Genomic DNA, 144,179 nt, shown 5'->3' on the forward strand with positions numbered 1-144,179 from the left:
CCAGAATTCCACCCAGGATATCACATTTAATTTAGTAGTCATGTCTCCTTAGGCTCCTCTAGGCAAAGACAGTTTCTCAGACTTCTCTTCTTCTCGATGACCTAGACAGTTTTGGGGAGTATTAGTCAGGTGTCTTACTGGATGCACCTCTATTAGAATTTGTCTTATGTTTTTCTCTGATTAAAGTGGACTTATGGGCTTAGAGAAGTAGACCACAGGGGTAGAGTGCCATTTTCATGATATCAAATCAAGGGTACTTACTATCAACTTGCTTTAATATTGTTGATATTGACCTTGATCACCTGGCTGAGATAGTGTTTGTCAGGTTTCTCCATTAAAAACAAAACAAAACTTGTTTCTCCCAATTTTCATTCTGTACTCTTTGGAAGGAAGTTACTGTGTGCATCCCACATTTATGAAGTGGGCATTTCGGCCTTCCTCCTTAAGGGCAGAGTTTCTATACAAATTATTTGAAATTCATCCTTAAGGAAGATTTGTCTCTTCTTCTCCATTCATGTATTGATTGAATTATTTATTTATAACAGTATGAACTTATGGATATTTACTTTACCCATTCACTTATTGTACAATACTTCTTTATTTAATTTCTTGCTCAAATTGCTCCAATTTTGGCCATTAAGAACTTTTTCATCATGTGTCTCTTTGATGTAGCCCCATCAGTGTAGTGTTTATGGTGTGTGTGTGTGTGTGTGTGTGTGTGTGTGTGTGTGTGTTAAGTACTGCTTTACTTTCTTGCACTACAAGATGCTCCTGGCTCATCTTTTTGTAATTTTGCATTTTACATTTGCATCTATGATCCAAATTGAGTTAATTTATACAAAAGGTGTAAAGTTTGTATCTAGATTCATTTAAAAATAATTTTGTGGGGCTTACCCAGTGGTGCACTGGTTAAGTTTGTGCGCTCCGCTTTGGTGGCCTGGGGTTTGCCGGTTTGGATCCCAGGCAAGGACCTACGCACTGCTTGGCAAGCCATGCTGTGGCAGGCATCCCACATATAAAGCAGGGGAAGATGAGCAAAGATGTTAGCTCAGGGCCAATCTTCTTCAGCAAAAAAAGGAGGATTGAAAGCAGATGTTAGCTCAGGGCTAATCTTCCTCAAAAAAAATTTTTCTTTTGCATGTGGATGTCCAGCTGTTCCACCACAGTTTGTTGAGAAATGTATCCCTTCCACATTCAATTGTTTTTGCCCTTTTACCAATATCGGTTGACTATATTGAATGGATCTAAGTCTGTAGTTTTTATTCTGTTCAATCAATTTATGTTTTGCCAAAACCATTTTGTCTTGATTACTGTAAATTTATAGCAAATTTTGCAATTATCTTGCTTTATTTTTATTTATAACAGCACCATCTGCTACTTATTTTATTTATTGGTTGTTTTTTCATTTATTTGTCCTCTGCTACCATGTCAACAGGATAAGGTACTTTGTTTACTTCATTGCTGTATCACCAGTATCTGAACAGCCTTTGCATTTGGCATGGTTTTTATCACTTCTGTTTAGACAATGAATGCATACATGTCTATCATTCATTTTACTTCTTTTTACTTACATATAACTCTATTTTGTTACTAGTTTTTAAGAATATTCTTTATATATTAATGATATTGATTTATTCTCCATGAAATTTGTTGTTGTCTTTCTTTTCCTTTGCTCATGTATCTAAGGGGAAGTCCATCCAGACTGTGAGAGTGTTAAGACTGGACACTTCTCTCTTCTACACTAGCTTAATTACTCTTCCCACTTAAAGCCGTCTCTTCATCTTATTTCCTACATTCTGATAGACCCTCTGTTGTGCTTTAGTTTTTGTTTTTTCCCTCAGATGAAAGTGTCATTGCATGTGCTTATGCTGATTGAATGGTGTGCATGCCCATTAGCTTTATTGTAGCCCAATTTCATGCTGCGTATTATGTAATTTTGCCACAACACCTTGTAAATCTTTCTGTCTAGTTTCCAGTGTTTCAGAATACATGGACTAAAAAGTTCACCTATTGTTTGTGATAATATCAAATTCTACTTCTACTTGTCTCTTACACCAATAACACCTTGTTAGTCAACATTCTTAAACAAGTTGTGAATGTAAACAGCTCTCTCCTAATAGTTTTTTCATCTTTGACAGACTAAAATGAACTACTTATAAGGCCTATCTCCAAATTAAAACATGTCCAAAATAGGGGCCCGGCCTGTGGCCAAGTGGTTGAAGTTCCACATGCTCCACTTCGGTGGCCTGGGTCTGCGGGTTCAGATCCCGGGTGTGGACCTACTCCACTCATCAGCCATGTTGTAGAGGTGTCCCACATCCCAGAAAAATAGAGGAAGATTGGCACAAATGTTAGCTCAGGGCAAATCTGTCTCACCAAAAAAAACCCAAATTTTTCAAAATAATATCCCCTAAATTGTCTCATTTTTTCCCCTTGTCCTCTTCTATTACAGGGATTGCATTAATTGAATAGATGTAATAGAATTTTGGCCAAATTCAAACCTCCTTGTAGTAGAGCATCATATATAAGTTTTAATACCCCATATCCTCATTCAGGGGACCAATATTGGGAAACAACTTTCTTGCCTATCTCCTTTTTATTGAAAGTCGATCTGTTTTTCATATACTGTAGAGAGTCATCAATCATTATTTATTTGCTTAATCTAGCCCCACTGTCCTTATAGACATGGTTATTTTTCTCAGATTCTGGCAATAGGTAGTTACATGCCTTTACATTCTATAATTCTATATATTCTATTTTATATAAAGTTATTATTATTATTTTGATAATATTGGCAAAATCTGAATCAACAGCTTCTCTTCTGTTATCAGTTTATACTGTCAGTTTTCTAGGGAAGACCTAAAGATAAATTTTTAAACCTTGGAGTTTAGTAGTGTTAACTATTAAGGATTGCTTTTCCAAGGCTGGCAGCTCATATTTCTTCCATAAATTTCTGTTTTTTTTTGAAATCATTTTATAACATTTATTTAAATAAGGATAGAATCCCAAATTACCATATGACAATAATTAGGCATGGAATTCTTGAAAAAAAATCAGCAAATGATTTCAGAGACCTTAAATATATATATTAAACAATAAATAAATATAAAAAACTAGTGATCAATTATATATATTTATATATACATACACATATTTATAAAATAAATGTAAGAATTATCAATTATTATGAAAAATAGATTTGTTAAAACATATATCCCAAAATAGTTCTTTGACTATGAAAGACTCATAATTTTGGTATCTGTTTATATTCTTAGAATTTGTTCTTTATATATGCATCATTTCCCTAACTGAGCTGTCAGAATTGTCTCTCCAATGGATATAAGAAAACACAATAGTATGTTGGAAAGATGACTGGCCAAGGGCTACATAAGACTTTTGTCAAAACCACAAAATAACTAGGTTTTCTTCATCTCTCTAAACCTCATATATTTCATCTGGAAAAGGATGTAAATTATATGACCATATCACACAATTGTGGTTTTTTTGAAGATAAATAGGTTAATGTATGTGGAAGCACGTTGTTAATTACAAATCGTATAATAAGACACTAAAATTAATCACATACACTTGTGTTATATGTACATTTCATCTGTGAAACTTTGCCTAAAAAACAAGATTGGAATTATTAAAATACTTTTTATGAGTTTAAACTATATGGATACAAATACTAATATAATTTAATTTTGGATGTGGATTTTATATGCCGAACATCCTACTTAATTACAATAATGCACATTTTTTTGACTCACAAATAGCCAACAGCCATTTTTCTCAAATGCAATAGAAATATAATTAAGGGAATAATAATAAAACAATTTTCAATTTTTAAAGTTAACAAGATTCAAGTGAATTCCCTGATTACAAAATCAAAGTTAAACCAAATTTAAAATATTGTACTTTATAATGCATCTGATGGTATTTATTTATCAACAAAAATGGTGATTAAAATGCAGAGCATTTAAGGCTGATAGAGATAATTAAGCATAGAAAATTTAGTAATCAGCTTGTTGCTATTAAATGAATAAAGGATATGAAGAATTTTTAATAAACCCCATGGGATAAGAGCTTGCTAACTTTAAAACCAATCTCAACAAAAATCTTTTGGAATCTGCACTTTTGTCTAAGAGCAGAGGAATGTACAGGTGTTAAACTGGCCACAGGAGCAGTGCACTAATATTTCCTAAATGTGAAAGAATTATGCCAAGGATTATGAGGAAAATAAAGAAGATATGTAATAAAAGGACTTCAAAGTTCAAACATTTTATAGTTTATACCAATCATGTCGTGAAGTTCATATTTAATTGTTATGCAGATTTTTATGAATATTACTCTTACTTCACTGCAGATCGTAATCTATTTGCTAGAAAAACACCCACCAGAATTCTTTCAAAAGGGACATTTCCTCCCAGTTCATCTCTTTCCATATCTTTTTTTTTTTCTTTGAGGAAGATTAGCCCTGAGCCAACTGCTGCCACTCCTCCTCTTTTTGCTGAGGAAGACTGCCCCTGAGCTAACATCCGTGCCCGTCTTCCTCTACTTTATATGTGGGATGCCTGCCACAGCATGGTGTGCCAAGCACTGCCATATCCACACCCGGGATCCAAACCAGCAAACCCTGGGCTGCCGAAGCGGAACGTGTGCACTTAACCGCTGCACCACCGGGCCAGCCCCCTCCATATCTTTATTATCTTGTTTATGCAATGGAATATTAAGTGCATCTCACGTGTGACCACAGAATCAAATTGGGAATTATCCATTTTAGGCATGACTCAATTAACCAATTAATTTTATAAATACATATTAAGTACCTATTGTCAATAACTGCTTTTTGCAGAATATATTGCTTTACAATATATCTTACCACAGTACAAGTTACATTATAACTAAAGAAAATAGTCAGTAAATGTATAATCCACTAAATGAAAGGGATAATTAAAGACATGGTAAATAATATGAAGGAAATAAATGTATGATATGAAAGAAATCAATAGAGACTGGAGTGGAGTAAGATATTTTTGAAAAAGCTGCTATAAAAGACTTCTGAGGAAAGCAGAATATGATATAGAGACTTAAAATAATGAGAAGGAGATGGCTATGGATGAGCCAGCTAAGATTGTTTCAGGTCAGACTATGACTGAAGACACAGACCCTGAGCTGGGCAGGCTCTTAAAGCATGTGAAATAAGGCTCCAGGTGGATGCGTATGGAGCTAGATTACTTAACAGCAGCACAATTAATATCCAGGAGCATTGACATCACAACTGACATCAGTCCAACAGAAGTCAAATCCTGGATGACTTCCACTTTTCCCACAGGTGACTACTACCCTGTGATGTTAGCAAGTTACTTCAACAAGCAAGCCTCAGTTTACATATTCATCTAATGTGGTCATACCTTCCTCGTAACATTGCTGTGAGGAGAGTTAAAGAAACAATGCTTGAAAAAGACTGAGCAGAGTGCCTACAACACAGAAAGCAAGTTAGAATAACGCTGCCTGCCAGCATCGCTGATGTCAGTGGGCTACTTCTGGAGTAGCAGACCCCAAGTGCAAGGCAATGTCTGGATTTAATTCTCGGTTCTTCTGTCTCTATGTATATAAATTTGGGCAATCGTTTATCCTCTCTGTGCCTCAGTTCCCTCATAATAATATGAGGGATTATGGAAGAATCTACTTTAAAGAGTTGTCATAAATAAATAATTAAATTATATAAAATCAGGAGGACAATGAATCACTTTGCTGCTTATTATTAATTATGCTGAAAAGTTGCTGGTAGCAGTCTAAAAATAAGTTCTTTACTTTGACCAGAATAAGAAAAAATTGATTCTTTATTTTTCCAATAGGTCATCTTTTCCCCTGATGTAAATGGCACTCAATAAATGGCTCGCTCATCCAAGCAGTTCACAAAATCATAATCTAGGAATTTTATTTCTCCTCTTTTTTCATCCTCCGTAAACTATATGTGGGAAAGCAGTATTTATTCTTCTGAATATGTGAATATGTGGATTGCATCCATGTCTTAGGTCTGGTTCCCCAGAAGCAGACCCTGAGGCAAGGATCTGTGTGCCAGTGATTGGTTAACCAGTTGCTTTCAGGTCAGGAGGTGAGGGAGAGGGTGGGAAAGCAGGACAGGAAGAAGAATCCAAACAAGGGTGTGATTTCCTTCCGAGTTCCAGCCTCAGCATGATGCTGGAGCGGAGCTCTGGGATGTAAATAACGGGTGGCTTTTTATACTTCTGCACCTGTTAGATGATGGCTCGGGGACTTTGTGGGAGATGATTGTAAACTTGCAGGCAGTTTAGGCTCCCTGTGCATGTGTGCAAAGTGGCTTCAGTAGGCAAGGGAAGTCCTCCAAAGAGAGTTGCAGGTGCATACCATTAGAAGCAAAAGCATGCATATACTGTCGTGTATATAGTGTGTGTGTGTCTGTCCGTGTAGCCTATTGTGGTAGGTAATCACTCATAATATAGGTACATCAAACCATCATGCTGTATGCAGTGACGTATGTCAATTATTTCTCAACAAAACTGGAAAAGCAAATAAACAAAAGAATCAAAGGGAACCTGAGCAGAATCAGTGTCCACTTCAAACCTCCTCTCTAGATGCCATCTACATCTCTTTCTGGACTAGAGTGATAGGCCCTGTCCAGTCTCCCCCTTAACCAAATCCCTTTCCTTCCCTCTAAGCTGTTTTCTACTGTGCAGCCAGATTGATCTTTCCTAGACATGTCATGTTAAACTCTTCAAGTACTTTGCACTGAAAATGAATGCAAATTTCTTACTCTAGCTTATAAAGGCCCATGGCATCCTGGCCTCTGCCAGAGTCTCTGGCTTCATCTAATACAACTGGACTTTTCTCCTGAAAGGCTTACCTTCCACCCAGCAAGATGGGTGGAATAGGTGATCGGCAAGAACAATGGCCAAAAGAGGTCTCTCAGCGGGAAAATCAGGGTACCCAGTGTGGTCGACTAAGGAATTTGTTGTATTTTATCAAAGTGAGGCGTCAGGTGTCCTTGAGATTCTGTGGCTGCGCATTTTCCACTATGCCATCACTGAGCAACAAAATTAGGGCGTGTTCTGAGCTACTGGCCACTAGATGGTACTTTTCCATTACGCTTTTTCCAAGCACTATCTGGCATTGTAGTTTTCTAATATTTCTCTCAGAGTTTTTACATTGCTTGTGGTTACATTTACCAATTTCTTGTGGTTTACAATATGATGAATAGCCATAAAAGTCCTTATAAATAATTACCATCACCTGAGAGTCAACATGTGGTATGACTTTGATTTCTCTCATTCTGGAGTATGTGTGGCCATATGTGTATATTTTGTTAAGCAGGAGCATTTTTAAAATAATAGGTATGGGGACCTGGCCTGGTGGCACAGTGGTTATGTTCATGCACTCCGCTTAGGCAGCCTGGGGTTCACTGGTTCGGATCTCAGGCATGGACGTACGAATTGCTTATCAAACCATGCTGTGGCAGGTGTCCCACATATAAAATAGAGGAAGATGGGCACAGATGTTAGCTTAGGGCTAATCTTCCTCAAAAAATAAATACTAATGATAGGTATGGAAATTAGGGTACATATGCGCTAGACAGAGCCAATAGTTCTGACCAGAGTAAGCATCTATACTATTATCTGCCAATCACCATTCTCTACCCTGCTATATTGGAAACCTATCTATCTATCTATCTATCTATCTATCTATCCATGGCTATACTGGGAGCAACCAGGGTTGATGATGATGATGATGATGTTCATGATGAAAACAATAAGATGTTGACAATTTGTATGTTACCACTATGCTAACTTCTTTCTGTGTATTATATTACATAAAATACTATGTAAGACTGTGGGTCTAAAAACCAGTTACAACACTTCCTACCTCTGTGATCTTTGTCAAGTCACTTAAATTCTTCGTGCCTCAGTTGTCTCATAGGTATATGCTGTTGTAAAAATAAAATAAGTCCTTGTAATACAAATAACTATTACTTTGTATTCATAAAGTTCAAAATAAATTAACAACAATACCTTATGAGTCAGGCACTAATTATTCTCCTTTGATAGAACGAGTGGTTGAGACCTAGTGAGGTGGGTAAATGTGCCCAGATTTCACAGATAATAAGGGATAAAGCCAACGTAGAGGCTTATATTTGACCTTTCTGCCTTGATAACTGCAATTGAATCCACAGATGTATGATCCAGGAGTGGGCGTCTGCCCTAAGCCAGGGAAATCAGAGTCCATTTCCAGGATCTTTTTGGGTTTTTTTTTTTTGAGGAAGATTAGCACTGAGCTAACATCTGTTGCCAATCTTCCTCTTTTTTATCTGAGGAAGCCTGGCCCTGAGCTAACATCCGTGCCCATCTTCCTCTACTTTATATGTGGCACGCCTGCCACAGCATGGCTTGACAAAGTGGTGTGTAGGTCTACACCCGCGATCTGAACCAGTGAACCCTGGGCTGCCAAAGTGGAACGTGTGATCTTAACCACTGTGCCACTGGGCCAGCTCCCATTTCCAGGATTTTTTAAACTCAAATTAGAAAAGACTACCAGTTGCTTTCTGGACTGAAAGATGTTAAATCTGAATTCCATGTATTTCTATATTCCATCAGGTTTAGGTGGCTTAGTTCAAAGCAAGAGAGAAGAGGGAGAGAGAGAGAGAAGGAGGGAGAGAAAGAGAATAGTACTCAAGTACCCAAGCCACAAATTCTAGTTTTTATGAGCAGAAAAGGCCCAGTTGCTTAGTTGCTCCTTTCATTCTTTCCTTTCCACACTTAATTTGATTTTATAATCCAATGAATTTTTTTTTTGCCAACGCTAGAAGAAGCTGTTGCTGCTTCATTATCATCAGCAGCAGTCTCATTATTATCATCTTGCATCTTCTAAATTAAGTGCTTTACAAATTAAACCAATTTGCTAATAAATAAAATTAATTCATAAATACCAAATGAACTATTGTTTTTACTTCCAGAAGAATCAACTTACTCTCTCCATAGAGAGACATTGTTTCAAAATCCTGGATCAAATTATCCCATAGGTGAAACTCTATACCTAATATCTAACTGTACAGTACCAATTTTATGTGCTCCTTTTTTTTTAATTTTTAAAATTTTTTTTCTTTTTCTCCCCCAATCCCCCCAGTACATAGTTGTATATTCTTTGTTGTGGATCCTTCTAGTTGTGGCATGTGGGAGGCTGCCTCAGCGTGGTTTGATGAGCAATGCCATGTCCACGCCCAGGATTCGAACCAACGAAACACTGGGCCGCCTGCAGCCCAGTGAACTTAACCACTCCGCCATGGGTCAGCCCCAATGTGCTCCTTTTTTTCATTATTTTAGGAAATAAATATGTGTTGTAGTTTTAAATTATCAGGTGAAATGTTTCCATTTAAAGCATCTTCTTCTCAATCTGAAACAGATTTGAGTGACTTAACTGAGTTTTGGAAAAAAAAAAAGTTATTAATTGTAAAGGATCAATATGGTACAGTGCTAGGTATTGCAAGACACAATCCAAAGTACATTTGGTGTCATTTAATTTGCCTTGAGGCAACCTCTCAACATATCATATCATGGAAGAACAAGGAGGAGGAGGAGAAGGAAGAGAAGGGGGAGAAACAGCTGGTAAAAGTTGGTAGATGGTAGAAAGAAAACAGTGTTTCATTAAAATTATATAGGTTCATAAATATATGTATATGTTAATAAATATTCTACTTTTATTAATCTTAATGACTTTAGGAACACTCAATATGATCTTTGGTATATTGTAGGCTTATTTTTTTTCAAAATACTTAGTATTTTAAATTAAAAATATATTCACATTTATATACTACGATATAGTGATATTAGAGTCAGGTATTAAATGCCTGTTTAGTCTATTTGCACTATATATGTCTCCCTACTTGTCTACATGATATATTTTTTTAACGATAGTTCACTGAGGTAACATGGAAAAATAATGTATTTATATTATTTATAAAGTTTAAATAACATTTAGAAAAGTTTTATGGTTGACAGGTTATGTGAAAGTGAAACACAATCTAATAAACCATTTTTCTCTCCCTACTCCTCAGGGGAAACAGATAGCACGTTGAATCTGACATCCTGCTGAAGCTGCAGATAATGGGGGCTTACCACTGCCTACCACTATTCATCTGGACCTGCGTGTTTCACACGGTTGATTCCATCCCATTACAAGAAAAAGTTAGTGGTGATTTTCCAAACAAAAGGATAGTGGGTCTGACAAAAGACGATGGTAAAATGCTGCATCGTACCAAGCGTGGCTGGATGTGGAACCAGTTCTTCTTGTTGGAGGAGTACACAGGTACAGACACACAATATGTAGGCAAGGTAAGGATTTTTATATGATAAATGTAGAAGCTGAAAGTGATAGCAATTTACCTATTTTTTACAACAACTTTCCACGTCATTAATGATCATTCAGAAATGTTTGACTAATCACAAGGTGCAGAAGGCATAATGTCGCAGATTCTTTCAGTGGGGAAGGACAGGAAATGTGATTTATTCAGAGAGCTGAATGTAAGTCAGTATCTACAGTGAGCCTCAAAATACAGTCAGTCATCTGTGGACTTGATTCATTATTAATCAGCTAGATATGATTTAATTTTGTGTGTATGTATATAAAGATTAAAAATTTAAAGTCATGGGTAAATAATAACTTGGTGTGTTATATGAGGCAAAATAAAATGCAATTGTGATATACCAAAAATTACTAAATATATTGGTTGCTCCTGATGAGTAATTTATCATAATTAAGAATAGTATGTTGTGTATGAGAAATAAATGAACACAAATACTTCTAGATGCTTCTGTTTCTTAATATCAAACTGAACTACTTCGTGCCTGTAATCCAGAAGTTCAAGGCAGAAGGAGGGAAAAAGAAAAAAGATGTAGCGAGAAGATACTACCTTTAGGAATATTTAATACCATCCCAGTAGCAGCAACATCGATGGTTGCTCATTGGCAGTCAGAAGGAAATGGCAATAGAGAATACGTAACTCCCTTCTTGGGAGTATTCAATTTTGAGGAAGTAGATTCATTACCTCTCTTTTTCTCTTTCCTGTGTCTCAAAATAGGTGACAGGATCTTTCCAATGTCCAGATTTTCTATTTCTTTATCTTCCCTTTACCAATCTCATTTATTCTATTTTATACGCAAGACAATTCCTTTGCTCACTGTGCATTATCCCCAATTTATGCCCAGTGCTGAGGTACTTTCAGATTTTGACAATAAAACAAAATAAACAATTATGAATACTAACATCTCCTGTAGATCATATATTTATTTTTCTTGATTCTTGGCACATGATGCTAGAAGTGACTGTAGTGGTATAAGTCTTATTTGACTCACGGGCAGCAGAAGGCAAATGAGATATAATCGGCCAAAAACGAAAACATAAAAAGTATCTGATATCACAAAAGTCATGCTTATTGTTTGTAAACCAGAAATACATTTATCTGTGAAATTGCCAAAATCTTGATCTAATTCTTCATTTCCTATGTGGGACGGTATATTTGTTCAAATGCAGCTTTCTTTATCAGAAGCCTATTATTCCCTCTCTTTTGATATCTCGCTCCTCTGGTTCCATAGGTCATACTCATTTTGCCACATACAGTTCACTTGCTGATTCTTTTTTCTCTCTTATTTCTCCTCAGGTGAGTCATATGGCATCCTCCAGCATCCATCATTTAACATCACTTTTCACACTATAGTTAATAACTAACACCAGGATATTTCAGGTTCAACTGACAAATGTTTGTGTCTAAAGACTTGAAATTGCCTTATGATTCTTTTCCTAAGGCAATGTATAAAGGACACATTCAGTTCATGGGGTCTTACATAAAGGGTTTCATCCTTGGGGATTCAGAGATACAGACGAATAGCCGCAGATAAAAAGAGATCCTTGTAATCATAAGGCAATCAAAGCTCCACTAGAAGCATTTATTTTTAGCTGTAAACAAAAATACTTCCTTCTAAAAACAGTGTGAATGGATTAATTGACCATGATTATTGTACTAACAATTTACAATACACATTATACTTTAGATGTTTTTGTACTATCTTGCTTATTTTTAGTTAGTTCTGTAATCTGTCAAAAATAGTTGCTAAAAGTGTATGCATAGTTTTATTTAATTACTTTTCACAAAATATTTTATCACTTGTCTTGGGAAAATAACCTCTTTTTTCACCCATCGACAAGCTAAGACATTCAATTTTTTGGACCTGTTTATCCTTGACAATCAGATCATGAGCCGCCAAAAATGGAAAACCCATTAAAATAATCAGAATTTTCGTCAAGTGAGCATAATCAAACCAAAACTATGTGTCAACTATTTTTATATCATCCAAGGAAAATAATATGCATATGAAAGAGAAACTTCAACAAAATAAAACACCTGTATTACTTCTTGAAAAATAAATAAATTACTTTTTCTATTTTGCAATAAGGCCTTGTCTTAGATATGCACCACATATCTAGTTTACTATAAAAATGGACTTCCAACTACTTAGCATTTATTAATTTCTTAAGGGTCTAGAAACTCTCCTGCTCTCTTGGGTTTTGACATCGTTATTCAGTTGTATATACAGAGACTGGCTAGGCCTTTACCCCTGAACTTGGCAAAACGTATGAGTTCTGAAGAGGATTTAACTTCTTGAACACCACGCAGATTGTCTTTTTGATCACATTACTCTGGTTGCCCTGGGTAAACTCAAACCTAGTCTTCCAGGGTCCATCGCATTGGCAATACCCCATGTGAAATAAAGGCCTACCATATTTACCATGCGCCATGATTGGGAAAGAATAGGTAATTTCAAATGGGAGTGATTTTCATAGATTTTTCTTTGTTTTATAGAAGCTGGGTATCGCAGAAAATAAGACTAGTATTAATTTATAGGTGATATAAAATTACATAATGTTGGACGGATATATAATCCTTAGATGTAAAATCTAGGATTTGATCTTGAATTTAGAGGAAGATGTTTTCAAACAAGAAAAGTAGTATCAGCAAAATTTGATAAAATAAACACTTGCACACAAATGTGCAACTCACAAGGTACAGTCCTGGTTGGGCCATTCAATAATTGTGCAAAATTTAGAAGTCAATTAATCTTTCCAGCCTCAGATTCTTGCTGGCTTAGATTAAGTTGTCATTAAGCTTTCTTTAACTCTAAATTTCTGATATTTTCTAGAATTGTGGAGGGGCCTGTATCTGTGGGCAGGAAATGTTGGTAAAAATTTAATAAAAATTTGCATGTCGATAAATCTAAGGAGGTGGGGTTGCAAATGGCACGATAAAAGAAACACACACACACGCATACACACAAGAACTAGTCTAATGAGATGAGTTAGACCACTACTGTCAAGGCCCAGAATTCCATGCTAAGTTGTTTTTACATACAGTGTGGCATGTAAGTCCCTGTTGAAAACTCTTGTACAAATTCTTTATGAGTGGAGCACAAGTCTGGGATGATCAGTTTGCTTTCATTGTCAGGATGGACTGGAGGAGCAAAAAAGCGAATTATGGGGGCCGGCCTGGTGGTGTAGTGGTTAAGTTCACATGCTCTGCTTTGGCACCAGGGTTTGCAGGTTCGGATCCCAGGCATGGACCTACACACTACCTGTCAAGCTATGCTGTGGCGGTGATGTACATACAAAGTAGAGGAAGATTATCACAGATGTTAACTCAGGGACACTCTTCCTCATAAAAAAAAAAGGAATTATAGTGATATTTTTATAATAAAATAGTGTAGAATATTTCCTTATGTCATTTCAGACATTTGCAATACAGGAGAGAAAAGTCAAAAATGTTGAAACCAAGAGCAAGTTTTTGCTTTCACAATAATGCAATCTGAAGCTTGGTTTCTTACTTTTGACTGAAACTATCAGATTCGCTAATTTTGTTTTCTGTAATAAAGGAAATCTTTGGTTCTTACTGAAGAGGATTACAAAGTCTTAACAATTGCCCTATAGCTTCCTGTAATTTGAAGACACTTGTGACTGAATTACTTAGGTAGAATAGTAATATTGCTTAAGAGAAGAATTAAAATAATTTTAACAAGAAGCATAGCAAAGGCTCCTATTATTCTGTTAGAGAATCTTCACATGCACTTAACTTTTTATACATTAGATCTAGATGCTGAGGAAGCCCTAGTTATCATGAATTGGTAATTAATTGATTATTTGCCTATTATTGTGGAGAATTGAGCAGAATTTAAGTATTTGATTTTAATATCTGGTTGTTAAAGCACATATATTGCATGAAGAAAAACCAAACTTACTGGCATAGTGTGTATTCTTTTTGAAAGAAAACATTAGCATTCATAAAATAATTTTTGAAATATCAAGTTGGTTGACCACTATGTTTTAATTCAAAGATATATATTTAGCATATTCTTTGCTCAGGACAATCGACATAGTGCCAGGGAACCACCTATCTGTCATCACCATCTAAATACAGTAAGATATCTGTTTTACAGTTAGCTCTCAATTTTTCATAGTTTTAATTCAAAAACATTTTTCTATTCCATAGCTGAAATCATTGTGAGCGTAATCATGGAATCCTATAATGGAAGGGGGTTTTAACAGTTATCAAGCTGTCAGTTACAACTGGATACAATTGGTTTAGGTGTTACTTAAAGCAATGGAAAACACAGGGACCAACTGCAAAATAGATAGGAGTCTGGTTTATATCAGATTGAGTAATCAAACTGGGATGACTCTCTTTTGCATGTATATATCTTGATATATGCACTGAATATTGATATTTCCCCAAAGCATATATAAAATAATGTACTTAAGGCAATTTTCTCCTAGCTTTTTAGGGTATGGCAGTTTGATGAGTAAAGAGACAGAAATAAAGTCTCACATTTCTTGCAGGATATTTGATAAATTTTTATAGTACTTTACTGTGCTTTTCAGAATCTAAATAAATTATCTTTATCAAGGATTTAGAATGTCATTACTTATGGTGTGGTATATGTAGCAGCCACTTCTGATTTATGGGCACATTGTATCCAAAATTCTCTTTATAGGCTGGTTGTTTAAAACTAAGAAGTAAGAACGTATGAGAAAAATATTAAGCATTAAGGCTAGGTTCTCAGAACAGTCTACAAAGGCTTATTTCACAGTGCATTCTAGAAAAGTCTGCTTTTGTAATACAGCAATATTACTTAATTCTTACTGCCGATCCCCTCACTGCCAGGATGTATTACCACTTTACGGCACCACTGCAGTAGCACGCTAAATAGCCTTTATACTTTGCTTTACTTTTTTTTAATTCTCTATTTCCTGAATAATACCAATCTCTCACACAAAATTCCTGTAGAAAAATAACTCAAATTCACTCAAGTAGAATGGAAAGTGTTCAATAGTATTGCATATTTCCAGCCTATGTTCTATGTCCCCATAACTGCATAGCCTTAGCTCAATGCAGAGTGAAATCTTTCCTCTTGCATACACTTGACCTCTATTTCATCATGTTCACAGGCCCTTTTATGGGGGGTATCTAACCGCCCTCTCCCTAATCTCATCCGTTCTCTTTGCTTTAAGTCCTGTCTCAAATGCATCCTCTTATGTAAAGCCCATCTTCATTCTCCCCAGCTAGGATTTCCCATCAAAATTCTACCATTTAGGGACTGGCCTGGTGGTGTAGTGGTTGAGGTCCAGTGCTCTGCTTCGGCAGCCCGGGGTTCATGGGTTTGGATCCCAGGAGCAAACCTACACACTGCTCATCAAATCATGCTGTGACAGTGTCCCACATATAAAATAGAGGGAGATTAGCACAGATGTTAGCTCGGGAACAATCTTCCTCAAGCAAAAAGAGGACATTTGGCAACAGATGTTAGGTCAGGGCCAATCTTCCTCACCAAAAAATAAAATACATATGTATATATACATTATTTATCAAAATCTTATTCATGGCACAATTTCAAGTATTCTGGTCTACTATTTTACCACCTAGAATCTGCAAACTTTTGGCTTTGAATCTGTGTTGGATTTAAGTCGTTTTCTTCCCCAAAATGTTAGACATCATATATTGACTCAGAATTAATATTCAGTTGCTAACTCAGATCTTTATTGAGCCTTTATTAATCTGGGTCTTGAGATATTAACACTATGAAACATAGACAGAGCAGAGAAAACTTAAAATATATTGCCTTTTTCTGACACATGCTACAGTAAAGTCAATTCCTTTCCTCTACTTCCATCACACTTGAAGGCCTTAACTGCAACCAAGCCATCCCATTTTGTGCTACACACTCAAACAGCACATACTTTAGATTCCCTTTCACTCCAAAATAATTTCTATGTCCTTAATACAGATAATTTCAGAGATATTAAGAATTAAATATAAAATTAAACAAATTCTGACTAAATAAGGAACTGTAACTACTCCTAGAAAAATTTGCATTTAAAATTTAAGTGACTTCTTTGTTTTTTCTGCAATATAAGTAACTGTTAAACCATTCAAAAAATATGGAAGTGTGGTAGAATATATTTATTAGTATAATCATTAAATTATATGTGTGATTTTTCCTGACACCTTCAACCAGTGTTTGGACTATTTGTAATATTCCAGCATTGTCTTCCTCTAAGCCAAACTGGAGGAGATCAAATCCACCCTTCCATACTTATCAGTGTCAGAAAAAAGGGAAAGAAATTTAATAGAAGTAGTAGAATCTCCAGGAGGGTGCAGAGAGAGGATGGGAAAAATATTTAAGCACAAGCACCATCAATTATTACTATTCTTATTGCCACTCCTATTATTACAAAAGTAATTTGTGCTCCTCCCCAAAAAAACAAGTTTTGAAAATTAAAAATTAATGAAGAAAACATCAAAGATAACTATCATCATTTGTTATTAGTGCCATCCAGTGGATTCCGACTCCTAGAAACCTGTGTCCAGCAGAGCGGAACTCTGCCGGGTCTTTTTGTACCATCCTCTCACCTTCCGGCGCTCTATCAGACAATGCTCACCTGCTGTTTATAGGTTTCCCACGGTCAAGTTTTTTGGAAGTGGGTAGCCAGGTCCTTCTTCCTCAACTATAATCACAACCTCCAGGAAACTGTTAAAATATGTACATATTTCTACTTATTTACGGGTTATATTTTTAACACTCAATTTTCTATTGTTTATACATTTTTTTTGCCTTTCTCAGTTAATACTGTGCTTTTGCATATTGTTAAAATGTCAGTATTAGCCATATCATATTATATTATATATATAACCACAAAAATTTACATCTTTTCCAAATGTTCTGTCTAGACTCTGTCTGGTTTTATACATGTGTGCACGCACACATCCCTCTGTGATGAAAATTTTGTACCTGATAACTTTTAGTGTATTTTAAATTAGCGTTATTTAGACTATATTACTAGAAGTGCAATTCTCAGAGTCAAATATATGAAATATTTTAGAGCTCTGTGTACATATCAGTCAATTACATTTCAGAAAATTTATACTGCTTCTCTTCCAACAATATACCAATGTAGGATATTAGTATGTTGGACATTTATTTGTAATATTATGACTGTATTTTAATGTGGAGTTTAACCCTGTGTATTATTATTCGTTTAGTATGAAAAACTGAACACTTATAATGTGGAACACTAGGCTGAGTCCTAAAAATAGGAGCAAATAAGATGAATTGGTTCCTACCTTAGAAATATAGAAAAAGCTTATTGTAAACAGAACATTCTCTATCTACAATAAGCAAAGTGCTATTATCGCTGGGCTGCTAGAAGAAAGACCTGATAGAAGTCTCAATTTAGAAGAAAGATGACATATTTTTTTTATTCAATAGACTGAAATGATAATACCTAAACTTTATTTAGTGTAATTTGGCACTAGAATCATTCTCCCAGTTAATAATACATGCATGTGTGTTTGATTATTTGTTAATTTAGGAACTGCCAATTTCCCTATTCCAATAAGCACATCTTTCTCAGATATTCATAAAATATTCAAACTCCGCTTGTGAAAACCTTTTGTAATTTGTCCATAGTATATGCTAATAACTCATATTAAAGGTCCTAGAGCTATGAGGGAGTTGTTCATGGCAAAGGTGTTAGGAAGATATTCTAAAAAATGTCCAGCCTCTGTACACTGATTTCCAAAGACAATTAAGGTCACTCTAGATATGCCATTGAGTGTATACTCAGTGAGATTCCCTCAGTAAATATTTTATTTCACAGCCAGAATTTCCTAGGGACGATGATTACAATAAATCATCATACTCAGAACTATACATTTAAAAAGAGAGGCACAAAAATGAGTTCAAGATTAATGAAAAAATGACTTGGCAAATCTCAGGGGAATGAGGGCTTTTTTCCTCCAATGGGAAGGGATATATTTGTACATGGCTATTTTGTGAAAGTTTCAACTCCTTCAGTACTTTCTAACAAAAAAAGTTTTTCTTGAAAAATAAAAATCGTACTCTCCCACAGTTTATATTCTATTGATCTTATTCTATAAATACATTCAAGTCCATTGCCATCATATGTTAACGGTTTTAGAAAGAACTGTAATTTTACAAACTTTTGGTAAATGTGTCTTGTATGCTTGAACAGAATGTGTATTGCTTACTTACTAGGTGTAGTATTTTGCAATCTTAGATAAAGTTGATGATGGTTTGATTCTCTTTCATTGTAATTTTTGTGTCTCCTTATCCCAGTTCTTAATAGGAGAGTAATAAAATGTTCCATTTTGTAAATTTCTCTCTTTATCTCTGTCAATTTTCCTTCATATATTTTTCTGCAATTATCACGTGCATGGCCAATTGTATTTTGTGTTTCTGATTAATTGATGTTTTATTGTTAGGAAATATCACCCTTTATCTTTGTTAATACTTCTTGCTTGAAGTTACCTTTGCCTGATAGAAATTTACCCATGCTAATTCATTGGTGGTTGTGTTTTTTGTGGTTTATCTTTTCCTATCCTTTTGCTTTTAGCTTTTCTGTGTAATACTATTTAAAATACAGCTCTTGTAAACAGCAGAGTTGGTTTATGCTATTTTATCCACTCTCACAATCTTTAACATTTCATTGGAGTGTTAAGTCCATTTATATATAATGAAATTATTGATATACTTGGATTTTAGTCCACCGTTTTCTTGACTTCATTTGTCCCATTTTTTCTTTATACCTTTGTTCCTGCTTTCCTACCACCTTTTGGGTCAATTGAGTATTTCTTTTAATATCTGAATTTATATTCTTTATAATTGATCCTTAACCTATTGTAATATAAACTGAATTAATGTTATATATTTTAGCATATAATGTAATAATCTTATAACAGTATAATTTTATTTCCTCTGTAGGACTTTAATCTATTTTTGTCATATATTTTCTTTCTGTATATATTATAAACTGCACCATATATTACTAATATTTATTATTTAGGCATTTTTATTTAAAAATTTAAAAAATAATCTTATATTTTATACTATATTATATTATAAAGTAATGTAATTAGCATTTCCAATTAGTGCTTTTTATTCTTTTTTGTAGATCTGAATTTCTGTCTACTATCATTTCCTTTCAACCTGAAGACTTCCTTTAGCATTACTTGTAGTGTGGGTGTGCTGGAAACAAATTTTCTTAACCGTTTTAATCTGAAAATATCATTATTTCACTTTTATTTTTGAAAAATATTTTAATTGGATATAGAAATATAGATTGAACTAAGGTTTTTTTTTTCCTTTAAACACTTTAGATTTTTGCTACATTGCTTTGTAGTCTATTACTTTTAACAAGAAGTCACTCTTTATTCTTATCATTGTTGCCCGATATGTAATGCATATTTGCCTCTGGTTGCTTTTAAAGTTTGTCTGTATCCTTGGTTCTCAACAGTCCATCTCAACAGGTATCAAACATTGATACCTAGATGTGTTTTATTTATCCTGCTTGGGATTCACTGGCCTTAATGGGCCAATGGGCTCTTTTACACCAAATTTTAAAATTGTATGGTCATTTTATTTTGTGGCTTCTTCTCTCTTTTTTCTTTTTGAGAACTCCAAATACAAGTATTTTAGGGCACTCCATATTGCCCCATAGATCTGTGCTGTGTACTTTTTCAATACATTTTTGTCTCTGTGCTTCAATTTAAATAATTTGTTTTTATTGTCTTCAGATTTATTGTTTCTATGTTTCTATGTCCAATATGCTGTTACACATTTTTGTTATAGGTGCTATCATTTCCAGGTCTAGGTTTCTTTTTTGTCTGTTTTATTTTTCATATATTTTATGAAATTTCTTATGTACTTACCCATTTTTTGCATGCCCTACAAATTCTTTAATATATTTATATATATTTAGGACAGTTATTTTTAAAGTTTTTCCTCTTAAATCCAACATCTGAGTCTTATTTGTGTCTATTTCTGTTGATGGTTTATTCTCTCATTTTGTTATAATTTTTGTTTTTTTAATCTCTAGAAAGCTTAGATTTCGTACTGGCCATTATGAGTGATACATTGTGGACCTTCTGGATTTTGTTTTCTGCCTCTGGAGAGTGTTGAGCTTTGCCCCAGTGAGCAGTAGAATTACAGGACGCTACTTTGATTCTGTGTGGGCTTGTGGAATTTTCAAGGCCAACTATTTTGTTTATTTCCTTAGTCTCATGGTGTAATTCTAATTCCTAGTACACCTTCCTTACTCCTAAGTTATCACCTTTCTGGTATTTCACTGGAGATTTCAAAATGTTTACCAAACACATCTACCTACAAGGAGCTTGAATTTTAAACTCTTCATTCCTAGTATCTGGAATGGCTAAAATCTCTGCTCAGTTTTTAACTATTAGGCTGCTCAGTAGATTTTTTTTTTCTTTATGTGAGGAAGATTGTCACTGAGCTAATATCTGTGCCAGCCTTCCTCCACTTTATGTGGGACACCACCACACCACAGCTGGACAAGGGGTGCTAGGTCTGCACCGTGATCCCAACCTGTGAACCCCAGGCCACCAAGGCGGAGCGTGCTAACTTAACCGCTATGCCACCAGGCCAGCCTCTAGGCTGCTCAGTTTTTAATTTTCCTTTTCTCTGGATTCCTTGGAGTCTCGCTCTATACATGGTCAGTTTAGAAGTCAGACACATGTTACTTGTAATGCGTATTCACGTTTTAGACGTCTCTCCTCTGTGGCTTCCTCTGTTCCTAAATCTTTTCGTCTCGGTTTTTAGCTATTATAGAGGCCCTGAATCCTGACCGCTGATTCTTCAGTTCATAAAAACTGCTCATTTCTAATTGAACTCTGTCTTCTGCTTGACACATAAAATGTGGTATGCTTGCAAGGAAAAGGACGTTAACGTAGAAATTACTTTATCCCCTATTTGATAGTAATCCTCTCAGTTTTTGTCTCCTCCTGGTTATTATCTACTGCCTTTATAAAGTGTTCTGTTGTTGTCAGTTTTTACTGATTTGTAAAGGGTTAATTATTTGTATCAATGACAAGAGTGTCGGTCCCACACAAGCTATGCTCCATGATTGGAACCAGAACTCATATGTGTTTGTTCTGTATTAACACTTATGTTTTCTGTAAATACATGTCTGATGATTGAATGCATGCATGAAAACGAAGCTCCACAAGATAAAGTCAGCAATACAAATATGGTTCACACCATATAGGTTAAAAATTAGTCTATTCCATTTTTTCTGGAATAATTTTTATTTCCCATTGCATAGGAGGAACTGAGGGAGGAGCTGAATGTGAGTATAAACAGTATGCCATACAGATAAAAACTTTTATTAAGGAGATTCTTTAAAATTGTCTCAGACTTAAGAAAAACAGATTTCATATGCTGAATATTTTTTCTCTTTCTTTCTGCAGATCTTTGATAAGGGGCCCTAAGAATTCCACATAATAAGTTTTAAGTCCCTGCTTTAAATGATTATTTTCAGAATTTTAATTGAAATAGCATTTTCAGTATGTTAGGAAAGATGTTGAAGGAAGCACACTGCTGGAAGAGAATATTACGTCTTTAGCGTGTAGTATTCCTAGCACGCTGTGGAAGTCACGACAGTGACTAAGCAGAAGTACCTGTTTGGATTTAGTTGTCCTGTATATCCACCAGTCTTCTTGAGACTGTTGTTTCTTCCTCTGTCAATCACCGGTGAACTTCAGCCAGTGTCTTTACTGAGCTAAAGGATAATTACATTTTATGGAGGAAAAGAAATCTCACCTGCAACTCTATTTCAATTAATAACTGACATTTTCCAGTAATTTTGTGGACATAGGTTTTGAAAACACACATTTTTTAAGTTTCTGCTTGCTTAGAAAATCACTCTTTTAGTTCCTATAGTATATTTCATATTAATATCAATAAGAAATGCAATATTAAATATCTTTAAAGCAGTAAAATATTAGATTACTTATTGACAAACTTTTTAATTGACGAGTCTCTAAGAAAAGCTTTATTGACTTTTCTGTACTTACCCCAATAAAGCATGTCCCAAACTGTCTTAAAAACATCTTTATTTCGAAGTAAGTAAAGTCATTTGTGTGGGTGTACATGAAAAAGTAATCAAAAGTGGCTTAGCCAAATAACAGACTAAAAATGTCTTTGTTTACATACATTATGAAGTAATTTTCCTAATATATAACAAAATCAAGATAAACTCTATTCCACTTATTAAATATTTTGATTTTGACAGAATGAATCTAAAAATCAAATTTACAATGAGCCAAATTTAGCAGATGTATATTTCACGCAAATGAATATACCCGTTTCACTTCAAAATTAATGTAGAGAAAAGACGTTGAAATGATGATGAAATTTTATGGTAAAATAGATATTAGGTAAATAGTTAAAAAGAATAAAATGAAAGATCACAAATACAAGGGAATGTTGTTAATATTTCCCAAAAATCCATGACAATGGCAGCTCTGAAGTAAGTCAGGAGTTTTCCATATCTGTCCCCAAATTACATTGACCAGGGGTACTGGGAAATTTACATTTTTCTTCTTCCTAGTTCTATTAGCAAAAACCAGCTTGTTTTGCTGGTGATAAATTGGAAGATCAAGTTGAAAGTTAAAAACTTTGATGATCCCAATCTCCAGCCAAGAGAAGAAAGAGAGGATGAGAAGTGAGAAGGACGGACACACCGCTTAGAGAATGCCCAGCCCTTATCTCCACAAAGTCCCTTTCTGGCCAGTGTTTATGGGAAGAAGTCATGGAAAATTTTCTAGTAAAAAAAAGTACTGAAAGTGTGTGACATTAAGAGTGCCATTAAGTTCAAGACAACAGTGCTAGCGTGATTGTCTGATTATGAGAATGGATAACATTTTAGAATTAATTTTATAGAGGTTATTTTTTGACTATTTATTAAGAACTTTAAGAAGATTGAAAGAAATTCAGGTAGGGCAACAACACAAATTTGAGGGGCTTACCTCATGGTGCAGTGGTTAAGTTCACACGTTATGCTTTGGTGGCTGAGGGTTCGCCAGTTTGGATCCCTGGTGCAGACCTGTGCACTGCTCATCAAGCCATGCTGTGGCGGGTGTCCCACGTATAAAATAGAGGAAGATGGGCACAGATTTTGGATCAGGGCCCATCTTCCTCACCGAAAGCGGAGGATTGGCGGTGGATGTTAGCTCAAGGCTAATCTTCTCCTTCAAAAAAAAAATTGAAAATAAATCTTACAGATGCCAGGAAATTGGTGTTGCAGTCTTTCCCCAACTTTTTCTTGCTAATTTTACTTTTAGCCTTGCATCAATCAGCCATTATCACTATGTCCTTTGCTATTCTCTTAAAATTTTAAATCAAAAGGAAGTAATATAAAATGTGAAGATTTGGGATGAGAGTATAAAAAATAGAATTAGAAGAGTTTGAATAATTTTAAAATTAGAGGTGACCAATAACAAAATAATCTCCTTCCTAAAGTAAGAACCACTCATTCTTTCAAAATACCCAAGGAGAGGTTAAACGTCCACTGATGGTGGAGAATTTCAGAAGTGAAGAATAATATATAGAGGAAAATATAAGATAATCCTACAGCTCACGGATTAGTACGGTGATGATGAAAAAATTTCCCTGGTATTCTTTTCTACTTTTATTTATCTATTTATTTTTGGTGAGGAATATTTGCTCTGAACTAACATCTGTTGGTAATCTTCCTCTCTTTTTGTCTTGAGTAAGATTAGCCCTGAGCTATCTGTGCCAGTCATCCTCTATTTTGTGTGTGGGATGCATCCACAGCATTGCTGATGAGTGGAGTAGGTCCACGCCTGGGATCCACACCTGCAAACCCAGGCTGGGGAAGCACAGAACTTTAACCATTCAGCCATGGGGCCGGCCCCTGGTATTCCTTTTTATCATAAAATTTGTACGTAGTATACATCTGCAAAATACATATTGTGTTCTTCTTTGCGTACCTAAAATTAAAGTGAGCATATTTTGATGTCCAAAAATGATTTTCCGGAAAATAGTTGCTAATTTCTGGGTAATATTGTGTCACATATAAAATAACGTTATAAAGAACTCCGTTACAAATAACATAATAAGGGCTGTGAACATAAATAGCTTTAGATCAACAGATAAGGATTTTAATGAATATGTGTGTGTTTGTATGTATACGTTGCCAACTTCGTATGCACAACTTAATTGTACAGATCAATGAAATTTTATATTTGTATCTACCTATGTTAATATGACTAAGATAACAATACAGAAAATTTCTGGCATCAAAAACTCCATCACTATTGATAAGTTTGCCAGTACTTGAATTTCATATGCATGAAGTTAAACAGTATGTCTGGCTTCTATTTTTCAACTTTGAAGGACAAATTCATCCATGACCTTGTGTGTAGGATTAACTTTCTTAATGACTGTGCAGTATTGCGTTGTATAAATACACCGTAATTAATCTATTCTGCTATTGACAGATGATTGATGTGCTTCTAACTGGAGGCTACTATAAACAAAACTGCTATGAACATTCTTACACATTTTTGTTGTCACATGAGGATTCATTTCCTTTGAGTATATTTCAAGAATGGGATTGTTGAATCATAGAGTGGGCATAGATTTATGTTCAGTAGATAACAGCAAAAGGTTTTCAAAGAGATTGTACCAATTTACACTCCCACGAGGAGTTTGTGAGAGCTCCAATTACTCCATATACTTACTAATGCTTTATATTTCTAGTCTTATGTATTTTCAAGATTTTAACCATTTTGATGATATGTAGTACTATCTTGCAGTTTTAATTTGAATGACCATGACAATTTAAAAGTTAAGCCTATTTTCATTGTGTATTGGATGTTTGGATGTCTTACTTTTGAGTTGACTATGTAGGCTTTTGTTCATTTTTTTCTTATGTAACTTTGTCTTGTCACTTTATATATACTGGATACAAGTCATATATAAGATAGAGATAGTGAAATTATTTTCTCCCAATTTCGGCTTACTTTTTCATTACCGTTACAGTGTCTTTTAATGAAGAAATTTCTTCATTCTTTTAATTTGGTTCAATTTACCAATGTCTTATTTCAAAGTTATTAATGTTTCTGTCCTTTTTAAGAAACATTTGCCTATCATCAAGGTAATATATTTTGTTTTCTTCTAGCAACTTCATCATTTTATCTATTAAATTCACATCTATAAGCCAATTTGAATTTATTTATGGACTAGATGTAAGGTAGAGATCAAAGGCCTAGAGATCAAATAGATCTAGAATTGCTCCAGCATTATTTTTTTTAAGATCATTTGGGTATCTAATTCCAATGGCCTTTTTTTTTCTTTTTTGAATTTATGTGTCTATGTGTGCATGCGTTTTTAGTCATTTCATTGACCTTTTTGTTTATCCATGTGTTAATACCAAACTCCCTTAATTATTGAAGCATTCTTTTTTAATCTAGTTGTTTAAGTCCCCCAGCCGTGTTCCTCTTCTTCAAGATCACTGTGGCTTTCTAGGTCTTCTGCATTTTCATAAAACTTTTAAAATTAGCTTTTCAATTTCCACTAGACTCAGGAACTATTTCAGATTAAAGAGACCAAAATGACATGCCTCTTTAAAGAAATGTGTGATCCTGGATTGAATCCTGTATTTTGGGTGGAAAATTAACATAAATACATTAATAGATTAATTTACCTATTTGATGACACAATTAGAAGGACCCACAACTAAAATATACAACTATGTACTGGGGGGATTTGGGAAGAAAAAGCAGGGAAAAAAAATTTACCTATTTGAAGATGGAGTGTTTACTTTAATGATAATTATATTGTTAAATTTCTTTAATTTTATAATTGAACTATGATTACATTAGACAATTTCCTTGTTCTTAGATTATAGATGCTGAAATATTTATTTAGAGGTATAAATAGGCAAGACATCTGCACATGGGAGAAGATAACTTTAGTAAATATACAAGCAATAATAGATATGACAGATATTCACTTGCCTACAGAAGTCTATAAATCACTAAGAAAATGATGAACAGGAAAATATAAAAATGAGCAAAAAAACTGAATAGTTATTTCACAGAAGATGATATCCAAGTGGTCAATAAGCATATATATGATAAAGTGCTCAACTCATCAGGAAATATAGATTTAAATCTCTCAAACACTGGAATTACTAAGAGTGAAAAGACATAAAATCCTGAGGGAAGGTGATGATATGAACAAACCCGAACTCTCATAGATTCAGGTTGACAAACGCTAGAAACATTAAAGGAGACTCAAATGGAAAAATACAATGTGCTTAGCGATTAGAAGACTAAAAAATAAGCTAACAATTAAATGCCACCCAATATATATCCCTGTGTATTTCTTTTAACTTTGTTACGAAATAATTTCAGACTTTTGGATAATCACTCAAATTGTGCAAAGAACTTGTGTACACCATTCAGTAAGATTTATCAATTATCAATGTTTCACCCAGTTTGATTTATCCCTCTTTCTGTTTATACAGATTTTATATTATGGCAGAACTACTTCAATTTTGTCGTTATTTCTAGGACTTGTCCCTTCTTGAGCACTGCAGAAGATGTGAAGTACTTGCAAATTCACATTGATTTGGCAAGGATTCAACTCTAACTTCTGCTTGTTGTTGATGAAATCTCGGTTCAGTTCCTTACCTCTTCCTGACTTTATCTCTCTTGCTTGGAGTTGTATTTTGTGCACGTGAAGTTCAGACATCAACTAAGATGTTAACAGAGACATGGGGAATCCACTTGTAGTGACTCTCTCCTCCTTAAGATTGTGCTCTCCAATTTCTAGTCACTGTGGCAGACCCAAATTCTGGCCACTATCTCCTCAGCCCAATAATACTGCTTCTCTCTGCTTGGGTTCTAATTATATTGTTCCTAACCTTATAACTAGAAAGTGCTAGACAGTACCCTCCATAGGGGGAATGGGGAGTGAGTGTTCAATGGGTATGGAGTTTCAGTTTGGGATGGTGGAAAAGTTCTGGAGCTGGATGGTGGCGATGGTTGCATCGTGATGGTGGCAATGTGAATGTACGTAATGCTACCAAACAAAATACTTAGAAAATAGTTAAAATGGTAAACTGTTCGTTATGTATATTTTACCACGATAAAAAACCCAAAGTCTGTTCATCATTAGATTGTAGGAAACTTCAGAATTTTATTATTATAAATTTTGATCTCTAGTAATGCCTTGTATATAACAGAGTTCAGCATATTTTTCTGTAAAATAAAGGGTTCAATTTTCATATAAAAAATGAAGTACTTATTTAAAGCAATTCAGTCAGTGCAAGTATAAAATGAATGAAAGCCCTCTCTGTGCTTCCATGGACGCTACAAAAAAAAGGAAAAAAAAAATACACTCAGAAGAAAAGCTGGTAATGGTATAGGCCACAACAAGCTTAACTCAAGGTCGTAGGCTTGGCAGTTCCTCCTCTGTTGGTTGGTGTCCAGTGTCATCAGACAGTTTTGTCTGCCTGCCTGTGTGTCGGTCTGATTTGGTCATGTTTTCATAATTATTCTCAGTGGGGAAATTTTTCCCAATGCAGCTATTTTGTGAGGACAAAAACCTGAAGACCAACATTGCTTTTGAGAAACACATCATGATGTAAATATGCATGTTTCATGCACCACTGAGGACTGTAATATTGTAAGATTTCAAAATTTTTCTAAAATGCTAAGTCAGAATAAGCTCTTTTTTCCCCCAAAGCTACACGTAGTATTTCTGTTTCATGTTTTATTACGTCACGTTGAACTTGTAAGTGCTTTATTTCATACATGATAGAATGCATCAGCTCCTCACACTAAGTCATTCTTAAGGATAAAATTGTTGGTATTTTGAGGTCCTATCACCTATTAAGAAACTCAGTGGCTCACTATTTCCTTCCTGGCAGAGAACTCAGACCTTCGAGGGGAAATCTGCAGTGGCTGTTTGTGAACGTTTTCTCTCCTCTTCTTGACTGGACCAACAAGTCTATGTTAGGTGCGCTTCTGCTCTTCCAGTCTCAACATTTCCAGCACCCTGTGAAATCGAAGATTACGGTCCCTTCTTTCCAAGGCAATTTTGAACACCTCCACTTATTCCATCAGCACATTAATGAGAGTGTGAGGGCAGAAGTCAAGTGTCATTAGTTAGCCACTATCTTTTGAACTATCTACCCTTTCATTCAACTGTATATAGAGCAGAGATATGTAAAATAAACATCCCCATCACCATTTTGTTTTTACTGCATTTTATAAAAATATCTCCATCATATCTATTCAGACTGGTTTATTCTTTGAAGAATAAATATTTTCCCCCTAGTTCAGTGCCTGGCACATATTAGCACATATTAGCATTCAATTCAATGTTGATTTTAATCTAGGTTTTTGAGCACAAGACTGTGATGTTATCATCAGTATTGTAATTACTGCACTGATTAAGCACAAGATACAGCTGAAAGTGAACAGGCAGACGTTTTCCAAATTCATTGACCTGCTTCAGTGGAGTTTTGCCAAGGCAAAAAAATCACGTATCCTGCCTAGTTATTTATTTGTCTTCATAAGTACAAAAATTATCATTTTGCTCACTAAAGATGGCCTTCTCTTAACATCAAGATATGATGTTAATAAAACGAAGCAGAAGAGGGAAAAATTGTTTTAAAATATACAATGCGAGATACTTAGGAAAAATTCAGCCATATTCAATAATATAAATTACATGTTATTTTATTGGTTTTTCAATGCATTTTAAAATGTAAAAATTCATTATAAACACTGTTTTGAACCTTAAATTCATTTACAATATTAGAACAGAAATTGAGATCACAATACAAAATGAAAGAAATTCCATTCAAGGAAATATTCATTAACACACATTCCCTAAGGTGTATTAAGGCAGAGAGACAGACACTTAAATCAGTGAAATTTCTTCTTTTTCAAACCACTTGAAAAGCTTTGGTCGTGGAAGAATTGGAAATTGTTGGATAATATGCTACAATTATATGTTTGTGATAAACTTGATTTCAGTATCAACAGTTAAGATGGCTCGCACTGCTAATCTTCAAGTAACTTCTGTAGTAAAAGAACAAAATAAAATAGATGCCATAAAGGGGATTGCAAGCGAATGTACAAAAGCAAATGATATATTTATGCGAGCAGTTATGCAGCAGGACCTTCCACGGGGCTGTACAGACTATGGTAGCTTAGGTTTTCCAATTTCTTAGGCTATTCACTGCAGTCATAGTATAGAGTTACCATAGAGAGCACATTCAATAAGCAGTTTAGAGCCCTATCTCCTGATCAGGTAACACTTGGAAGTTGGATAAAAATATAAGCTTACTATTGCCTTGCTGCAGTTAGCAATCCTAAGAGGAGGGCAGGCATACATACACACACACACACACACACACACATTTGTTAGAGCAATACGAACAAACCTTTTTTTGTAGAGATTAAATTTTGCCAGCAAATATCCTAAGGCAAATCCTGTGGTCAAAGTACTTTTCACCCATGTGGTTGATTTTAGCAACATATACAAATAATATGTTGCATGCTAATGATTAGCTCTAAACTCCTTTCTTTTTGACTTGCAAATCTTATATTTAATTAATTTCTTGCATAGCCACTGAAAAGTGTCCAGTGGGGAAAACATGCAAAAAGTATATTCAGGAAAAACAAACACATTAACCTTATCATTGATGTCTCCTTTTTTTCATTCCTCTTCTGTGATTGATCTGGTTCCATTGACTTATTTTCTAAACTCATAAATGTGGTGACACATCTGTCGCTGTTGTAAACAGGCAGTCTCTCAATGTCTCTAGTCAGCTTTCTTGTATTAAATTCCCAACGGGTCCTATTACTCTTGATTTTTTTTTTCCTCTTTCAAATTACCTTTCTAACTCTATTAGAGTATTCTTTTTCTAAATTACGTATCACAGTGTTGTTCTCCCCAAATGTTTTTAATCGTTCTGGCACTGGGAAAATGGTCAAATACGTTGAGAAGACCATTCTTTTAAAACGCTTAGCGATTGGACATTCACTATTATTCACAGCATAATTACATCAGGTTTAATTTACCATTTAGTCCCTGCACCTCCGCAGCTTATTTCTACCTTCCATTTTATTCTCTGAATATTACACCCTTTTCAGATTTAAAAGGTCTACATTTGATGTCACTCTTTATGAGCCATTTGCTCTCTTGCTAGTCAATGGTTGCTCTTTTTTTTGCCTGTGCTGTTACTACATATTTTAGAGTGTTTATATATCTTCTTCTCACACAGTTGTATCTGTGTGTGTGTGTGTGCGTGTTGTGAGTGCATCTGTGTGCAGGCTGTAAAAGGAAACATTATTTAATCCGCTTATATTCCAATGCCCCTAGCACACCCCTACACACACGTTTGTTAGAACAATAATAACAGCTTTCTTTGTGAAGAGATTAGACTTCACCAGCACTCTCCTCAGGCAAATCCTGTGGTCAAAATCCATTTCAGCCATGTAGTTGATTTTAGCAACATATGCAAATTGTATGTTGCAGGATAATGATTCACTCTAAACTCCTTTCTTTTTGATTTGCCAGTCTCATATTTAATGAATTTTGTGCATTGAGGACAATGGATAATACTATTTAAAGTTACTCCTACTGAACAACTATTTCTCTAAAGTTAGAATGCAAGCAACAGTGAAGGTGATAATACATTGCTATAGTTAGCACTCCCCAGAGTGTAAAAATTGCCTCTTGAAAATGATGTGTTCAAGGCTATAACCTTCGTTTGTATTCTGCGAGATATAACATGACTGATGAGTGAATTCTAATTTTCTCTCATGTCATTTCACTCCTGGTAATATGTGCTTCATCTTGACCGTTTTCATGGTGAATAATGCTGGAATCATACAGTACACATTCTCTTTTCTGACTTTCTGGTCAAGGCTAGAAATAGAGGATCCCGTTTTAGCTTTGCATAAAGCTGAAAAGAAGCAGAGTTTGCATTTATGTCAAAAGGAACTTCATAGAATAAAAGGTAACAAATGTGTGAATTGTGATAAGAATGGCCTTTTCTATGCCAGAAGCGTTTCTGAGGTTTTTGCTGCTAACATTCTTTTCCCCGCTATGGATCAGAAAATTTAGAGGAAATGAGAGTTTATGCTGGCATTCAATTTGAATTGTATGTGAAGGCCCCAGGACTATTCTTACTTTATTTACACTTGACATTTGAATCACTGTAGGATTTACAACATTTATGAGAAAAATCATCTTATTTATATGTATACACGTACACAGGACGAGATCAAATTTGCAAAATGAGTTTTTTCTCAAATAAATAAGGTCTAGTCTATGTAAATATATGGAAAGAAAATTCAGTGAAGGCAGAGAAATGAAGGTTCTGATTACTAATGCAAAAACTTCAGGGCATACTTAATTATTATATCATACCTCTTTGGAGTTGTTGCAATAATTTAGTTATTTTCTGTGTTTATTTTAGGCTAACAAGCCTGGTAAATATGTTGTAACTTGAACAGTGAAGCTTGATCACAAATATCCAAGCAATGCAATATCAGGAAACCATTTATATGACATACAGAATCACATATCTATGATGTGTGTGTATATATACTGATGAAATGAGATTGTCTTTCCTCACGCATTTCTAAGGTTAGGTAAGTTGTTAGAAAAATAGAAAAACTAAAAATAAATCTGTAAGAATTCTTCTTTACTGGAAAACAATGTGCCTCATGGTCATTTCTTCACTAAGCTATTTGTAAAAGTTTAATTGATTATAAAGAACTGTAATTTAAGGTCAGTAACTATAATTTAAGTTGTATGTATAAAGAAAAAGACAGAGACTGTTTAGTTTTGTTTCCATAAAAACAAAACCTGATGTCTCTAATAATTAGAATTCAGGATTTACTACCACATTTTAAACTTTAATTTTAAAAATTCAAAAAGTGTCATTTTAAATTTTCAGGAGTTTAAAACTGGTTTTGTTATGAAGAAATTTTGAAACTCATATGACTTACTGGAAAAAGGTATATACATATACTACACAAAATTACTTTTTCAATGCACCAGAGAAATCAGCCTAAGATAAGAAAAATTAAAATCCAGGATTCTTGACATCAGCAATCAAACAATGAGAAGAGAATTAAAAGAAATAATAAGCACAGATATCAGGCAAATGAAATTTTGAATCTTGAAAGTATCAATACAGTCCAATTAAACTCCCCAACTGTGTATCGATATCTGTTGGTTCCAGGCTCTATCCTAGGGCATCTCAGGTTTACAGTGAATGTTTACAAGAATCACATTGTCCAACGGCACTGGGAGCAGGAGCGTACATACAAAGGAAAGAGCTAAGTTATTTTCACAACCCACTTAAATGGAACCTCTGCTTTTGCCTTACTTCCATGCTCTAATTTATCACACTGATATTTCAAAAATTTGAAATGATCATCATTCTGAAAATCGTTTTCTGGCCAGTTAACATAAGAACAGATTCTCTACGTCACTCACAATAACATAAATAATATCCAAACAGTAGTAAAATGCAGTTCTTCTCCAATGAGCCTTATAGAAAATGGAAGAGTTTAATACTTGGCAAGGGATTTTGAAGTGCATTTGACCTATAAGTATCAAAAAATAACAAAAAATAAAATGATAGTTGATGCAGCAATTCTCCCTCTAGAAATTTTTCCAGTACATATATTCTTAGAAATATATGAAGATATGTATACAAGAGTATTTATTATAGCACTCAATATGATAACCAATGACAACAAAGGACCCAATATAAAAGTCTGTTTATTAAAGATTGCTTAAATAAGAATGAACAATTCCTTCAGTGTGAAAATGAGTATATGAAACTTTTTAAAATGATACAAGAAGCTGTATGAGATAAATTATTCAATAGAAAAAAGAAAAGTGCAGATTTTGTTTTAGGAGGACAACAATATCAGATAATAGATACATATATATGACCTCACATATATTAGACTGAGTTTTAGGTCAATGAGGTGAGGACAGATGAGGTCTTGATATTAATTTTGCTTTGTGTACTTAACTATCATCTTCATGTGTTGCTTTTATAGTAAGGGAAAGTACTAACACTTTCATCCAATTTTGCATGACATGAAAACCTATCTAGACTTGACCCCATCACTCTCTTTAAATTCAAGGTACAAATGCTAGGTACCCGACCATACTGAACTACTTATTGTCTTAAAGTCACATCCTTCTAGGAGTTGGCCCGGTGGTGCAGCTGTTTAGTTAGCACGTTCTGCTTCCAGGGTCTGAGGTTCACTGGTTTGGATCCCGGGTGCGGACATGGTACTGCTTGGCAAGCCATGCTGTGGCAGGCGTCCCACGTATAAAGTAGAGGAAGATAGGCACAGATGTTAGCTCAGGGCCAGGCTTCCTCAGGAAAAAGAGGAGGATTTGCAGTAGTTAGCTCTGGGCTAATCTTCCTCCAAAAAAAAAAAAAGATCATATACTTCTAGCATTTTATAAACGAATTGTTCTTTTTTAAGCATCCTGAACTCTCTCTCACCTCTTTGATTTGCCATCTACTTAATATAACACCTATTCATCTTTCAAATTCATTTTCTATATTTTCCTTTTTTGGATGGTTGCCATTCCACCAAAATATAAATCTATTAAATTACTGTTCAATGTTTTTATCTCTGCAGATATAATATATTGCATAGATGCTGGTACACAGTAGGGTCTGCAATTTGTATCTAATGAGTAAGTAAAAGAAAGACTATAGGGGCCAGTGCTCTGGCCAAGTGGTTGAATTCGCACGATCTGCTTTGGTGGCCCAGGGTTTCACCGGTTCAGATCCTGGGTGCAGACTTACCCCTGTTCATCAAGCCCTGCTGAGGCGGCGTCCCACATGCCACAACTAGAAGGACCCACAACTAAAATATACAACTATGTACTGGGGGGGCTTTGGGGAGAAGAAGGAAAAGTAAAAATTAAAAAAAAGAAAGACTATAAGAAATGAAAAATAGAGGTTTAAAGGGATAGGTGTAATTTAAAATAGGATAGTGTGAGTACCTCTCACTGTTTCTCCCTGTTAGAATGTCAGCTCCATTCAGCAGGCATTTCCGTTTGTGTGGTTCATTGTTACATTCCTAGTGCCTAAAAAAGTGCCTGGAATATATTTTTATACTTAACAAGTGAATACATTCACATATGCTCTTTCTGAAGAAACTTCTAATTGGAAGAATTAATTTTCATAAGGATTTTAATTTACAATCAAATTAAATTTAGATAGATATAGTTTTAATATACATAGATACAGAGAAGCAGTCCGACAGAACTGGGTCTTGAAACTTGTGAACCAGATTATTGCTTTAAAGGAACTTATTCAGATAAATATGGTATCTGCTGATGCTGCTGGAAATTAAATTACCAGGGCAATAAGTATAGGAAGAGAAGACAAGACTTTAGAAAGGAACTCTAGGACTGAACACTGAGGAATATATATATTTGGGGAGCAAGGAAAGAGCTAGTCTTTCTGGAAAGAGTCAGAAAAATGCAGATAAAGACAGGCTACAGGAGAACCAGAAAAATTCAACATCGCAAAGTTCAAGCAAGGATAATTTGCAATGATTGCGTAGTACATGATGTCGCAGTAATGTACTTATTTAGCTGGGCCAAGAGAAATACTGGCTTTGTTAACTCTGAAAGAATATTTCACTTTTGTGGGTAGAAGCCAAATTGTGAAGAAATCTCTTGCGGATGGTAGAAGAGTAATTGGAGAATGTTAGTAGAGATTCTCTCATTTATTGTAGGGGAAAAACGTGGTAGCTTTAAGTCAAAAGAGCAGAAATAAAATATTTTATTTTTTAATGCATAATTAGAAGATATCAGGTGTTGTGTGTTTGGAGGAATAATTCGAATATGGATTGCATCTTTGATTGTTTCCTAGGGCAGCAGAGCCTGAGTCAGAGCTTGTAGGACAATCTGTTAGGGAGTGATCTCCAGAAGAGAGCCACTAGGCAGGGAAGAATTCAGGCTGGGAGGAAGGGAGAAGTTGAACTGTGCTATGGTTACAAAAGCCAATCTTATGAGGAGTTCTGGAGCTGGAATTGCTCTTCAGAGCTGCACCAAATTGAGACAAGGAGCCAGGCCTTTGTACTCTGAACCAATCACTCACTCAATGTGGGGAGTCCTGGGAAGGGATGTAACCTTGGGTGAGGTGGCTCCCTTTCACTGAGGTGCAATGACTGAGGAGAACCTCATCAACAAGCAGGGGAAATGAGCACCCTAGTTCTGAAGGGGAGACCAGGTTGATCAGAATATTCAGGTTACAGTGCTAAATTCAATTACCAAAAGTAGAATATAATATAATATAATGCCATGTAATATAACATATCATAATGTAATGTACTATATTATATTATACTATATTTTAGGTTAAAGCCACCAAAAAGATTTATGCAGTTATTCAACATTTTAAATGCTTATGGAAATATAAACTGCATTGCCTTATTCTACAATGTCGTAGAATTAATTCAAAATCTTTGATTTTGTTGTTACTTCTATTACAGTGCTTCTAAATAAGTTCTACAGAGAACATGAAAAACAATGACCCAAATTAATCTGGTACTCTGGCTCTTTCTGTTACTCTGGGCTCCACGTTTCTTGGGACAAGTCCAGAAGTGTTCCAACAATTAGACTAAAATAATGAATTCAGTTTCTAGTTGTCTGATGATTGTTTCCTGTTCATAAAGCTTGGAAGCATATCACCAACTGTGAAAGAGAGATATTTTATTTTAATGGTGTAATAGGAAAACTATTAACAGCTATGGTCTAGTTAAAAGTCAGTATTAATGTCACCTGGATGTTTTAATTAAAAGAGATTCCCCCCCCCCTTTTTTTCTTTTCAGGAAGATTAGCCCTGAGCTAATATCTGCTGCCATTCTTCTCCTTTTTTCTGAGGAAGACTGGCTCTGAGCTAATGTACATGCCTATCTTCCTCTACTTTATATGTGGGATGCCTACCACAGCATGGCTTGACAAGGGATGTGTTAAGTCCACACCCAGGATCCAAACCTCAGGCGGCCCAAGCAGAATGTGCGAATTTAACTGCTGAGCCACTGGGCTGGCCCCTGAGATTCCATGTTTTTGATACAGGGATTTATAACCATTTTGTTAAAAAGGGATTTCATGAGTAAAGGATATTCTAACAGTCTTAAGTAATTGATGAATCTCCTCATTGATGTCCTGATAAAATCACTAGGGGACCAATAAGAATTAAAGTTCTAAGCTGGAAATTCTTACCAAGGAAATGAGTAATTGGAATGTTGCTGGCTCAGAAGCTGTTCTACTTGTCTCTTACAAAAAAAAAAAAAAAAAATCACAGTTGCCTAAATATAACAGTATTGAGAAAATCTGTTCAATTCATGAAGGCAAAATTATTTTCTTCAATCAACACACTTTTTACTTTTCTGGGAAAAGAGAAAGAGGAATGGAGAGAAAATAGCACATAATTGATAGTTTTATATATTTTATGATTTTGATACCTATGAATTCACTGAGAAAGACATACCATAACTCAGTGGAGTAAATTCTTAAACAGTCTAAACAACTGTTTCCTTGTGATGCTCTTGGAAATCTGGCTTAAGTGAAATACAGAATTGAAAATTGTCAATCCTCATGTTCTAAAATGAAGGAGTGTGTGTGCGTGAATCATCATAGAGGCTTGCTCTACATTGAACACAAGTTTTGTGAAAAGAGTCTTTTCTTGAACAAAACAGTAAAAACACTGTCACGCTGACAGCTCTATTACAAAGCCTGTGAAAGTACTATTCGCAATTTCTTGATTACATTTTGCATGAGTGCTCATACTTTTTCTTTTTTTATGGAAAACTGTAATGTTAATCCTGCCATGGACCTTGAACATAATTTGGTAAAAGCTCTTCAATTTTGTGAGATGGATGAAATGTCTTTTCCAATATTATACCAGCATTTATTCAGAAGATTTTCAAACTCCTAATCAGTGTTATTGCCCTCTATTAATCTTTAAGTTCCAATTACAGGTACATTTTCCCACATCCTTATTTTGTGATTCTATTAACATTCATTGAGTTAGCTAATCTCTGGGGATAACTTTACAAAGTCCATTGAAATAATGTATCATTTTTTAGAGAGCGACAAAGGCATGATCACCATTCACACTGATGTCCGCGGAACATATGGTAAGGGTCTATGTGCAATTGCACTCATTTATTCTAGAAAAATATGTATAATAATGGAGCGAAAGCTCCTGGGTTTCTCTATTTCATAACCTTTTGGGACGAGGTTAACGGTAGCTATTTATTTATTATTTATTTAATTAGTGCTGATTTTACATCTTTGTAGCAGACTATAAAGTAATATCCTGAAATGTTCTAGCTGGGCTCAAATGCCAGCAATGAACAGTTGCTGTCATTATAAACCAAGAAGGATACAACTGGCTTTAATGCTTTTGTGTTTAGCCTTATTTTCTCTGTATACTTTGAGAGAGTCTGAGACATAAGTGGCTTATTCAAAATGAACTTAGAAGTAATCCAGCAGAAATCACCTTAAAAGGGACTGGAGGCAGAAGCTAGATCCACTGCCATCCTACAAAGGGATGTGAATTATTTTGGTACTGTTTCATGCTCTACATTTTCCTCTAGGCAAAACAAGCCCTCTTCCTCTAAAAGGACAAAAGTCTAAATGCTATAGATTGAAGATTGTATAAGTTCCAGTAGGTTCTAAGTGATCAATTCTACTGTGATTTAATGAGTTCTGATCAATTATTGCTCAGTATGTATGTGTATCATAGTAATTGTATTACCAGGTAATTTTTTACCTTCTTTTGTATTCTCATGAAATCACGTGCAGATTAACTGGTTCAAGGAGAAAAGATTTTTTTTTTTTTTTGGTAGAAAACCATATTGACCTAGCTGCTAGGAGGGTTCTTTCTATTAAGAAAATAATTTTTGTTTAGAAAAAAATTTGATAAACTGATTAGATAGAAAATGAGATCTTTAGGGCTGAATCTAAACCAACAAAAGAATGTTAAAATGAGAGTTTGTTTTTTGGTCCTGTTTGTGGATAGTACCACAGAAGGGGACAGAGGTTAAGGAGACTACTTGTGACAGAGGCTAACTGCTTTGGTGAAGGGTCAGTAAAAGTCAATAAGAAAACCTTGTATTTGGTAGCAAAAAGAACTTTAAGACAATGGACACATAGTGCTAGATTTCTGTGTACTGTTCTAAGTGACTGCATGCTTGGGCTTTGGTATAATAAATAAAATCTCCTTCAACAGAATAAAAAATGTATATGGATCTGTTAGTATGTGTGTTGGTGGGTTTATTGGTTGGTTTGGGTGAAAATTAAGAGGGTTAAATTTCTTGTTGCCTATTCTCTTTACTTAAAAAATATATTATATCTAGGATGACTTGGAAAACATGCGAAAGAAGAGGAGTAAAATTGATAGAATATGGGCATCCTTGATAGTTGTTCAGCCAGTGGAGAGGGCTTTGCATTTCAATAGGACATTAAAAGGGAATTTGGGTGGTTCTATCTAAAATATCAAGAATCAGAATATACCGTAACCTGATACCCCATTTACAATTGGAGCTATCATGTATATTTGAAAATGTGTCACTTAAATGACAAATGAAAGGGGCTAGCCCCGTGGCCAAGTGGTTAAGTTCGCGCGCTCCGCTGCAGGCGGCCCGGTGTTTCATTGGTTCGAATCCCAGGCGCGGACATGGCACTGCTCATCAAATCACGCTGAGGCAGCATCCCACATGCCACAACTAGAAGGACCCACAACGAAGAATATACAACTATGTACCGGGGGGCTTTGGGGAGAAAAAGGAAAAAAATAAAATCTTAAAACTAAAATGACAAATGAAAATATTCAGAGCTTCAAGATCATAGGAAGTTTCTCCTCTTAATATCTGCCAATTATTAAAATCATGCTACTTTTTAGTTTGTTTCCTAAAGTGTGAATACTGTCCAGAGATTTTTAATATTTTGAAGTAATTGGTTCTTTTTTTATGTTGAAAAAATTCATATATGTCGTTAACAACGGAAAGCATCCAGTGTCATAACTATATTATTGATTAGAAAGTCTAGGGGCTGGCCCCGTGGCCGAGTGGTTAAGTTCGCGCACTCTGCCGCAGGCGGCCCAGTGTTTCGTTAGTTCGAATCCTGGGCGCGGACATGGCACTGCTCATCAGACCACGCTGAGGCAGCGTCCCACATGACACAACTAGAAGAACCCACAACGAAGAACCCACAACGAAGAATACACAACTATGTACCGGGGGGCTTTGGGGAGAAAAAGGAAAAAATTAAATCTTAAAAAAAAAAAAAAAAAAAAGAAAGTCTAATGTGATGTCTAAACTTTTCAGTCTTTTTAGAAATGGCATATGGGAGGTAAACTCATATGGGAGGTGGTCATGCATGAATTACCTTGATTTTATCCTCACACATAATTAATAACTTTACCGAGTATGGAAGAATTCAAGTTTCAAAATAATTTAAAAATGGACATTAATGCATTGATCACTCCTTTATCTTTTAGTGGCCAAGGCTGTTGATGAGAAGTATACTCTTTATATAATGCACATTCCGTGGCAGGGCATCTGCTTATTTCCAGTCACTGGAAGCATTTAAGATGACTTCTTTTTATGTAGTATTGTAAAATTTCATGATAATGGAAGAGAAAGAAAGTCAAAGTAAAGAGGATCCAAACTCTATGTTTCAATACTTTATTTTTTCTTTTACTTTTTTTGAAGTATTACTAACATAAAATTAACCATTTTGAAGTATACAATTCAGTAAAATTTGGTACATTTTCAGTGTGCAACCATCACCTCTGTCTAGTTCCAAAACATTTTCATCACCCCCAAAAGAAAACGTATACCCCTTAAGCAGTCACTCCCTAGTCCCTCCTGCCCCCAACCCCTGTCTACCAATGACCTGTTTTTAGTTTCCAAGGATTTATCTACTCTGAATATTTCATATAAATGGAAGTGCACACGACGTCATCTTTTATTTCTGGCTTCTTTCACTTAGCATAACATTTTCAGGTTTATCCATATTATGGCACATATTGGTACTTCATTTCTTCTTACAGGTGAGTAATATTCCATTGTATGATTATACTACATCTTGTTTATCAGTTTGCCCATTGATGAATCTTTGGACCCCACCTTTTCACTATTGTGAATAGTGCTGATATTCATGTACAAGTATTTGTTTAAAGATATGTTTTCAATTCTTTTGGGTATATAAGTAGGAGTGGAATTGCTGGGTCATGTGATAGTTCTATTTTTAACTTATTGACCTCCTATCAACATGTTTTCCATAGTGGATACACCATCTTGTATTCCCACAAGTAATTCATGAGGGTTCCAATTTCCACATCCTTGCGGAGACTTGGTATTTTCCATTTTATCTTAATTACCCGTTACAGGTGATGTGAAGTGGTATCTTACTGTGGTTTTGATTAGCATTTCTCTAATGACTAATAATGTTGAGCATCTTTTTATGTTTTATTGGCCTTTTGTATATCTTCTTTGGGAAAATGTCTCTTCAAATCTTTAACCATTTTTTAATTGTGTTGTTTGTGCTTTTGTTAACTTGTAAGTGTTCTGTATATATTCTGGATACTAGATCCATATCAGCTATATGTTTTGCAAATATTTCCTCACATTATGTAGGTTATTTTTTCACCTTCCTGACAGTATCTTTTGATGTATAATAGTATTTTGTTTATTTTTGTTTTTTCTAAGACATCCAATGTATCTATGTTTTATTTTTTTGCTTGTGTTTTTGGTGCACATTTAAAAATACACTGCCAATCCAAGGTCACAGAGATTTACCTCTATGTTTTCTTCTAAGAGGTTTATATTTTTAACTCTTAAACTTAAGTCACTGATCTATTTTGAATTAATTTTTGGCATCGTTTTATTTTTATCCCAACTTTTGTTCAGTCATTTTTATTAATATGTTTTCATATTTTCTTATTACATAGATTCTTTCTGGATTTCTAGTTGTCCTTCTTTTATAGTGAAATATTTTACTATGGTGAATGTAAGTTTTTAATGAGTATAATAAGCATACAATTTAGAATTTGTCTAAAATAGCTTGGTCTTTATTGTTCTGATGCAGTAGCTTCTGGGTTCAGTTGTCTTATCTTAACTTAGTTACTTTCAAGTCACCAGACTTCTTCAAACCTATCGTGAGCCTTTTTTTTCTATTTATATCTATGCCTGCCATTATGGTCACTGTCCCATTAATTTATAGGTGAACTTCAGCTTTGTGCTTTGAAAGATCTCTGCAAAGTGACAGACTTTATCTTAAGAGGCATGTGTAGGAATCAGGCAGGCAAACAAGGGGGGCATCCGTTGTTAAATAACTAAGGGAGACTTGTGTAAGAAAGACTTCTTATTTCTTAGACAGCACATCTTGTTTCAATCTGGAAGTAAACCGGCTCTTTTCCCCATGTTGGCTAGGGAAGGAGGTTGACAAAAACCAACCTCCCACTGATGCCATTGTGTAAACCATTCTTTGATTACCTCCCTCAATGTTCATTCTTCTTCTCACTTTCACTTTCCTGTTCTGTTAACCTAGGGGATCATACGTATTTTTTTTAAAAAAACTTTGTTCCTCACTAGAACATTTTTGTTGCTATCCTCTGAGATTTGTGTCTCTCTTCTCAGAATCATGTATTAATAAATTCCACCCATTTGCTCTGCTCCAGGAATTGCCTAGAATTAACTAATGCATCTGTTCTTGTTCTCAACACTATTATGAATCCATTCACTTTAGTATTTCTTTCTCATATTTCAATTGATTTATAAGAAAGAACAGGAAGCTAAATTTGTTTGCTTAATCTGTCATTTTAAATCAGAAGTGTCACAATGACTTGAGGCAATCTTTAAATAGCATCTGTATGTAAAACAATGGTAATTTTTAAAAAATATAAGCAGTGCAAGAACATATTAATTAATTTGAAGTAGAGAAAGCATAAAATTGTGGAACATGGAATCTGCACAATGCATATAGTTTTGCATCAAATGTGCCACCAAGGAAAAAGAAAGTTAGGTAAGTAACTCCAAATATTCATGAGAATATCAATTTGATAACAAAGTAATATTCAATAGCTAGATTTTATTATTCCTAACATGTTTTTAAGAACACTTCTCATTTATATTATAAAAATGTTTCTCATTAATATTATATAAAATGTCCTCAATAACACTCCTGTAGCAAATGTTATTATAAATTTCAAAGAATTTGTTTTAGTATTTTAGATGGGAATCAAGAATGTGATATTAAAATTCAACTAAATAAAGGAATATTTTTGATGGAGCAAGTAAATAAAATTTTAAAACAATGGAGATACAGAAATTATACAATTAATTTCACCATAGTATTTTAAGGAAATATTAAAAGCTAAGTACTAAGGATAGGTAATTAAATGTCCTCATAGATAAATCAAAAAAGCAATGGAAAAAAACAATTTCAATGAATTATACTAATGATTATGTATAATATTTATTAAGTACTAGCCATGGTCCAGGCACTTTTCTAAGTGTTTCATATATTTAAAAAATTTAATCAATTCTAAGAGTGACTGCTGTTATGATGATAATTTTATGGAGATACAAAAAGATTAAATCACTTGTTCATGTCACATAGTATCAATTTGCAGACCCAGGATTTAAATCATCTTTCTCCCTCTAAAAAGCACACTTTTAACCACTACCCTATACTGATGCTTAGTGTAGCTTAGCATATGGTGTATCAGTAGTACATCTGTTAAGTACAGAAAGATTAGTATAAGAAACTCTACCTGAAGATAGATGATAGACAGAATGATGGTCCCAAATACTCCCAGGTCCTGATACCCAGAATCAATGACTTTGGTACATTATATGGCAAAAGAAAATTGAGGTTGCCAATCATCTCTATCTTGAGATAGAGTGGGAAAGAGAAAGAAAGAGAGTGAGAGAGAGATGCAAGCCCAAAAGAAGGTTGAGAGAGACACCATGTGAAAATTATTAGACTTGCTATTGCTGGTTTTGAAGATAGAGGAAGAAACCTATGAGCCAAGGGATCAGGCAGCCCCTGGAACCTTAAATAGGCAAGGAAATGGATTTTCCCTTAGAGCTTCCAGAAGGAATGCAGCCCTGCTGATATCTTGATTTTAGCCATTGAGTTGTCAGACTTCTGACCTAGAGAACTGTAAGAAGTATAAGATAATAAATCTGTGTTAGTTTAGGCTGTTAAGATTGTGGTAACTTGTTACAGCAGCAACAGGAAATTAATACAGAGTATAACTAAAGGCTTCTAAATACTGTAACATTTAACCCGAGACTTGAAAAACAATCAGAAATTAATACTTCAAAGCAGTGGGGAGAAGACATTGCTGATAGTGGGAGCTAATGTTCAAAAAGAAAGATGGAGAGGCTGCTGAAATAGAACAGAATAGTTGAGGAATGATAGCCTAGTGACAGTCGGTTGTAGTTTACACTTTAACAGCTTGTTACGAAAACAGTCTAACCATCCACTATAAATTGTTATTTAAATTGAATTTTATAATGGCATACATGACACAGTCCACATTTGATTTTGTGAAGTTTTGTCAGAATTATTATAATTTAAAAAATTATCATTTTTCTTTCCTACATTGCAATTTTTTGTCTTCACCACAGGAAGGGAGTTCTTAAGATCAAAAAGTGGTGATTAGTTTTTCAAGAATAGGGAAAATTGGACAATTACCAAAAAGGAAAAGCTCATAATTTTCCAGAACTCTAGTTAGAGAGAGAATTAATATTCAAAACTGATCATCACAAAGGGAAGGAAACTGTAGAAAGCGTTATTGTTAATTGGAATTTACATATTTATAGAAAGGAATGAACAATGATGAGGAGTGAGGAAATTTTGGTTTAAACACCTTTCTGCAATGAAATTCTAACACGACCTTGCAAAAGGTAATTAATCTGTCACTCTAAATTGAAGAGCTTGTGTTCAATTATATTGAGATCCATGGTGAAGAAAGAAAGCCAATACAGGTATAGTTTAGCGAGGGAGTAGGGAAGTAAAGACCAGATAGATTTTGAGAGGTAGAAAGAGGCAGGGTCATGTAGGTTCTTAGAAGCCATAGTAATGTTTTGATTTTGTTTGGTTTTTTGATGTGTGTGTGTGCGTGTGTGTGTTTGTGTCATTTAGTGTAACGAAAAGTCATAGATGTGTTTTAAGCAAGTGATTCATATAAACTGATTCTATTTTGAAAAGACTCAGTCTGGTTGTCATGTGGAGCATGGATTCTAAAAGAGACAGAGAGTCCGGGAGACTGAGCAGGAGGCCACTGAAGTAATTCAGGAGGTCACCAGTGGTGGCTTGAACTAAGATGTTAACAGAAGAGACTGTGACCATAGGACTTACAGATAGATTGGATGAAGGAGAGGAAAGAAAGGGAGAAAATAATTTTGATGTGATCAGTACAAAGGGTAGCACTACTTACCACAGTGGAGAGTACTAGAAAAGGCAAGGTGAGGGGGTGAGTCGTGGATGGCTCAGAGAGAAATAGAGAATTCTGTTTGTGCTATATAAAGTCTTAAATGGCTTATTTGGTGCATTAATGAGTTTGAAAGGTAGGCATTTAAATACTAGAGTTGAAAAGACAGTGGAAAAATTAGGAGCGGAAATGTCATTGTGAAGGTCATTACATATAATTTGTATCTAAACCCTTTGACCAGGTAAACTACTTAGAGAGAAGGTATAAACGGAAGACAGGGATAAGGACTCTTCTTATTGTATAATGAGAAAGTCATTAAGGCAGTTCATATCCATGGCACTGTATAGGAGAAAATGCTTTGTGAGTACACTTATAGTGTACTAGTGCCTATTTTATTTTCAAAAATTATTTTTGAAGTATCATAAAGAAAAATTTAGTAGAATAATAGATTTTCAAATTCACTTTGTAATAATTGGATCAAAATTATGTAATGTCTCTGTATGTCAAATTACTGCCTCATTAGGTTTTCTAAAGAAGAATGTTGGCTATATTACTAAGTATAAACTTTAATGCTTTCCAATAAAAATGAGGAAATATGTTGCAGAGTTATAAAAGCTTCTATAAACACTGAGACTACACTAAAGTTAATGTGAAGAGTCCACTGCAGGCAGGAAGTTTTATGCTGATACTGCGTAGAATATCAATTATATTACATGCTTCCTAATTACATATTTATTTCCTTTACTGTTTTTAAAATAGTCTCACTATTCAACTTCGACTGTTCTCTCCTTAACCTGTGTGTTAAGAAACACAGACATTTTGGTTTAATTTAATGAGAATTAGTCTTAGAACAGCAAAATTGCTAGGAAGTAATACCATTTTCTTTTTTTTTTTTTTTTTTACGGGACCTATGTATTGAGGGTGAAAGTTTTGTGGGCACATTTGAACCAAGGAAAGAGATACTGTGAATGTAGCATTGGGACGTCACTAATTAAGAAATGATAAATTATTGTCCTTTCCTTCTGAGCTAAGACAAATAATAGGGAAATCTCAGATTAGACTCGCATAGATCAGAGATTTTGCCCAATATCAAGCTTATCTAATAATTTCAAGGACACCTATAATCTACAGAAAAATATGAAAAAGGGATAGGTACAAAGTAGTCAGGAAAGCTTCCCAAATCCATAAGATGCATCTCCAGCCCACGACTAAAGAATAGGTCCCTAAGGAAGATGGACAGTCACCTGCACTAGAAAATATGGGGTCTTTAGGTTATGAAGCATCTCCATTTTATTCTCAAATAGCTTATGTGACATTTTCCAGAGAGCATGCCTCATTGATCATCAATTCTTGATTTAATTACCAAAAGCAACCGTAAACCAAGGACAGTCCACTAAAGCATTTGAAAGTTACGTATTCTCCCCCTGCCAAATACCATTTGTTTGTTTCTAAGATGTCTGTTCTTAGCATGTTTGCACCAAGATTAGATCATATTCACATACCTTCTTTCAACCTAAGAAGTGGCTTTCCAATAACGGGAAGAAAACATGTTGAAGGCAACCTGTTTGATTTCCTAGTCTGTCCTCTGTCCTCAGTCAATACGTCCATCCTATGTATTTCTAAGATTCCTTTTTTCTGTCTTATAGTTTGTGGTATATTTTCTACAAATACTAATCCTACCAACACCATGACAATGAATTGGATTTGACTCATGCCGTTTTTAATAAAATTTCCTTTGCAAAGCTTGTTAAACGTGATATGCCTTCAGAGTTGTTTTAATATTCTTTTGTCAGTGCAATTATTCTTATTCCTTCAGCAACCACCACCATTTGAACTTTTTTATTTGTGTTGATGTAAGCAGTTATTGAAAGTGTAATTTGTACAAGGCCAACTTGCTTCCTTTTATGGACACTTTTCAGAGGCCTTTCATCAAGTGGTGGCTTCAATTCAAATTATAAAATATTTTTTTTATCCTGAAGAATTATCATTTACATAAGTCTGGTTTTAATTTAATTCTATAAATCAATTTGAAAACCATTTGCTCCTCATGTAGCTTTGTGAGAGAGATTAAGGTAGTAATTTCCCTAAGCACCATACATTCCGGCTGACTGAGATGGTCACCAGAGAGCATTATTCTGTGAATTCTGGGTTTCATTTGGTTTGTGGACATAATATCCCAGTCGTCATAGGAAAGGGTCTAAGACACTGGCTTCCAGGTGTTAGCGTGTTACTCAGTCCATCTATACTCAGTCAGGATGATAGTTTTGCTCCTCTATCTATTCAAATTCAATGAGTTGCTCCATAGTGCAGACTCCTTTTTCTTTGTGACATTCAGGCCATTACAAAACAATAGTAAAAGCCATATTTCTTTGTGATGCCCCTCTATTATTTAAGTTTAATGCAGTATTCATATAACTGAACTTTGGCTCTCTAAGCCACACAGTCACTGACTTGAAACCATCAGGGATTATGAGATCTGACAGCCTTTCCTTGTAATGAATAAACCCTCTTCCACCATGGTTGGCAACTCTGCTAAAGTTATTATTAAATTAATCCATATAATTAGAGCTTTATTTTCTTTCAAGACCGATTTTCAGCCATTGCCAAGTCCCCTGGAAAAGAACTTTTTCTAGTGTTCTTATTTGGGTAAGCAAGACTTTTTCATCATGCTGACAACCTTCTAGGAATGTTGTTTCAATCCTACTCAGAATCTCCAGACGAGCTTCTAACATATCCACAGAACATTTGAAACAATGGGGCAAGTGCTTATCAAGTGACCACATACGTTGTTGCCATGGCAGAATAAGCAGGACTTCAGTATTTCTTCTGCGGGGATAACAGGTCCTGAGGTTTCTCCCTGTCCTTGCCATTGGTCATCATTAGATCTGAGAAAGATAACTAGAATATTACTCTCTTGCCCCGAGATGCTCACTTGGAAATTTCATAGCTGTATCACTCTTTGGTATATTAATCTTTTCACCACCTCTTCCATTTGTTATAGCTCCCATTTCTATTTATTACTTTTCTTTCCACCTAAGATTGACTTTTAAGCTTAGCAGGCATATTATTTGCCTATAAAGCTGGAAATAAAAGCAGCCTTGCTAACACTTCTCAGCCACCCCCTGCTCCCATCCCTAGGCAGATGAGGGATTTGACGGGGAATATAGGACCAGCCCTGATGCTTGGTAATGGAACTGCATTTATAGGTAACCCTAATACAAGGGTTGATGTTATCACTCTACCTAAAATACTTTTAGAAATATGCCCTGATAAATTCAATGACATCGAAATTAAGCTTTAGGTATTTTTAGATATGCAATTTTTTTAAATGGATCTCTCATTACTGGATAAGGAAGAAAGGAAGAAAAACTGTTTTAGATGGAAAGATGGAGTTGCCCTGTTCCTCCATTTCTACCTCTAGATTATACAAACTTTTCCAGTGAGGATCTCACCTTACTTCCTCTCCTGTGCAAACACAGGTCAGTTTATTTAAACGACTAAGCCAAACCATGGAGCCTTCTAAGTCACCTGTTTGCAGTAACAAGTGTTTCAGTTGCTTACGGAATAGAACATTTCTCTGTGTGTGATAAGCACTGTGGTATGTTCATAAAACTTACATTTCTTTGATTCTTTCTGTACAGTAAGTGTGAAAAAAAGTATAACTTGAGTAGAAGAAATATACCCATGTAGGCCACATTGATAGAGAATTTGCTGTTCTAAACCTTCAATTGTATTCTCTGATGTTACATTTTTTATGTGATTAGCAAAACTGAAATAAGCAAAAGTGTCAGGTCTGGATGACACATATTTGTAACTCCTAGGGGTACCAATAGAGTTTACGTGGTACGTGCTATGTCATGTCCTAGTCCTTAGGAACTTTAGCCATAGCCATTTTCAAGCAGTTTCTTTTCTGTTCTGGACATATTAGATATTTTGTTGGATGTTAGGGGAATTATCTCTCAGCCCATCAATGATTAGCTGAGCCCCAACATGTCCGTTCATTTCAGGAACTCAAATAGCTAGCTCTACCAATCTGAAGGCACTGCCTTAACATTCCATTGCCTTTATGAGCTGTCATCTGTATTTACTGTTGCTTAAGGAACACTGTTTTATAGTAATTTTAAGTCATAATTTACATACAATAAAAAGTAAAACTATTTGTAAAAGCTTGATAATGTGTCATATATTTTTATATGTATTCATACACACACACACACACACACACACACAGACATTTGTGACCACTTCTCACATCAAGGTGTAGAGAATCTCCATCATTTCTGAAACTGCCATTTTGACCTTTCCAGTCAATGCACCGATACTCTGATTTATACCACCAGAAATGTTTTGCTTTTTTTTGAACTTTATGTAAATGGAATCATACAGGATGTATATTCGTATGTTTGACTATTTTTAGTCACTGTAATGTATTTGTAATGTAATGTATTTGAGATTCATACATATTGCTGAATGCATCAGTATTTTGTTTTTTAGTGCTGAGTAGTATTCAATTTTATGGATAAACGTAATTGGTTTATCAATTTTCCTTTGCGTTGTCAGACTACTATGAATAAAATGTATGTGAACAATTTTATAGAAGTGTTTGAAGCACCCATATATGGGCACATATCAAGGAGTGCATATGCTCTGTCTTAGGGTAAGTGTGTAATTGATTTTATTAAACACTGCAAGAGAATTTATCAGAACCATGAAATACGTTACCCTTCAAATTGAACAATATTTTGCACAGCCTATCTTTGTCAATTTACTTTTTTAATTTCAGGTATTCTGGAAGATGTGTAGTATTCCCCATTGAGTTTTCAAGGTTGAAGAGTTTTGACTTAGAATAACACTGTTGGGAACATCTTCATATGCTTTTTGATCACTCAAGTATCCACTTTTATGAAATGCCTGTTATTCTTTTACTCATCTCATATTGGTTGGATTCTTTGCCTTTTGTTTAATAATTTGTAGTATTTTCGTATTTATAGAGATGAGTCATTTTCTAATATATTGTTTGCTAGTGCCCTTGAGTGAATTCCATCTCTTAGTGACCCTGTGTACAGCAGAGCAGAGAGGAACCCTGCTGGGTCCTTTTGCACCACCCTCTCACCTTCTGGCCTTCTATCAGACGATGCTCCACTGCTATTCGTAGGGTTTTCATGGCCAGTTTTTTGGAACTGAGTGGCCAGGTCCTTCTTCCTAGTCTGTCTTAGTATGGAAGCTCCACTGAAACCTGTCCACCATGGATGACCCTGCTGGTATTTGGAATACCAATGGCATAGCTTTTAGTGTCACAGCAACATGCAGCTGCCACAGTATGACAACCAACAGACAGGTGGTGTGCTTCCCTGACCAGAAAACAAACCCAGGCTGTGGTGGTGAGAGCGCTGAATCTTAACCACTAAACCACCAGGGCTGGCTTTGCTAATATATACTATGCAAATACTTTATTCCAGTCTATGGCTTCATCTTTACTTTCTTTACATTAACTTTTTTATAAGTTTCTATTTTTTGTTTTGTTTCTAATTAATAAACTTTTTTTTAGAGCAGTTTTTAAAAGGTTTACCAAAGAATAAATCAGAAAATAGTTTTCTCTCCACTCACCCCATATAGTTTCCCTGTTATTAACATTATGCAATAGTGTGGTACATTTGTTATAATTGATGTAACAATATCGTTACATTGTTATTAACTAAAGTCCATGGGTTACATTAGAGTTCACTCTTTGTGTTGTACAGCTCCATGGATTTTGACAAATGGATAGTGTCTTGTTTCTACCATTACAGTGTCATATAGAGTAGTTTGTCCTATAAATCCTGTGTGCTCCATCTAGTCATCCCTCCCTCACTCTCTGAGCCTCTGGCAACCACTGACATTTTTATTATCTCTAAAGTTTTGTCTTTTCCAGACTATTATATAGTTAGAATCATATGCTGTGTAGTCTTTTCAGACTAGCTTCTTTCACTTAGTAGTATGAACTTAAAGTTCCTCCATGTCTGTTTTTTTAAAGAATTATAGTTGATTTGCAAAGAGTAGAGAGAAAATGGAATATAGAAAACATTCAATAAAACCAGAAAAGGCAGGAAAAGATTAGAAACAAACAAAAACAAAGAACCTGGGCGATTGATAGAAGATAATTACAAATGTGGTAGATATTAAGCCAACTATATCAATAAACACTTTAAAGGTGAATGGTCTAAATACACCAATGATAGAGATAGAGTGGATAAAAATATAAAACTCCACTATATCTTGTCCAAAATGAACCCACTTTAAATATAAAGACACAGACCGATTAAAAGTAAAGAGATGGAGAAAGCTAACCGTAATTGAAAGAAAGTTGGAGTAGCTGTATTAATTTCAGATACAGCCAATATCAGAACAAGGGCATTTATCAGGGACAAATAGGAACATTACATAATGATAAAAAGGTTGGTTCTCCAGAAACACAAAACAATCCTTACTGTGTCTGCCCCAACAGCAGAACATCAAAATACATTGTCTTTTGATGAGTATAATTTAATTTTTATTGTCGAAAATATTGTTTTTATTTTCGTTATTGTTAGTGCCTACTGGTTTTGCATAAGGAATATTTGCCTACCTTTATGTCATGAAGTCAAGATCATGTTATTTCCAAGATGCTTTTTTTTGTTCCAGCTATCATATTTAAGTCTGTAATACATCCCAAATTAATTTTTCTGTATGATATGAGGAATGAATGTAGTTTCTTCATTTTTTATACTGATATCAAGTTGCATCAGCAGAATTTACTGAGAATTCTTCCACGTAAAACTGCATTAGCACCTTTTTTTAAACTCAATTGACTATGGACCTATGAGTTTATATTTGTAGATTTTCTGTTTTGTTCTTGTTTGCTATCTAGTACCTCACTATCTTCCTCATTGTAGTTATGCAATAATTTTTGAAATATAGTAATGTAAGTTCTCTGTTCTGAAAAATTGTCTAGGCTACTCTAGGTCATTTGCATTCCCATCTTAATTTTAGCTTGTCAATTTGTTATAAAAAATAACTTGCTGGAATTTTAATGGTGATAACATTGGCTCCATGTATAATATATGATATTAAATTTGTAATTTTTTGGGGGGAGGATAGACATAATAATAATCCTACATAAAAAGGCCGTGGGCCATAGTTTAGTCAACCCCTACTCAACTTAGTATATAGTCTAATCTGGTGCATGTTCCATGCGTACATGAAAAGAATGTATATTATGCAGATATTGTGTTTTGTGCTATAGAAATATTACAAGGATTGATTTGGTTAATAGCATTGTCCAAATGTCCTATATCTTTACTAACATTTGTCTTTTTTCTACAGTTACTGAAATTAGTATGCTAAAATATCCAAAGATAGATATTGGCATGAACTTTATATTGACATAGCTAGTTTCATATAGATATATATGCATATATGAATTAATGTACACCCATGTATTTCATCGTTCTGTTAGCTGAGAGGTTCTAAAAGCAACAACACCTCAGTAGCAACAAGCACATCTAGCATCCAGATTTTGGTTCCTAATGTTATTCTTCAATAAAAAGAACCAGGGCCTCTTGAAGAAATGGCTGGTTCTAGGACTAGAACAGGAAATATACAAGATGATCCTGGAGTATCTTATATTACTGGAAAGTAAGGAAATGCACACACACAAAAACCACTCAGTGAAGATGAGGTTATGTCAAAAGGACACAGGAAGTGACTATAAGGGCTCCCAGTGAGCATAGCTGGAAAAATTAGAGCAGTAAAATAAAATAGAAATGGATTATAACCCAAAATATAAAATAAAAAATCCAAAGTCCATACTGATATTAATAAATAGTCATAAATAAGTAAATAGGGAAAATAAGTAAATCTCCCATGTAAAGCAATTTCAAATAATTCATGTAGATACCCCACCTTCAAAGAAGTGGAACATAACTCCCTACTCCTTAAATGTTTGTGCAACATAGTGACTTCCTTCCAAAGACTACAATAAGAAAGAAGGAAAATAGAATAACTTTACAGCGGAGACACTGGGCAAACACTAAGTCAACTAAGTTAACATCAATAGTGATATCATGTTGACAGTATGTACCCCTGATATGATGTGATGAATACGGCACTTTACCACTGTGGTCTTTTTCCCCAGAACACGTAATCCCAGTATAATTGTGAGAAAGAACATCACATAAATCCCAATAGAGGAGCATGCTACTAAATATATGATACACTCAGAACTGTGGAGGTAATAAAAAACATGAAAAGTCTGAGAAATTGTCACAGTGCAGAGGAGCCTAAGGAGCATGAAGACTGAATGTAATGTAGAACAAAGATATTAGGCAAAAGCTAAGGGACTCTAAACAAAATATAGAGCTTCATTAATAATAGATTGTTAATATCAGTTCATTAATTGTAACAAATATACCATAGTAATGTAAGAGGTTAATACAAGAGAAACTAGGTATGAGGTATATGGGAACTGACTGGACTATCTTTGTAATGTTTCTGTAAATCAAAAAATATTCTAAAAACATTATTAATATACATGTACAGTATTATATGAAAATGTCTCCTGTTTGTACATTTATTGCTATTTGCTGTGTTAATTATATGTGGATAGTAGTAACCCACTGTGATCATCTACTCTAAAATCTCATAATTTCAATTATATGTTATCTAATGTATTAGTTTCCTGTAAGAAATAAAAGCTAGTCATTTCTATAATAAAATCCACCTGTGATTTGGATTTGTCTATTACTTCTTTTAGTTTTGTGAAATGTGCTTCATGTAGTTTGAAATTTATTATTAGCTCCATGCACAATAATGAGTTATATCTCTGTGAGATAATGCCCCATTAGCATTATAAAATATTACCCTTTATCATTTCTTAAAGTTTATTTTTCCTGTTGTTAATATAGCCCCACATGCTTCCTTATAATTAGTATTTGCTATGTTTTTATTTCTTTGCTTTAAATTTATTTGTGCTGTTATATTGAAAATACAGCTCTTATAATCTACATATAGTTGAGTATTTTTTTAGTGGATTCTGATAATCTCTTTCTCACTTGATATTTTAGTCCATTAATATGTAATGTAATTACGAATATGTGTGTTTATATCTACCACTAGCCTACTGGTTTTACATTTTTTCTAGTTATTCTTTGTTTATCTCTTCTTTGTTTCTTGCATTTAACAATCTTTCTATCTCTCTGCCTTCCCATTTTTCTCATTCTTCCCTAATTAGTATTTAATTTTATTTCCACTATTGTCTTTTTTAGTTTGATCTCCTTGTGTTATTTAGTGATTGTTGTATAAACTTCATAATATATTGATATTATACTAGATTTAAACTGTCAGTTGTCTTTAAGGAATATTTAAAAACAGTCTCTTATATTTACCAATTTTTCCCCCTTTCTTAGTCCTTCATTTCTTTCTTTATGTCAGGATTCAATATAGGATTATTTCCATTCAGCCTAAAGACATTTATTTAGTATTTGCTGAAGTGAAAGTCTTATTATAGTAAGTTCTCTCAGCATTTTTTTCTCTTAAATGTTTTTGTTTTTTCATTTTTGAAGGTTATTTTTAATGAATAATTCTGGCTTCCATTATTTCTAATATAAAGTCAGCTGTCTTTCTTGTTATGTATTTTTTTTCCTCCTGAACATATGTTATTTCTTGGATGCTTTTAAGATTTTTCTTTTACTTAGAATCCGACTAAAACTGATTAAATAAAAGATAACGAAAACCTTAAAATATTTGTAAGTTATTAACACACTTCTAAATAACCAAAGAGAAAAATCACCCCCCAAAAATTAGGACATAAGAATATTTTCTCCAAATCATTAATTTTGTTTTTTTAAAGATTTTATTTTTTCCTTTTTCTCCCCAAAGCCCCCCAGTACATAGTTGCACATTCTTCGTTGTTGTGGGTCCTTCCAGCTGTGGCATGTGGGACGCTGCCTCAGCGTGGTTTGATGAGCAGTGCCATGTCCGCGCCCAGGATTCGAACCAACGAAACACTGGGCCACCTGCAGCGGAGCGCGCGAACTTAACCACTCGGCCACGGGGTCAGCCCCTCCAAATCATTAATTTTCATTGATTTGATTATTATGTGCTCAGATTTACTCTTTGTAATTATCTTGATTGAAATGCATCAAAATTGGATCTGTGGCTTGATGCCTTTCATTATCTTGGAAAATGGTCACCATTACTCTTTAAAAAACTATTCTCTGCCATACACTTTTCTCACTGTTGTAGCTATAGGTACACATAATATTATTTTGTTCTCCAATTACATGTATGTCAGTTCATATAGCTGGATTGTCTGGGTTTCTGCTTCCACTGGGAAAATATATATATATGTATATATATGTTTCAAATCACATTCTCCTGGTAATTCTTAAGTCTGGTAATTGATTTATATTACTATATTACTACATTCTAGGCATTGTAGATGATACAATGTCCTGTCAAGTCTTGAATTTAGGAATTGTTTGAATGGGTCTATTTTAGTTTGTTTGTTTTTCTTAGGATGCACTCTTTACTCATAGAACTCATTCCTTTATCCTGAGTCATGGAATTTCTCAAGTCTTAATTCCCATGATGTTCACTTACAACTGAATCATTCTGATGGTTTCAAAACTCCTACTTCTTCCCATTCTTTGCAATGATTGAAATTCCCCCTTAAAATCTTAGAGCCCCAGAAATGTTCTTTACTAGGTCTCTCTGTGCATGTATAGTAGATGATTCTGCTATAAATTTTAGCAGAAATACCTTGGTTGGGCTCCTCTTTGGCTTTCTCCTCTTTGTGCCCTGTCCAGCAAATTGGTGACATGATAGCAGTCCTGAGTTCTTATCTTTTTCTCTGCCTGGTAGAATTGCTAATTTCTGTACATGCTCCACTTCCTTGCAGTATAATTCTTCCCAATTAGAATGTTAGGGTGAATTTATAGCTCACCTTGTTGTTTCCCTTCAAGTTTAAGTCTTAACTACAATGGTTTCACATATTTTATCCAGATTTGTAGTTACTGACTCTGAGAGAATAAGTACAGCCGATGCATCTTAGCGAAAACTGGAAATCTTTATGGTGTAAATATGTTGCATATCAGTGGTCTTATATTTAATTTTCAGTTACCTTAAAACTGGATATTAATATATTAGTCATGAAGCCAATATCTAAGTAAATTTAAAGATAATGAATTGATTTATCTGAAATAAACAAGGAAACCTACCTTTAAGACTATTGCACAACATGCTATTCTTGAAAATATATTGGAAATATATTTTAGGATTATTAAAACATCAGAAATATTATATTATAATAATTCAGAAATATTATACTATAATCACTATTAATGGTTATTTTGAGCAACTGTCAGGATATGTGAGGCTAAGGATATGTGATGTTTGCTAATAAATGGCAATATGGCTATGAGCTAGGCAATATTGCATACTTTTGCAAATAAAAATATTTTAAACAAAAATTAAAACAAGCAAAGATAAAAACCCTTACTCCTAATTTTTGAAGGAAAATTGAGTATAGATGCATTTGCTTTGATTTTGCAAATTTGATCATGTATATACCACTTCTACTTGATGATGGAGTGCTGCTGTGCACACTCAACTCTACGACTTGATGAGTCAGATAACACCCAGTTCATGATGAACATCCCCAATTGCATGGTAACTTGGTGACCCATGGCTGAACATTCAGTTTCTAAGGCCCAGTAGTAGGCCAAGTGCTGTTTCTCAAAAGGAGATTAATTATCCACAGAGGATAGCAGGGCTTTCTCAAAAATCTAAGGACCTGCACTGTCAAAGGCTCCAACCAGCACCTCTATCTATCACTGACATTTCGAGTACCATTGGATCTGCTGGGTTATATGGCCCAAGTGGTAGAGCAGCCTGGACCTGTTGAGAGACTTCTCAGATTCTGGGTCCCATGGAAAACTAGGAGCTTTTCAGGTGACTAGGTAAATGGACAGGAATAACACACCCAAATGAAGAATATTCTGCCTCCAAAATCCAAAGAGGCTGCTAGGCATTGTGTCTCTTTTTTGGTTGTAGGATAGGCCAGATGTAATAATTTTTCCTTCATCACAGGATGGGTTTGGGGACCCACTGGGCCTATGAGTTGAACCTCAGGTAAAACTCCATCGATCACCTGACTTCCATATGCCTCTACTCTGGTTGAAGATCATAGTAATGTTTTGGGGCTCCTGTCAGTCAGTTTGTATCCAGTGTCCAGTAATCTCAAAAGGTCTGATTATTTCTTTTTCCCTGATCACATAGTTACCCTGGTAAGGCATAAGTCCATTTGGGAAAGGCTGCAAGAAAGACTAACACTATAAATTTAGGGGTATGTACTGGGGTCCTTCCTCAAGGGGACTGGGCATCCCCTTCATTCAAGGGGTTCTGGGTCTGTAAATTGGCACAAGTCTGGGAATTGATTGAGGGGTCATGACCCTCTATTTCTATGATTCAAGTTATTCTTTGCTCTCTTGACTTTGAACTTTTTTGCATTTAAAGATCATGTAAGAATTTGGTAGGCTTCTTATCTATTTCACTTCTAGAAGCACCATGATCAACTAGCCAATGTCATATATCTGTGTGAGTCAGTGTTCTGACTGCTGCTGTGACTGTACTATCCCTTATGGTAATCCTGCCACCTTTCTGTTGGCAGTTGAGTGTTGGCACTTGGTCCCTACCACTCTGGGAGCCAATTACTCCCGGTGTGTTTAGGCTTCCCAATTCAGTGACTGCAGTTCCCATTCTAAGATCTGACCTACAGAGAAGAGTGATCACAAAGTTCTTCAACGATGCCGGGGCTCCCACGCAAATTTACTTCTTGCAATAGTGGTGAAAGGTGTGTCTCCTGGACCCTCTCAGTGTGAGTGAGTAGGTCTTACATGACAAACCTACTCTAACGTTTCACTCTCCCTAAGAACTATTGATTCTCTTTCTCTGGAAAAACTTGGCTAACACTGAGTTTATTTATATAAAATATAATGTATATATTTATAGTATATATAGACAAAATATAGTCTCTTTCTCTGGAAATATGTATATTATAAATATACATTATATTATTATATACAAAAAATATTTACATTATATTATTATATGCAAATATATGCAATAAAGAATTGGTTCACATGATTATGGTGCCTGGAAAGTCCCAAGATCTGCAGTTGGCAAGCTAGAGACCTAGGAATGCCAATGGAATAGTTCAAGTCCAAGTCCAAATGCTTGAGAAGCCAGAGAGCCTATGGTATAACTTCCAGTCTGAATCAGAGACAGACCAGCAGAGAGAATGATTTCTCTCTTACTCAGCCTATTTTGTATGCAGGCTTTTAAAGGATTAGATGAGGCTCACCCACATTGGGGGAGGACAATCTAATTCACTCAGTCTACAGATTCAATAGTTAATCTTATCTAGAATCGTCTCCATAAACACAGTCAGAATAATGTTTAACCAAATATGTGGACACCCTGTGGCCCAGTCAAAATTATAATGTACATGATAGAGAAATGCAGTATTTTAAGATAATAGTTTCTGTTTTTGTTAAATTGCACAAGAAAATAACTATTGGGAGCTTTCCTTCTCCATTGAAATTGCAAATTTAAGACATTGTTCTAAAATGTGTGTTTGATTTTGTGTAAAATAATTCTTTTAAATGACATTTTAAATTAACTTAAATAAATACACTGAAAGCACAATGAATCCTGGGTGTCAAATGCTGTTATTTTCCAACACTATTGTTTTCAGTTTTGCCTTGCTAGTTTTTTTCTGTCTTTCAAAATTTGAAAAACAAACATGTGTATGCAAAATAGGCTAAAAATTTTAAATAAGTCTGTGATGATGAATTTTATATGTCAGTGTATTTATTCAAATTTAGAAGAGGCAAATAAGTTATTTCCAGGGAGAGGGGACTACTTGATTCATTGATATTTGAAGAAAATTGTCATATTTTGGTACTCATATTTCTTATTACATTTTCTGTAGGCTTTGTTCTAGAATAGATAAGCAATATTCATAAGATTTCTACTTTATTTTGTTTCACTGATCCTATAAAAATGGTGAATTTGGGGTTCATGTATAAGATTTTTATTTATATTTAGGTTATTGTGTAATAGATTTTACTATTGATTTCTATTAATTCTAAATGTATGATTCAAAATTAATGATGTGGTAATAGAGAAATTCAAAATTTTAAGATAATGGTTTTTGTTTCTGTTAAATTGCACCAGAAAGTAACTCTCAGGAGCTTTGATTCTCAAAATGAAATTGTGAACTAAAGACACTTTTAAAATGTGTGTTTGATTTTGTGTAAAATAGTTCTCTTAAAATGGCATTTTAAATTAACAGAAGAAAGATTATATACAAAATACCATGGCAGGGATTAGAACAAGTAGGAACAGGATAATAAATGTGTTACAGTTATTTTAATATATAGGTGCCTAAAATAATATTGTTTTGTTGCAAATATTTTATTTTGTAAGTAAAATTCAATATTTTCAGACAACATACTTATTCTGAAAACCTCATAGTTCCATAACTATTTTAATTTCTCTCTGTACATCATCCTCAGTCTGAACAGCATAATTTTAATACTGAATTTTCCTTGAAATTTTTTAAATTAAATATAAAAATGATTCAGAGAAAAATATAGTGATTATGATTACTACCATGTTTGGCTAAATATTTTTCCTGACTCCAAAATATTTTGTATCAGGAGAACATGTTTGAAAAGTGAATTATTTCCATAGGTATTTGAATCTAAGTAGGATGGAGAATCATATCTGATTGAGTGTGAGAGATACCAATTCAGTTCTCTGCACATTCTAATACATCACAGTAAAGTGTTAAATGAAATATTTATTAAATGCAAATAATAAAGACATAACACAATATTGTATTATATTATTATAATTATGTTAACTACATAGAAATAATGGAGCAGGATATGGAAAAATTAAAACTAATTTTCATTTGTGTGTACTTATGTAAAATTTCCATTGAAATTTTATAACAGTATCAACTTGTTCCTGCTTTTTATTTTGGCTACTTATTAATAATTTCCATAAGATAAGCATTGGATGGGGGTCCCTGACATAGTCCACAGTCTGCCCCGCCGCATTTACTATTCCACAATTTTCAGTAAATTGCAGTGTCACCCCTGGATTTCCATCGTTTCAGTCTGAAATATATGTGGCAATATTGACAATCAACCAATCTCTCACGTTTCTTTTTCTGAGTGTGTAAACATGAGAACAGTAGAGTATAAGCTGTGGGAGACATTTTATTTTCTATTTCATCTATTTTTCCTTACTAGTTTTATTTTTCCTTTCTTTCATTGAGAAATTAACACCAATTTGTTCATAAAAATGTACAAACTAAAAGTAAAGAGAAAAAATTTAAACTATATAACTGCTTTCACTATTGTGTATTTGAGAGTATTTTTATGAGAAATAAAGATAATAAAAGTTGAATTATACTCTATATACTGTATTTTAACATGACTATCTTACTTAAAAGCATGTACCTGTATCGATGATTTACATCCAACAATATATGTAGACCACACTTTTAATGGCTGCAGATGATACTATTGTATATTAATTAGCCTAACTAAATCAATAAGGTGAACATTTCAGTTGTTTCCACAATTTTTGCCAAATTAAATAGAACTTCTAATACATATCAATTTTCTTTCTACACATCTCTTTCATCCTTTCCTAATTATTTCCTTTCATTAAATTATCTTTTCTTTTTCTCCTCTTAGAATAAAAGTACTAGCAATGCAAGATATACATATAAAAATATTTATTATAAAATAGCTTGAAAAAGTATTTGAAAAATGCAGTCATTAAAAGAATATTATTGACATATAGAGATTTCTAAAATGTAGTTTAAATAAAAAGGCAAGTTTTATTTTATTTATGATCTGATTTTTCTAATAATAAATGACAAATCTGTTGCATATATGTGAAAACATACTGCTAAAGAAAGATGAAACATTTAGTTTTTAAGAAACGTGTTGAAATCTGAGTGATTTAAAGAAAAATATCTATTTTCTCTTTTGGATGTTACACTGTAGTGGGCATGGTAAACAGTTGCACCAAATGTGATGAGGATCATGTAGGGAAGTGAAAAGTGCCCTATAATTATAGAGCAGGCATAGCTATTCTAATCTAGGGAGTCAGGGAAGGCATCCCTAAGCAGAACATTTTGAAATGAGATATGATAAATATTTAGTTAGGGGAAAATGAGAAGAAGAAAGGTCTTAAAGGGTGAGAGACACATATGCAAACATCAAGTGTGAAAGTTGGAACAGGCCTTCTGAGACATGAAAACAAGTAAGGCAAAACAAAACAATTGTTATGTATGGAATGCATAACAAAGAAGGTAAATGTGGCAGAGATGCTTCTGGAAATAAGAACAAGCTTATGGAAGATGTATAAATAAGACTATAGGGTCCAAGCAATTAGAATAATGATAAAAGTAAAGGTTCTTTTTTCAAAGAATAGTATCCCCTTTTAATAGAGGAGGCTTAGATTAAACACACAAACAATTTGCCCAGATAACACAGTAATTTGCATAAGACTAACCCTGGTTTGTAAGACTTTAGATGCATGGTTCTTAGGCACTGTACCTTGCTGAAGATTTTTAAGTTAGGAAATAACATGACCAGATTTGTGCTGTAGAAAAAGCAATTTCTTTATTATTGAACATTGTCTGGGTAGAGCAAGAACGGGGGAAAGGAATCAATTAGGAGATTGCTGCCATGGTCCAGATGAGATAGGTTGCAGGATAAAACCAGGATGGTAGCCATAGAGATGGAGACAGATGGGTGAGGAAGATATTTCAGAGAAGAAAAGGCTGCAGATATTTATTTTGATATTGGGCTTAAAATTGAAGGAGGAGTAAAATATGAATCCTAAGTTTGTAATTTTGGCTGTCATAACAAACAGATTCAAATAGTAAAACAGTTCAAAGATGGAATGGGACACCAAAGAAATAGATGGAGCTAGGACATAATGGGCATTGTGAAGTATGTGATGGAAGGCAACATAGCAGGGGTAGGCTAGTTAAGATTCAAGTTTCAGAATAGTTTTAGGTTTGCAAAAACATTAAGATTTTTTCCAGTTCAAAATTTCTGGGAATACACGGTCCATTTGTCTGTTGTAAATACTCAGTGATCAGCCTTCTACTTTAAGTTGTTTTTAAGACTGGTATGTATCAGAAGAAGGAAGATAATTTATGAAAAAATCCTAATGTCTTCAGTAAGAAATTTTTCTATTGCCGGTGGAAAAGACCTGTGTGCATTTGACCACTTGACATTTCAAATAAGTGCATAAAATATGCTAATTTCAAAAAAATGATAACATTGTGGTTGAAAGAGTCATCTCCCAAAGTCATACAGAGAATAAGCTATGAGACAAGAATTCTCTCTTTCTAACTGGTCTCTGATGACAGAGGCTGTGCTTCCAGAAAGAATATTATACTGAAGGGGAAATAATCAGTTTAAAATGAAAATATACATCCTAAACTTATCATCTTAATAAGTTCAGAAATTCCTTGCATCATATCTTTGAGTTTAGTGATTTTAAATGTAATCAAGATTATATTAATATTTTACATCCAGAACTGAGTTAATGGACTATTTTTCTTGTTAAATATACTAGGGTTAAGTCTTGGTAGCGTTCTATTCCAAAATATCTTTGAAACACTGTGTTTTGGAAAAGATATATTCATTTTCATTTTATTTCACATCTAGTCTCTTATGATGTATAAATATAATCGTTTAAAAATTTGAGAACGACAAAAGCTGAAAGGTTTAGTTTTCCCATGGTGAAAACTAAGATAACCATCGCGATCATTGTTCCAGTGATATTACATGGAGACAAATTGATATGTGCCCAAATTATTTTTTTCTGTAATAACAATGCATCTATTTATAGAATTCTTCTTTTCTACCTCTCTGAAGCTTCACACTGACCAAGACAAAGGAGATGGAAATTTAAAATACATATTGACAGGAGATGGGGCCGGCAGTCTGTTTGTTATAGATGAAAACACAGGAGATATTCATGCTGCAAAGAAATTAGACAGAGAAGAAAAATCCCTGTACATTCTTCGTGCCAAGGCAATAGACAGAAAGACCGGGCGGCAGGTGGAACCCGAATCTGAATTTATCATTAAAATTCATGATATCAATGACAATGAACCAAAATTCACAAAAGAGTTATACACTGCCAGTGTTCCTGAAATGTCTGGAGTCGGTAGGTATAAGCTAATCTATGTAAACTAACTTTTTAATTTGTTTGTTTGCTAAGGTAATTTTTATGGACATACAGTTATGATATGGGGCCTCTTTCAAGATAAGAACTACTACTTAGTGTTAACTATCTCACTTCTAACTACTTTCAATTGTGTATATCTTAATATTTCCTGCTATATTATAACTGACATCTAAGATAATTACGGAAAGCAGTTATTCCATTGCATTTCAACCAACATCTTCACCTCAACTCAACTGTCATTCAAATGGCAGTTAAGTTGAAGGTGTTTTGGTCTGAAATGAAAGGAATATGAAATAGTGTCAGCAGTTTTGGACAGTTTTGCTTGCATTGCTTTGAATACTAACAGCTAATGCTTGCATTTGACAAATATCTTTTGATCATCTTATTTGATCATGGAAACAACTTTATGTGGTAGGCATGGGAAATAGAACTTTAAATCCCATTCTGTTAATTAGGACCCAGGATTCAGAAAAATTAAGCAACTTAATTAGAATCAAATAACCTGGTAGCTTAACAACAATATTTCAAATCTTTTTATATTATTTTAGTTACACTCCATTACCAAACATTGGTTTATCTTGCAAACTGAAAATAATTGTTTCATTTTTTAAGGCTGACCACAATTTTAATACAATTTGTTATTATGCAATGTTTTTATCAGTATGTGTGGCATTTAACTCTATATAAAAGATTTAAATTTATTAATAAGAGAATAAGAGCTGACTCAAATCATAACATATTTCTAAAAACCCAGGGATAAAAGCTTACAATAATATTCAAAATACACAACCAATTTTCAAAATTTGATACTATTTAGCTGAAGATTGTTTCAAAATCAGTTTTAAGTATCTAACTTTGACATTTTTATAATGAGTACATATTTCAGTCTAAAATAATTTATTTATGAGGAAAAATAAACATATACCCACGTTTACTGAGTGATTGATGTAAAATGTTTCTTAACTATGTGTGCCACCCAGCCAGAAGAACCAGGAGTGTGTAAAGTGTTATTTCCTCCAAACTCACGTGAAATTTCACCAGTCTGAGGGAAGGGCTGTTCTACTGCCTTTTCAAATATTCGTTCCCATAATATGAAAGGGACTTATCAAGTCAGACAGGAGTCCTGTGAAATCACAAAGCCTAGGATGAAATCTGAGTGGTTGTGTTTCCTTTAATACTGTTAAATATCTGTTAGCCTGGTACAGTTCCATGGAAAGTACTGGATTGGTTCATGTAGGTCGACCAGTGGGCTAATGCAGTATACAGCATGATCTCTTTATGGGCTTCTATTTGAGATGAAGATACATCTGAAATTATATTCTCTATTTCAACTTCCTATGGATGAGCATTCTAAAGTATTTTGGTTTTCTGGTTGACCTCTTTTAACCCTTGTAAAACATTATTGCTTTTCTTATAGTTACGTTATTTTGCAAAATATTTTGCCACTTAATTGTACAAAAACTTTCACTTATCCTTCTCCAAAAAGATTTGATATACTCATAGGAGTAAAACGTATAATTAAGATGACAAAGATATTTGAATACGATAAATTTGTATAATAATTGATTTAAATTTGATGTTTTAAAATTTTCAAAGCATTACCTCATTTTTGAAAATAGTATTTATTATCAGACTATTATATACTACTATAAACTCAAATAACCTGTATTTTCTCCTATATTATTTTGTGTTGAACAATGGAATGTTATTTCTCACTCTGTATATTTCTATCATCTATCTACTTAACTGAAATGTGTTTTTTTCTCATCTGAAATACTACTATAATCTAGATTCTATTAATATTTATCAAGTATATAATAAGATCAGGAGTGGACTAAGCAATTCTATATTTTATTATTTAACAACCCTTCACTTGTTCAATTCCCATAATAAAATATAGAATATATAAGCTTATACATGGAAGGCTTACAGATTATCTTGTCCAAAAAGACCCTTCCTGTAAAACAATCTATATTTCATTTATATAAGCCTTAGGCTGTGTGCAGTACAACTCCTGATTATTGCAGGCCTTAAAAATGAGAATTTGAGCCATTTCAATTGCCTTTCCTTTATGTCGACAATTCCAACAAAACTTAGGAAAACATAGCAGGCAACTGTATGTCTCTGGTTGCAGTTTCTTGCACTAATAAATTAAGAACTACAGGTAAATCTTGATCCTATTTATAGAAGATAGTTATTGTTTATTACTAACAGTGACATCATTCCATTAATTGCTTCCTCCTTGGCTCACCCATAGACTTTGTGTGTGTCTATTTTAAAATATAAATGTACACATTTAGGTATACAATATGCAGAAGATACTATACTTAGTTTAATCACCTCTTTTGATAAATAACTAAAAATGACCCCAAAAGAGTTACTGACTTGCCCCAAAACACACAGAGACAGCTTATTACTATACTAGTTTTAAAAAGAAAAAAAATTAATAAATGCAGAGATAAGTGGATAATTTTAATGCCTTACGAGTTATGCTTATTATGCAAAACATAGTTTGGAGAACTTCTAATTTTATTAGATTCTTAGTAACTCTTCAAAGCAGCATTTTTCTTATTTTATTCTTTTAATTCAAGTGCCCCACTCAATAAAATTAAATCCAAATAAGAGTAAGGTGGGGGGGCCGGCATTTTATAGTAAGATCTTAGATCCATTAATATATATAAAATTATGTCTAAATAAAAAGTAGATGTATTCTATATCCTGAAATTGTATTGTTCTTTTCTTGTAAGTAACTCTCCTGCTTGATTTAAAGGAAGGCAGAATTTAACTCACAATTTTGTAGATAACGATTTTTCCACTTTTACTTCACGAATAACCATTTAGAGAGGAAAACTAAAAGGCGATACTTAGGAAAATATAGAGGCGATGTCTAACTCATATAATAAGAAAGTTCACGCATAATCAAATAATAAAGAATACCTCTGTGAATGAAGTAATGCACAATGATTTAATTCTAGTATTATTTTCATTATATTAGTGGTTTTCATTTAAATCATTGTGATGATCATTTAAAATCATCGTGATTTTCATTTTAAATCATTAATGATTTTCATTTAAATCAAAGAATTGAAAAATTGCTATTATTAACTTTGAGGGTAAAAGAAGTCTAATGAGATAATATGAAATGTCTTGACTATAATTTCACCCTTCTTTCCAGTGTTATCCTCTGATGTTCTTCTCTCTAGTATCCCCTTCTTCTCATTTATTTTTGTCTTAATATATTGTTTCTTTTTCCCTCTCACCAACTGCTCAAAATCATATTCCTAATTCTTCTTTGGTTCCTCATATCACATGCCTTCCTCCTTTTTAGTTAAAAACAAATGACTCCAGTTAACTCAAAATCTGAAACGTATTAGCATCTTATGATGATAACACATAATGTGGATGATATATGAGAATATATAATGAAGGAAAATGGGATAAAGTCTGATTTAAATATTTGTAGCACATCCCTACTTTTTATATTTTCCATTTTTTGGTGGTCATTACACTTTGGTTAAAGACTGTCTATCAACTTTCTATATGTGCATGCATTCATCTTCATCAAGGCAAATCCCTTTTGTGTAAATTTGATGGTGTCGGATGCATACTTTCTCATTGACTGGGTATTTCCCCTAAGTGGTCTCTCAGAAACATATCCAGTTCCTCTCTCACACCATTCCCGCAACAACGAATCAGTCTGTACTTTTTCACAGATCCCACTAATGACTCATCAGTGAATCTGTCATGTCCTAATACAGGCCCTTTCTTAGAGGTTCACTGCTTCTGGATTCAATGATGTTTCCAATCATATGCATAACGCCATATAGGCTATTTCGTGCAGTATTGAGAACGGAGCGTCTCCCTCAGACGGGCTAGGTGCAATCCCATCCCTATCACCTACCAGCTGTGTGATCACGAGAAACCCCTATATGCCCCTACATCCTATGTTTATCACGAGGATAAACTGATAATACAAATCAAGTGATGAGAACTCTGCCTAGTCTACATTAGGCATTTTGTAAATGTTAGTTCTGATTATGACTTTGTGCCAGAAACTCTGCTGGGCTCTAGAGATGAAATGTTGAATAAAACCAGACATCGCCCTGCCTTTGGAGCTTATATCACACAGGACAAAACCTACAAATTACAAATAACATAAATTTGTCATTCAGGCTCCACTATGTTTTATTTAATATTTTTTACCTTTGTTTAATATAAAAGTAAAATATTTTAATTTATTCAAGAACAAATTAAAATTATAAGTATATCAGAAAATGTAGAAGTGTATAAAAATTAAAATGGTGTATTCATTTTTAATGTGTCTTTATAGACAAATGTTTATAAAATTAGTACACAAACATATAAACCACTTTCTATATAATTTTATTACTAAATAGTACTGTGTAATAAGTCATTACATTTATGGGAAATAACCTCAACTGTCCATTCCCTAAGTCCCACACTCTAGGTGCTTATCCCCATTATTACCAAGAGTCTGAGAGTTGGGACAGTCTTTTATATGGAGTGTTTGTAGTATTTTAGCCACACAATAGGATTGATTTCTATTCTTTATATTAACTTCTTTTTTTTAAGGTCAATTATTTTTGGATGAGTTCAAAAATCACATACCCACAATAAAGAGCAAACGATCAAAACCAAATTTAACAACCAGAAAATGTTGTTAAAAGTGTCCAAATGTATAAAGGCGTGTTTTTACCTGTGCCCATTGTGAAATGATACCCACAGTAAAGAAAAATAAAACCGTTGCAAAAGAAGTGTCATCAAATTGATGAATTAACTACTTGCATTAGCATATTGATTATGCTTAATAATTTGTATTTCAAATAATTCTCATGTATGAAAACAATTCTTATTCTAACTATGTTCACATAAGGTAATAAAAAAAGAAAAGAATTAACTGTAAATCAGAAAACCACTTTAGTTGAACTTCTGAACATTATTGTGGGGAAAATTCACCTTATCATTTTGCTTTGGTCTAGCTAGGACATGAGTGGATAGATTTTACACCATAAACTAGTACACATGGGAATCACTGAGTGAGTTGTAGTGTGTCCTCTCACAGGACATAATTCAATTATGTTGCAGCTGAGGAGACAGAGGCCTCAGGAGGAAGAGCTCAAGTTCTCATCTCATGCTAATTAATTTTGAGAAAACATAAAAAAAGACAAATTCACGTGTTAGTATTCAAATATGTGGATGGGAAATGAGCTATTAGTTTAATCTTACTGTCCACCATGTTAATTTTTAGAATTTGCAGAACCATATACATGCAAATTTTAAGAAATATTCACTATAACTCAATTAGACAAGTCATGAGTGTGTAATACATGCAGGGTCTTAAAGTAGGTGACAGGGCCAACGTGGAACTCACCTAGTCCTAAAGAATCTCAAAATCTATGTAAGTATCAGATTCAAACTTTTGAAAAATTGTACATAGTACACTGAAAAATGTCATACAAACTCATTTTGTCCAAGGGATTCATGGTAGCCTTCAGTTAATAGTAGTTTTACCATCATGCTTTGAATTTTTATAGAGATCTAGTGAAACATAAGAAAAGTCCATCAATATGTTGCATTCTGTTTAGCTCCTGAAACTAGCTCCTTTAAAACTTTATTTTTTAAAGATAGTAATTCATGACAAAGTTAAAAGAAAATAATTTAAATTTTATACAGTAAAATTAGAATGTAATGTTAAATTACAACATTGTATGCGACACAGAATCATATATTCATAATTATTGCATTATAACAATGCAATTAAGTTAACTTGGGGGGAATACCTACTTATTTACATGTGTGCAGCAAATAATAATACATAGTATATCAATAGGTATAATCATATATGATTGTGTTAACTATATTTTAAAGGGAGACAGAGACACAATAATAATTTATTTTACATACAGAAAAGCTTTGCAGATCAACTTTATGTCATTTCTGTTTGTTTTTTCACAAAAACAGGGCCTCTCTATTTTTCATTCTATTTACAGTATACTGTTAATTTACCAGAGTGAAAAATAGCGGAGTGTTATCAATGTCAGGTTTATCTTTGACTATACATTTCGAGTTAGCAAGAAATGTATTAATTGAAAATTGCATGTGTTTTGTATTCAGTGAAAAATTGTTGTCCCTCACAATACTTTCAATAAATTAAAAGTGCAGAGCATTTGTCTCATTATATTTATCTTTGTGATAAAACATGCGTTTGATTTTTCTTAGAGAGCTCAAACAATAAAATTAAGGGATATTTAAATTTTTAAAAAGAATGAACGAGAAAAGTGTGGAGTTTCTTTTGAGGCAGCATGATTTAAACAAATTTCTTTAAACATATACTGTGGTCTAACTCACCACCCAACCAGCACTAGTTTTTCAGCAAGATAGTTTCAAATGTAGAAGCATTTAAATGTTTGTGTTTGGGTGGGGATTCATATAGGTACGTCCGTTATACAAGTGACTGCAACAGATGCGGATGATGCCAACTATGGAAATAGTGCCAAAGTAGTCTATAGCATATTGCAAGGGCAGCCATATTTTTCAGTGGACCCGGAATCAGGTAACAACATTTAATACTTGGTCTCTTTCTCATTATGAAATACACCTGGATGCACAATTTCTTTGTAGATTTTTCTATATTTCAAAAATGATCTATGCAGTATCATCTCTACTTATTCCTTGGAAATAAAAGCAAATTTCCTATTATTTAAATTGTTACCTCTTCAGACTGTCATTTATTGACTTTAAATTTATGATGCTAAATACAAAATTTCACAGAGATTCAGCACTTCATTTGTCATAGGAAATACTCAAAACCTAAAGAATGTGATAATCATCAAAATTAAGTAAGTTTACTTGTCTGAAGATTTTTGATTGAAGTTAATTTTTTTCATCAAAAGAATAATTAAATTGATTAGCAAAACTCATTCCCTGAACAATTGCCCATGGAAGAATTCTTTGTGTTCTGTCAATTCTGTTGAATTGGTAGAGATTGAAAGACTTATTTGGCTACACCAACATTTTATCTGTTTGTTATGGTGAACTTCTATAGCATGGATCTTGCATGGCTTAATTTTAAAACTCAGTGATTGCATTATAAAACATTGGTCTCCTTTTTCCAAAAGGCATAATAAAAACTGCATTACCAGACATGAGCAGAGAAAATAGAGAACAGTACCAAGTGGTTATACAAGCCAAGGACATGGGCGGCCAGATGGGAGGCCTTTCTGGAACCACCACAGTGAACATCACTCTGACGGATGTCAACAACAATCCTCCTCGATTTCCCCAGAGTAAGGAAGGTTTCAGTGGTCTCATGTTGGCAGGCTTCTCCAACACCCTACAAACAGAGGCTAATATTTGTCCTAGTGGTTTCACTACTAGTTTATGCATAAAGACAAATCCACAACCCCTCCCCCTACAAAGTAGCACGATTTCCCACCAATTGAAAGTGACCATGATCATTTTCATCACTGAGTAGGTAGTGAGGGAAAACATGGAAATGAGGTTCTTTTGGCAACTTTAATTATCCTCTTCTACATTTTGAAGAGTTATAAAGTTATCTAGACTACCTTTCCCAACATTTGCCATGAGCATCTCCTTTTTCTTATCTCCTTCCTGGTTAGGAGTGTGGACTCCCAAGTCTGACTGCCTGGCTCCAAGCCCCTGTCTGAGACTTGTCTTGCCTTGGTTCTCTTGTCTGAACATAAGAATCATAATCCCTGTTTAATGGATTCTAAAACACACACTTGATGTTTTAATGTCTCCGAAATCAGATACTATATTAAAATCAATGCAAGTTGGCTTAACTGGAAGCATTTTTTTTTTTTCTTAGTGGCCCATAGAGTTATGGTATACCTTGGTTATGATGGCATCTGAGACTTGTTAAGGTTTCCTGGTATCTGATACCTACTTGTCAAGATTAAAGCAGTCAATACCCTTTCAGTCATCATCATTTTAGGCATGTACGTTAAATCACGAATTCTTTGCATGCCATGAGTTTCTACAAAACCAGATTCTGATTCTCTGCTGAGAATGTTTCCATTTTGCATTAATAAAAGTATAAAGGGCCCTATATTGAAATGTTCAGTTAAGGGGCCTCAAATTTAAACTCATGACATTGATTCCAATACAGAAAAGCATTTTTCCAGGCTAATAAAATTTAAAATATTTGGTGATTCAGCTTTGGAATGTGGACATATACATATGATAAGTTTTAAAAATCAAGTTTGCTGAGAACATGACTAATAAGCCTAATTAAAATAAAACTGAACTTTGCATTCGGTTTCTCTAAATATAAACCAAGACTATGAATTCTCAAATGGTTTGCCAACTGTAATTCTATGATCTATTATAATCTTAGCAAAAGGTTTGGAACTATAATAGTAACAGTTAAAATGATCAAGACCTAGCTCCTGGGCTAAGCATATTAAAGACAAAATTTCATAAAATCCTCATAACAAATCTATGAGTTAACCGCTATCATTATCATCATTATTTTGTAGATATGGAAATCAAGGGTTAGAGAATTTAACTAACTTGCCCAGTGATGAGAATTCAGATCCAGGCAGTTGGATTGAGAAGGTCCTCTTCTTAACCACCAAGCAAACTGGAAAGAGAATAGACTTTGAAGTCAGAGAGACTTACTTTTGCATTCTGCTTTCCCCAATTTTACACGACGATTTCCTTGAGTTCTCTCTCTGAAGATAACATACCTACCTTGGTCCTCTAAGGACTCATGCTAGAATTAAATAAATTACCATAGAGGGCCTTCAGCCCTCTATAGAGTTCAGCACATATCAAAAGCTTTAAACATTTCTGGGTTTTATTAACTTTTTTTGTAACTTTTTCCTACTATCCACTGAATAGTCATAAACTAAAATGCTTTCAGGGGCAGAACCATGCAATATAATGATGGCCTGGAACCACAGGAAACAGAAACATTCATATCCCACTTAAAGACATAAACAAGGGGGAAAAAAGAAATTGCTGTGTATGGGTTTAACTTTTTATCCCTGACTTAGAATACAAGAATAAGTGCATGTTCTTTTACAATTTATGTAAAAATGTGTAATGACCATTTTGAATGCCCCAAATAAACAGTAAATAACTAGTTTTCTTGCTCTCTTAAGTCAAAACTTCTGGATTCTAATATCAGGCCTACCATTTGTTATCTAGTTAACCTTGGGACATTCACTTAATCTTTCTTGAACTTACATTTCTCATTTACAAAATGAGAGTGTTCTGCCTTTAGAAATTATTTTCCAACTTAATAAATCTATAATTTTTGACAGGTTACAATTCAACATGATGAAAAACTCTCCCAGTCCCAAATTAATTTGTTTAAGTAAAAAAGGCCGAGGAAATGAAAGATTTCTTTTATCTAAAGATGAAATGTCAAAACAGCTCTGATTTAATTTTCAGGTACGTATCAATTTAATTCCCCTGAGTCTGTACCTCTTGGAACCCATCTTGGAAGGATAAAAGCCAATGACCCTGACCTGGGGGAAAATGCTGAGATAGACTACAGCATTGCCGAAGGAGACGGAGCGGACGTGTTCGATGTCATCACTGACAAGGATACACAGGAAGGGATTATAACTGTCAAACAGGTTTCTTTTCACTGTCTTCATTTTTTCATTGAGAACTTTATGGTTTATTTTTGCTTGCAGTTAAAGAAAGAAAAGCCTAGGATTCATTTTTTCCCATCTTCTACATGCTGTCTATCCTTTATATAAGTGACAACAGTTGTGACTTCACTTCAAATAAGTTGTTAAGCATTTTCAGCATTGACACTTAAAAAGTGATATAAAACCTCATATAAAAACTTACTTGTGCTTATAGTAAACAAAAATCAGTCTAGGATTAGACAACCTTAAAAGTACTTTGTAAAATATTTCTCCATGGGAGAAAAAACAGGCATGCAGCCGTTACTTTATTTCATGTACGTTTCAAAATATTTTAATTATTAAATGTGATGGTCTATTTAAATAGATTAAACCTGAAGTTGCTGTGTGTATTATGTCAGATTTCTCAATTTGTAATGCAGTGTGGGAGAACATTAGGAAACTTTACATAGGATCAGCCAGCTACATATTGATTACTTTTTATTGATCTGCCTTCTCTGCTTTCATTCATATCTTGCTTTCCATAAGTGTTTAATGATTTTTTTTTCTTTTTAAAATACCAGTGTTAGAAATGTAGGAACTAAGCAAGCAACTTATATGAGTAGTTTTCTAAATCTCTACTTTTCCTCTGATTTTAACTGTGTATAACTTAAATATAATAATATATAACCTATATATTACACTTCATTTACCTGGGGCCACCAAAATGTGAAATACAATATTCAGTAGGAATCAGTCTTAATGTGTCTACCATTATATTCAGTTACCCCAAATAAGTTTAAGGTAAAACAAATATTTACTGATTTATTTGATATCCTTATGAAACAATACTTGGGAAAGTTATTTAACCAAAATCACTGGTAATAATAGAGCTAGTTATTAAATTTTGAAATTATGTTCCATTGTAATGTCTGCTACGTTGTATTAATTTATCTTCCTTCATTTAACTTCAGAATTTAGATTTTGAAAACAAAATGCTGTACACTTTAAGAGTGGACGCAAGTAACACTCATCCTGATCCACGATTCCTACACCTGGGACCTTTCAAAGACACAGCTGTGGTCAAAATATCCGTGGAAGATATAGATGAGCCTCCCGTGTTCAGTAAAATTTCTTACTTGATAGAAGTGGATGAAGATGTAAAGGAGGGCAGCATCATAGGACAGGTTACAGCCTACGACCCGGACGCCATGAGCAATTTAATAAAGTAGGTATTTTGAGAAAACGTATGTTAACAGAAAAATAATAATCTTCTCGCTACTTACAACCTGTGTGAAAAAATAAATTGTACAACGTATGATCAAGAACAGTAACAATACCAAACAATTCCATAGCGTAAACTCTTAGCTGGGCTGTCTTCTAAGTGCTCTGGGTATATTATTTCATTTGACTCTTATTACTGTACAAAGTAGATCCTATGGTTATATCCTTGTGCAGATGATAAGACTAAAGAACTGTGCATTTAAAAAACTTGCCAAATAATATCAGTAGCGAAACTAGGTTTGAGAATCAGGCCATCTGGTTCCAAAGTCTGTGACGTTAATCCCTTTAGTTTTGATGTGATTCTTGTCTCATTGTCCCTCTTGGATAAGTTATAGTTCAAATAATGAGTGATCCTAACAAATAAATTAGAAAAAAAAGTGTTCTTCTAGTTATGCTATTAAGAGATACCTTGGAAATGTTGAAATAATCTTTTGAAAACAGTCAAGCATAATATATGTGAAAATTTTAGAGAAACAATATGTCAGTTATATTCTGATAATAGAGAGAATTAGTAAAGAGAGTAATGATATTTGAGAATGGTAAAAGTATTAAAAATTAATGTAGTATTGTGTACTACTTTCTCAAAGTTTGAATGTTGTGTTAACCATTTAAAAGCTTTAAAGTATGCCAGAAACTTAAGTGATCCTTCTACATGGTGCTTAAAGAGAATGTAAATATAGTTGGATGAATAGGATAGGTGGATGAAGATAGATATGTGGATAAAGACACTGAGACCTGAAGAGACAGCTACATAATTCATTATCTGTTAACGTGTGGCTGGTAAAATGCCTAAAATTCAGCTCTTTTTAAAATTTAATTTTCTAATTAACTAAAATAAATGGCTAAATTATTATTGGGAATGCCCATATTTCCTAGAATTTATGTCATACCATTACACATAGAAAATTAATAACCACGATACTAAATATGGAATTACGAAATGTTTAAGACATAATGACTATTCAACAGTGTTAATTTACAAAGCGATGTTTGTTGCACTAACTATATCCTAATGAATATTTAATTTACTGGTTGATTAATATATATTAAAATAAAGACACAAGCCATAAAATTTTAATCTGTAGCTAATACTCAGAGTTTATATTAGTTTGAAATATTTGTTTAATTTTAGGTTAATTAGAATAGAATTCACTTGACTTCCCCTGTTAATGTTTGGATTCAAATTATGTATTTTGAATATTGTTCAACATTATTTTTAAAACATGAGTTATAATAATACCAATGAATAGAGATTTATTTTACTCTGACTTTTTTATCAACATACATAAAATGTATTAATTTAACATCCCCATGTTGTATAAAACAAAACTCCTAAAATGAAATGAATAAGTACTCTAGTTTTCCAATGGTCTATGTATTTGTACTAGCAAGCTTATATCCAAAATAATGTTTATTTGTATTTGATTAAAATGTTATGTGACTGATTGGTTTTGGCATCTCTTATACGTGCATGTATTTTTTTAAGTAACAAAAGGAAGTTTAAAGTACTTTCACGTTCTTTGCAATACTGAAATGGAAATAAACCACCACTTACACTGAAAAACGATAGGGATTGTTCATACCAATAGCTGTAAATGCTCAATAAGTATGTGTCCTTGATAGTTTTTGCCAGATTCCAAAAAAAAGTAGTCAATGTTGGCTGTGCCTTCATTTCTCCTTAATCTTTGCAGCACTAAACACTTATGCTAAAATCCCACAATCATATTTTTGAAAAAGTCATTTTTCAATTAACATCGCAAATGACTGTAGACAAGTGGCAGTATATAAACTCTTTCAGATGAGGAACCATTTATTGCCAAACTATTGAGCATTTCTTCATATGAATGAGACCAAATCTCAATAATCTGTCTATCCTTTCCTCGTTCACTTTGTATGATATCTTGCATGTTAGGAATTCAGTACATGTTGGTGAGCTTGAGAAAGGCACGCTCATTCGCTCTTCCACGTTGCCGAGGATATTCGTTTACTTATCCAGAGAACATCAAGAGTCTCATTAAGCTTTATTGGATCTTTAACACTGCTTTCTACACAAATGTTTTCATCTTATCATTGAGTCAAACAGAAGCAAGAAAATATATGTTTTGTTATTCAAATTGTTTAAATTTGAATTTATTAAAACTTAAATTCATCAAATTCATCACATGAGACTATCAAACATTTTGCCTATCCTTTCCTCCATAACATAATTATCATTTATTGAGCACTTGCTATGAATTAAAAACTGTCTAAAGAGATTTATTAGTTCATTTAAGCCTCAATGCAACTTTATAAGGCAGGTACAATTGTCATCACCCCCATTTTATAGAAAAATAAACTTAGATGCAAAGAGTTTATGGAACTTTCCCAAGGACACAGTAGAAATAATTAGCTGACTGAGGATTCAAACTATTGTTGACAAGAACACACAGCCAGTTCTTTAGTAGATGTACCGTGCTTTCTCACTGACCAGATCATTAGATTGAGATGATTAATAATGTTTCTCATTTGTAGACTAATTCAACTGCCTTCAGGGGTATTAAGCAGAGCCCTCAAGCACAAAATTACGCAAAAGGCAAAACATGGCTTCTGTCCCTCAGACTTCAACCTAGTTTCTCTTCATTTTTTCCATTGCCCACAATAGGGAATTTCATAAGCTAACACTACAGACATGTTAGCTTGGAAAATCATACTTCATTTTTATTCTTTTTTAACAGATTTATTGAGGCATTATTGACCGACAATAAACTGCGTATGTTTAAGTTATATTATTTGATAAGTTTTGGCATATTCATACACCCATTAAAACATCAGCAAAATCAAGATGATGCACATATCTCTTACCCTGAAAAGCTTCCTGGTGCCCCTTTGTAATACCTCCCTCTCTAACTTCCCAGAACCCAACCCCATTTTCAGGTAAATGCGGATCTGCTTTCTGTCAATATCAATTCGATTAGATTGGATTTTCTTGAATTTATACAAATGAAATCATACGCTATTTATTCTCTTTTGTCCTACTTAGCATAATTATCTTGAGATTTTTTTTCATATTGCTGCATGCATCAATAGTTCATCCTTCTAATTGCTGGGTAGTATTCTAATACATGGAAATACCAAAATTTGCTTATCTGTTCAATTACTGGTTGATATTTAGAGTTGTTTCAAATACTTGGAGATTACAGTACATTTATACACATTTGTATACAAGCACGCATACAAACATTTGTGTATTAGTATTTGCATAATCATATACTTTTATTTTTCTGGGGTAAAGACCTAGGAGAGTTATGACTGGACCATATGGTGGATATAAGTTTGCTTTTTAAGAAACTGCCGTATGGTCTAAAGTGGTTATACAGTTTTACATTCCCACCAGCCCGTATGATGGTTCTGATTTATCTACATCCTCACCAACACTTGGTACAGTCATCCTTTTTAATTTTAGCCATTCTAATACGTATAATAGTATCTCTGTTCCTCTTATGGAGATACTATAATGGCTAAAGATGTTGAGCATCTTTTCATACCTTTATGTGCTACCCATATGTGTTTTTGATGCAGTATCTATTAAAATATTTGCCCAGGGGCTGGGCCAGTGGTATAGTGGTTGTTTTCATGCTTTGCTTTGGCGGCCCAAGGTTTGCAGGTTCAGAACCCAGGCGTGGACCTAGCACTGCTCATCAAGCAGTGCTGGGACAGAATCTCACATAAAATAGAGGAAGATTCGCACAGATGTTAGCTCAGTGACAATCTTCCTCAAGCAAAAAGAGGAAAATTGGCAACAGATGTTAGCTCAGGGCCAATCTTCCTCACAAAAAAAAAAAAAAGCCAAAATTTTACTGGGTTATTTGTTTATTATTGATTGAAACATACTTATACCTAGATATCTAGACATATAGATATACACACACAATACAAATAAGTCCTTTATCAGATATGTGATTTGAAAATATTTTCTTCCAATCAGTGTCTAGTATTACCCTTCCCTTAAAGTGATTTTCAAAAATGAGAACTTTTTAATTTTGATGAAATCCAATTTATTAGCTCTTGAATTTATTGGTCCAGCTATTAGTGCCTTATATAGGAAACATCTCCCTGATCCCCAAATTCTTATTCCATGTTTTCTTCTATAAGTTTATTGTGTTTGGTATTATATGTACATCTATGATTCATTTCATTTTCAGCTAATTTTTATATGGTGTGAGGTATTGGTCATAGTTCTTTTTTCTTTTTTGTATATGGATACCTAACGTGTCCAGCACCATTGGTGGCAAAGACTATCCTTTTCACTGAATGGTTTTTGTATCTTTGATGAAATTCATTTGTCCATGTATGTATGGATCTAACTCTGGACCCTCTCTTCTGTTCTAATTATATGTTTATCTATGTGTACAAAAATGACACACTTTTGCGTAGCTTTATAAAACGCTTGAAATTAGGTGTGTTTGTCATTTAACTTTTTTTTGCTAAAGTTGTTTGGGAATTCCAGGCCCTTTGTATTTTCATCTGTCAACTGCTACAAAAGAGTCTTCTGGGATTTTTATTGGGACTGTGTTGAGTCTGTCGATCAATGTAGGCAGAACTGATGACATCTTAATGATATTGAATCTATAAACCCACCAAAAAAAGTATATTCTCCACTTATATAGGGCTTTTTTTTTCAGCCATGTTTGTGGTTTTATGTATACAAATCAAGCACATCTAATTTTACATATATTTTCATTGCCTTACTGCAGTGGCAAAAATCTCCAGAACAATGTTAAATAGAAGTGATGCGAGCAGAAATTCTTGCCTTCCTCCTTGTCGTCTGAGGAAATTATTTAGTCTTTCATCATTCAGTATGATGCTATCGTAGGTTTTTTTAAATAATCTTTAGGAAGTTGAGAAAATGTTCTTCTGTTGCTTTGATTCTGACAGTTTTTATCAGGACTAAAATTTGGATTTTGCCAAATGATATTTTCTGTGTCTGTTAGGATGAACATATGGTAAAATGATGCATTATTTTGATTGATTTTTCAAATATTAAACAAGCCCTGCAATGTTGGGATAAATGTCACTTAGCCACATTATACTATCATTATATATTGTTGGATTCAATTTAGCAAATTTAAAAAATAAATTTGCATCTATGTTTATAACAGATATTATTCTATAGTTGTTTTTTTCATGTAAGCCCTTTGGATTTGCTGTCAAGGTAGTAAGACTGTCTCATGGACTATAGGAGGAAGTAGAACATCCTTTGAATTTTCTCCAAGAGTGTGCATAAAATTGACATTATTTTTTCTCAGATGTTTGGTGGAAATTAAAAGCAAAGATATCGAGGACTAGGATTTTCTTTTTTCTCTGTGTTATAACTACAAATTCTATTTTTCTAATAGTTGTAAGTCTCTTCAGGTTATCCAATTCTTGTACTGCTTGTTTTGCTTTGTTTTCTTTTTTCTTCCTCTTTCAGGGAATTTGTGAATTTCATCAAAGTTGAAAAAAGTTGTTCAAAATATTTTCATATTATCCTTTTCATATCTCTAGGAAGGACCGCCTTCTCTGATATTATTAATTTGCATCTACTTTCTTTTTTTTTTCCTGACCAGTGTGACTAAACATTTTTACAGTTTATTCATCTTCTCAAAGAACTAATTTTTGGTTTCATTGATTTTTCAATTGTGTTCATTTTTTTCTATTGCATTATTTTTTTGCTCTGATCTTCCTTCTTTTTTCCATCTACATTGAGTTTCATTTGTTCTTATTTTCTATTTCCTTGATTTGGAAGCTGAAGTCACTGATTTGAGACCTATTATTTTTCTCACATGTGCATTTTGGTGGTATAAATTTCCCTCTAAGTACAGCTTTAGATACATTTCACGATAGTCTGATGTTAATATAAGGACTTCATCTTTCTTTAATTACTCTTTTAAGAGTATATTTCTATCCTTTTGTGGTTAGTCTATTTCTACATATATATTTAAAATACGTTTTTTATAGGAAGCATATAGTTGTGTCTTGCTTTCTGATACATTCTAACATTCTGTACCTTGTAATTGACATATTCAGACCAGGTACATTTAACTTTTGATACTGTTAAATTTATCATCCTGCTATTTATTTTCTGATTGTTTTACCTGTTCTTTGTTTCCTCTTTCTTGTTTTCTGCTTTCTTTGGAGTAATACTGCATTTTATTTTGGATTGCTTTTTATTTCCCTTTATTGCTATCACTCTGTTTTTGCTGAGTATAGAGTTTTAGATTTTTGCACTGTCTTTATCTTTATTTTTAAATTGCCATTTGCTCCTCTGGATACTTTTAAATTGTTCACTAGTTTTAAGTAATGTGATTATGATGTGCCTGTCTATAGTACGCTTCATTCCTTTTGTGCTTGAAGTTTATTAAGCTTCTTGGATTTGTGAATTTATGGCTTTTCCCAGACTTAGAAAATTTTTCTGTACTACCTATCATCTCTCTTTCAGAGCATTTACTTATAATTATTTTCGGTCTCTTGAAAGTGTGGCACAGCTCACTGATAATCTCTTTATTTCTTTGTCAGTGTTTTTTCCTCTTAGTCATTTTAAATACTTTCCATTCACCATCATCTTCAAGTTTACTAATCATTTTTCTGCAATATCTAATCTTTAATTTTATTTAGTTTTCATCTCACAGACTGTAGTTTTTCTCTAGAAGTGCTATTAAGGACATATATCTATCATTATCCATGTAAACATATATTCTTTCCTTATTGTTTCCTCTATCTTATTAAACATATGGACTGTAGCAAAAATAACATTTTTATATCTTTGTCAGCTAATTCTATTAAATATTTCATTTCTGTGTTGGTTTCAATCGACGGATATTTCTTTGCTGTCACATCTTCCTGTTTTTTGCCTGCCTGTAATTTTTTACTGGATAACAAACGATGTGCTTTTACTGTGTTTCGTGATGGATAGTTTTCATTTTTGTAAATACTCTTCAGCTATGTTCAGATGTGTAGTTAAGTTACTTGAAACAGTTTGATCCTTTGGACCTTGCTTTTGTGCCTTTTTAGCAGGCCTTTGTCCAGGACTAATTTTGCTCGTACATCAGGTAGGAACTTTCTGAGCAGTCTACCAAAGCCCCGTGAGTTATGAGTTTTCCCACTTTGGCTGGTGGGAACGAGAACTCTTCTCAGTCACATGCCAATTCACAGTTTTGCTCCTTCTAATCCCAGTGATCGGTTACTTCTGGGGCTTCCTTTTATCTGCTCCAATGCAGATTCTGATAAATTCTCAGCTGAAGAGTTGAGTGGGATCTTCTCCACATTTCTGTGGTTCACTCTCTATGACACTCTCTCCTCTGAAGGACTCTGCTCAGGGAATTCTAGCTACCTTGGTGTCCCCAGATTCTCAGCATTACCTCCTGAACTCAGGATTGACAGACTCCATTTGGGCTCCCACTTCTTGTATTATTATCTAGGAGCCCTCCCAGGCAGCAAGCCAGGGAAGTTTCAGAGATCACATCATTTCGTCCTCTTTTCTCAGGGATTACTGTCTTTGTTTCCTGGTGTCTAATGCTTCAAAACTAATTGTTTCATATATTTCATCTGGTTTTTAGTTTTTGGGGGAGAGAGAGGTGGTAAGTCTAGACCACGTTATTTCATATTTGCCAGAAGAGGACATTCAAAATAGCATCTTTAAACGTGTTTTTGATTATATAATTGTAGTCATTCATTTTAGAAAACATAGATTGCACAAGAAAGTTTGTAGCAAATAAGATATTTTTAATTCTCCCCTCAACAGATACCCACTGCTATTTTATTCTACTTCCATCAAGTATTCAAACTTTGAAACAATTTATCAACTCTCTAATTTTTATTAAGTAGAGCACCTTAAAATATACATATAGGTTTATATATTTTTATTAATTGTGAATATTTGCTAATTTCATTAAACTTCTTAATAAACTGTTTACTGTATAAATAACACACTATCTTGTAAGTGATACATCACTAATAGAAAATTAGATTTATTTTTTCCTCAGCACACAATTTTAAGAATAAATTTTCTGGGTAAAAGATTGATAGTAAAATTTGCAACCTTGCTTCACACTGTATAAAAGTGGCTGATAAATTTTTAAGTTCATATGTCTTCCAGAAATATTTGCTTTTTATGGGGTACTCAAAACTTGAAAAAACAATGAGCAGTAGTTTTAACTGTAAAATCTCAAGAATTATGACAAAGAGAAGAAAAACATTGAGAGAACAAATTAATCTCAAAGGATGTTCCTAAAATTATACTGCAAAGTCTGTGGATATATAAGGCCATGCCGGAAACTATAGCATATAGGCTGATTCCTGTTGGCGTAAAAATGTGTGCAAAAAAACCACACAGCTTTCAATATCCAATTATAGTGTGAAAAAAAACAGCAATAATTCAGCAAGGAGACAACATTGTAATATGTGACTCTTTAGGTTGCTCTGATAGAATTTAGAAGGATGACTGATCCCCAGAGCAGAAATAGGTTTTGATAAGCATCATGGAGATACATTTTCCAGGGAAAGTTTGGAAACTAATTCTCACCCCACCGGTAAATCTGTTCATCAAACATATTTTCTGAAATACATCTGCCACTTGCAACATGAGATTATGGTTACAATTAGCAGCTGTTGTCAGCTCCGCTTCATCTCATTAGTAATCATGGATTTCCCGACCTATAGGGTTGATTATAGCTTTACAGGTTCGGAAAGAACATGTTGTCTCATTTCACACCGATTTTATGCTCAACATATTTAAAGTTCAACGAATTTTAGAAGAAATCCTTTTTACTGCAGTCAAATCGAGAAGTAGGTACAAAACAAACTCACTGGTGAGAAATTTAGTTATGCCTCAGTAAAATGTACATGATTCCACCATAAGGTGGAAGAAGTGAATAAGTGCATTCCTATATATCAGAGCTTCTCTATTATTTGCTTGATTTTATTACAGAGAGTAAAATAATAATTTAAAAATAATGTCACTAATATCTGCAAAAAAAAACAAAAAATGATTTGAACTATTTGTTCAAGCACTGTATAGCCACAGTCTCACTTTGAAGGGGAATGAAGCTTTCATATTTCATGAAGTACGAAAGCATGAAAGCTAGGAAAAGCGTTTCTGGAAAGCAGGAGATAGAAAGGAAAGAGCAAACCTATAGCCTCATTATGTTATGGAAGATGCACCTGGAATTCAGTAAAGGAAAAGGAATGCTATCTTTGACATGTTTCTGCATATTACTGATTTGCTCTTATATCTGTAACTTAATTTACATTTTTTGTAATAGATGGAAATACAGGGATCCGATATGTGTGTGATTCTTAATATTAGAACATAAAAATGAAAAGCAAAGAAACTTAAACCAGAGTTCAACTTCCACAGGCAGTTCTCTTGTGCTTTCTCCCTTGTTATTGTGGTCTATATGGTTGGATCTTGTCTTGGCACATGTGTTCATTCAAAAGATTGTGCTAGTGGTCTTTTTTTAAAACTTACTGTTCAAAATTCAATGTAAGAAGATTAATAAAATATTGTTGTTTTAATAGACTGTCTGCTGGCACATAGGGATTGCTTTGTCCTGGGTTGTTTATCAGGTCTTTCTGGTCATTTGTTGTAATCCAGTGTATTTATTATTAATAGGTAAACCAGAACGTCCTATGCTGTGTTGAAAATAGAGCATTGGCTTCTAAATAAAAGCAAGTAATTTCTGGCCTTTGAGAAATAGTGAGACATCATTTGCACAAGGGCAAATTTATGAATATAGACCTGAAAGTTTGCAGTGTTAATGTTAAAGTGAGCTATTTTTAAACCATCAAAGTGATTCTCCTTCATGAATTCTTAACTTGAAAAACAGTGCCTTTCAAGGTTAAACCTAAGAGTAGGCAGCGAGAAACTCAGACTTATGTTGATCGCGCATAAGCTCCAAGTGAGGCAAAGCTGGACTCATAGAATGTTAGAATTGTTAGCTGTTCTTCAATCATAGGAACCCCCTTGCTATTCTCTATGGCAAGTAGCAATGGGCTTTAGATTTTGATCTTCAATACAAACAGTAGGAAGAAATCCAAGGTCTATTTTCAGCCAGAAGCAGATAATGGTTAACTATTGACCTTTCCAACAATGGAGAGAAATATGTACAGGTGAATATCATGACTTGAGTTTCATTGAACACATAGATGTGGTTGAGTTATGTTCTTTTACTTTGCTTTCTTTGTGTTCATGTTACACTTGTTTTCACTCATAAGCAGAATTTGGTGTAAGTATTTAAGGAAATTAGAGCATTTGAAAAAATGTTCTAGTGACTTTATCAGCTCATATTAGGAATCAAATTGTAGGAGGGGTGGACACGTAGAGAGAGGAAAGACTATATTTCATTTTATTTTAGTACTATTAACCAATATAGATTAAAAAGAGAAAATTTAATATGACTTCCTCAATTTTAGTACATTAATAGTTACTTTAAAAATAAGATCTATCTCAGAACCTAGTCTGACAATGAATTGTTGGTTAAAACCCAATATAACTTTTGTTTCTAGGACATACGTATATATATGTATATATAGATACACACCATTATGCATTTTTATATATTTATTTTTATGTCTAGGTTTCTCATTATCCTCTATCTCCTTAGGATTTTCCACACCAGAAGTATATCTATTCTTGAACAGTGACCATATGTCATATGAGGTTTTTTTTAATCTCCCAAATTCTTTTTATATCACCATGTAGGAAAATTATCAAGGGAATACTACCATTTCTATAGAGCTCCATCATCTATTGCACAATCTTCCCAAAGACAAACAAGAAGGTGACAGAGCTGGTTCTATACATTGGGAGTGAGGTACAGAAAGGAACCTGAGACCAACTATGTAAAGTTCTTGGCTAGTCCACCTTTGAGATGAAATCCAATGTATATATGTTTTCCGCATACCCAAATACTCACTTTGAAATAGTATCTTTGAGTCGGAAACAATTACTTTCTAAACTTTAGCAGAAAATAAATTAGGCAAAAACCATGATGTACTATACTAAATTTTTACAATTATTTTGGAAATCTGAATTTACTGATGAATTCCTTAAGTTCAACATAGTTCTCACAGCAATAGACTTGAGTCATGGTTTCTTTATTAAAACAACCAAAACAACAAAAATATCATAGAACTTAGATAAATATATTTTCAACCAATATTTTAAATATTATCAATGTTGCACAATATTTAGAACATTGGCTGCTAAATATCTATTGCTTATGTTTGTCAAAATCAGTGCCCGATAGTGAATATATTACAGATTAATGACGGGAGCTGTAATTCCCTAATTCACAGATCAAAAAGGGGTTCATTTGCTAAGTGCCTTTAATAAGATAACTAGAAAAATGTGAACTACACCCGATGCTGATTAGTCAGTTAGTTATCTGTCATTGTTATTCCTTTTTCTGTCCTCATTCTAACCAATCTATCCCATTGTCTCTAACTTTGCTATGCAAAACCTTATCTTTAGACCTACAACATGTAATTCACCCAAGAGTATCTTAGAAAGGCAGAAAGAATCCTAGCTCCCACACCAGACCTACTGAGTCAGAATCTGTTTTTAACAAGATCCCAACGTGATTCATATGATCACTAATGTTTGAGAAACACTTAGTTTTCTATATGGCTCAGTTAAACACTCAGCAGCAGAAATTTCCAATAGATGCAAAAATGTTAGATAATATTAGTCGTTTATAGCCATCCAGATAATTGAAGATAATCTCCCTTCTCAAGGTCTTTAATCAATCATACCTGCAAAGTTACTTTTACCCTAGAAAGAAACATATTCCCAAGTTCCAGGAAGTAGGAGGTGGACATCTTTTTTGTGGGGGAGGGTAAGCCAACCATAGAGTGATACAAAGTTCATGTGACATCATCCATATCCAGCTCTGATGAAAAAGAGTCACAGAACTCTGTGTAATGTGTCATTTCATTTTTGTATGGAAAGTGTTGGAGGGATAGATTGGAGGATGGCCTTTGATTCGGCTGAGATGTTCCTTGAATAGAGAGCCATTCAAGAGGAGTGTATTTTACAAAAGCCTCTCTATATTCATTTATCCTCATAAGGACTATGTGGACACGTGTTCTTATGTGTTTTAACATAATTTCAATTTATGTAATGAATTTGACTCTATCAAGTGTAATATGACTGCTTCATATGTTTCAAGCACTTAACAGGTCTATGATAGGATAAATAAATCAAGTGACAACTGAAAACTCAAAAGTTGCCACTAGGATTCATGAGTATAAATCATGACTCCAAAGAACGCATAATCATAGAATAACAGAAACAGCCAAATATATCAAATTGTCTAAATGGCAATTATATTAAATAACAATGCAAGAAAATTATTAGCCTTTTTCTGGTCATGTCTTTATCAGAACATTTTGTGAATTGCCTATAAGAAATAGTAGATCAACTAATAATCTTAAAACAATGCCTGGATTTATGAATCTCTTTTCTGCAGATACTCTGTTGATCGGCATACTGATATGGACAGGATTTTTAGTATCCACTCCGAAAATGGCTCTATTTTCACTTTGAAGACCCTTGACCGGGAATCATCTCCTTGGCACAACATCACCATTACAGCCACAGAAATAAGTAAGTTAGAAATACATCCATCTGAACACATTATTTTTCACCAAAGTGATAAAATGATGCCATTAGGTAGATTCTCATTCTTGTGTGGAATGATTTTATCATTAACAAGATCTGAGAGAAATGATTTAGAGTGTACTGGATTTTTAAATTATTTTAATGATTGTCAAATATTTTGTTTATTTTAAACTTGATTTTCTTTTTACACCTTCCTGTGGGATAGAAATATAATCTTATATAATTGATCAGTCTGAGAAAATTCTCTCTTACAAATAGTATTTCATTCTCAATCATAGTCTCTTCTTTTTATCATGCTTTCCATCTGGATCATGTAAGAATGCTGAGCTATCCATCAGCAATCCAATCAGGAAAGTGAATACCACCGAAATGATCTGTTGCTAAGTTACAAATGGGGTGAGTGGTATCCTGGCTTCTCTGTAAATGAGACTGAAATCTTACACATGTTCTCGTTGCAGATAACTCAAAACAAAGTAGCCAGGTCCCTGTCTTCATCAGAATTCTGGATATCAATGACCATGCTCCAGAATTTGCCATGTACTATGAAACATTTGTTTGTGAAAATGCAAAAGCTGGTCAGGTAAATCAAATTATTGTAAACTTTAAAAATTTTCCTCTTCACAAAGGCATTTGACATTACAGTAATTAACTTGCACAGTTTTTTTTTTTATGCAAAATATTGTCAATCCTCTTTGTCATTTATCTCCTTTTACCAAAAAACCCACAAAGATTTTAAAAGGATGACTTTTAAAATTGTTTTTATTATGGAATCCATGAGGTAATAGGAAAAATTATAATATATGCTTTAATTCCTATACCAGATATATAACGAGTATCATATATATATATATATATATATAAAGTTTCTACCAGGATTCATAATTATGCTGATAATCAGTTATTTTCATGAATAGAATGGAAATACATTAGATAAAACACGAAGTATGAAAATGAAATTGTCCTATGTTAGTATAAAGGGAATTGGAGTAATTTTTTGTTCATCACATTTTGCCACTTTTAATTGCCCAGTCAGGACATTTTGGCTTGATATAATTTATATTTTGTTTGTGGTGTTTTTACTTTAATATTATTGAGATGAAAAAGACTTTTTCAGAGTTACAAAGTCCCCTACAAAGTAATATTTAAGATCTCTCTAATTTTAAGCAAATGTAGGATCCGTTCATTTTTTTTTTTCCTTTTTCTCCCCAAAGCCCCCCAGTACATAGTTGTATATTCTTCGTTGTGGGTCCTCCTAGTTGTGGCATGTGGGACGCTGCCTCAGTGTGGTCTGATGAGCAGTGCCATGTCCGCGCCCAGGATTCGAACTAACGAAACACTGGGCCACCTGCAGCGGAGCGCGCGAACATAACCACTCGGCCACGGGGCCAGCCCCGGATCCATTCATTTTTGACACTAATCTAGTATTTTACAAATGACGGTAACTGCACAAATTTTACTGAAAGAAATTTTAACCAGTTATTTAGATATTTCTTTAAGGAAAAAGTAAATAGATGTTAAGACTATATAATTCCATCATGTCTTTTTAAATATAGAAAACAAACTGAAATACAGTCTTTCTTCTATTTCAGTGGAGATTGTAATGGACTGAACGTTTCTGTCCTCCTAAAATCCGTACGTTGCAGTCCTAACCCCTCAGTATGGCTGTATTTGGAGATGGAACCTCTAAGGAAGCAATTAAGGTTAAATGAGGTCATAAGGGTGGGGATCTGATCTAATAGGATTAGTGTTTTAAATAAGGGACACCAGAGTTAGAGGAAGCTAGAAGAGAGTCAGGACCCTCACCACCGCCCAGCAGTAATGAGACCACTTCCTGTGCTTTTAGTATAAGTGAAAGTCAGATGGGGAGCAGTAACAAGTCACTCCTACCCTTTCCACCCAGAGAGAGTTATCAATAGATGCCTAGTGGGAGATGGAAATCCTACCCCTGCCCAGCAGTAATGAAGACCCCTCCCCGACACTGGGTGTCAACAGAGGTAGAGTAGGGAATATCAACTTCTACCCCCATCTGCAAATAATGAGGTGGCCCTCCCTTCTCCTGTCAAATCAATGTACAACTTCAAAAATGTCGTAAAGCATATAAATCTACAAATTCAAGAAGCTAAGTGAATCCCAAAAAGGGTCCACTTGCTGAAGATTCTTGAAATGAGAACATTTTAGAAATGGGGAACAGATTATTGGTTGCCAGGCGGTCGGGGAGGTGGGGGCAACCAGGTAGAGATGTGGCTGTAAAAGGACAACACAAGGGATCCTTGTGGTGATGGAAATGTTCTGTATCTTGACTGTGTCTATGTCAAAATCTTGGTTTTGATAGTGTACGATGGTTCTACAAGATGTTACCATTGAAGGAAACTGGATAAAGGATGCATGGGACCTCTCTGTATTATTTCTTATAAATTTCACGTACATTTGTCTCAGAATAAAATGTTTAACTAAAATAAAATTTTTAAAAACGAAGAGACACCAGAGAGATCACTCTCTCTCTCTCTCCATGCACAAGCTCAAGGGAAAGGCCATGTGAAGATGTAACAAGAAGGCAGCCGTCTGAAAGCCAGGAAGAAAGCTCTCATCAGAAACCCACCATACTAGTACATTGATCTTGGACTTCCAGCTTCCAGAACTGTGAGAAAATGTATTTCTGTTGTTTAAACCTTCCAGTCTGTGGTATTTTGTTATGGCAGCCCAAGCAGGCTAAGAAAGTGATCCATACCCCATTCCACTTACATTCACAAAAATAAAAATGCTTTTATTTTCTTTTTTGCCAACAAAGAATCATTACACAGGTATTCGGATTAAAACTTGTTTTCCTTTTTTCACTTTGCAACATCTAATGGGCATAGTCTCAGTTCAGTAAATGATTATTTTTAATTTGATGCTTAATTTTCATAGTATAGCTACACATTAATTAGTTTACTCAACTACCCACCTGTTGACAGAAATTTGGTTTATAAACAAAATGTTACTCTACCAGACAGCACTATACTGAGCATTACAGTACATTTATATTTATACATTACCTGGTGTTATTTTCCATCTATATAATCCTTAAAGTAGAAATAAATAAATTTTATCAATAAATATTCACTGATGCTTTCAAATAGCTCTCCAAATATGCCATATACCTAGTGATAACTCCCACCAAATGTGGATGATTGCCTATTTATTGGGCAATGCTAAATTTTAAATGTCTACCAATATGTAATATCTCATTATAATTGTAACATGAATTCCTCCAAAATTATTGAGGCTGAACATTTTTTCCTAAATGTGTGGCTAATTTTCAAAAATCTTCACAGATATATTAGTTTCTTAAGGCTACCATGACAAATTACTACCAACTAGAGAGCTTGAAACAACGGAAATGTCTTCTCTCACACAGTCTGAAGGCTAGAAGTCTGAAATCAATGTGTCAGAAGGTCCATCCTCTCTGTGAGGATTCCAGGGGAGGATGCTTCCTTGCCACCTCCTAGCCTCTGTGGTTGCTGGCAGTCCTTGGCATTCCTTGGTTTTTAGACCCAAATTACTCCAATCTCAGTCTCCATTGTTGCATAACATTCTTCCTGTATCTCTCTGTATCCAATTTCCCTCTTCTTACGAGGACTCCATTCATTGGATTAGGGTCCACCCTAACCAATATGACCTCATCTTAACTCGATTACATCTGCAAAGAGCCTATCTCCAAATAAGATCACATTCACAGGTAGTGGGGATTAGGAGTTGAATGTATATTTTGGAAGGATACAAGTCAACTGGCAATGGCCTATAAATATTCTATACTTGTCTATTAGTATGCTTTTCTTTTATTGATTCACATGAGTTAATGATATATTAAAAATTGAGAATGATAAAGTATAATTGATAAACTATAATTCTTTAATATACGCTACTACTATTAAAATTTCTATGTCATTCATCTACTTGATGTAAAACACTTTTCTTGTTAAAATTAACAAGGTTGAAAAGCAAATGTATTTTAAACTACTGATTTGTGTTCTCTCTTAAAATATGTTTAAACAAGGGCCAATCTAATTAAATCAACAACTCAGTCATATAATCAAAGGTCCAATTTATTTATAATTTAACATATTAGATATGTTATTGCTAATCTGGAACAAGAGGTTGAGTAAGAATATTAGATATTATGTAAAATGTTTTCTATGATTGATCTAATCTTCTAAGGAGGAAAAAGTGCATTAAGCTTGTCTTAATAGCTGTGCATTTTCAGAAGCCTCGTATAAAGAAACATAAGGTTACATGCCACTCTGTCAACGAAATGAAAGAAATTATAGTTAATATCAAACTGAAGAGGAGAAAATATTGAATAGCGAGTATGCAGGTTGGCATGGCTATAGAAGGCACACAATAACCAAAACAATGGATATATTAAACTACTGTGAAATTCCCATTATTGTTCATCACAGAAGTTGGACTATTATACCTGGAGGTGGTGCAACTGTTTGTTTTGTGGAAGAGAAATTTGAAAGTAAGAGTAATTAAATGACTGTGATTTCAAATCACACAGATGGCAGACCCAGGACTAGAAAACAGGCCCCCCGACGTGCAGCTTAGCACTGTTTCTACTATAAAATGCTCAGTGGAATTTTTCTGCCCGACCTGTCACGTGCTGCTCCATCTTCACACGTGGCACAGCCCTGACTTACAGTCAGCACGGCTAACACGTGCTGTAATCTCCAACTTTGACCCTGGTTTTACAAAACTTTAAATGCTTACATTTGTATATCTTTCTAAACTTTGCAAATACCATTAAAAGGAAGGCAAATTATTGGAATAAAATATGCAATATCATTATAGTTACAGTGCCCCATAGCTTTAAAATCTTTTTCTTTCTGGTATTATATGGCATATTGCTCATTTTTCTAAAATTATAAGAGTAGTATTCTTAATCTATATGAGTGGTTGTACTAATCACATGTTTTTAAAAGAATTCATCTTTTATGTTCTCTGCCTTTGACACAATCATTATCTAGCGGAGGGACCATATTGTTAACCAGTTAATAATAAAAAAGACTGGCACTTTCTAGCAATGTCAAAAAAGGATAGATGTTGGAGCGACCAAACTTTTATTTAAGGTTGGACACAGCAATGGCCAGGAATCAGACGACAATTTATAGAGACATCCTGCAAACTAATACTTGATGGACATTTTTTATTCTTAATCAAATAAGTTACATTAGATAAAACCATAAAAAAAACTTCACGTCATTTTCTGAAAACGGCATATTTTTTGTTTCTCTAATTTCAGTGACATATTTACGGTACAAACACTAACGTAAAATGTCTTGTAATAAGAAGAGTCACTATTTGTTGTCGTTTACTTAATTCACTTACTTGGTTTCAGTTGATTCAGACTGTCAGTGTCATGGACAAGGACGATCCTCCCCGAGGCCACAAATTCTTCTTTGAGCCAGTGCCAGAATTTCCCCTCAACCCTAACTTCACCATTGTAGACAATAAAGGTATCAAATATTTTTAAAAGTAAAAATTATGAGACCTTAAGATGCAAAAGCGAAACCTGGTGTGAGATTTTTTTTACCCCCCCATCGTTTTTACCCCAGATAATACAGCAGGAATCATGACTCGAAAAGACGGATATAGCCGCAACAAAATGAGCACCTATCTACTGCCCATTTTAATCTTTGACAACGATTATCCAATTCAAAGCAGCACCGGCACGCTCACTATTCGTGTGTGTGCCTGCGACAGTGAGGGAAACATGCAGTCCTGCAGCGCAGAGGCCTTGGTCCTCACGGCTGGCCTGAGCACAGGAGCTCTCATCGCCATCCTCCTCTGTGTCATCATTCTTCTCGGTAAGCTACACCCTCGGATGCTCATTTAACTCCCAGAATTCTCTCTCATTGCCCAGTGATCACACACTGAAAAGCACTCTTCTCTAGAGCTAAAGATTGAAAATTTCAAATTTTCATTAAAATTGTTCTTTCAGTTAGAAGAAAGAAATTGAATTTTTGTCTATGAAGATAAGTCTAACTTTCTAGAGACCAAACCAAAGATATAATGGCTAATGCTATGTATATTTTTTCTTTCTTTTCTTTTTCCTGAGGAAGATTGGCACTGAGCTAACATCTGTGCCAATCTTCCTCCACTTTATATATGGGTCATCACCACAGCATGGCTGATGAGTGGTGTAGGTCTGTGCTTGGGGTCTGAACCCATGAACCCAGGCTGCCAAAGCAGAGCCCATGAACTTAACCACTATGCCACGGGACCGGCCCTATATATATATATATATATTTAGATATATTTTATATTTATAGTGTTTAGTGCTACTACTAAACTGAAGTTTAGTGTTAACTAACCATGGTCATTATTTTAAGGATATTTACTTTAATAATCACTTTAATTTTCATACCAATTCTATAAGGTAAATACTTTCATTCTACAGAAAAGCTGAATAACTTATACAAATTCACTCATTTAGAAAGGGTTTTAACCAGCATTCAAACCCAGATTATTCCATTTCAGAATTCCCCCATGTAATTATTATTCTCAAAGTCAAAGACTATCTTGACAAATAATAATAGCAAATACTGCTACGTGTATTAGACATCTATGTTGCAAACGCATTTAAGTTGTAACAAGATAATCTTTTTTTTCATAAAATGTGTTATATAGTGGTGCAATACACTAAATTAAAGTTTAAGTTCATTCTTTTCAATATCACTATGGTGTTGTGGTTATACCGAATCCTGCAATGTTTTCTAAATAAAGTCATATTTCCAATAGCAAATGTTTTATTTGACCATGCCTGAACAGGACAACGATTTAATTCAATTAAACAGTTGTTCCACTGTAAAACGTTTCCCCCAAAATTGTTTCCATCAAATGTTCATCCAAAATGCTTATGCTTAGGGCAGGAGAGCTAGCCAAGTTTGCATTCCAAGGCTCATATGTGCTGGCTCCCTTTCACTGCAAATGCTTTCAGGCTCTCTGGATGAAATCCCTTTGGCCAGATACCCTTGCAGGACTTCAGTAGGGGCTAGAGGAAAGTGGGGGAAAACATTGTCTTGGTTAAGATGATCCAACTATTTAGAAAAACATTTTCCCAGGGTGCTTTAGAACATACGCACCATTAACATCACCATCAGCCGTCTGAATCTTCACCCGCTGCTAGAAAGTTCAACTCCTCTCTAAAATATTTTTGTATCCCCATGGAGATTGAATTTTGGCTTACCCTTTTGGCTGAGTGCTACTGATATCATATTGTTTTATTTGCTTAAATAGTTCTACTTTCCTGATTTAGAACAGCATGGAAGTATGTATAGTTCAAATTTGACTTTTTTATTTCTATATGAAAACAATACACACACACATAATTAAAGACATGCATGCATACATGGGGGAACAGAAGCAACCCCCAAATAAGTTTGGATATTATAACATTGTCAAATTGTATAATATTTTTTTCTATGCAGAAATCCTAGAAAGCTGCTTCTTCTCTTCTCAAAAATCTGCCAGCTTTTGGGGCCGGCCCAGTGGCGCAGTGGTTAAGTGCGCACATTCTGCTTTCGTGGCCTGGGGTTCGCTGGTTCGAATCCCGGGGTGCGGACATCGCACCACTTGGCAAGCCATGCTGTGGTAGGCGTCCCACATATAAAGTAGAGGAAGATGGGCATATAAAGTAGAGGAAGATGGGCATGGATGGCAGCTCAGGGCCAGTCTTCCTCAGCAAAAAGAGGAGGATTGGCAGCAGTTAGCTCAGGGCTAATCTTCCTCGAAAAAAGAAAAAAATATCTGCCACCTTTGTGCCCTGAGCAATATAGAAGGCATGCATGTCTTGTTTTTCACCTTCCCAACTTATTGTCTAAATATGGAATGATTTTTTATTATTTTAGTTAAAATTGGTTCTAATTCAGAAGGTTTCATTATCAAAGTTCCTAAAGCATTCTTACTGTTTTTCAAATCTTTTACTAATGACTGGACACAGCTAATGCCTTTTTATAGTTAAAAGAGTCTGCTATGCAAGATAGTTAGTCATACAGCATGGGCAAATATTTTAGACCTACCCGTTATCGTTTGTAAAACATTTTGTTCTTAGTTTACATCTCTGTTACAAGGCAAAGTCAGGGATCAAAACCTAGGGAATGGCTTTTTAATCTTTTTTTTCCTTGGATGCTTTTATTAGAAGAAATTTATGACCCTATTTAGAATAGTCATTTAAAATGGTAAGAGTAGGATATGTAAGACAAAAGGACATACATTTATCCAAATTAAACAAAAACCGAAGATGTGCTTGATTATTGTCATATGTACCTTGTTCTAGTACAAGTTTAATGATCATTTGAGATAAGTTATATCTATAATGCAATATAAAATACCTGTGATTTCTATTCGTTTAATAGGCACACATACTGTTACTATCACTATAGTTTATGGTGATATTCATAATAGAAAGAAATGCTAAATTCAAGTTACAGATTAATGAAAATCATGATGCACTCTTTCTATTTCTTCTCTTAGCCTCTTTGAATTCCATTTACATAACCCTGATAAACAACCTCAGTCTAGGGAAACAACAAAGATAATTTTGACCTGACAGAGGAGACAAAACTCAGAACAACCTCTTAGGTCCATTTGTGGAAGTCGGTAAATACTATATTAGCTAAGAAACCTTTAGAATAACTTGACCACATTGTTCTTTTATAGTCAGAATTTATAAAAATTCTGAGAAAAGTAGAGAATTTATAAATGAACTCATTCAACATTAAATTTAGAAAGAACCTTCTTTTTCTACCGTATGGTTCACTACACTGGTAGATTTCAGATGCCACTTAGATTTAATTAACTTATATTCATCCTTTAATAGGAAAGAGTATAGATATAGTTCATTTTTACTGAATAGTTTTTTTATAATTGTCTCCAAGAGATTCTGAATATAGTTCAGCATCCAAAGACCATTCTGGGAAGGTTAATTTAAGATGCTTCTAATGAATGTTTTTTTTCTTTCTACCAACTAGTAGGTGCTGAGGAAAGTGTGTTGGCTAATATGACAATAGCATTGGACAGGCGCTTAGTGGAGTTATGGGGATCTCAAGGGCCATGGTGAAAATGTAGTCTCAATGTATATCAGTGGCTTTGTGTAATCTTGGTGCAAAGATGGAGAAAACGAATGATAGATTTTTGAGCCAAAATTGTCTCGTTTCTCAATGAAACATAAATACTATTGACAAAATATTTCACTGGCCTAAACTAAGGGAAACCTATTTTTTGGGGGTTTTTTCCTCCTGGACCACGTGTAAGTGTGCTTTTGGTAAATTTTTTAAATTTAATTCTAAACTTTTCTTATGTATAAAATTAGGGACTTGGTCCATTTTCCATGTAAAATTTATATTTTGGAAATCATATGTTTCTTCTTATTTTTCAAATGTACTTTTAATTGCAAAATGCATTTATTTCGCATATGTTGATTGTCAAATACATGCAGACATTAAATTCCAGTAATGTAACAAAAAATAAGACAGTGTGTCCTATGTGGGGATGTACACAGTTTACTTGATATCATAGATATGTAAATAATAAAAACAATGCAGTAAATAGAGGGAGTACAATTAACGTTTTTGCTAAAAAGCTTGAATGCAACTGTGTAAGTCACGGAAGTCCTCGGCAACAAGATAAAACCTGAGCTGTCTTGTAAGATGAGTATAAATTAAAGATATTTGAGTTTGAATTTTATATTGTAGCTTATAGAGTTATATTTCAGATTTGAAACAGGCTTGCAAAACCAGGTCAATAAAGGACTTTAATTAAACAGATATGAGCTATGGGAAGGGATGAGATTAGTAGCACATACATATTTGTGTATATAAACGTGTATATATACACTTACATATATATGTGTATAATACGTATACATGTGACATGTATATACTATACAAATTCGAGTAACGTTTTGCATATATTACCTTCAGTCATTAAGAAAATATTACATTGGTGCTCAGTTTCTCTTGGGATAATAACAACTGTAGCTTTAGAATTTAAGTATTGTTAAAAAAGCATGCATTTGAGAGGAATGAGGTATCACATAATTACAATTGGCTAAATGCATTAGCCATAATTGAATAAAGCTTTTTCAATGTCAGAGCTCCTCAGGAGAGTGAGTTTTGAAAGTAAATAAACGGTACTGTAATATCTGCTTCTTCGTCAATACCATGCAGTCAGTGGCCCAAGGCACCCTGTGTTTGCACAGGATAGTTACTCTTATCCAAACAATCTTAGCACTTCTCACACCACACAAATGTCACTCACAGAAGTGTGCTATATTTAATTTAAACCTGAATCATGGCATCTCACTATTTTCTCTTTTTTGCTGTTGATAGTTTTAGTTGTGCTGTTTGCTGCACTGAAGCGACAAAGGAAAAAGGAACCTCTGATCATTTCAAAAGACGATGTCCGCGACAACATCGTGACCTACAATGATGAAGGCGGTGGGGAAGAAGACACCCAAGCTTTTGACATTGGCACATTAAGGAATCCAGAAGCAAGAGAAGACAGTAAACTTAGAAGGGATGTAATGCCTGAAACTATTTTTCAGATAAGGAGGACTGTGCCTCTGTGGGAAAATATTGATGTACAAGAATTTATCCATCGAAGATTAAAAGAAAATGACTCAGACCCAAGTGCACCTCCTTATGATTCACTGGCAACATATGCCTATGAAGGGAATGATTCCATAGCAGATTCGCTCAGTTCTTTAGAATCTCTCACAGCAGATGGTAACCAAGATTACGATTACCTCAGCGACTGGGGGCCGCGTTTTAAAAAACTTGCTGATATGTATGGGGGTGACGACAGTGACCGAGATTAGGAGCATCATGTGACTTGATCCATGTTAGTGGAGGCATTCTCTTTGTTACTAGATTGAGTGGCCTGCATTCTCTTCCTTGGAGGAAATTTTTAAAAAATCGAAATTACAAACAATACATAGGTGTTGTCTTAGTAAGGGTTTGCTTAATCAGTAAGTTTCTGTGAATGAATACGAATGACATAGACTAAAAGAAAAAGTAATAATAACCAGTTCACCCTCTTTGCCTAACAATCTCTGAAGGAAAATATATCACATCAATAATCAATAAACGTACATAAAAAGGCTTTTTGTGCCTTTGCTTAGCTATAAGAACTTTATAAATGTTTTCTTAACTGGCTTACAGTCACCTTTACTATGAAACGAAATATTGTGCAACCGCTTTGTAAAGTCCTATAAGAATATATATCCCTAAAGAAATAGGAATGACTATTACTGCCATATTTATTTAGTTGAAGAATGTCTTTGTGTTAATTCATGCATATTTTTATAAATGTATATTTATATTTTTGTATTTTTATGAAATAAACTAATATTTATAAAAATAAATTTCACTTTAATTAATTTCTTGAAGCAGTTCTGCTCTTACTAACGACAGAAATTTTTTACATCTTTAAAGGTAAAATATGATTTACTCAGGGAAGAAGAAGAAACGTTACTGCCGGTGATTTGAAACTCGAGTGGAGTGTGGTGGGGCTATGAAAGAGCTTCAGAGCAAATTGTGGTTTTTCCACTTCAGCCTCTTAAATATAGACAAATGTTTACTGAACCACTGATGTCTACCCATCAATAGGATATGAGACTCATTTGCAATGTAAAATATTATATAATACTTGTGAATAACTATCTGTAAGTTTTTTGCACAATTATTTACTATGGGATCAACCAGTGAATTTTATTTGAGTAAATGAAGTATGTGTCAGTAATGTTATGTAGATGAAGACAAAAGTCAAAATCCCTCCTCCTACATCAGTAGATTAGTTTTCAGGATGAGAAATGATAGGGGGCTGGCCTGGTGGCACAGTGGTTAAGTTTGCACATTCTGCATCGGTGGCCAGGGGTTCACCGGTTAGGATCCCAGGTGCGGATTTATTCACTGTTTGTCAAGCCATGCTGTGGAAGGCATCCTACATACAAAGTAGAAGAAGATGGGCATGGATGTTAGCTCAGGGCCAGTCTTCTTCAGCAAAAAAAGAGGAGGATTGGCAGCAGATGTTAGCTCAAGTCTAAACTTCCTCAAAAAAAAAAAAAAAGGAATGAGAAATGAGAGTTCTCATTTTTTCTTCATGATAAGAAAATTCATGGAATATAATCTGGGTAACACTTAAAATGTGTATCAACAGACTAGAGGAGTTCTTATTAATTGATAATTTTATTGAGGAGATTTGAAGTCATTGTATTTGAGGAAATCTTGAAAGAATCAGTAACATATAGATTGGAGATAAGAAACCTTAAGGAATATGAAGTTTTACTAATTGGGATTGTCCAGGAGACAGAATACAGGCACTTTGGATATGGGAAAGGAGAAGAGAGAAGGAGAATTGTGTATAATAAACATTTGCAAATCTGTGAAAGACTGCCATGAAGAAACCTTGCCCTGATGTGGCCTGAAAAATGGGAACTTCACAGGGAGATTTCATGTTATCCATTTTCTGGGCCATAAATTATCCTTTTCTTTCTCTTTTATTACGCATCCTTTAAGAAGAAAACGTCATGCCTAGGGTGATTCTTAGCTGGAATTTATACAGAAATTTAATATTGACTAGTCTGTTACCAAGCCTTTTTAAATAGCAAATACTTACCAAATTATAAACAGACACTTATGTGGTCTATTATGTTACTGTGTTGTCAAATTTTTGAAGACTAATACTATTTCAATACCTTTACCACCAATAGCTAACACATAAAAAATTTAATTTAATGCTAACAACAACAACAAAAATATGCTGGACACTTAAGAGTCATTTGATATTTTCCTAATCATTGGAATTGCCCAGAAAACAGAAAGTTTTTAGTTTTAGTTCAGAAAGTTTTAGTTTTTGCCTTAGAAAGTAGTTTCCCCATTGCTAGAGATCTTCCAGCATAAATCCAACAAATATTTGAGAAGGATGATATAAAGTAGCAGAAAAATTAATTAGATATCTATTAATGCCTCTTATAACCACTGCATTCCATAATCACTAGAGGGATAAGTGACAATAAGTAAAGACATTTTAAAGAGGCCTACGATGACTGTATGTTTAACGGCTGCTTAAAAAAGAAGAAATGATGTCAAGTCAGAGATGGGCGAATTGGTAGTTAGTTTGCATGCCTGGGTTTACCATGCTTTAAATATTAGGAGCACCACACCAAACCAAGCTACCTACAAGTTATAGGCCAACAAATGCTATGAGAAAATCATATTGATACTGGACAGAACAAGACAGAGTAAATTTTTGAGTTCGATTATGAAGGAATGTTAATTTGACTACCATTTTTTGGTAATTAAATAATACAGTGAGTTTCACCGTTCTCCCTTTTCTTGATCTGGGAATGACTGACATACTGGAGGCTTGATAAGGATGGAGCTAAGGGCTCACCCCGTGGCTGAGTGGTTAAGTTTGTGCACTGGGCTTCGGTGCCCCAGGGTTTCGCTGGTTCAGATCCTGGGCACACTTGTCAAGCCATGCTGAGGAGGTGTCCCACTTAGCACACCCAGAAGGACCTGCAACTAGAATATGAATGTATGTACTGGGGGCTTTGAGGAGGAAGGGAAAAAAAAAAAAAAAGATTGGCAACAGATGTTAGCTCAGGTGCCAGTCTTCGGAAAAAAAAAAAAATGGATGAAGCTAACAGATTTCATACTTCATAGGTATATGATTGTTTTTGCTACAAACCAGAGGGTTTGATTTGATCAAAGAAATTACCAGATCTGTGTAATACTAATACTGCCTATAATTTTCCAATAATCTGTAAAATTCCTAGGGTGGGAAAATGCATTTAAGGCTCAGATCAGATTATTTCCTCACTGGTAAGTAAAGAAATTAACTTCTCCAGAAAAATAGATATGATAATATTTCCCCTCTTGGGTTTGGATAATTTGATTTCACTAGATGCACACAGTAGAATCAATAATATTAGTTTCCACAACTTGAATCTCATGAACTGTGGAGTTGATAGAATTTGAGGAAAATTAATTCTTAACGTGTGCTTACTTTCCAAACAAAATAAATTAATTAACTTTAACTGGGTAAACTTGAGAATTAAATTAAATCCAGTTGAGTAAAATATAATTATTTTATTTTGAATGTTCAGTAATTTTCAGAATTATATGCCTATATTCATAGATGAACTTTTTTTCAGTGATAGGAACCTGTCTACATTATTTGAACTTCAACAAATTGCCTAGATATTATTACATGTAACCTACTCTCAGACATGTGAAATAGATTCCAGTGACCTGAAAATCAATCTTAGTAAAGGAAACAAAAGAGCTTTGACAATGAAAGCAAGCAAACAAATTTAAAAAAAGCAACAACATCTTACCTTAGTCAGTGATTGAACTGACCCCAGCTGATCATTCCTTCCACCTTGGTGTAAGCACCACAATTGGCTCCAAGATTCTTCATTATTTTGGATATATGTTACTTTATTCAGTCTTCTTGACTAGTTCCTTCTCTTCTTTCTAACTCTGTATTTTGGAGAGGACCAGGCCCTAGTCTTCTTTTTTCTTCTCTGTTTAAAATCTGGCCCTTGATGACCCTGTCCATTCTCCCAGTTACTATCCATATCCATAGATAGATCTATAGATAAAGATATAAATGGAAAATTCCCAAATTTAGATCTCCCATATTTACTTCTTTCCTATAATTCAAACATATATCCAACTAACTATTCTAAATATCTACCTACATGTCTCATCAACTGGGATATGTCCAAATTTCTAATTTTTACTCCTGAATCTGTTCTACCATCAGCTTGCCCCATAGCAGTTGATGACAAATCTATCCTTCTCCTTGCCCGGGCCAAAAACCTTGCAGTCATCTTTCATCATTCTCATTCTGTTATCCTCTATATCCAATATTTTAGAAAATCCTATGCCTTCAAAATGTATCTCATATACAATGACTTTTCATCACACCTCCTGCTCCAATCCTGGTCTACACATCTTACCTAGATTATTGAAATATGCTTCTAAGTGCTTTTTCTTAATAGCCATTTCCCCTAGCATCTATTTTGAACATAGAATATGAAGTGGATTGCATTTTTTCTCTTTTTTTTTTGTGAAGAAGATTAGCCATGAGCTAACATCTGCTGCCAATTCTCCTCTTTTTTGATGATGAAGACTGGCCCTGAGCTAACATCGATGCCCATCTTCCTATACTTTGTATGTGGGATGCCTGCCACAGCATGGCCTGACAAGCGGTGCGTAGGTCTACACCCGGGATCCTAACCGGGGAACCCCTGGCCACCAAAGCGGAACGTGCAAACTTAAGTGCTGTGCCACCGGGCGACCACTCTCTCTCCTTTTTTAATTAGGTAAGTGTGAGCATCTCAGTTCTCTATTCAAAACTTATCAGTTGTTCTTCACAATGAGAGTCAATCCTCACAAAGGATCTACCAGATGTTGTTTCGATTATCTCTTTTATATTATTCTCCTCTATTTCCTTAACTCATTTCATTTCAGCTATTCTTGGATCCTTGTTGCTCCTTAAAAATGTCAGGCATTTTTCCTTTGAACTGACTGATCTTGCTCCTTGGAACAATCTTTCCCCTGCGATCCACGAAGCCAGCTGTGTAACTTCTTCCAACTTCTGGTTCAGAAGCCTCTTTCTAGGTGAGAACTATATTAAAATAATCTATCTAAAATTGCAACCTTCAAAACCCATTTCTCCTTTCCCAATTTATTTTATAGTAAACATTTCCCACAGCAAATATCACCATTCAACATGAAACACAACTTATCATTTGATTTTTTTGGCCACCTACTTCTACTAGAATGGTTCTTGGTTCACAAACTGGTCCCTGTACATGCAGGGCAAGGAGAGACAAAAGACAGGGGCAGGCCACTCCAGATTGTTAGGTGGCAAGTTTAATAATAAGCAAGGGGAATTACATAGGAGGCTTGTAATGGGCAGCCGCAAGACAAGTAGATTTCCACACCTGCTCCCCAGACTCTTAGAAGTTTATAAAGAGGCCTCAACCAGGTTCAGTCACATATTCAGTGCAGACAGGTTCAATACCACCTTACTTTCTCAATGCTGCATCCTTGAAACCATTCCTTGTGTGGAGATGGTGGATGGAATGTACATTCCAAGGAGAGGGGAGGTGGTGAGGAGCCTCTGATTTCCCAGGTCCAGCTCCGGGATCAAAGGGAGGTCATATCCTCTTGATGACCTCCTCCAAGAATAGTTGGTCTCTTTAGGCAACAATTTTCATCTATTATATTCGCTAAAATATCCCATGTACCTAGATTTGTGCCTCACGCCTTGTTGGTATACAGCAAATATTTGCCAAATGTTGAAGGACATGCTTAACATTTAGATATAATACGTTCCTTAACTTGGTAAAATATTATGAATACATAGCAGGTTAAAACAAAACAAATGTACACAAAAAAGAATTATACTCAAATTTATAACAACATGCATGACTTCAACATGATATTGATTACAGCCTAGATGTTAAATGCAAGTACTATTTGCTGAATTCTGGTTGATCATAATAAAATTATTATTTGAAGAGCTCTTTTCAAAATTACAGAAAAGCATGAATAATTTTTCCAGGTTTTAAAAAAAACTTTCACATTGAACTAAAATTGTATTCAATGATCTTTGCTTGCAAAAGAATATAGTCAAGGAATTTTACCAGATTTCAGGACATCAACTCTAAATGTCAGAATCAAAACACAAGTCAACATAAAGAAGGAAGAAAATAAATAGTCTTCTCTTATGCAGTTTTAATTATCTTTACTGTCTCCTAATCACTGGACTGCTACTATTTTCCTATACTTGGGTAGTAGAAATGTGGGTAAAGGTAAGCTGAACAACTCTATGAAAATGTCTTGTTACTTAAACATCTTTATTTTCCAAATTTTGTAATAATACGTGACTATTTAAAAATGAATATTATTTTATGATAGTTTATATGAAATAGGAACAAAAGCTATTTAAATCTATATGGTCAAATTAGCAATGTATACACATTGGGCCTTATCTAACTTACAGTCTTTGTTGCTGTTTGACAGAATATTGTTAACTGATATAATATTAAAAACTGGAACAAAAATCACTATATTATTGCCAGCATTTAAAAACCAAGATATTTTACCTATAAGTCATTCCCTCTGGATTTTCTTGAAGAATTTACTAGTGAGATATGGCATTTTGTCCCTTATAGTTATGTGTCACTCAGTTAATTTCACAAATTGCCGGTTCATGCCCATGACGGTTCTCTTTTAGATATTTTTATTTTCTTATTATTTCTAAACACATATAATTTTGATAGCAATCATTTTCCAATAATATATATTATAAATGTCTTTCACAAATATGCAGCTTGTGTTTTCACTGTAATTAATTTCAGTGTAACCAAAATTATGTATGCTATGGTTTATGGTTTCCCTGCTATTTTTTGCTTGGTTTTCTATTTGTCCTTATTACCAATTCAGCTCCTAATTCTGTGTCAGTTGTCTAAATTTTCTCTCTAGAGATTCAGAAGGACAAAAAAGTAGAGCACCAATTTTATCTCATTGAAGAAATCTTTCCTTCAGCTGCTGAACCACTCCAGTGGGAGGGACTGGTTTCCAAGTGAATCCTGGTACCTCCTCCCACCGTCAACCTGGGCATTCCCTGGATCTCTCCTTCAGACTTGGAGCCCTGAGTCCCGTATGCCATGTCAGCACTATCTTTTTGCTTTCCTTGTTCCTCTTCCCTATCATATTTCAGATAATTCAGTCTATGTATCTCCTTCATGATGCTATTGCTTATTTGTGTCTAATATTATAGTTCCATCATATTTTAAACAAAAAAATATTCTTTGGTAATCAATACGTCTTTCTGCTCTAGCTGCATTTGGTACCCTGAAGTTTCACTAGTATGAAAGAAGTATTTTAACTCTTTAGTCACCAGAAATTTCTCTTATAGACACTTACAAAACTGCTGCATTGATTAATATGACCTGCCCACTCCCTATAGACCATAGGCATTTGAGTTATAACTCCTATTATATAATATTGACTAGAATTCTAAAAAATTTACAAGCACTAGTATTAATAAATCTTACTTATTTTGTTTTTAATTATTATAATTTTAGTATATAATTGTTACTTATACTAATAAATAATAACTATATATGGATTATAAGGAAATATATTTTGAAGTGATTTTATATATATATTTTATTGAGGTATAACTGACATGCAGTATTATATTAGTTTCAGGTATACAGCGTAGTGATTCAACATTTGTATACATTGTGAAATGGTTGCCACAATAAGTCTAATTACTGTCTGTCACCTTACAAAGTTAAGACACTATTATTGGCTATATTCCCCGTGCTGTATATTACAACCCCATGACATTTGTTTTATAACTGAAAATTTGTACTGCTTAGTCCCATTCATCCATTTCACCTCTTTCCAGCTCTCCTTTGGCAACCACCTATCTGTTCTCTGTATGAGGCTGGGTTTTGTTTTGTTTCATTTTTTAGATTCCAAATATAAGTGAAATCATGTGGTATTTCTCTGTATGCGTCTTTCTCTGTCTATTTCACTTAGCTTAATACCCTCAAGTTTCATTCATATTGTCACAAATTGCAACATTTTACTCTTTTTTATGACTGAGTAGTATCCATCTCCTTTATCCATTCATCCATTAATGGGCACTTAGGTTGTTTCCACGTCTTGACTATTGTGAATAATGCTGTAAGGAACATAGAGGTGCAAATATCTTTTTGAAATAGTGTTTTTGTTTTCTTTGGATTGATACTGAGTAGTGGAATGGCTGGATCACATGGCAGCTCGATTTTTAATTTTTTGAGGAAACTCCATCTGTTTTCCATAGTGGCTTCACCAGTTTACATTTCCACCAAAAGTACATGAATGTTCCCTTTTCTTCACATCCTCGCCAACAATGGTCATTTCTTGTCTTGTTAATTATACCCATTGTGACAGGTATAAGGTGATATTTCATTGTGGTTTTGATTTGCATTTCCCTGATAATTAGTGATGTTGAGCATCTTTTCATGTGGCTATTGGCCATCTGTGTGTCTTCTTGGAAAAAATGTCTATTCAGATTCCCTGGCATTTTTTAACCAGTTTGTTTGTTTTTTTGTTATTGAGGTCAAGTGGTTATATCTTGAGATGAATATAAATATTCAGATCTGTTTTTGTCCATTTATTTTCAATATGTCTATTCAGTACCACTTTTCATTGTATAGTATTGTATGAAATTTATTTAATACCTTTCATACACTTGGAAATTCAATATGCTCACGTTCATTTAATAATCAACTACAACATGATTTAGAACAGTATTTATATGACAGAAATTGAAACTAAATCAAGTATACATTGACCATATATATATGTTTGAATTAGAAGTTATAATTATCAGAGTTTGCTATATATACAACCACTCTCTAATATTATTTTTTTAAGAATGGCTCAATTGTGTGATATGTTAGTTTCAAAACTTATTTCTTCATAGGAAACATATTGGTGTCTTTTTCTATTAAATATAGGAGTGGTATACTGAGAAAAGAAATGATTTTAATAAAAAGTACCATTTCAAATTATAATTTACCCTTCTCAAGATGCTGCATCAATAAAGCTCATTCATAGGATCTTATATGTTAAAGATTAATTGATTAATTAATTTTGTAAATGCTTTTTAAATGCTAGCATTATGTGAGGCTAGTGAAAAATAAAAAATAGTACAATCCAGAATCCATTCCTTTTAAGACTTTAGAATTTAATTCCGTAGATAAAACTTAAGCACAAGTAAGTAAAATATAAAGCGGTATGTGATTAGGACTTAGAAACGATATAAAGATTAACAAAGGGTAAGATAATACTTTGTTGGCTTCAAAATTATATCTTTTAAAAATATGAGAATGAGAATGACCATACCAAGTAAAAATCGATGGAAGACATCTTTGAACAAAATATGATAAGAAATTGTTTCTACTTAAACTCAGTTGATGTTAATATTAAAATTTAAGGTCTCAGGGTAATGAGAACACTGACACCATTTTTGCTTCTTGACTACTGACGGTTTTAAAGCCTCAGCCCTCCCTCTTTTCCTGGAGCCCCACATCTAGACAAGCTGATAAAAAAAGAAAAAAAGGGTGTTCCATCCTTTAATAAAGGCAGGAAATTCAAACCACGTAAGTCTTGTCCACAGGAGCACTCTTACACAGCCCCACTCTCTAACCACAAGAAAAACCCAGGTTGAGGGCCTCCCCTCATGGCCGAGTGATTAAGTTCGCGCTCTCCACTTTGGGGGCCTGGGGTTTCGCTGGTTCAGATCCTGGCCACAGACGTGGCACTGCTCCTCAGGCCATTCTCAAGCGGCATCCCATATGGCACAACCAGTGACACTCACAACTAGAATATACAACTACGTACTGAGGGGTTTTAGGGAGAAGAATTAAAAAAAAAAAAGAAGATTGGCAACAGTTGTTAGCTCAGGTGTAAATCTTTAAAAACAACAACAACAACAAAAAGACCCAGGCTGAGTCTTCTTTGCTTTCTCTCTGTAGCCATTTTAGATTTGCTTAACAGTCCCACCCTGTTCTCCCCGGCGGTAATCTCAGTTATGTAAATAATAAATCATCTCAAACCTCATTGGTGCGTGTGCGCGTGGCATCGTCAGTCTCCACATCCAAACCAAGCTCTGAGTGGGAGCATCTACCTGTGCAGGTGACCATGACACACAAATGATAGCTCAGTTTTTGATATCTAAAAATAGTAATTTGATATGGCTAAACATAAATAACATGTAGAGCATTTATAAATATTTAAAAATATTTTATTGCCTTTTTATCCCCATCTTCATAGTACTTTAGAAATAATATTTCCTAATGATTCTCTCAATCATGAAATTGCTCAGTTTCATTTTACTTATTTATTAAATAAAGTATTTTAGTATAGAACATATTTGTGATTTTAATTACAGCATATTGTGCATTTGGTTATTGAAAGACTAAGGAGGTTGGTGAATGGGGAGAGAATAACTTTACAGTAATATGCGTTGAATGCGCATATGGGTCAGGCATTGTACTCATCATTTTACGAGGATTATTCACTTAAGTCTGAAAAGTCTTTTACTTAGGTATTATCCTTGTCTTCAAGCTATACAATAGGGAACTGAAACCTATATAAGACCACAAGCTAGGAAAGGGTGAAGCAAAGTTTTAAATCCAGGCCCCCTGCCTCCGTAGGCTCTCCTTTTAACCACTCCTGGATCATCATCATTTTATGAAATGGAAAGCATGGTAATAGCATTGAGCTGGGAACTATTTCATAGTCTACTTGTCTCAGATAATTCCAATCATATTCAGTTTACTTAAAAAATAAGGAAATGTCCAATAAGAGTTTTTAAAAACCAAAGGCTATAAAATATTTTTCTTGTGAATGAAAGGGTCTGAAATTATACAAGCATGTTCTAGATAAGAATAATACTTGAATCTGAAGCCACATAATATATAAAATAAATAGCAAAAGCTAACTTAAAACTGTAACATATTAAAAAAAAGTATTAAAAATTTATACTCTGCCATAGTATAAAACAAGTTGCTCAGTAGAGTACATATAACAAAGACTTAGTGTGTACTTACAGTGACCAGGACCAAGTCAGCGCTTCATTGCCATTCTCTTAACCGCGAACGTAAAGGATGGGCTGGATAGAGCAATGGGGACTTTCATCATTGAAATGCTTACTGTTAAATAACAACATACATAATAATCTCTGCTTTATAGAAGAGAATCCAATGAGTCAATAATTTTTTTTTTACTAATCATACAAACATGGCAAAATGTTAGGATAATATACAAAAAATATCGCTAAGACCAAAAACTAAAATGCAACCATATGGATGAGATTTCCGTTGTTCATTTCTCCTCAGATGGGAAAATTAATTAATTAATCCCAAGAAGGAATATTGAACATCACATCTGTCCTTAGCCACATTCATTCTAAAGAAGACAATCTGGAACTTGGGAACATTTTACTAGGATGAAAGAATAGAGAAATAGGCTATGACACTAATTCCATTACTTTTTTCTCTGCCCACTGAATAAAAAAATGTGTGTTTTTTTCCACGAGTATTCAATTAAATCAATCTCAGAGGTGAGCCAGGGAAGCGTTTGGATGGCGTTGCCTTCTGTCCTCACACACCCCTTCTCCAGCGTGATTTTAAACTTGTCAAAATGCAAATATTTTCTCAAGAGGTGAGACAATTTTTCAGTGGTGGAAGATTCCATACATTACCAAGGGTAAAACTAGAATAATATTGTGCTAAATAGAAGTTTATATATTGATTCCCAGTCATTGTTTGCATCTATATATCTTGAAAAGGTAGAGGATTGTTCATATATGTTATCTGAGTGTGTTTGCATACTCATATTTTAATTTTCATATAAAAAAAATACTTTGAATTAAAACTCACCCAGTCAATGGGAAAGAACTATTTTCGTTTGTTTGTTTGATCTTTTGAGGAAGATTAGCCCTGAGCTAACTGCTGCCAATCCTCCTTGTTTTTTGCTGAGGAAGACTGGCCCTGAGCTAACATCTGTGCCCATCTTCCTCTACTTTATATGTGGGACGCCTAGCACAGCATGGCGTGCCAAGCGGTGCCATGTGCGCACCCAGGATCGAAACCCATGAACCCTGGGCCGCTGAAGTGGAACATGCGCACTTAACCACTGTGCCACCTGGCCGGCCCCATATTTTTGAAGCTTACTGTATTTTAAATATTCTGCTTGCTTTCCTGGTGAATGGTAGCTTCCTGTATTGATGGCATTATGTTAATAAACTGCCTAACTTACAAAAAATGTTGCTAACAAATTCACACTTGTTTCAGTTTCTGAACTATTGACGTATTTGCTTAATGAAATAAGGCATCTTATCAGGAAGTAATCATGTAATACGATCTAGTTCTTACTTGGGTATTATTTATTGAATTATATTAACCTAATGAACTGATGGAAATGTCGATCTCGTGCTATTAAATAAGAGAAGAGACACACTTTGAATAGGAGACTTGATTATACTGATCTAAGCATTGGTTAATAAAATAGTGGGGAAGTTATTTTCATTTCATGGTCTGTAAAATTAATTTCTTAACCTTCCAGCTATAATGAAAGATGGTATTCTGCATTTTTCATTATTAGTCTACTCTCATACTTATTATCACAAAATTATATTAAATATTCTCAACCCTTATTCATTAAAACTTTAATGCAATAACCATCAGTTTTGCTCACTGAATAACAAATAATTTAGAAACAACGTTAAAAGATATTTAAATGCAAATCTATGCTAAATGGAAGAGCGAGCTGAATTCCTAAAAATTTTATTTAAAACTCTACTTTAATTCAGTCAAAACTAATAGAGCTAAACTGCTTGCTGTTAGTTCATATATGACAAATTAATTAGCATGATTTGTTTTTATTTTCAGCAGCTTAAACAATATGTTCTATTTATTCTCTAAATACTATATTCCTCTTCCTTTTTAGAATAAATATGCATGCCAGTAGGCAACAGGAGCCTATAAATAAAATAATATTTCGGCAGAAAAACAAATGTGTACTTAACAATTTTAGGCATCTATTTTTGATAAATTTCTGCATATGTGGCAAAAACACCTTTGTGAATTGGGATCAAAGATGTGAACTTAAAATTAAGAGGAAATTCTGCTCATCCTTGAGAGCAAATCTCATTTTACATATTCCTATGAAGGGTCCAAGAGGAAAGCAGTAAATGTAAGTGATCAAAAAGAAAAGCCCCAAGCTAAAAAATGTTGGAAATCTCAAAGGGTAGTTGCATTTTTAAATTTTTCTTTTACAGTAGAATTCTCTTCTGGGGAAAAAAGGAGAAAGTTCATCTTTATTCTTCTTCAATTTATGAAGAAAAGAAAATTACCTCATTAAAATTTAATTTAAAATTAAATCTAAAGAGGATAAAATCAACCATAGAAATGAGTCATGTTCTAATCCACTGAGAACCAAGATGACAGTGATTTGAGGAAGAATATGCTCATATGAAAGTTCTGTGCGCTTACAGTATTCATCATCTTTCTAGACAAACGTCCTTTAAGAATACAAAGCATAGCAATGCATATTGATAGGAGAAAAAATACGTGGCCACGGAGACAGTAAACAAGAAGAAAGAACACTCACCCGTCCCTAGTTTATCTTGTCTATCTTATTTAAATTACGTTTTTCACCACTTCCACTTTTGGAGTTGTCACATGTCCATCCTCATTAGTTTACTCAATAATATACATGGCCAAAAAAGAAATCTTCAACTCTGAAACTGTTCAGAAAAATAGGAACATGAATATGCCTATAATGTGACTCTGTCAAGTACATGGAGGCAAAATGAATCTTGAAATCCACATCCTGGTGAAGCATCTTAGACACTTACTTCCTTGGAGCAAGAATAAAATTTCCAATAGCAAAGGAATCAAGTATATACAAACAAATAAATATTTGCATTTTATCATATTCTGTATAGTGTCTAATAAGTAGTTTCAGGGGAAAATAAAAATGTATTTATAAATGGAAGCTGTATAAAAATTACTAAGACCATTACACTAAAATCTATTCCACATTAAGCTGTAGCCTTTCATATGGACACAATGTTCAATGGCTTTGTCTTCTAGGCATGTTTTAGAATATAGTATGATCCAGGCACTCTGCTAGAGATTAGTCGAGCAAAAATGACAGTAAGGTTTCTTCTTAGTTCAATGTCTGACATAAAATTATTTACCTACTAAGCCAATGATGCCCAAATTTTTGTGTTAATAACACAATACCAAATATTAAATTTTTGATAGCATACCTAAAAGAATTGAAAAACTGAAGACAACACTTACAAAAACAACAACAAAAATTACTATCAAAGTCTAACAGTATCTATCAAAATGTCATCTTCTTGACTTTAGGCACTGAGTCACTTTTTGTGTAGTACCATTTACTGACTTGACTAACTGTCTTCACACTCACAATTCAAAGTTTTCTCATTTTTCTTGGGATCAGTAGTGTCTTTACTACAGGCAACTTCTCTATGTTCCTTCACAAGGAAATTCAGAAGTTCTAAGATACTCTTCTTTGCCTTCCAAGATCATGGAGAATATGGGGAAGGGAGCAGGCTTGAGGAAAGATAGCCTCCATCTTTTCCACAAGCCTGCTGTTACTCCATACTCTGTTCTTACCCCACTATCATGGGTTACAGTGTCATATCTTTAAGCATCTAAACAGTACTGGAAAGAACCTCCAGAATTTTGTCCACCATTCAAAATTAAAAGGCACATGTTGAATTTATACCAAAAAGTGTTCTGTTCTGTTTTTTCTACTCTACTTTGATGACAGCAATAGTGTAAGACACCTATTCAGGAGTTTAGGAAGTGACTAGTCAAGGGGAAGAAGGAAGCCAGATTGCATTTTTTTAATGATATCCTTATCTGTTCATGTGAATTATATTTTATTCTCTTGGAGCAACATTGCACCTGACTTTGGGAGGTAGGACTATGGTAGCTTGAAAAAATTGGACATAGATTCAGTACAATGCCTCCCATCAAGAATTGTAATCTGTTTCCCCAGGCCTTGAATCTGGGTGGGCATTTCAACTTGCTTTAATCTAATAGGACATGGCAAAAGTGATTTGTGCAAGTTGCAAGCCATTACCTCAAGAGGACTTGCAGCTCTGCCCTTGCCCTGAGAAGTATTCCTCCCCTGCGTAAACAAGCTTGGCCGGACACCTGGAGGATATGAGATCATGCTCTTATGAAGAAAGACCCTAGTCGTTCCAGCTAGTTCCCCAGAAAGATGACCAAGCCCAGGAAATAATATCCAGGTCATTATGAGAAGGAACAGCCACCTGAGCCTAGCCCAAATTGCCAACTCATGGAATGGTGAGCTAAATGAAATGTTTTTATTTTATGCCACTAAGTTTTGAGGTGGCTTATTTTATAGTGACAGATAGCAGAAGCACTGGGGAAGAGTTATTTCCTCCCCTGCACGTTGAGGAGGGGAGTCAAAATGCCAATTTTCCATGAATGTGATCCCTTGTAATCACTGACATCTCGTGACTAACCTTTTGCTTCCCTGTAATCTTAAGTGTGTAAAATTAGACTAAGAGTAAGTGCTTGGTGAATAGAGAGCAAAGACATTTCAGGAGTCTCTTAGTGAGCCTGAAAGAAGTCTTTAAAGATATATTTTTGTCCTCATCTTATATTTAATTCATCAAAAAATAAAAATATTGTACTTAATGTACTCAAAATGCTTAACTGAAGAAAAGGATTATATAGGAAAGAGTGGACAGAGTTAAGAGGAACCAACAAGGGAGACTGAAGCACCCAGGGCTGAATTCTAATGAGAAGATTTTCACTCATAGTCCAAAAAAAATAAGGAGAGAAGCAGTGTGTTGGAACAAAGTTTGGAATAGGGTTCCTAGTCAGGATCTGTGGGTGGAGAAATCTCTCTAATACCACATCATGGCAAGAAGAGACTTCTCTCTCTTCTTGCCCTTTTATTTACTTTTGATATTTTTCATTGGCTAAAGTCTATGGAAAGCTAAAAGACAAGGAAGGCCAGTGATGCAGTCTACAGATTTTAGCATCCTGCAGCACAGAGCAGATCAACACAGAGCAGAGCAGAGAAGCTTGGAAAATTGATCTGGAGAGGCAATAGAAAAAAATCATCAGGGTTGTCTACTACGAGATCTTAGGGTAAGTCCTATCCAACATCCATAACACTCTGCACATAAAGCTAATGTTTTCTTAGTAAACTTATATGCCAGGCAGTGTGCTAAGGGTTTTATGTCTACATATGCATTTATTCCTCTTAAAAACACTATGAGGTTACTATCGTTATTATCCCTATTCCACAGTTGAGGAAGCTAAAGCACAGAGAGTTAAGCTACTTTCCCAAAGTCACACAGTTAAAAGGAAGAAGATTGAGGATTCAAACAAAACACACTCTGGCTCCAGAATGTATGATTTTGTTCACTTCTCTGCATTGTTTTTAAAAGATTCTGTAGTATCATGAGTGGTGAAATAAGTCATGCTAACACCCCTGGAAACCTAGAGCTGAGATGCACCACTGATATTAATGGGCAGAAGTTAAAGCAGGTTTTTCAAAAGGAACCTGAATATCTAGAGGTACCTTCACTACCTCCCTATCATTTCCCACAAACATTGAGCAGATTCAGCCAGGAGCCACCTTGACACACACGCTCAGTCAGATTGGCAGAGACAATCCTGCTCATTCTACCCCTGGCGGTTCCATGTGAATTCTTCCCTAAAACCTAGAAGTCAACTTTAACATAATGCTTTGTACTAAAACTTGTTTAATACATACCTAGTAGCTGTTCAGTCAGCAGATCACTCAATGGATCGAAAGATGTCTCCTAAGAATCACCGAAGGGGACGGAAGAAGCTCAGTCACTGTTTGTGTCAACTCTTTCCAAAGGACTCAACCCCGGGAAGCATTCTTATAGCTCAAGCCGGATAGTCTCTCCTATCAATCTGAAGATGATATTATGGGAATGTGATTTGCTTCAGGTACTTTAAAAGAAGTTGTCATATCAGTTGTAACTCAGGATAATCTGAAGAGAAACTGGTTTCAAATTATTGTTGAAAGACGATGATACCAAAGTAGTCAATTTGTATAAAATCGATGATTTCAGTTTTCCTAAGAAATTTGGAAATTTAATTTATTCTCAATTCCATATGTCTGCGATGGAACTAAAGTCTTCTATCTTGGTGTTAATAACATCCTAACTAATCGAACATATCTAAGAAAGAAATTAACCTACATGGATAGAACTTAATTATAAAACATTCTGAAGGTCAAACTATGATTATGCAATTATTCTATACTCCAAAAATATATATATATACTACACCAAAACCCAAAAGGTCATTTTGGAAGTATTAAACCTCAGCATTATGGCAAGAATTTCTTGACATTAATAAACCTACAGAAATGTAAAGATTATTAGATTCTTAAAGTCTGAAGTTAATAAATTCTCAGGAAATGAGATCTTTTTGATGATTTAGTGGGTTTTTGTACTTTATTCATCTTAGCACTGTTTCAATAGACTGTACTAGAGAGAAGGATGTTATATATTTAAAATAAATCGTTCCTAATTCTTGGTAATAGGCTGCCTTTTTTTTTTTTTTTAAAAGATTTTATTTTTTCCTTTTTCTCCCCAAAACCCCCCGGTACATAGTTGTGTATTCTTCGTTGTGGGTTCTTCTAGTTGTGGCATGTGGGACCCTGCCTCAGCATGGTCTGATGAGCAGTGCCATGTCCGCGCCCAGGATTCGAACTAACGAAACACTGGGCCGCCTGCAGCAGAGCGCGCGAACTTAACCACTGGGCCACGGGGCCAGCCCCGGTAATAGGCTGCCTTTTAAAATACAATGACTAACAGTAACATAAGAGACATTCATGACGTTTCAAAGTCAACTCAGTTAATATCCTGGGTGAGATGTATACATTTCCCTTTGTTTTTCAAAATTTAATAAATTAGATACCTGTAATATAAGCTTTAAATGCACTAGCTATATTTCTCACTTTCATTCATCTGCAGCCATCTACTGCACTAGTGTGGTAGCTCCTGGAGAACATGACCAAATCCTACTTATTTGCCCATCCCACGCACATAACACATGCCAAAGACTCTGGAATCAATTAACATATATGTGTTGGTTTCCTGAATGAAAATATTTGGGACAAATATTCTTTGTCTTCAAAGGGTAGAGCAGACCTCATAAAAGTCAGAGGGTGTTCAAAATGACTCTGTAGAGGGAAAGTTAAATGAGATACAGAAATATTTCCAAAGGGATTGTGTCCACTAAAAAGACTTATTGAAGAATAATAATAATAAAGTAAAACTCAATTGCTTCTCCTTTGTCAGCAAGAGAATTAACAAAAAGACAGTAAATGTAAAAGAGTCTGTGAAGGCTTTGCTTAGCAACTGTGCTTATAGGATCAGAGAACCAATGACCGAAAGAAGTATTGCGATGCTGAGACACGATAGCAAAAAATAATTCATTGAAATAAAGAAGGTATTTGGAGGAGGCCATGTTTCTGAGAGGTTACTGAACAGCAGTCCTATTGAATAATCTCTCTTTTAAGGAAGAAAGGCGTGATTGATTGATCACAGAGAAAATGGCTTACTTGATTTTCTATCTAAAGAACACTGTTTCTCTAAATCACTAGGATGAATCACCAGTTGGCATTCATTGCAGTCATATACCAGTGAGAGCAGATGGAATATAAAATGGTATGAAACACGTCTACTGAGAAAACAAGCATTTTAAAAGTTAATGAAAGACAAAACAACAAGAGTATAAAGTAGGCCTAGTGAATGTCAATGTAATTACAGCCTAAAGAGAACCCTATAGTTTTAATGGTTATCCAAATCGTAAATAATTATCGTAGTAATAATAATACCGGTAAAACATTTATCTTTTTTCTAAACATTATCTTAAACACTTTAGGCATATCGTATTACCTGATGCTACAAATAGCACTTGAGAGGTGTGATTTATTAATCATGTTTTATTGATAAGATAAATGAGACCCAGAGATTAAATAAATCTTAGGAAGTGGCAGATCCAGCATTCAAATTAGATTGATCCCAGTACGTTAGTTCACAAACGTTATGCTATATCAATTACATTAGACTATATTTAGAGTATTGGAATTTTTTGTATTAACAAATAGATCAATGATGTAAGACATTTGGGTGGGATACTTTGAAATTTATTAACTCAACAAACATGTCAGTGCTTATATACCCGGCACTCAGGGCATTGGAGATAGAACAGTAAGCAAAAGAGACAATAACGTCTTACCTCATTTCTTACCTTTCCTCAAAGTAGTTATTATTTTAGTGGACAGTATTCAATATTACTAATTGACTATTTACTGTGGCTTTGCTACTATTCTAACCTCTTTAAATCTATTAATTGATTTAATCTATCACTGAGATAGGACTATCATTACATGCATTTCTGATATGAGTAAACAGATATAGAGCAATTAAATAATTTCCTTACATTCTCATAATTAATAAATAGCAAAGCTGGAAATATTCCCCAGTCTGCCTCTAACTTCTGCTCATGTAACCACTACATGATAATCCAGGATTGTTTTATCAGAGGGTTATCACAGCTTTTAAACTGAGTATTTTAGACAACCCAATAATCTTCTTCCTTAAAGATGGATTAAATGATGGAGTCTAAAGATGGAAAAGTTGCAGAATAAGTTAAATATAATATTCTATAATGGGGAGATAAACCAGCCTCAAATAACAGCCAAAATTCATGGAGCTGAAGATCATAGAGAACAAAGTTGTGCCTCTACGGAACAGAGCTGTCAGCTGATTGTAACACTGACCTTGATTTAGTACATGAAAGAGAAAGAAACTTCTGTTCTTTTTAAGTAACTAAATTGTTGTATCTCTCTGTTACTGCCTAACTTTACCATGACGAAAAAAAGATGATTATTAAATAATTTAATTCAAGTCTTCTCATTAGAAATGTGTATAATTAACATCACCAAAGAAATCACATACTTGGAAGAAAAAGCTGAATCTAGCCTATGTATTAGCTGTCCTCCAAATATAGAACAGGAGCAATTTTAGATCTGCAAACATTTACCAAATGTTATCCTTAGGAAAAATGGAATCCTCACGCCATTTAAATGAATGGCCCAATACTCAGTGAATTCCATCTGGAAATCCAGCTAAGGCTTTAGTATCCTACTCATTCTGCTATTTCCAAGCCTATATTATTTATTTATATATCAGAATAGGAACCAGTGTTCTACTGACTTTTTCTTAGAACATTTTTTATCTTGTGATATATGTCTTATTTATAAAAAGATATTACCTTCATTCCAATCTGATTTTGATCCAGACTGAGATCATTTAGTAAATTTGCCATGCTAGAAAAAGAGCTGAATTCATTTGTGGTAGATGCTTCCTACAGTGAGATCTTGGTTGCATATTTTTTCTATCCCAGGGGGATTTTTGACCATAAATATTTCATGAACTATTCATATGCTTTCAACATTACATAAAATGAGACTCAAGAATCTGAAAGGTGAGAATTATTGGTATTGGCTTGCCTCTACTTCTGAATTTTGAGGTCAGAAAGGGAGCAGGAACAGAAACAGCAGGTAACACACACTTACTCCAAGGCTTCAAGTAACATAGGGTCCAGGGCTTCATTATAGCTTTCTGAGCTCTAGGAAGTTTTGTCTTTGTGGGACTCTTCTTCTGTAAAAAAAAAAAATTAAAATCATATTTGACATCTTGACATAAAGATATATTTCACATACCAAAAAATTTACCCATTTAGAGTTTCAAGTGTTTTTAATATTTTCACAAAATTGCGCATCCATAACAACATTTTGCAGGTGTTATCACTTGTCTTAGAAATTTTAGGATCTTTTTATTATCCTCCCCAAAACTCCACTCCTCTTAGCCATTATCCTTCGACCTCCCCATCCCTCCCAACCCTGGGCAAACAGGGATCCTGTATCCACAGATTTGCCTATTCTGTATGTTCCAAATAAATGGAATTATATAATATGTGGCCTTTTATGACTTGCTTATTTTACTTAACATAATGTTTTCAAGCTTCTTCCATGCTATAGCATGTTACCAGAATGTCCTTTCTTTTCATTGCCAAATATTTTTCAATTGTTTGGATATATCACAATGTGTTTATCCGTTCACCAATTGTTGGACATTCAGCTTGTTTTCACTTTTTGATGATCATGAATAAAGCTGCTGTGTACAATTGTGTACAAGTTTTCATATGCAGATATATTTCTATTTCTCTTGGTATATAGAGAATTTTTTTGGTAAGTTTTTGGTTTTTCTATTTATTTTATTAAAGACTACTTTTTTAGAGCAGTTTTAGGCTCACAGCAAAATTGGAAACAACTACAGGGACCTGACACAGAACACTAACTGGATTCTCTCCCAACCACTCCCTCATGTACAGACACAGACACACATACACATAAACCAACCAGCCAAAAAACCAGTGCCTGACGTGTGCTCATTTTATCTTTGTCACCTTGCGCTAACATCTGTTGGCAATCTTCCTCTTTTTTTTTTTCCCTGAAGCTCCAGTGCATAGTTGTATATCCTAGTTGTAAAGCCTTCTAGTTCTTCTATGTGAGCCATTGCCACAACATGGCAACTGACAGATGAGTGGTGTGGCTCTGCAATTGGGAAACGAACCCAGGCCATTGAGTGAGAGAGTGCAGAACTTTAACCACTAGACCATCAGGACTGCCTCTGTAAAGAAGATTTTTGATGAGATCTTGGAAAGAGGACTCCAAGTTGTGTTAAAAAAAAATCCTTGTTATTAAATCTTTTTTGTGCGTGTGCAATTATGTTACTTTTCAGATTTGGCTTAGAGTCTCTATCTGAGGGGTTCTAGACTCTTGCTAGAGGTTCTAGGCAACAATGTTGACGATTTGTACTTGGGACTGATATCGCAGCATCAATCATATCATCATGCCTCTAGTGGAACTGCAATTTTAACATCTTAGAAGAGAAGAGCAAACTCTTAGAGGAGATGAGTGAAAGTGAGTAAAACTGGAGAGGCTGAAGACATAGGAAAGAACTGAGATGGGAGAGAATTCTGAGAAGAAGAGCATTAATGGTGCTCAGAGCATAGTTGGAGATGTTTCTTCAGGTAGGAGAAGGATGAAACAAATTGATGCAAATACAAGTACTTTTTCTGGATTTCTGAAAGGAACTTGATTGACACTGATTTCTGTTGTCTACTGAACATTAGATGGGAAGTATTAGAAATGGGGAATTTGAAGAAAAAGGAGAGACTATGAAACAGCTGACTCTAAAATGTCTCAAAATATATTTCATGGAATATCCACTTTGCAAGATGCATTATGAATAAAAATTTCTGTAGTCAAATGTAGAAAGCATTACCTGTGTATTCAATAAAGATTCTCATGCTATGTTAGCATATTATAGGGTCCAGATTTTGGTGCTGAGAATGGACACGTCATCCAATGTTTAACCCAGTCATTCCTCAAAAACATTTAAAACTATAACTTTCTTTGACTGTATCTATTTAAATACCATTGAATTTAGCATTTCATATAAGCCATGAGAGGGTAATCTTCTTAATACATTTTTTCAAGTGCTAGCAATTATTATGACATTCTCAAAATTTAAAAAAAATAGATTACGTCCATCCAATTTGTTCTCTCTCTAGACATATAACCATCAAATGCAACAATTATCTCAAGCCCAAAACAATGAAGCTGAATGGATATATAGATGATTGTGGACTGACTTTCAATTCTGCTGTGAGACCATACTAGAGGAAGGAAAAATACATAGAGGTTATGGTAAGGACAAGCTCATTTTCCAATATCCAGGAGATATATGCTTACTTCTGAACACTAAAAGTCATAGTCAGGACCCGCCCAGTGGTGCAGCAGTTAAGTGCCCACGTTCCACTTCTCAGTGGCCCAGGCTTTGTCAGTTCAGATCCCGGGTGCGGACATGGCACTGATTGTCAGGCCATGCTGTGACAGGCATCCCACATATAAAATAGAGGAAGATGGGCATGGATGTTAGCTCAGGGCCAGTCTTCTTCAGCAAAAAGAGGAGGATTGGCAGTAGTAAGCTCAGGGCTAATCTTCTTCTTCAAAAAAAATCCTCATAGTCATATTTTTTCCTAGATGTGATTGGAATAAATTCACTCTTTTCCCATGTGGTGAGTTTAGCAGAGGCCCACAGGGAAATGATTGGCCCATTACATTTTAGAATGAAAGAATAGGGACCAACGGTAAAATCTTTTGAGATTCACAGGATTTTATAGCTATTTATTGAAATAAAGGTTTCTAATGCATTCATTTAAAAAGGCAAAGGAATTCTTCAAGCCAAGCTGAAAGAAAAATTTTTCCCAAGGCAACCAGAAGTTACTGCACAGGTCAATTCAAAAGAGTCATTTCCAACCTCATGTAAATTCAGCTTTTTTGTATAATCCCAGCAAAACTTTGCATAACATTTTTGAAGCCAATTACCTTCAAAAAGAGATGGTGGGAATCTATAATATTTTCTTTATATTATCATCTGAAATTCTAATTTTCTCCTGAATTCTTAGAACTATGTGATATGTCAACTAACACTGTACAATTTATTGTGTACACTGGGATCAAGTTTATAATGAAACAATTGGATCAAGCTTACAATAAAATTCCACACATCTCTTTCCAGATGGCATTCTGACAATTTGTGCACATAAAATAATTAATTAAAATAATAACTTACATTTTACAGAAAAAATAGGAAAAATACATCTAACTAATCAACAATTCCAGGGCTAAACAATGCTCAAAAAAAAAGTAAGTTGTTATTCATTGTAAAATTTTCATTCCATGACAACCATGGGTAACAAGGAAAACAATAACACTTAAAGTGATTTGTTCCACTTATGTCAATTCCGTTGACATATACCCCCATTTTAAGCCAACCAAAATGTATTGTATGATTCACCCAATACTGAATGTGGTACAAAGAACTTAGTTTATGACTAAACATATATTTAGATTTATTAAGTCTTTACACTAAATATTATAGATTTTTCATAAATTAAAAAAACTTATCATAGCAATATACTCAAAGTGTAGTCATTCAATTTTGTGTCAAGATATCACTAGGTCGTTTGAAAGACTCTCTGTTTGAGGATGGATTTTTAGAAATTTCTTTCTTTTTTCTAATCCAGCTTCATTCAAATTCTCCTCTGTTCCTCTGTTGACTTTTGCGTGATTCCGTGTGCCTTGTAGGCAATACCTGTCTCTGAAATGATCCAATATGTAAAAAAGATGAATTCCAGTTAACCTTCCTTATACACACTGAGAAAATTTATAAACTCTCTATATCCCTTGCCCTCTTTTTTAATGCTTTGACTTTGTTCTTTGAAGATTCTACTCTGGCCACTTACTGTGTCTCTCTTCTCTTCTTGTACCTTCATCTCACTTCTTGTAATATTAATATCAATGCAAGGTAGATATTCCATTGTGTAGTGTGATCTCTTTATAACTCTACTTTTGGAGGATAGTTACTTTACCCTTTTTTGCACAGTAGGAACATTTTATATATATATATATATATATATATATATATATATTTTAAGAATCCACTAATCATATTTAAATTAAAAAAAATGATCCTTGGAAAATACCAAAAGGATAGTCATACCCTCAGGAAACAAAGTTAGTTTCCTGTCAATGAAGCTCCTGGTTATCTCACTCTAAAGTATCCCAATTAAAGCTATTGAGCAAGATCAAAGAAGCCATTAGTCAGGGAAAGTAGGGAGCTGAATAACAGCACTTTCACTTAACTTTTTATGGCCCACCACATGCAGATTTCAGTGGTACAGCATAATCTTGGATCTGCGTTGGCAGATGTCTCTACGCATCAGCATTCAGTAGTGCTCTTCCCAGTTTTTAGGTAAATGTAGTCATAAGCATTAAACAAAAGGCTCTCATACTGAATGGATGGTGATAAAATTAGAGATGGAGGCTTATCCTTAGAGAAACGTGGTTAAAGACTTTTGTGATCTGTGCCCCTTGAGGAAACAAACCAAAGAGGCAGTTTTAAAACTTTTTGGAGGCCTTTTAGGCATCAAAAATTTAATAAATTAATTTTTTTAACTGATGCCCTTGCCCTGCTGGGGCTTTAAGTATATGTTTAACTTTTCTAATGGTTAAATATGCAAAGTCTAGAATAAATACCATGTGAGGGTCCGGCCTTTTGGCCGAGTGGTTAAGTTCGCGCACTCCGCTGCAGTGGCCCAGGGTTTCGCTGGGTTGAATCCTGGGCATGGACATGGCACTGCTTGTCAGGCCACATTGAAGTGGCGTCCCACATGCCACAACTAGAAGGATCTGCAAGTAAGATATACAACTATGTACCGGGGGGGATTTGGGAGATAAAGCAGAAAAAAAAAAAAAAAAAAAAAGATTGGCAACACTTGTTAGCTCAGGTGCCAATCTTAAAAAAAAAGATCATGTGAAATGCCTCTGCTAAGTGTACTCTAAAAGTATACTCTCCAGGGGCTGGCCCCATGGCCAAGCGGTTAAGTTCGCGCCCTCTGCTGCAGTGGCCCAGGGTTTCGCTGGTTCGAATCCTGGGCGCGGACATGGCACTGCTCATCAAACCACACTGAGGCAGCGTCCCACATGCCACAACTAGAAGGACCCACAACAAAGAATATGCAACTATGTACTGGGGGGCTTTGGGGAGAAAAAGGAAAAATAAAATCCTTAAAAAAATTTTTAAAAAAAGTATACTCTCTAATCACAGTATTTATTTTTGTGTATAGAAATTGTATAACACTTTTTCTCCCTGATCATTGATATCTAGTCTTTCTCATTCATTTTGTATACCAATTATTTAATGTGATCCCAAGCACATGATAGACACTCAAAATTATTCATTTATATCAGGAAATTCTGAATGAAATTGAATCCTAAGGTTTTATAGAAATCTAAGGTTTACATAGGAAAATAGTAATTCATTATTTACCTGGAAAAATAATAATTAACTCTGTTGATCCTTTCCTATACAAACAAATTCTAACTGTATTCTGAAACCATATTTTAATGCTTGCATATTTCTAGACACCCTTGGGTTTTTCAAGACCTCTGAGACTTTATTCACATTGTCCCTTTCATTTATTCATTCATTCATTTATTCAGTCAGTCAACTGTTTATTTAGAAAACATTACTGTGGGATTAATATGTGCTACACTCAGATTTATGCATCCTTAATACAGCTGGAAGTAAAACGGGCAATGTCACTGTAGTCAAATTCTAGTTGGGTGCAGTTTATATTCTAGTGGAGAAAATATACACAAACAAATACATAGATATGACATAGTATAATAGTTGATTGAATAAGTTCTATGAAGAAAATAAAGCAGATTAAGCAAGACAAACATACTAGGAAAAGGCTCCCTGATGTGATAATATTTGAGTAGACACTAGATGAAAATGGAAAAAAAAAAAATACACGCTTGAAGATCCCCAGGGCGTATTTCCCAGGCAGAGAGAAAAAGATGCAGATTCATCAAAACAGGGATTTGCTTGGCATGATCTTTGGACCAACAAAAAATCCAACGTGTCAAAATGAGAGAGAGAAAGAGGAAAAGAGGTAAAAGGGCAGGTTATAGGCAAAACAGTGGCTCAGATCAGGTACATCCTGGAAGACCATCCCATGGAATTTACATTGTAGTCTGATTAGGATTGGGAAACTTTGAAAAATTTTGAGCAATATAATGTGACAAATTTTTAAAGGATCAAATTTGGTGTCATAGACAAGGATGGCTGCAGTGGAGGAGGTGAGAAGTGGTCAGACAAGAGAGGAATTTCAGTGGGACAACAATGCTATTGCTGATGTATTGGCCATGAAATGTGATGGAGAAAGCTCAAGGATGATTCCGCAGATTTGGTCTGAGCAAGTAGAAGAAAGGAGGTGCATTTTCATTGAGGTTGGAGTACTGCAGAAGGCGTATGCTTAATGGGGGAATTACAGAATTTCATTTTGTCTACATTAAGTTTGAAGTGTCTTCTAGACTTTCAAGCGCACGCCTGGAGTTAAGAAGTGAGATCTGGGCTGGAGATGTGAATTTGCAGCTCATCAATCTATAGAACATCTTAAAAGTTAAGAGACTGGATAATATCGATTACCTAGAAAAAGACCAGTTTTTTCAAATGCTTCTATTAGTTGAGAAAGATGAACTTATCAAACTGTCTATTGGATTTAGCATCTGGAGTCTATCTGTGATCTTAAGATGAGCTGTGTTAATGGAATCATGGGAAATTAATCATGACTGAAGTGTTTTCAAAGGAGAAAGGGAGGAGTAAGTTTCAAAATTAAAAAATTCAAATTCAAACGATTTCCTCTAAGTGAAGAGCCAAAAAGTTTATGTTAATTCGAAGAGGTTCAGAGTGAAAGGAGAGTTTTTGAAATTGGGAGATATTAAATCCAGAATACATGTTGATGAAAATGACTTAACAGAAAGAAAACATGTAGATAGAGGAAGTAGAAAGTGGAGAAAATTTCTGAAGTGATGGTAAAAAGGGAAGGGTTAAAATGATCAAGTAGAGGGGCCAGCCCCACGGTGTAGTGATTAAGTCTGGTGTGCTCTGCTTCTGTGGCCCAGGTTCATGGGTTCGGATCCTGGGCTCAGACCTACACCACTTATCAGACTGTTCTGGCGGCAACCAACATACAAAATAGAGGAAGATTGGCACAGATCTTAGCTCAGAGTGAATCTTCCTCAACAAAGAAAACAAAAAAACACTAGTGGATAGTTTTGCCTTAGAAAGGAATGCAAACAGTATATCTATTGTGGTGGGAAGGAAGACAAAGAATATAGGTTCTGACAGATTTGATGGAAGATGCCCATAGAAATTTTCTTCTCATTTCTTCCATTTTCTCGGTGAAAAGGAGCTAAAGTTCTCTTAGAACAAGGCAGGAAAAGAAAGTCTTGAATGATTTAGGAGAGAGGAACAGGTGTGACATAGGTATCTAAGAGAGTGCACCTCTGCCATCAACTGTACTTAAACTTAATTCTATCTGAATCTAGTGTACTTTCTCTTTTCGATCCCTGTAAGACTCTAACCCCCACCTCCAAGTAGAATTGACTACACTTTCCTTTGGGTTACTACTCGACCCTGAAGCCTGTGCTCCCCTATAACACTCCCCGGCACTTTAGTCTTGTAGTGGTCACATTCTGATAGACTATAAAGTGTTTCAAATGTAAGAACTCTTGTCTTTATATTTCACGGTATGCTCAGTGTTGTTCACATAATATTCTCTTACTATATGTTTCATTGAAGGAACAAATGATACTCTATGCAGTGATAAAGTCTTAGTAAAGAGATACCATTTGAAGATCTCATAATAAGCTTTACATGTAAGACAATTCCTACATTGCGATTACTAAAGAATATTCCAAATTGCACTATTAACACAGTCCCAGAAATCTAGGGTATAAGCACCAATTTCTTCAACAGTCCACTTGGAGTAAATAAAATGTGTTCTGGTGCTTCTGAAGCCTAAATCTTCACTAATTGAATAAATCAATCAAATGTTCTTGTCTTGGACAGTGAACTTTATTTTGGCAAATATTTGAATCTCTAAGTGTATAACAATATTCCATTCAGATGACACTATTTGTTTTGTTTCATCTAGACAGTAATTTTTACTGGAAATTTCAATATGTTCTTAAGTAGCAATTTACAGATCTGCATTAATTTTCAGACAGAGGAGGTATCACTCATTTGCATAACAGGCATATTCGAGAATGGATCTTAGAGCGTGATTGTATTAAACTGGCTTTGAATGAACACAATTTTAATAGTAATTCTATATTGTCAGCTAAAATTACTTTAAAAATTCTTATTTCTAGCCAGAACTGCTTCCACATATAAAACTTTTTACCATAAAATACTCTTAGCTCTAGACCTACCAGCTACATGCCTACTTGAATCACTTCCTGGCTGACTCAAAGGCAAATTAAACCCAACAAGACTAAACTGAAGGCATGATCTTGCTACCCTCAAAAGTGATTACTTCCAGCATTTCCTACCTTACTTAGCAGAGGACAACTGAGTCCACCGAGTTATATAAGCCAGAAACCACAATATCACACTCTCCTGCTGTCTTCGTTATGTAATCCATCACATTCTTGTCCATTATTTCCTTCTAAAAACTGTTCAAACATATCTACTTCTCTCCACAGGCAAAACTACCTTCTTGCTCCAAGGTACTGCCCTGTCATTCTTAGAGTTCAGCAATAGTTTTTTTGTTTTTTTTTTTTTTTAAAGATTTTTTATTTTATTTTTTCTCCCCAAAGCCCCCCAGGACATAGTTGTATGTTCTTCGTTGTGGGTTCTTCTAGTTGTGGCATGTGGGACGCTGCCCCAGCGCGGTCCGATGAGCAGTGCCATGTCCGCGCCCAGGATTCGAACTAATGAAACACTGGGCCGCCTGCAGCGGAGCGCGCGAACTCAACCACTCGGCCACGGGGCCAGCCCCTCAGCAATAGTTTTTTAATTTGCCTCCAAGTACATTGGCCTCTTTCAAATCATTTTATTTATCCTGCATTCAGGAATATTTTTACAAAGGTAAAATCTTATTTATGTTAGTCCATATCCTTAAAAATGAAATTAGAAACAAAATCAATGCACTCCCATCGCTCTTAAACTCTTTAAGAGGACACAGAAGGTCTGGCTCCTATTTGCCTCTCTAGCTTTGCCTCAAATATTCTCCCCACTCTCTCTGGATACCAGCCATTACATTCTTTTGATGTTTCTGCAAATGCAATGTGCTTCTTTTCAGAGACTTCAGTTGTTGACTCCATTGCCTGGGATACTGTCCACTCTGCTTCACACACCCTTACACTTTGTGAAATTGTACTCTTCCTTCCAACTTTAAGCCACATCTTCAGAGAAGATGTCTCTGATCTATTTGAAACCATCAGCTCCTCCTCTTACACCATTTCAAGGTTGCAACATTTACTGTTTCCTTAGAATTCTGGTATTTTACATATATTTGTAAATTTTTGTGATTATGCACTTGATTACTGTCTAACCCCTTAGAAGGAGACCCTGCAAGAGTAGAATAAGAATCTTGTGTGCTGTGCTCACAATTATCCCACCAATGTCCACTCTGAATGGAGCACACAAAATGTCCTCATTAAGTACTTGCTGAGAGAATAACTGAAAAAAATACACAGACACGCTGAGGTAGAGCAATGGCGCTCTACAGAAAATATAATGATTTCCCAAAGACAGAGCCATGATAGACTTACTGGAAGCATTCTCGTTTAAAACGAACTAAAGCATGTTTATTTGTTTGTTTTTTCTTTTTCAGAAACAAGGTGCCAGAGGCAATTCTGGAAACAATTGTTCAGAATTGCACAAGCTAAAAGAGGATTCTGGAAACTTTTTTGTTTATTTGAACAGATGGCAGCTGCTCATATAAGAAAATACATGCTACGTAAAAAAATTAAATTAGTTAAAATCAAGTAACAAAATATATTTAGGTGGATGATTTATCAATCTATGGAGGAAACATTTATTTTTCCAATAATTGTTCATAAATCATTACCCAAACTTTTCATTTTCTTGGTCTAATTTGAAGAGCGTTCCTTTTACAATTGACAACAAGATGAGGAGTTTCTTATACATAATTCTTCTCTGTTTTGTTTTATGAGAAATAAAATATATAATATAATATTTAATGAACCCAATTTAATAGATATTGAAGGTTATTCACTAGAACTTTTAAATTCAGTATCATACTACGGATCAGTATGAATTTTAAACATAATATTGAGGGAAACGTTTCATAAGGGAAGTATTTTCTAATATTTTTTAAAAAATAAATGCATGCTATGTAAAAGTATACTTTATTCCTACTTATAGAGATACCTCCTTCAATTTATATTCTGTATTGGTTACAGCTTGAGTCAAATAGTCCCTGAAAAGTAATAGGGAGAATCGTACTTCCCTGGAGGCTCTCCAGTCGCTAGGTACTTGGCCGTGGGCGATGCACATTGGCATCCTGAATCTTGCTTTTTTATATCTCAAATGAATGTGCTACTCTTGGAAACATTCAAAAGCCATGATTCTGTGGTTTGATTTTCTAATTCAAATAGAATACAGCATTAATGTAGTCATAGATTTTAATCCCTGGAGTTTCTTTAATGGGAAAATTAAAACAGCTTAAAGAAAATCACAAAAGTATAAGGAAAAAGGGTAAGTACACCTGGGGATTATTTCCCAAGTTGGACAATTTTGTTGCTGAGAGATTGTTTCCATGGTACATATTCTGTCAAAATCCCTCAGAAAAGATGTTTATATTACCATTATTTGCTCTGACAATATCAGCTGTTAACAGTCTTATGCTTCCTTTTCAAAGACAGAAATTGAAGCAAGGACAAAGAATGAAATGGTATAAACTCATTACTGTGCCAAAATTTAATTCAAACCCATTATCATTTAAAAACTATAATCTTGCGCTCTCTCAAGATGAGATAGTCAGGGATACTGCATCATTATCTTTCCTTAGAGACCGTTAAAAAGAATTCTCTGCAGGGAAGTGAAGGCCAACAAAAATCACCATCTCGCCTATTGAAAGCTGGAACATGTTTCTCTTTCTATGTATTAAATTTATTCAGAAATTAATTTTTACATTGCAAGTGAGAAACAAAATTACATGTTTACATATGTATATATATGTATCTAGATATATGGATACACGTATATATCTACATACACACATTGCAAATTCAGATCATTTATCATTTAATAAAATTGTCCTCTGACATACTTTTTCCAGCTAATAGGGAATCACAGATATCTATTTAAGTAAATTAATCCAGTTATAACTTATTCTTTTAAATAACTAATTATTCCTTACGTAAAGTTGTTTTATAAAAAATTGTACTCTTGGGGGCCAGCCAGGTGGTGCAGTGGTTAAGTTCGTACGTTTGGCTTCAGCAGCCCAGGGTTCACCGGTTCAGATTCTGGTGAGGACATGACACCACGTGGCAAGCCATGCTGTGGCAGGCGTCCCACATAGAAAGTAGAGGAAGATGGGTACGGATGTTAGCTCAGGGCCAGTCTTCCTCAGCAAAAAGAGGAGGATTGGCAGCAGATGTGAGCTCAGGGCTAACCTTCCTCAAATAAAAGAAAGAAAAAATTGAGTCCTGGAACAACTAAAATTAGGTAATGTATTACTCAGTATATTTTTGTATATTACATACAATCAGATGGTTGAGTTCTGCTAGCCCATCATTTTGTTAAAATTAATTAGTGTAATGAAACTTTTCATGCCTTGACTGCTTATTATTTTTTTCTGAATTTGTGTTTTCCTTATATATTATGCCGTTTTATATCTGTGGTATATACCAGAATACAGAATCGAAATGGAGCAAAAGTTTGCTTTATTATAATATTTATCTTTCATACAGTATCTTATTCAAATTGTACATTGCACTATGTTAGTATTGTGAATTCTGTTCTTCATGTGAGAGACCTGAGAGCTCGTAGTAATTGATTTAGATTCAAAAGTTGTTTTTAATGATTAAATTAGTATGTAATAAACTAGGATAGGCTTCTCAAGGTATTTTTGATTGGTTACCAAAGGAAATCTAAAAATCTCTCTTTTAACTGATCATTTTTCATCAGGACATCATTTGGGTGGGTATTAAATCAGGGCTCAGTCCTTGACAAGTTCTGGAATAGTTTAAGGCTCAAGCATGTATATAGACATGCAGATTTAAGCAGAGAGTTCTTTTACAGAGGTCAATATGTTTCTGAGACATTAATCTCTGAAAGAGTAGGTTAAACAGTAATGCTATCAAATTTGTGTCAAATAATGGTAAAATGTGTGAATATTAGGAAAGTACTATGTTCATGAAGCCCAGGAATACCAGAATCCTGCATTGTCAGCATTCCTACTTCCATGAAATCTTTAAGGAAAATGTGTATTTGGGAAATACAAGGCCAATTCATTAATAGAAGTCTAACAAACTGGAATTAGGGTTTAACATTTTTCTCAGCTCTTAAACATAAGAAAACAAATTACACACACAACACTTTTTAAACAAATACTTTTATCTCTTATGAATAAATGTCAATTTTTTTGACATGAAGTTTGAATCTTTTAATCTTAATAATCTTTTTTGGTATAATGATGTGAAATTTGTTTATATGTGGTCTTAAAAGCCAGTTTTAAATTATTCATTATGACTGTATTTAGTTATATTTGAAACATGAAAGATATATTTAAACATTTAATTATATCTGTAACATATAGGACAACAAAGTACAATCCAAACATTTATTAATACAGAACACTATGATAAACCATATGGATAGAAGTATCTATGCAATCTATTTGTTAGTTAAAAAGTTTATGTTTATTATGAGACCTCAGTAAACATGATACATGAGTTCTTGGCAGGTTGCTTAAATACGATATCTCATATTTTCATACTTTTATTTCAATTAAATATACTTGAAAATGTACAGGTGACATTGTAAGCAAGAAGATACCTTTGGTTCCCAAGTTTATATAAGTAATGTTATAATCATCTTCCTTGTGACATATGTACCACTGATTTGAACTGTTGTGACATTGGCTTTAACTTACTAGTCTTTCAATTTGTTGAAAATACTTCTATATAGTAATCTTACTGAATAAACTAACACAAATATAAGAAGACAAGACTACTCATTAGTAACTGATCAATTTATCACCATGATTTTTGAATACAAACATTAGCAGACTGAAATCTAGCCTTGGTTTATGCCAGATGCAAGAATCCGATTTTGGGCTCATGCTGGTCTTCTGTAAGTGCCAATAATGGAGTCAGATTTTTAAAAATTTCTCTCTTCCTTGGGCCTTGCCATGTTGCCATATTAGAGACAACTGGAAGCTGCTGATAAAATATTCATGTTTTCAAAAGCTACTGTCACCTGCTAACATCCCAGGTTGAATTCATTTCTGAGATCAAGAATCCTGTGTCTGAGAAGAATACTACAGGGTAGAGAGATGAAAGCAATCATATGATCACCGGGGAAGGGCTGAGCTATGATCCAGTGCTGACCTAGTGGTATGATATTAGGCAAGCTATTTCATCTTTTAATTTCTTAGCCTCCATAAAAGAAGAGTTAATACCTGCACTTGTATTACATTTGTAAGATGTAGATCATTTCTTTTCAAACAGACTATTATTAACCTAGCCCTCACCCCGACCTCCAGTTATGAGGTAATTAACCAGGAGAAATTCGAAAGTCATAATTATACTTGCAAATAAAAATAAAAGAGTATTATGAAATTTAGCTGTTTCTGGCCCACAGTACATAGTTATAAACCCATGAAGCCAAATGTGTTTCAAATTAGGAAATTCTGGATTTCAAAAATCTAATTTGATGCATATGCTGTATATTGATTATTGTCCCCCCCAACCAAACTCATGATGTGTATGTAATGAAACACAGATATTCATTTAAGTGGGAGAAATGAAGCCTATAAATACTTTATACCAATTCTGGTCAGTTTTTGGTTTTTTGGATCAGAAAATAATTTGGTTTTCATAAAATTTCACAATTGCGGTTAGCTAAGTTAGAATTTTATTTCATGTAGCCAACTTGAATATCATAGAGTAAAATATACATTTTGACTTAAATTTGAAAAGTAAAGCCAGAGAGTTTAAGGAAATTCTATACTTTTGACCAAAAGCTTTGAATTTCCAGGGATTCCTGTTTGCTGCCTGTCATTTAGACATTATTATAATCAACCAGTTTGAGAAGGAAGGTGTTAGCGTTCAGTGTAAAAATCAAATTATGTAAGAGATAGGAAAGAGTACTTAGAACATACTCCTGTGAGTGTAAATAACTAAATAATTACACGAATAAATGTGAGGTAGTATGATATGGCCTGTGGGGGAGGGAAGAGCAGGGAAGCTCAGAATCAGAAATAGGCTGGGTGTATGAGGAAGGGGGTGGGACTGATCGTAAGAGAGGTTGCTAACAGAAGAGGCTGTTACAGAAAGACCAGAGAAAAATGAAAAGCAAGCAGAGATGCCCTGAAGGCACCGTTTCTCCCCGTGAGCTACAATATTGTTAAGGTTTGACTTCATTTCTGTTGAAACTGTGCTGTGACTTCCTAAACTTGATTTAGAAGTATCATCATTACCAAAGGACATAATTGAAAATATGTGCACTTGTGATATATTTATTTGAAGTAGCTTTCAGCTGTTCTTAAAGAAAAATAAAAGTACCTTAAAGATTAAACAAGTTCAGATCATTTTAAGATTTAACCTTTTCATTGATAACATAATAAATTATGTGTGATGATTTAAAAACCTAAATGCAAGCTTACCAGGTGATTTATGGAAGTGACTATTTTATATTTTGTTTTTAATTCTACTTTAGTGATTAAATATTATGGAATAAAATCAAGCTCTTCATTACCATGGGAATGTCTTTCTATTTATGTTTTTACCCACATGTATATATCTGTATCTATACATAGATATATATTCTGCATAGTAAAACAGGAGATTTGAAGAGACACAAAATATTTGTTTTGAATAAAATATGGAAACAGAGAGGTATTTAGAGACATTTTCCTAAATGTAAAGTTATGACCTGATGATCTAGAAGACAAAGCACTTACTTAATCTTTAAACCTGAGTGTCAGTGAAAGGCACATTCTCTTGGTTTATGAAATAAAATTTGACCTCAGCCCCATATGTCACATACATCACATCCTGAGGGTTCTGGGAAATTGACTGGAAGTATTGATCATTATTCAGTGTGAATAAAAGGTAATAACACAGAGATCTTTAAAGTAAACAGCAGGAATCATGTCCACCTTGTAGTACTGTCCAGTTTTTAATGAGCCCATGCAAGAACAACTTGCCATCGTTTTCTTACCTCTCCTTTTGTGTTTGTTTGTTTCTGTGCTTTCATAATTTGCTTACACTGTTTTGTTTACCACAAATGTCATTTTGCTGGCTAATAACCTCATGCTAACTGACCACTTGAAACTTTTAATTGGTTTCCAATATTTAAATCAACAAATTTTTTAAGTATGAATATATGCACCAAAGACAACTCAAAATTGAGTTAAAAAATAGTAGGCAAATAGCTTTATGTTTATGCCAGTGTAAAACTTTCATGGGAAGGCGATGTTCAAGTATGATTTTACTTTTTCATGTTTGATTTTTTTCAAAATGATAAAACTAAGAAACTATCTGAATATTGTTACTATATATTGGCGGATGTGCTTTGATGAAAGATAACAAGTTTCAATAAATGGTTAATTCAATGATTTACATAGGAGAGAGGATTTTATATTTCAAATGTATTTCCTGAACTTTTACAACTCTATTTTATTAAGCAAGTACATTTTGCAACAACAAATGAAACTCTAAGCCACTCTCTAGATTATTATGAATTGAAAATTATTAAGTCCTTGTTAATGAAGAATTTTTAAGGAGAAGTAGAATTGGATATGTGGGTTGAAGGATGAAGTAACAAAATATTCAAAAGACTTTCTAGGGGTTAATAATGGTGCTAAAATTTTCTCATTTTAATCCTCAAATGTCAATACCATTAATGTCCTCACATGTGAGGAGATTAAACCTCAAAAGAGTGACATAATTTGCTCAACATCAAAGAGTTAATAAGTGGCACAACCAAAACTGAGTGGGTTCACAAGTCCCTACACTTTTAATCATATTCTTTCCTAACATTTTAATAATTTTTCCTTTTGGAAGTAATTGCTAAATTTTGTCGTGAAATTTCTAATACCATTTTTATATTATTATTTTTTGCATAATTATTCTTTTATATCCTTTAAAATGCTCACAATTGATTTCCAGCCATATATTCTCTCTATAAAAACAAATATCAATTACTAGTGCCAGCCAAATTCTCAAATGAGCCTTTGTAAGTGTGATCTGGGCCCTTGAGCTGACTTGTCTTTCTCTTGGGGCCTCAGTAGCCAAGTATATGGCAGATTACTTTGGTTACCTAAACATTACCAATTCCCAACTGAGTCTTCCTGGCAGTGGTGCCTAGACCATCCTTCTGCAGGTTGAAAAGACCGGTTAACTAATTTCTTCACTTTTTTTGTAGCTAGGGGGTCTGACATCAGGCCTGATTCTGGCTGATTGAATTCAAAGCAAAGATGCTGGGAGCCTCTGAAAAGTCTGATAAGCTGAAAGATGAAAGAAATGGAGAAACCAGCCCTGTTCGTCCTGCTTTGGGACATTATTCTGACAGTACAAGAGGCTAAAAGCCATTCTCATTATCAAAAGAAAGGGCTAGAAAATAAGAGAGAGCTGACTCAAAAATACCAACATTACTGAGTGATTGACATAACCCTGGATTTCACTACCCTCAGATTTCTTGATAACTAAGAAGTAAATAAATAAAGACTTACTTTTCAAAAACCGTTAGTATTCTATGATTTCAGCCAAAACCACCCTAACAGATAAAAAGTTTTGAAATTATCAGTCATCAGGATGATTTGTAGTTGTGCATTTATGCTCCTTCCCTTCATTATTCGAGTTAAAACATATATTTTTCCATTTATTTAGGATTAAGTTTTCCATGAATGCTGAGAATACAGCTAATAGTTTTTATACGCAAACATAATCATAGAAAGTCATGCTGAAGATTCATATGAGGTTTTGATTAAACCTGGTTTGATGATTGAATGTATTTTATTCATTCTTACAGTGTTTTTTATATTTTGTACACTAATCATTGTAAAATTGTTTAAAATAATCTTCAAAATCCCATTTTTTCTAGTACCTACTTTCTACCTGTTGTAAAATTCTGTGACTCTGTTTATTACCATGCAGTTTATATACATAGATATTTTGCACATTTTTGTCACCACTAAAAAAATAAGTTAAAACTTCCTCTTAGTAATTCTGTGAAACCAAAGAAAGTTGTCTTATTCATTCTAATCTTAATGCATTTCCCAATTGGAGTTGATTTCTTAAGTAGCCTTCCAAGATTTCCAAAAGAATGGTATTCAAGGCATCATAGCTACATTACACTATAAGCTTGAATTTAGTTTTCCTTGTTTTAATTTTTTAGAGAATCCTGCTGTGTTTAGGGCAAATCACAAGAACCAAACGATTCACTAAAGTATGGGTAGCCAGCTGTTTCAACCATTTCCTAAAGATGAAGGAAAAAACCCTTCTCTGGCTAGAATTTGAGACCACATGGAATTATTTAAGGCTGTAGCACATGACAGTTCAATGGTCGTCATAATAGTTCTTTGTATTAGTATAGAAAGTCTTCACGGCCATTAGAGGGAATTTATCATCAAAATGGTTTGGAAGTAGGTTGACACCACCAAATATGCTTCAGTCTTATTATATAATAAGTATCTTTGGGCAAGTGCTGGAGAATGGACTCCCCAAGTAACTTGGCGATAATTTGTACTCTGGAGAGATTCCAGACAACCTTCAAATCTCACAAATCATCTTACACTTTGAAATGTATTAGGCAGGAGCTCCAGTTTCCACTGTGAAAAGGTTTTCTTAATAGAATGAAGAAGATTTAGAAAAAAACTCTTACTGATGACCTATCGTCATTCTATTAGATAATATTAAAAGAAATACTAATATTAATGTATACAGTTATATTAATTTTAATACTACTTCAGGAAAAATATTGAAAGTATTACTACTGGCTTTCATTTTGTTTTTAGTTCTAATCATTCACTAGGTGCTGGACTATTATTTTCCATCCTCAAAACAGCAATCAATTTATTGCTTAATAAACAGGTGTAAGTTGTAAATGCCTTATTTATGGTGAACAACCTAAAGTCTATATTATATTATTAAGGTGAAAAATATTCATTTCATATGTCTATCTACTTATAGAAAGATATATCCATATTTAGATATAGAGAGAGACAAATTGATGATTAGATGCATTGAATAAATTGCCTTAACTTTAGGGTTAGAAGCAGGATTTAAATGCAGATCTCTTAATCCAAAGTGCTGCATGATCTGGACGACTATGCAATATTCCCTGTGACTCTGATATGTTAGCTCAAAAAGTTAGAACATAATGGGAAAGAGGGAAAGGAGGCTGGGAATTACATTTGAGCCAAGAAAACATCACCATGCTCTATATCTTTGAGTTACCTCTTTCACCCTAGTCAGAATTTTCACAGATAAATCTTGTTAATCACGAAGGGATTCTGGTTGAAATCGTGTGTATACTATATCAGTGCATGTACACATTTAGACCTCTTTCTAATTAGTGAATGATTAAAGGACATTTAGTTAATATTATTGCTAATTTATGCTAGTTAGAAGAAAGAAAGAAAGAGAGGAAATGCACCTTTACACATGATGGAAAGGAAGAATACCGAGATGAAGTGCAGAAAATTAGCACAATTCTTGGCACAAAGTGGGACGTTAATAATTGATAGCTAATATATATTTTTAATCAGATGGATAAAAGGAAGAAACAGTGATAAAAAGAAAAACATAGAAACTTCAAAAAATAACCACAAACCTCCATTTTCAAAGCTCTCTCTGCTTCCATAGCCACATTTACCTTTCTGAGTCTGACCTTTCTGCCTCCTTTTATAAGGAGCCTTGGGATTACATTGTACTCATCTAGAAAATTCAGTATAACCTCATCTCAATAGCCTCAAATTGATCTCATCTGAAAATCTTCTTCTTCCATTTAAAGTTACATATTTACATGTTCTTGGGATTAAGAAATTAATATCTTTGGGGCGGGGGAGTCATTATTCTGTCTCCCAAACTGACCAATAGTATATGACCTCAAGTTACGTCAGTGGTGTTAATCCATATACCAAGATTCCTACTAAGACCAATTTTCCCCATTTGCCCAGGACTCTCCCAGTTTTTATCACCAGAAGTCCTATGTCCTACTATATCTCTCAATCCTGGGCAGTCAAGGATAGTTACGTTGCCTGGATCCCTAGGCAACTCTAGTCTTTACTTCCCTTATAAACCAAAATATTATGACGTATGTGTCTCGGACAATGCTGAGTTTCATTTATAGAATACACGGCTCAATGTGAGGTGTAGTGGTGGCCATGGTTAAAGGGTTGGGTTTGGAGAAGACTGAAAAAATCATGAGGTATGTGAAATCCAGCAGGGATACGAATATGTTTACAGTCTTGATGCTATCTCGTGGCTATGGCTATGGATTTTTATTACCAAATGTATAATGAAAGCTAACTTGATTCATCTTTAAAATGTGTCAACCTCTAGGTCACTCAAATGAAGTCAGAGAGGCAAAGGTTCCTCAGAGAGGATTTAGCTAACATCATAAAATTAGAGGGAGGAATTGTGGAATAATCGTTTTTTTTTACATTTTCTGGAAATACTATAATTTTAGGATTGATTATTGTCATGTCAAAGCTATCATTCATTAGACCCAACACTCCAATTTACAAATGTGTCCATATATAAGCAAATTAAATGGAAGTGTATTCCTTATTTATCTATTTTTCTCAGCTATAACTACAATTATTTTATATTTATTGCTAAGAAAAATTATTTTAAGTAAACTTCATTGACCGACTTTTGGATACATGCTTCACAATATTATAACATACTACAAATGAATACTACTCAGGAATCACAGAATGCTTTTAACTCTTGGTGATAATTCGAAGATCCATATTCATTATTCTTAAATATTATTATTTTTAGTTAAATTCAAAGTATTTCATTTCAAGCAAAAGTTCTTACAATTAAAATATATAACTGGATATAAGCTTGATTTTCTTTAGGATTTAAGCATGCAAAGTTTCTTTAAAAAGGTACTTTCAGGAAAGGACACAACAGCGCCCTTCCAGGACTTTTCTTCTATTTTAATTATCTCAGTATTTAAAGGAGACTTAGTCATTCTCTTTCCCCAATATAATTTCTCTAAATCTGATGAGGGATGGATATGTTCGCCAAGTACAGCATATAGAAAAATCTCTAAGTTCTCAAGCTATTTTCTCCACAAACTTCTCTTTGGCAAAACATTTGACCACACTATAAATGTGATAAACAACAAACACGTTAAACATATACACATCCTCACACATATGCATTCACACATACACCACTATGACAAAATATTAAAGTCAGAGAAGATACTAAAAAACATATTTTCAAGGAAGCAAAATCTAATATCCACTTCCAGAGAAGTTATGGAATAAATGTAGAAAGAGACGTATAAAATAACAGAATACACTGGAATTAAAAAGATAAACTAAATTTGTAGGATGCCATAATCATTCCTTCAAAAACCAACCTGAATTGTTTCTTGGCATTCCATTAAAAAGAGGTGCAAGAAAGATTTTTAGGCAGGAAAAATAAATATAAACAAGTAATTGAAAATCAGGAAATAAAGGAAAAAAAAGCAGCTTTTATGACATACTAATTTGTTATTTTTTTATTCTACTATAAGAAGAGGAATGGAAAAATAATTAGGTATAGCGATAACTCTTTATTTTCAAAGTGTGAGCAGCTAAGGAAGCCAGCAAGAAAGGACATACAGTATAATTAATAATAAAATAGCAATAATATTAATAAAACAATAAGAAAGCACAAATTGAAAGTTAAAAAATAAAGTTATTCCAAACTTGCAAAATATTAAGCAAATTAATATTATATCAATCTGGAAATTAGAATAGAAGTCAAGACATAAATAACAAATAGACCACAGCTTTAAGCTATTTTAACGAGTGTGAATGATGGGTGTAAATTCATTTTTTAAAAGATCTCAACATTTCATATCAACTCGTCAGTAATATTTAATGCACTACTATATTTTGTGCTATATACAAGCTTATATTATATCACATTCCATTTTCCATTTGTTATTTCTGGTAATATTTTTCTGTTCATTTTATCTTAATGGGAAGCTTACTCAACCTAATTATGTGGTAAATAAACTGTCAAAACTAAAATTTCATTGTTTAATGTAAAAGTCAAAGGAAAAAGTCAGTAGCTATTCGTAAAATTGTATATTGGATACTGTTATCGTTGCTACTTTAAGATAAATATTTTTGAGCCTGTAATAAATTGTGTTACTTTAACCCACTAAATTTGTAGTGATTTTAAAAGCAGCAATAGGAAACTAATACAAATTATTTAAAATGTTTCATTTGACTAAGTAGTAATTTGAGAGGCGGATATAAAGGGAGCTATAAAACAGCATACGTGAATCTGATACCCATCAAAGAAGGTCATTTGTAGCTTTGCCAGAGATAAAACCTATCAGGCATTTTGTATTGTTTCTCTTAAGATGTTCTTAAGGAATCTTTGAAGAGGTTGCACTTAAGTTGAGACATAAAAATGAGAAGGAGTCAGACACTTAAAGACAGAATGAGGAGTTGGCTAGAGAGTATCGTTCAGATTAGAGTGAACAACAAGGATAAAGGCGCCAAGGAAGAAAACAGCTTATCATGCTTACAAATTAAGAAGGCTTGAGTGTGAGAACATTGGAAATTAGGTAGAGGAATATTATCTTTAAGGAAGGAGAGGCTAGATCAGTTTTCCTTAAAGATAGGATTGATCTATTACTTACAGATAATTTGATACACTGCATTAGAGGCGATACAGAAAAGGTGAATCTTTGTGGGGCACAAGAGTCTACATGTGAGGTCTTTGCTACTGAAAGTGTGATCCGTGGATCAGCAGCACCAGTTAACATCTGGGAGAGTGTTAGAAATATACAACCTTACTGCCAACCCTGACCTACTGAATCAGAATCTGATTCATTTAAACAAGATTCACAGGTAATTTATATGCATGTAAAAGTTTGAGAAACACTGAATATTTTGCTTCAATTTACCTGAAGTGGTTGAGCTGGAGAAATGTCTGTGGATAGGACTTTATGCAATAAGAGACTAAGATCTGGTCTTGAGTAAGAAAAGTGCAGAATATGGTTTAAGAGCAATTCAGGTATGTATGTTTATTTGATTATTACTATTAGTTTAATTTTAAGAAATTAAAAGTGCTGCGTGATAGCTAATTTGATGTGTCAGCTTGACTGGTCATGGGGCGGCCAGATTAATCATTATTTCTGGTTATGTCTATGAGGTGTTTCTGGATGAGATTAGCATTTGAATTCATGGACTCCATAAAGCTCATCGCCCTCCCCAATGTGGGTGAGCATCATCCAGTCTGTTCAAGGCCTGAACAGAAAAGGAGGAGCAAGGAAGTATTTGTCCCTTTTTGCTTCCTGCCTATCTGCTTGAATTGAAGCATTTCATCTTCTGCAGCCCTCAGCCTGACATTTAAACCATCAGCTCCCCTGGTTCTCAGGCCTTTGGAATCAGACTGAATTACACCACATGCTTTCCTGAGTCTTTATTTTGCAGATGGCAGACTGTGGGACTTCTGAGCCTCCATAGTTGCATGAGCCAATTCTTCTTCATAATAAAAAAACTCCTTACGATAAATCTCTCTCTAAATATATATATATATCTCTCCAGTGAAACAGAACTAGTATGTAAATATTTATATATATTTATGTGTAAATAAAAATAAATATATACTGTTTCTATTTCATGGGAAAACTCAGATATATGTCGGCATCTTCTCTCTTTGATATTCTCATAAGATAAAAGGGAAGAGTATCTGCTAAGAGTAAAGAAAAAGAAGACGACAAAGGTTTCTGGAGACATGAAAAGGGTTGAAATTTCTTGTATTCTTTCATTTATTATCATCACTATCAACATCATTATCATCACAATAACAGCATCAATAGGAGCAAATACTTATTTTGTACCTATATTATACAGCACAGGGATCAAAGTATTTTAGGTATCATTTAATTGTCACAACCTCCCTGTGAGGTGAATGTTAGTAGGACTGGAGTTTTACAGATAAGGAAAAAGGCACAAAGATGTTAGGATAGTAATGGGACAGTGTTTTAACCCACAACCTTCAGATTTGAGTCCTCTTGATGACTGTTGTCACTGATCCTCTTTTCAAATATAAAACCTTATCTAAATATAAAATAATATGCATTTAAATAGCACATTTATCATTTGCATAATTAGTTAGATATGTATTTGTTCTTTCACAGTTTGTGAGCTCGCTGAGGGCTCCACCTGTCCTCATAGCCTCAAATTCTTAGTACAATTCATGTTAGAACAGATTATCCGTAGATGTGTGCCGAATCTCCACTCGATTTTAAGGTAGCTAGCAAATACATATATATTAACGCAAAAGTTAGACACATAAGCACCTTTCTTCTTACTTTAGTATGTTTGACAATTATCAATTTCTCAGACAAGCAGAAACATGTGGGAGGAGAGAAAGATAGAGATTGATGATAGACATCATTTATATCCTATGATTTCAGAAAGGTAATTAGTGAGAAATTATCTTATATGCCTGTGGTCCTTTCTGACATACTTTATTTTGAAGCACCAAGTATGTAAAGAGAATTTTCTATAGCTCCTCAAAAAGGTTGCGGGGAAGACAGAGAAATTGAGAGAGAGTCTTTTAAATGAGGGCCCACTAAAATATATGGAAAGACGTTTCCTTGCTGAATTTGAAGATTCATTTATAGAGATAACAGAAAAGCAGAGACTAAATTATTCTACTTAATCAAGAGAGGTTCAGTAGAAATTAGAGAGCTAGGAGGAAGTTTCCCAGGAAAAAGAAAGAAAAGCCAGAGACCTAAGTATTATATGGGGGAAGAGGCACCACAAAAAACTTTTAGACAAGAAACAAGTGCAAGGGGGGTTTTTTCAAGTGAAATGTTATATTCAGTGTACTGGGCAATGTGACCCTTCTTGTAACCCCACACATCCTGAATAAAATTACAGAAAACAAATTATGCTCGTGTGATTAGATGCCTTCTGGAAGCCGGTGAAGGGGATGAGTTTTATGTCAGGCTGTCTGGGGCCAAAAGGACAACCATCTATCTGGATTACCTTCCATAATTCAGCGGGATTTTTTTTCCTGTTAGTTATCAAAAATAAAGAGAAAAATAAATTACATTCTTCACTTTAAAGTTTGGGTAGTCTGCATAACTTTGAATGTTATTTCCTTTAAATTGTTTTCCCTCCCAAATCTTTCTCATGCTAATATTAGTCTCAAAAAATACCAATTTAAAGGGAAATATTCTGTGCAAGTGTATTGGTACCAGTGATATCAATGAGGAACACCAGGTAAGATTTATTAAAGAAATTTTGAACAATACATACATCATGCATTTTAGAGTACTGATTAAAATACACAATGTTTTGCCTATAACTAGCTAAAAATGTTCATTGTGCATGAATATATGCTCCCAGAAAATCTACTTCTCAAAAGATTTTTTCATAATAACATTTATCAGGGATAATTTGAAGGGACATTTGATGATTTATTTTCTATTAAAATATATATATACACACACACAATTTATGTATGTATATACACATGCATACATACACTCACAGAAAATATACGTATATATCTGTAAAAGTGCTTTAGACAAAATTCTGATAGTAATAGAGCCAGGTGGGTGTTATTATGTCCTATTTTCTTTTCTTGAGGAAATCAAGGCATGAAATGATAATATTTTTAAAGAGAGAATATTTATTAAACATTAAGGATGCCATATTAATTTCCTAGGGCTGCTATAACATATACAAACAAAGTGGCTTAAAATGACAAAAATTCATTTCTCAGAGTTTTGGAGGTCATAAGTGCAAAACCAAGGTGTGAGCAGGGCCATGCTCCCTCTCTCCGAAGGATGTACTCTTCTTGGCCTCTGCCTTGTTTCCAAGGGCTCCCAGCAACCCTTGGCATTCCTTGGTTTGCAAATGAACCGCTCTAATCTCTGCCTCCTCTTCACATGGACTTCTTCCTGTGTCTCTTTGCCTCTTCTCTTCTTTTAAGGACACCAGTCATTGGATTTCGGGCCCGCCCTAATCTCGTATGATTTCAGTTCTATTACTTTGCAAAGAGACTATTTCAAATAAGGTCACATTCACAGGTACTAGGTGTTAGACTTGAACATATCGTTTTGAGAGACACAATTCAATCTCCTATAGATGCTAAATATTTTCAGTCTATTACTTCATTTAATCCTCAGATTAACCTAATGAAGTAAGTACTAACCTTACTTCTACCTTTTCTTTGAAAATCCGATAGCCTAGAAATGGAACATTTCATCCTATATGACCATTCATCAAGTAGGAGGTGGAATTGGGATATTGACACAGACAGCTTCACTTCAGAGCTCAAAAATCTTAAACATGCAGAACACTTAGATAATATTCTAGCTGGATGTCACAGACAAGCATGTGAAATTCTGTCTTTTGACTCTATCATTTGTGGTTTTTTCATGACATTGGAGCCACTTCCTAAATCTCCATGTATACATTCTTTCTATGCTTATTCTGATTACGTAGTAGCTAGATTATGGAAAAGCTAACCAATACCATCATTGGTTCTTCATTGTTTGTTTCAGTTGGTATTTATTAAGTAACTGCTTGAAGCCAGGCATTGATCGGCACTGAGTATACAGCACTGAACAAAACAAAAATTCCTGCACTCACATAGTTTGTAGTCTACTGATGGGCTTATATTCTGGTGTAGGCTCCATCACAGTACAAGGGAAATTCTGTATACATTTGTGCATTTATGTGCGTGTGTGTATGTGTGCATTTAAGGATGAATATATTTCCCTACCTATCACTATTATCAGAG

At 34.3% G+C, this 144,179-nt stretch overlaps 1 protein-coding gene across 1 annotated transcript; it reads left to right on the top strand.

Moving 5' to 3' along the window:
* The first annotated feature begins 10,139 nt into the window (after window positions 1-10,139).
* CDH9 (cadherin 9) lies at window positions 10,140-97,660 on the top strand. The gene is made up of 11 exons (XM_046672144.1): window positions 10,140-10,367; window positions 62,946-63,240; window positions 69,716-69,835; window positions 70,401-70,568; window positions 72,700-72,887; window positions 73,856-74,109; window positions 86,651-86,787; window positions 87,261-87,382; window positions 92,180-92,297; window positions 92,397-92,648; window positions 97,173-97,660. The coding sequence occupies exons 1-11, from the start codon at window positions 10,140-10,142 to the stop codon at window positions 97,658-97,660; spliced, it is 2,370 nt and encodes a 789-aa protein (XP_046528100.1).
* Window positions 97,661-144,179: the final 46,519 nt, after the last annotated feature.

The sequence above is a fragment of the Equus quagga genome, chromosome 9 (assembly GCF_021613505.1).
Source record: "Equus quagga isolate Etosha38 chromosome 9, UCLA_HA_Equagga_1.0, whole genome shotgun sequence".
Taxonomy (NCBI): Eukaryota; Metazoa; Chordata; class Mammalia; order Perissodactyla; family Equidae; genus Equus; species Equus quagga.

What these genes read in the sequence shown, in the direction of transcription:
- CDH9 (XM_046672144.1), top strand. Translation starts at nt 10,140, where the DNA reads ATGGGGGCTTACCACTGCCTACCACTATTCATCTGGACCTGCGTGTTT. An exon ending in CACCATTGTAGACAATAAAG is followed by an intron (nt 92,298 to 92,396) that starts GTATCAAATATT and finishes TTTTTACCCCAG; the next exon opens with ATAATACAGCAGGAATCATG. An exon ending in CTGTGTCATCATTCTTCTCG is followed by an intron (nt 92,649 to 97,172) that starts GTAAGCTACACC and finishes TGCTGTTGATAG; the next exon opens with TTTTAGTTGTGCTGTTTGCT.